The 114,989-nt window shown below is 39.7% G+C and overlaps 2 protein-coding genes and 1 pseudogene across 3 annotated transcripts; all 3 read right to left on the bottom strand.

Annotated features, from left to right (window-relative positions):
- Positions 1 to 8,782: 8,782 nt before the first annotated feature.
- TMEM123 (transmembrane protein 123) lies at positions 8,783 to 62,803 on the bottom strand. 2 transcript variants are annotated; one of them, XM_036258255.1, is made up of 4 exons: positions 62,508 to 62,803; positions 13,472 to 13,819; positions 11,620 to 11,773; positions 8,783 to 9,279 (listed from the first exon to the last, which is right to left on the bottom strand). In XM_036258255.1, exons 1-4 carry the CDS (start codon positions 62,605 to 62,607, stop codon positions 9,255 to 9,257), a joined length of 627 nt encoding a protein of 208 aa, XP_036114148.1. In that variant the 5' UTR covers positions 62,608 to 62,803; the 3' UTR covers positions 8,783 to 9,254. The 2 variants fall into 2 exon arrangements, with proteins under 2 accessions (XP_036114148.1, XP_036114150.1); XM_036258257.1 differs by lacking the exon at positions 62,508 to 62,803 and adding an exon at positions 24,724 to 24,746.
- Positions 32,965 to 62,121, bottom strand: LOC118627708 (trifunctional enzyme subunit beta, mitochondrial-like). The gene is given in 5 exon segments (XM_036258177.1): positions 32,965 to 34,122; positions 34,124 to 34,202; positions 34,204 to 34,544; positions 36,127 to 36,222; positions 61,939 to 62,121. Coding segments are annotated over 5 exon segments (1,650 nt in total). The 3' UTR covers positions 32,965 to 33,171.
- LOC118629179 lies at positions 58,695 to 58,838 on the bottom strand (annotated as a pseudogene).
- Positions 62,804 to 114,989: the final 52,186 nt, after the last annotated feature.

Genomic DNA, 114,989 nt, shown 5'->3' with positions numbered 1-114,989 from the left:
GGGTTGAAATCCATTATTTTGCATGTTTCTGCTAGGACTACTGGATATTTGTCCAAGAGACTATTCTTTACTCCATTGAATTACCTTGGTACCCTTGTCAAAAATCAATTTGCTAGCCCTGGCCGGTTTGGCTCAGCGGTTAAAGCATTGGCCTGCGATCCTGAGAGACCCGGGTTCAGTTCCCGCTAAGGGCGTGTACCTCGGTTTCAGTTTGTCCCCGGCTCTGGTCAGTCGTGCGGGTGACAGCCACTCGATGTGTTCCTTTCACATCGATGTTTCTCTCTCTCTCTCTGTTCCTTGTTCCTCTCTCTCCCTCCCACTCTACCGGAACAAAAAATGGAAAAATGTCCTCAGGTGAGGATAAAAAAAAAAAAAAATCAATTTGCTAGCCCTGGCTGGTTTGGCTCAGTGGTTAGAACGACGGCCAGTGGACCAGAGAGACCAAGGTTCAGTCCCCGCTAGGGGCACGTACCTCGGTTGCAGTTTGTTCTTGGCCCCAGTTGGGGTTGTGTGGGTGGCAGCCACTTGATGTGTCTCTCTCACATTGATGTTTCTCTCTCTCTCTTCCTTCCTCTTTCCTTCCTGCTCTATCTGAAGATGAAGGCAAAAATGTCCTTGCGTGAGGATTAAAAAAAAAAAAAAAATCAATTGGCTATTGATGAAAGAAACTGAAAACATAAATAAATGGAAAGATATCCTGTGTTCATGGATTACAATAATTATCATTAAAATTGTCCATACTACCCAAAGCAATATGCATAGATTCAATGCAATTCCTATAAAAATTTCAATGGCTAAAGTTTGTATAGAACCACACAAAACTTCAAACAGCCAAATCAATTTGGAGAAATAACAGAGTTGGAGGCACCATGCTTCCTGATTTCAAGTTATATTACAAAGCTATAGTAATTAAAACAGTATGTTACTGTCATAAAAATACATAGGCCAGTGGAACAGAATAGAGAGCCTAAAAATAAAACCAAGCATATATAGTCAACTAATTCTTGACAAGAGTGTCAAGAATACATAATGGGGAAAGGATATTATTGGAAAAACTGGACAACATGCAAAATAATGAAATTAAACCCTTATCATACACCATACATGAAAATAACGCAAAATGAATTAAAGACTTATGAAACCTAAGACCTGAAATTATAAAACTCCTAAAAGAAAAACAAAAAGAGTAAAAGCTCTGTGACACTGGCCTTGCCTTGATTTTTTTGGATATGACACCCAAAGCTCAGTCAACAGAGGCAAAAATAAACTAGTTGGACATCATCAAACTAAAAAGCTTCTACACAGTAAAAGAAAAAAATGAAATGAAAAGACAACTAACAAAATGGGAATAAATATTTGCAAACAATATATGATGAGATTAATGTCCAAAAAAATATAAGGAACTCATACACTTCAATAGCAAAACAAACAAACAAACCACCCATCCTGGCCAGTTTTGCTCAGTGGTTAGAGCGTTGGCCCAAGGACCAAAGAGTTGCTGTTTTGATTCTGTTCAAGGGCACGTACCTTGGTTGCAGTTCGTCTCTGGCCCCGGTCGGGGTTGTGAGGGAGGCAATCAGTTGATGTGTCCCTCTTACATTGATATTTCTCTCTCTCTCTCCCTCCCTCCCACTCTATCTGAAGATAAATAGAAAAATATCCTCGGGTGAGGATTAAAAACAAAAACAAAACAAAACAAAACAAAAAAACCTAACAACCTGTTGTAGCTCACTGTCCTTAGAATCCAACTTGTCTTTAAGCTGCCCTAATTAACAACCTCAGAGACAGCAAGATGAACAATGGGGAATGTTATAGAGGGCTTTAGCCCCATAAAAATTAACCAGAGTTTGACCTTCACTGGGAATTTGAAAAGCAACATCCTTCAGGAAAAGGGAGGACAGAAACAGCCCCAAGGCCAGAGTGTCCTGCATGCTCTGTAAAGAAACTGATAGGGAGAAACTGAAGCTCCCTTTACCCCATAAAACTGTAACTGTTAAACATGTGTGCATTGCACCTGACTGATCGCTGATATCCGTCTCGAATTTGTTAGTTTTTAAAACTTGGATAATAGAATGAATAGCAGAATAGATGTATGCTGACCCAGTTCACCCAGTTCCCTTTCGCCTCAGCTCCCTCCCACCTCCGTTCCCTCCTGCTTATCGCTAACTGCCTCCGCTTCTGTACAAGCAGCTTGCTTGCTCTGCTAAACTCTTGAATGGCCCCTGCCCTATATAAGCAACCCTCCCCCTGAGCTCGGGGCTGCAGTTCTCCTCTGTGTAGGTTGGCTGCAGTCCCTGCGCAGGTAATAAAACATCCCCCAAAACTGAAAAATTGAGTCTGAGTGTGGTCGATCTCCTGGGTTACAACAAACCCAATAAAAAAATGAGCAGAGGAACCAAGTAGACATTTTTCCAAAGAAGACATGTGGACAACCAACAGGAATTATGAAAAGGTGCTCAACATCACTAATCATCAAGGAAATTCAAATCAAAATCACAATGAGATCTATTATCAAAAAGATAAGAGATGAAACAGATGCCAGCAAGAATGTGGAGAAAAGGGAACCCTTGTACATTCTTGGTGGGATGGGATACTGGCACAACCAATATGGAAAACAATATGAAGATTCCTCAAAAAATTAAAAATAAAACTACCATATGATTCAGTAACCCCTCTTCTGGGTTTATATCTAAAAGAAATGAAATCAGTACCTTGAAGATACTGTGTTCTCATGTTTATTGCAGCATTATTAATGATAGGTAAGATATGAAAATAATCTACCCATTCATCAGAGAAGGGATTAAAAAACAGATATATCTATATCTATATGAATATTATTTAGCCTTGAAAAAGAAAGAAATCCTGCCATTGTGAGAAAATGGATGTACCTGGAAGACATTAAGCTAAGTGAAGTAAGCCAGACACAGAGGGAAAAAACAAAACAAAACACGATCTCACTTATATGTGGAATTTACAAAAATCAAATACACAGAAATAGAGGGTAGAAGAGTGGGAACTAGGTGAGGGGGGGTGGGAAAAAGGGTAACAAAGAGCACAAATTGCAGTTACGTATGATGAGTAAGTCTAGATATATAGTGTACAACATGACTATAGTTAATGATATTGTACTGAATACTGGAAATTTGCTAAGAGAGTAGAATCAGGTGCGCTGGTCACAAAAATAAAATGATAATTATGTTTTTTATATAAAAAATAAACAATTGGGCAGTTGCCCTCCAGTGAATAGCAAAAAAAAAAAAGGTTGTTGGGGGACATAGATTATGGCTGTATTCCTGGTGGTAATTTCAATTCCATTCGTCTCTATGTCTATCCTATGCCAGTACCACACTGTTTTGATCACTATAGTAAGTTTTTAAATTGAGAAGTGTGATCTTTCAACTTTTTTCTTATTTTTCAGGATTGTTTTTGCTATTTGCAGCCTCTTGTGATTCCATATGAATTTGAAAATAAAGCTGTTGGAATTTTGATAGGGATTGCATTGAATCTAAATTGCTTTAGGTCGTATCACCATGTTTACAATATTAGTCTTTCAATCCATGAACACGGGTTTATTTCCCCCCCATTTAATTAGGTCTTTAATTTTAGCAGTGTTTTGTAGTTTTCAGTAAACAAGTCTTTCACCTCCTTGGTTAAATTTATTCCTAGGTATTCTTTTTAATTTTTTTTTTTATTTAATATTATTTTGTAGTGGTTTTGTTATACTTTTTAAATTTTATTTTTTATTTTATTGTTGAAAGTATTACAGATGCTTTGTTTTTTCCCCATTGGCCCTCTCCTTCCTGCTCCCACTCGCCCCTCCTGCCTTTCCCAGCCTAGTGAGAGAGAAAGAGAAAGGGAGAGATGGAAACTTCAATGAGAGAGAACATGGATTGGCCACCTCCTGCATGCCCCCCACTGGGGATCCGGCCCACAACCTGGGTATGTGTCCTGATTGGGAATCAAACTGGTGACCTCTTGGTGCATGGGTCAATGCTCAACCAGTGAGCCACACTGGCCAGGCCCTATGTATTCTTTTAGATGTTGTAAATGAGATTGTTTTCTTAGTATTGTTTTGGATTGTTCATTGCTAGTGTATAGAAACACAACTGACTTTTGTGTGTTGATTTTGTACCCTGCAACTTTGTGACTTTATTTAGGTCTAGATTTTTTTAATTGTAATTGGTTTTTAAGAAATTATTCAAGATGATTGTTTTATTACTATTTGAGGATCATGCCATCTGCAAATAGAGATAGTTTTACCTTTCAGTTTGATGCTTTTTCTCACTTAATTTCTTTGGCTAGAACTTTCAGCACAATGTTAAACAGCAATGATGAAAGCAGGCTTCCTTGTCTTATGCTTGGTCTTGGAGAGGAAAAGCTTTGTCTTTTACTATTAGAGTACATTAGCTGTGTGTGTGTGTGTGTGTGTGTGTGTGTGTGTTTTAAATAAATGCCATTTGTCAGGTAGGGGAAGTAATTTCTATTTCTAGTTTTCTGAGTATTATCGTGAAAGGATGTTGGATACTGTCAAATATGTTTTCTGCATCAAGATGGTCCTCCCCCCCCCTTTGTTTTTTTATTAATGTGATATACTAAACTGATTTTTGTTATGAAGAATCATCCTTGCATTCCTGGGATAAACCCCATTTGATCATAGCATATAATCCTTTTAATGTTATTGGATTTAGTTGCTAATATTTTGTTGAGGACTTATGCCTTTTTATTCATAAGGAATATTGGTTTGTAGTTTTCTTGTGGTGTGTTTGGCTTTGGTATCAGAGTAATGCCAGCCTCACAGAATGAGTTAGGAAGTGTTCTATCTCAGTTAATGTTTTAAAATATCTTTTGGATGCAGAGTATCTTCAGTTCCAGAAATTTCCTGCCTGATCCCACAGCAAACAGACAGGATGACATGTTCTGAGAAGCCTTTTGCTACATTTTCTTTTCTCAACTTTTTGAAGCAGCAAAAAAGAAGTGGCACTTTAATTGGTTTTTAAGAAATGATTCAAGATGATTATTTTATTAATACTAAGCAAAGCCTTTGAGTAGATGGAAATGGTAAATCTAGACATTTGGGGGCAGAAGCCCACATCTTCCTCAGATGGGAAGGCAAAGGGTTAGGACGGATGAATGTGTATAGGGTGTGGTGCTGCTCCAGGAAAAGGGCTGAGTACTTTCTGTACACAGTAGAAATCTTCCAGGACTTCATCTCAGCTCTCCAGCTATTGTTTTTTCTTGGTTGTTAGCTATTTATATCTAGAGAGGTCTATTCAATTGCATTCTCCCCTTTACTGCCAACCTACCAATGAATTTGCAAGATCACATAACAGCAGAGTAGACATAAAAATGTTTGTATTTTATAAAATATTTTTTTTATTATGCATATTTCTTAGTTTAATGTAGTCCTATTTATTTTGTTGCTTGAGCTTTAGGTGTCATATCCAAAAATTCATCGTCAAGACCCATTGTCAAAGACCTTTTTTCCTGTTTTCCTCTAGTTTTGTGGCTTCTGGTCTTATATTTAAGTCTTTAAGTCATTTAATTTTTGTGAGTGGTGTAAGACAGGGACCTAGTTTCATTGTTGTACATGTGAATATTCAATTTTTTCAGCATCATTTATTGAAGAGATTCTTTTCTCCATTGAGTATTGACTCACTTGTCAAATATTAGTTGATGGTATATACACATTGATTTATTTCTGGGCTCTTGATTCTTTTCCATTGGTCTGTCTGTTTTTATGCTAGTGCCATACTGTTCTGATTACTATAGCTTTTATTTTCTTTAGAGTTAAACTGATTTTTCCCTATCTCCCCACCACCTTTGACAACCACAAATAGCTTTATATTATAGCTTGAAATCAGGAAGTGTGATACCTCCCATTTTGTTCCTTTCTCAGGACTGCTTTGGCCATTTGGGGTCTTTTGTGGTTCTATATGTATTTTAGGATTGTTTCTGTTCTACTTCTATTGGAATCTTGTTAGGTGGGTGATCTGTGGGTGGCCTTTGGTGGTATTGACATTTTAACAAAATTAATTCTTCTTGTAGTTTTCAGAGTAGTGACCATCCTTGTTATTCTGATGCGTTTTGTTTTTGATGGTATTATAAATGGAACTCTATTTCTTTTTTTTTTTTTTCAGAAAATTCATTTAGTGTATACAAATGCTACTGCTTTTTGTATATTAATTTTGTATCCTGCAAGTTTACTGAATTTGATTCTACCTAAGTTATTTTTTGTGTGGAATCTTTAGGATAGTCTATGTGTAACAATCTGTCATCTGCAAATAGAGACAATTTTACTTCTTTTCCAATTCTGATGACTTTTTTTTTTTTTAAGGCAGGGAGTGGGGGAGATAGAAACATCGATGAGAGAACATTGATTGGCCACCTCCTGCATGCCCCCCACTGGGGATCTGGCCCATAACCTAGGCATCTGCCCTGACCAGGAATCGAACCGGCGACCTCTTGGTGCATGGGTTGATGCTCAACCACTGAGCCACACTGGCTGGGTGAGAATGGTAGTTTCTTTATCTGTACTATGCATATACCTGTTTAAAAATACCCAGCAGAAATGGCTACAAGTGAAAATCTCTGAGCAGTGCTGCTCAAACTTTGGTGTTCATCAGAATTCCCTGGTAGGATTAAAACACTGATTGCTGGGTTCCACCTGAGTTTAACTAGGTCTGGGCTCTGGAGCTCACAAATTTGCACTCCTAACAAGTTTCTCATGATGCTGCTGGTCCAGGTAACTGCGCTTGACTGTCAGTTTAGCACCAACAATCTGACCTGTTATTTTGGGCTTTTCCTATTCTGCTAATTCCTCAAGTCTGATGAAATGAAGCAAAAGCACACACATAAAACTTTTGGTGGAGAAAATTTTATTCTAAAAATAGATCTTAGTAACAATGAAATACTCAAAGCTGGTCATTATAAGAAAAAGAAAAAAAGAATTCGCTTAAAATTTTTTTTCTGAAAAATACAAAATTATTCCTGTAATATACTGCCAACTCTCATTTATCTGTATTTGAATTATTTACTTTATGGATTATCAAGGACATTTTAAAATTGCTGATTGGATTCTGCCTAATATATACATCTGGATTGCTTTTATCTTCAAGTAAACACATTCTCAAAGAACGCAAACAAAATTGAATGTTTGCTTTAAGTAAACATAACTAGGAAAAACATTAGGAAATGTGCTCCAAAGCAAAATCCTGGTTTGCATCTCGTTTCCCTCAATTTTTGCACATAAGCAAAACGCCTGACTGTACTGAAACACTGGTATTTAAAAGTAACAAATTATACAACTTATATACAGAGAAAAGATGGAACCAAATTATTTCAAGTCCAAAGCACAGGAAACTTTAAAAGCACATCATGACATTTAGTACTTAAAAAGTGGTTTTATATCTTCAAAGTGCTAAAGAAAAGAGTGCTCAAAATTTCTGGCCTGTCTACAAAGTTCTGACTGATTTCAGTACTGAAATGTCAAGAATGCAGAGGACAAAACAACTTAAATTGAAAAGGCCCCCATTACTAGAAAGGACCAGTTAGGGCTAAGTCAGTAACATACAACTTACCTACCAGCCCACATCTTTTTTTCAAACTAATGTAAACATGTGTGTCTCAATGTTTCTTCCAGCCTGCATGTGTCATACACATTCTCTCACATCCATACTTGGGATAATTATCCTCCACATTCATCATTATTGGCCATAGTGCACAGTGAGTAGAAATGATCCCTTTATATCAAAATTCTTGATATATGGTATTCTCGGTAAAGCCAAAGCTGATTACAAAAGTTATTTAGTTCCTACTAAATATAGATACATGTTTAGTAAGACATCTTAGCTTGTTTTTAGACCATTAGAAATTGGTGTGATTTACTTTGACTAACCTAAGATAAAAATACTGTCTTGTAAGACTAAATATCTCTTTTGTCAAAACTTGACCCTGAGTTTTGAGTGCTGGAATATAAACGGAAAACACTCTAAAATATGTCGGCGAATATGGGTGTCCCTATAGTACCATCCTTTTCTCTCCATTAACAATATGTCTGAAAGTGCCTCCTCTTCAGCAATAGAGCAGTGGTGGGAAGAACACCCAAATAAAGAAATTCTTGTTTTAAACACTTCATTAAAAATTTATTCCAAAATACACTGGTGTTTTATTATAAAAATGCAGTTTCCTCAAACTTTTGACAGTGCAGAAAAATGCAATATTTTCATCTTGTATGTTTAGTAGCTTGAGGGGAGCTCTACAATCCTTGGCTTCATAAACAGAGTATTAATCTATAGTTCTGACTAGACAGAGTCCTAAATGTTATTTGGAAATCATATAAGGGACTTTTATTTTTTTTAAGTTGTGTGTGTTTACGCTGCATTAAACATTTCTATATATTGAAAGCAGCTCTACATCTCTTAAAAATATTCACTAAATATATAATTAATAGTTGAATATGAAATAAAGCAATTTCCAGTGGTGACAATATTCTCACAGTAGCAAATAACCTAACAATACTAAGTCTTTAAAACACTATCATATTAAACAATGCAATTTACTGAAATTACAGAGGGAAAAAAGATAATTATATATCAACTGCCATTAAAAGCTTGAAAGAAATTATTAATAAAAATACAGGTTCTCTAATAGGGCTAAACCCTGGTACTGTTTTTGCCTTTATCTGATATTTTTTTAGGGAGTATGTGAGCATTTTGATTCTAAATCAAGTACTAAACTTTAAAACATATCAAATATTGATGTGTTTTGAAGAGACAAACTCAAATTAAGATTAAGACCTGGTTTACTCATACAATTTCTGTGTAGCATTAATAAGAAGGATATATCCAGCTCTGAGTAGCACTAAATTCTCTGTATGAGCAATAATGACAAACAACATCCTCAGTGCTATGACAAGCTACTTATTTGAATACCCAGTTGGTGTCATGCCCTTTAATGATGTTTTCCAATTATAGGCTCTATATCACCAATGCCACAAGAAAATGGGACAGGACTTTTCTGACTATATGTTTTCTAAAAGTGACTATAACGATTGTATTAACCATACGCTTCAAATGTTCATTAAAAACCCCAAATCCTTTTTACCTTTAGCAATCATGAGGAATCTTTTACATATTTATATAATACATTGTACATTATATGCATGGCCTGTTTGTCCTATTTTCAAAAGGAGAATATTATCTTAAACTAATTGATAGGGTTGCATTAATCTTCTTTCCGTTGGTCCTTAGATTTCCTTAAATGATGGCATCATGTTCATCACTGTAATATAGCAAAAGTTAAGATTACTTTAGTTTGTATTTGAATAAAAACTACTTATATATTCATATTTTAAAGTAAAGTAACAAGTAATTTCAAGTTTAAGAATCAAAATTAATTGGGATTCCTTTGTGTAAAGTTTCGTAAGTAAAAGTACCTGGTATACTGTAGTGAATAAGGATTCAAACGGTGGTTCAGACTGCCACTCAGGGCTGTGTGACTTTCACCAGTTAGTTATTATAACCCTCTTTTAAAAAGAAAACCACCATTTCTTGAGCAGGTACTATGTGCCAGATGATATACTACAGACTTTTCATCCATAATTCATTTACTCATCACAGTAACTCAATGAAGAGGACACTTATTTACTTGATTTATTCATTATCCTATTTTGCAGAGGATCAAAAGCTAAGCAATCATGTGAACTCTGGTCATGACCACTGTGCACTACCCTGCCTCGTCTATGTAAGCATGGGAAGGCACCCTGCTAGTCAGCAGTCTCAAAACTAAGACTGTCTGCCTCAAACCCCATGTCGTCGTCGTCTTTTTTTTATCCTCACCCGAGGACATTTTTGCATTTATCTTCAGATAGAATGGGAGGGAAAGAGGGAGAAAGAGAGAGAAACATCGATGTGAGAGAGACACATTGAGTGGTTGCCACTCACACAACCCTGGTTCGCAACCGGGGCCCGGGACAAATTGCAACCGAGGTATGTGCCCTTAGCGGGAACCGAACCCAGGACTCTCTGGTCCGCAGGCCGACGCTCGACCGCTGAGCCAAACTGGCCAGGGCTCAAACCCCATGTATTAACTAATTCACTTCACTGTCTCTCTACGCAGCTCTAAGAAACAAAGGAGCTAACATTTTCATCAGTTATTATCCAATAAATAAAAATTAGAAATGCTCATTATTTCTCTACATAAAAGGTCTCAGGTTCTTTAATGGACAATGATTAAGTCCTTACTTGTGGAATACCTTTTTTTTTTATAACTTCAAAGGAACTACTGGCTTTAAAATGCACTTTTTTTTTTTTTTAACATAGCACTAAGAAAAACAGCCAATTAAACGGAAACACAATGCTTTCTCATCCCATACACTGTAAGAAACATCCTAAATTCAGAGGTGTTAAAATGTGGGGGAAAAAAACAAACGTGTACTTAGACTCAACTAAATATGGTATTTTCACCACCCACTGGTTCCTGCATTAAAATAAGACCCCTTTTAGAGTCCAACTCTGCTTCTGCCAGCACAGTTCCTTTTATGCAATGGGGATTCTGGACTCGGACTTACTCCACCGGCACACAGCATTCTGTGGTCATGTATATGTGAGGAAAAAGCCGCCCATAAAGCTAAAATTGTGTACTTTGTAGTTAAGTCCATTTAAAAGAAAAACTGCACATTTTCATTTAATTGCTTCACCATTTTATATCTTTAACTATATGAATATTGATACGTTAAAAATAAGTGGTATTTAATTTATTATAATCAAATGTGCCTTCTGTTTAACTGCTTAAATTTACCAAGAAAACAGGTAAATATTTCTAGAAACACAGTGATTTTTACAATTATTGTAAATTTTAAGGTTCAATCAGTATTTCCCAAATGTTTCTTACTTGGAAAGTCTGTGTGGGATGCATATGTTTACAACTTAAAAAGAACAAAATTTAAAAAATGATAATCTTTTCTATGGTATTTATATACATTAACATTAAAAGAATGAATTGGTACTTGTCCGTATAAGACTCAAAAGACAAATCTAAAAGAACTTCTTTGGCATAACAAAAGTTGGGAGATAATACTTCCAAAACTCATTAGACCTGTAAAATTATATGAAGGACGAAGAACATCCTTTTAGTGATCAGAACTTGTTGGTAAAAGATCACCTGAAAAATAGTTTTACTACAGATAAAATGATAACATATATTATGCTAACAACTCATTTGATATAGTGAAAAACCATGTTTTTACCAAAGATGTTATTTTAGTGCTACTGACAAACACAAGACCTAGCGATTAACAGCCACATGAAACCTGATGGGGTTATTTCTTATGATTATAGCTGTTAAGCAAGTAAAAAAGGTTGGTTTAACTTGAGTCTCTGGTAAAAAATGTATAACATTAATAAGTATACTTTTATAGGTATATATCCACTTTTGTTTGCAAATAATTATAATCAGAAGCTGTACATAGACAATTTACTTTGGGTACAGAGGATTAATAGAAATATAACTCATAAATCTATAAATTACTCATCTCTAATATGAACACTGCCCCTACTCCTCTGATATTTGTCATATTTAAATACAGAAATAATAAACAAGTCCTGGGCAATCAAAACTCACATGGTTCTATACCGAATGCCTCTTCTCGAATAATACGTTTTGAATCCAAAGTAAAGAACAGATAAAATTCCCAGTGTTAATGCAATACCACCGACAAAGCTGCCAATATCAAATTTTGATCCTTTATTGTCTTTAGAATTTATAGTTGCTGTGACTAGAAGAAAGCAAAACAAAAACAGGTTTTAGTGCTTTTAAAAAACATTGTAATAAGCTAAAACTTTCTGAGTCTGTATATAAATGAACACTGAGTTAGGGACAACGGGGAATCTAAGCTCTAGATTGGTCTCTAGTGTGCTAGAGACTTGCCTGGCTCTAGTTTTCTTCAGTTTTCTAACATCTCTTCATCTCTTTTCCTTTTCTTTTTTTTTATCCTCACCTAAGGACATTTTTTCCCCATTTTTTTTTGTTCAGACAGAGTGGGAGGGAAAGAGAGGAAGAGAGAGAGAAAGAAACATCGACGTGAAAGGGACACATCGAGTGGCTGCCACCCACACAACCAACCAGGGCCAGGGACAAACTGCAACCGAGGTACGTGCCCTTAGCAGAAACCGAACCTGGGTCTCTCTGGACCACAGGCCGACACTCTAACTGCTGAGCCAAACTGGCCAGGGCTATCCCACACATTTCTTAATGAAAAACCTCTAGTGCCTACAATCCCAATATCTTAAGGTGTTTGATGGTGCTGGACTTGCATAGTCTACCAAAATCTGAGAGGCAACAAGATTTAAGAGGATTCACAGAAAATAAATTCCCTGAGTTCATGCCTTAACAAAATAGGTCTGGGTAACACAGCTATACTCTTGAAACAGGATCCAATTTGAATAAATGTTTCTAACTGAAATTTCTCCTTTTGAGTAAGTTGGGAATCTAAGCTATTTTGGTTTTAATCATGACAAGAGCCCAAGACATTATTAAAGTTGATTTCAATATATAAGTTGTAGAAATAAAGCAAATAAACTAGATAGAGTAAAACAGGTAAAACCACATAAGAGAAACCATAAAGTCTGATATTTGTTTTGATAAATGTAATCACTAGCTTTTAAGTAGAACTTCAACGTTGGATAATGTAAAAAAGAGGATCTTCTTAAGGTTTTCTGAATTCACAGTTTCACAGGCATTATATTCTTAAAAATGCAAAAAATAAAGAGTGCTGAGACTCCGATACTACATACATGATTATATCTAATACCATTTAAAAATACCTTTATGGCACAAATGAATTAAAACTAAAGTTCACCACGGTTTTCGTTTGGAAATCATGTAGGTTGAGCCTGCCTAATTCCTTCCCACAATGAGGCAAAGAGTTAAAGGTATGACAAGTTTTCAAACCATAAAATAAAATCCCATTAGGATAAATAACTTATTCACAGATGGGTCTTATACAGTCATTATTTGGTATGATTGACTTGGAAACCCATTTTTTTTTTTATCCTCACCCGAGGACATTTTTGCATTTATCTTCAGATAGAGCAGGAGGAAGGGAGAGAAAGAGAGAAATATCAATGTGAAAGAGACACACAGAGTGGTTGCCACCCCCATGACACAGGGATCGGGAAAAATTGCTATCGAGGTACGTGCCCTTAGTGGGAACTGAACCCAGGACTCTCTGGTCTGCGGGCTGACACTCTAACGGCTGAGCCAAGTCGGCCAGGGCTGGAAACTTATGTTTTAAAAGGATAAGAACTCTAGGTCAATCGACTCTAGTCCTGATCTATACAACTAATTTATTTAATAGAAAATCATTGCCTAAATTTCTGTATTTATTTTTACAGAAAGGAATAATAATCTAAATGTGGAATTTAAATGAACAACTATTTCAGCATAAGGAAAATAGATTGTTTTTAATACATACTTGTTACCGATGAAGAAACAGATGTCATCGAACTATTGTGGGTTGTGGTCATCGTGGATGTTGACACATGGGATGTGTTTTGTGAAACACCTGTTACTTTGGGTGTAGACTTTAAAGTGGTGGAAGTCACATTTGCTGACACCCCTGGTGTTGTCATGTGAGAAGTTGTTACTGGTTTCATGGTGGTGACTGTTGCATTTTTTGTGACTGAAGAAACTGGAGTTGTTGATGGTTTTGCTGTGAATTTCAAGGTGGTGTTTACCAATGAGGAAACTACAGTTGTAGGTAATTTCACAGTGCCTTTGGAAGATTCATTATTATAGTTGGAAGACATATGTGGGGTGTTACCTGCAAGAATATAAAAAAACAAACATGAGAACAGTAGAATGGAGGGGAGAAAGGTAGAGCAAGAAGGAAGCCAATGCCACTTTCCCACTGCAGGCTTCCAACCCTGAAGCATGCCCAGGCTGGTAGAAAGAAGAAATTCCAACTTAGAATAATTACCATAGAATTTTATTGTTTTGGTATTATTCTGGAAAGGAGAGGCATGCCACTAAATACAACTCACTCAGTAAAGTGGACATACTATGGATAATACCTCAGCTAGTGGAGGTGGGGGGTAGAGCTGCCAGGAAAGGGGTGCATACAACACACAGTTGTTGGTGCTTAGTGTTATGTGTTGAACCGTGTCCCCCTCAAATTCATATATTGAAGTCCTAACCTTAGAATATGACCTTATTTGGAGATAGGATCTTTACCAAGCAATGAAGTTAAAAAGACATCATTAGTCTAGAAACATGAGAGCAAGAATAGACTGACAAATCTCAGAGGGAAGGGGCCGGGGAGGGCAGAAGAGATTAACCAAAGAACTTATATGTACATATGCACAGCCCATGGACACAGACAACAGATTGGTGAAAGCCTGGGGTGTGGAAGAAGCCGGGTGGAGAGGGGTAATGGAGGGGAAATGGGGAATATCTGTAATACTCTCATTTAAAAAAGAATCAGTTGCTCTAATACAACAGTTCTCTAGAGGGGGAAAAAAAGAGACATCATTAGAATGGTCCTTATAAATGGGGAAGTGGAGGTTAAGAAACTGGTGTCCTTATAAAATGGAGAAATCTGGAGGCAGACACACACTCAGGAAGAATACCATGTGAAGATGAAGGCAGAGTCAGGGTGATGTTTCCAGGAGCCCAAAGATTGCCAACAGACTACCAGAGAGCTGAGCAAGAGGCATGAACAGAGTCTCTCTCACGGCTGTCAGGGGGAAGCAGCCCTGCTTTCTGATCTTGGACTTCTAGCCTCTAGAACTGTGAGACAATAAATTTTTGTTGTTTAACCCACCCAGCTTGTGGTCCTTTGTTGTGGCAGCCCTAGGAAACTAATGGACTCAGGTTAACGGTTTTTTCATTTCTTACAAAATGAGTCTCTCTGCAGCTGTACTCACTAGTGGTGGTGCTGAGCTGGTTCCTTTTACAGATCTTTGAAACCAATCACTGTGAGATGAATTAATTCAGTCAATACTTGCCAAAATCACTCCCAAAACTTGTTCAGATAAAACTTGAAATCATCTGTATATTTCAATTAGAGACTTTCTCAGTCTTAACCCCTGGTTTCAACTAACAATCACAGAAAAATGAAAGGGCTGTAATAATAGTATCTGTGCACTCTCCTCCCCCATGGCTGCAGAGTGCAGGAGGAAAAGAACAAGATAAAGAATGTACACATGGAACCAATGACATACTTCACAGAACTAGAACAAACACTTCAAAAGTTCATATGGAACCAAAAAAAGACCCCGAATAGCCACAGCAATCTTGAAAAAGAAGAACAAAGTTGGAGGGATCACATTACCAAATTTCAGGTTATACTACAAAGCCACTGTAATCAAAACAGCCTGGTACTGGCACAAGAACAGGCAGATAGATCAATGGAACAGAATAGAGAACCCAGAAATGGACCCAAGACAATATGCTCAATTAATATTTGACAAAGAGGTTAAGAGCATACAGTGGAGTAAATATAACCTCTTTAATAAATGGTGTTGGAAAAATTGGACAGCTACATGCAAAAAAATGAAACTAGACCATCAACTTACACCATACACAAAAATAAATTCAAAATGGATAAATGACTTAAATGTGACTAATGAATCCATAAAAATCCCAGAAGAAAATGTAGGCAACAAAATCTCAGACATCATACACAGCAGAATTTTCACTGATATATCACCTAAGGCAACAGAAACAAAGTAGAAAAGAATGTACACATGGATATGAGTGATCTTTTGTTACTGCTGTACAAAGACTCAAAGCAGTCCAATCAGCTCTCCATTTTTTGTTTTGTGATAAGAGAAATATTCTGTGTACACAATTTTTCTATGACAGAATTAGAGCTTCCATTTATTGAGCTCTTCTCTTTTCAAGTGCTGGTGATGTTTTCCAGGCATGGTGGGTACAAGCCCTGGATCAGCTTAGCTGGGTTACCACAGACAGCTTACTTAACCTGAGATTCACTCTCCTTCCCCATCTGTAAAAAGGGATGTCACAATATTTGGAAGAATTAACTGAGATCATTTGTGTTGAGCACTTAGTACGTATAGTGCCTGCTATTGAGGACATGCACAATGAATGTTTATTCTTTGTTTTAGCATTAGTTTTAAATATATCTCCCCTGTAGAGTGATGCTGTAGAGTAGGCATGGTCAGATCTCCTATTTCCATGATTATCATCACTGCCATCTAAATAACATCACATTGAAGTGGATGCTATTGGGGCTATTTTCAGCTCATTGATGTAAATATCCAAAAAAGAAACAAGTGATGCCCCAGGACTTTTTCTATTAATACCAGCTGGCCATATTCTTATTATATCAAGGCCAAGGGCACTCTGAAGCAGCCTGGTTTATTTTCCTAGTACCAGGTAAAAGTACTCATCCTTTTTAAAGTCTGGATTTATTCCAACTGTTTTTGTATAACTCTGCTGTGTTGAAATAACTTCCCTTATTCCTATAACCTTGTCCAAAAATATCTAAGTGTCATTTTCCCCTTGAACCTGAATGTTTCACACTTAAGAATAAAAATTTGATTTCATCAGGGCATCAAATACAGTTAATTCAAAGTTGAAAATATATATTCAATTTAAAATTTTTTAAGTTATTTAACAATGGCATAGTAGTAGCTTTACATTTCCTATTATAGCTGTCAGAAGCACTGAGCTATTTAAGACATGAATTATAAATTTCTGGTGCCAGAGCTATTTTGAGGGGTCTGTGATTCTAAGCACAGCAGCCTGCAGCTTGAGAAAATTAAAAATTAACTAGTATGTGTGGCTTTGGGAATATTTTTAAACATTGAAAACTCTTTCCTATAGAGAAACTAAATATCAGTGCAATCCTTAGAAAGCAAAGAGGCCACTGCACACTGTCAATAGACTCATTCCGAAAATTCTTCTGAATTCAAATGACCTGAGGACCAAAAATCCACAGAATTGAAAAAATCTAGGAAAAAAAAAGAAGATTCTAATAAAAAAAAAAATGGGGCTTAAAAAGTATCATCATAAAGAACTGTCCAGCCCTGGCCAGTTTGGCTCAGCGGTTGGAGCGCCGGCCTGCGGTCCGGAGAGACCCGGCTTCGGTTCCCGCTGAGGGTTGCGGTTGCGGTTTGTCCTCCCCGGCCCTGGTGGTCGTGCGGGTGGCAGCCACTCGATGTGTCCCTTCACGTCGATGTTTCTCTCTCTCTCTCCCTTCCTCACTCTCCCTCCCACTCTATCCGTACAAAAAAAAAAAAAAAAAAAAGAACTGTCCATTTTCTGAAAATCAAATATATTTTAGAAGGTCATAAATTTATTAAAAAGTTAATATTCCCCCAAAGCAAAATAACTATACATATATATGAACACAGAAAAATAACTGAGGTGCTTTAAGTAAGTTATAGTATATCAGCAATACATTTTATTTCCACAATTTAGTTACACTATTATTTGCTCTACCTATATCTTATTAATATAAACAGGATGTGCCCTGGCTGGTTTGGCTCAGCAGTTAGAGCGTCAGCCCATGGACCAAAGAGTTGGGGTACGAATCCGGTCAAGGGAATGTACCTCAGTTGCAGTTCGTCCCTGGCCCTGGTCGGGGTCATGTGTATATAGGGAGTAAACAACATGCTACTGAATAGCCAATGGGTCAACAAAGAAATAAAAAAAAAAAACCTTCAAAAAAATGAAAATGGAAATAGAACACACCAAAAAGTATGGGATGCAGCAAAGCTGTTCTAAGAGGGAAGTTCATAGTGATAAAAACCTACTTCAAGAAACAAGAAAAATCCCAATAACCTTACTCCGCTAGAAACTAGAAAAAGAAGAACCAACTAAGCCCAAAGTTAGTGGAAGGAAGAAAATAACAAAGATCAGAGCAGAAACAGAGACTAAGAGAAAACAGAAAAGATCAATGAAACCAAAAGCTGGTTCTTTGAAAAAAAATTTGACAAAATTTAACTAAATTCACCAAGAGAAAAGAGATGACTCAAAAAAATAAAAAATGAAATACCACAGAAATACAAAAGATCATAAGAACAATTATACACCAACAAATTGGATAAGCGAGAAGAAAGGATAAGCTCCTACAAACATACAAGCTTCCAATGCTGATTCATGAAGAAATACAAATGTAACCATACCAATGACAAGTAAGGAGACTGAATCAGTAATCATAAACCTACCAACAAACAAGTCCCTGGTGAATTCTACCAAACACTCAAAGAATTAATAACAATGCTTCTCAACTCTTTTAAAAGTTGAAGAGGAGGGAATACTTCCAAACTCATTTTATGAAGCCAGCATTATTTGGATACCAAATCAGACAGGACACCACACAAAAAAAGAAAAATTGCTGGCAAATATCACTGATGAACATAAACCTCAATTGGATACTAGCAAACCAAATTCAGCAGCACATTAAGAGAATCATTCACCATGATCTAGTGGGATTTATTCCAAGGATGTAAGGATGACTCAACATCCACAAATCAATCAATATTCTATGCCACATTACGAAAATAAAGGATTGCCCTGGATGGCTTGCTCAGTGGTTAGAGCGCTGGCTTGCGGACCGAAGGGTTGAGGGTTCCATTCCAGTCAAGGGTATGTTTCTGGGTTGCAGGTTTGATCCCTAGCCCTGGTCATGGTTATGCAGGAGGAAACCAATCAATGTGTTTCTCTCACATCAATGTCTCTCTCTCCCTCTCCCTTTTTCTCTCCCTCCCTCCCTTCCACTCTCTCTAAAATTCAATGGAAAAATATCTTCAGGTGAAGATTAACCAAAAAAAAAAAAAAGGAAGGATTAAAATCATGTGATCATCTCAACAGATACAGAAAAAGAAATCTGACAAAATTCAACATCAATTTATGATAAAAACTTGCAACAAAGTGGGTACCGAAGGAAGATATCTCAACATAATAAAGGCTACATATGACAAACCCACAGCTAACATACCCAACAGTAAAAAGCTGAAAGCTTTTCTCTAAGATCCACAATACAACAGTGCCCATTTCTATTCAACATAGTATTGTTAAGTCCTAACCAGGGACAAGGAAAGAAAAAAGATATGTAAATTGAAAAGGAAGAACTAAAACTCTCACTATTTGCACGACACGATAATATATATAGAAAACCCTAACAGATTTCATAAAAAAAACTACTAGAACTAATAAATGAATTCAGTAAAGTTGAAGGATGCAAAATCAATATACAGAAATATGTTGCCTTTCTATACAATAATAAATGATGATGAGGAGAAATTAAGAAAACAATCCTGTTTACTATGGCATAAAAAAGCAAAAAATACCTAGGAATAAATTTAACCAAAGAGAAAGACCTGTACTCTGGAAACTATAAAATACCAAAGAAATTGAAGCATATACAAATAAATGAAAGGATATACTATGCTCATGGATTGGAGAGATTAATATTGCTAAAATGTTCTTACTACCTAAAGCAATATACAGATTCAATTCAATCCCTATCAAAATACCAACTGCATTCTTCTCAGAACTAGAACTAATCCTAAAATTTATACGGAACCACAGAAGACCCCGAAGAGACTAAGAAACCTTGAGAAAGAACAAAGAAATCAGGCATCACACTCCCTGATTTCAAAGTATGTATACTACAGAGCTGCAATAATCAAAATATCAATATAAAAAGAGATATATAGATCCATGAAATAGAATAAAAAGCCCAGAGATAAATCCTCGCTTATATAGTCAATTAATCTGTGACAAAGTAGATGAGGATATGCAATGGGGTAAAGGCAGTCTCTTCAATTAATGATGCTGGGAAAAATGGACAGATACATGCATAAAAGTGAAACTGGATTGCTTTCTACACCACATACAAAAATAAACTCAAAATGGACTAAAGACGTAAATATAAGACCTGAACCCATAAAACTCTAGAAGAAAACACGAGTAGTAAACTCTTTGACACTGACTGGTCTTAATAATTTCTTTTTGAATAGGTCTCTTTGGGCAAGGGCAATAAAAGAAAAATAAACAAATGGGACTACAAACAACTAAAAAGTTTTTGCACAGTGAAGGAAACCATCAACAAAAGTCTTAGAAACTGTGATGGGCGCTCTGTCTGTCCCTCAGATCCCTCCCTTGTCCTGCCTGCTCTCTGACCTGAAAAGGAACCCTTATGGATTGGCTCCCTTGTCGCCTAGGCTTCTGGTTTGGTTCAGCCAAAGAGAAAGGATCATTTGTTAATGCTTTATGTTCCTCCTTATTTTTATTAGCTCATATAACTAATTTGAGCACACAGTGTCTTTTACTGTTTGGGGCTAGATCCAACCTAAGAACAAGCTCACAAGGTTAAGCCCAGTCCTGTGGGCACTAAAGCTGTCTGTCTGTCCACACATCTTTATTTAATGAATACTTAAACAGTATTCATTCTGAGCCAGACACTGTTCTAAATATTTTAAAAATATTACAATTTTCATAATTACCCTAGGAGGCAGATGTTATGATCATTTGCATTTTACAGATGAAATGAGGCAGGGAGAGGTTGAGTAACCTGAGCACAAACTAGTAAGGGGAGGAACCAAGATTAGAATTTAGGCAGTTTGGCTCAAGGGTCCCTGTTCTTAATCACTATGTTAAATCACAGAAAGTAGTGCCACCAGGTTGAAAAGCTTTGGTTGGGATGCGTGAGTGAGTGTCATTGCCCCACAGTTGACATTTAACATGTTGCTAAGAATAAACTAGTAGTGGATTTTAGGTAGAAAAAATAACGTAAACATTCTCGGAATTATTCTAAGTATTTAATAAGCCTCAGCTGGGTATGTAACAAATACTCTTGATGTCCCATGTTCTATAAACCTACATACAGAAAACCCTACCAGTCTGTCTGACAGCACTGTAAAACACACATAAAACAGCAACAACTTCTCATCCCCTGAAATATTGCATTGTTCCTAGCAGGGCTGAAATGTGTGAGAAAACAGGCCTGAAATATTTTGAAATAACATTAGAACTATATTTGCAACCTCAAAAGGCTGTGCAGGTGGTGCTTTCAGTTAGTTGCAGAAGATTTATGGCCTAAACATGGAGAATAAGCAAGTGTAATGTGCAGCTGCTGCCTAAGAATTCAGTCATTAACAAGCTCAAAGCATAACAAAGAGATCTTCAGTCAGCGGAAAAAAGTCTGCTCAAATGTCAGCAAAAAGAAAGCCCTTGAAATGACAACTGCAGAGTTTCGTATCCACTAGTAAATAAGTTGAACTCATCACTTAAAGGTATCAGAAAAATCTAGTATTTAATACTGAATGTTTTTCCTTGCATGACAAAAAAAACAAAAACAAAAAACAAAAAAGCAAACTTTGCAATTACTAGAAATGGTACCCGAGAGTCAAAGTCAAGAATAGGTTTGCTCTTTGAAACTTATGGATAAGAAAAGTGTGACTCAGAAGGTTAAGTAAATGCCCTAAATCTCTCATTGTCAGATAAGGTGGTGAGCAGACCTTAATGGACTCCTCTGGGCCTGGTGATCCTTTCACTGGTTTGCTCATTGTTCCTGATGAAAATCTACCTGAATCCCAGAGCCTGCTGTATTTACTTCAGGTTATTAATTTTATCATTGACTATATTCATTGCATGAAAATCACCTTCAATAAACAAATATATATACTTAATACCAAAAGCTGAAGCTAAAATAAGAGCTTACTAGATTTTTTAAATTTAAATTTAAAATCAGGAACCTTGCCCTGGCTTGTTTGGTTCAGCAATTAGAGCATCGGACCGCAGACCATAGAGTCAGGGTTCGATTCTGGTCAAGGGAACATACCTCGGTTGGTTGCAGTTCATCCCTGGCCCTGGTCAGGGTCATGTGGGAGGCAGCCAGTCGATATGTCTCTCTCGCATTGATGTTTTTTTCACACCCTTTCTCTCTCCTACTCTATCTGAAGCTAAATGGAAAAATATCTTCAGGTGAGGATTTATTTTTTTCAAAATTTTTTTTCTGTATTAATTTTGAGAGAGAGAGGAAGGGAGAGGGAGAGCTAGAAACACTGATGAGAGAGAACATTGACTGGCCGCCTCCTGCATGCCTCCCATTGGGGACTGGGCCCACAACCTGGGCATGTGCCCTGACCGGGAATTTAACCTGTGACCTCTTGGTGCATGGATCGATGCTCAACCACTGAGCCACACCGGCTGGACCTTGGATGAAGATTTTTAAAAAAAAAGCCCTGGCAGGTTTTGCTCAGTGGTTTGAGCTTCTGCTTGCAGACCAAAGAGTTATGGGTTCAATTCCAGTCAAGGGCAGGTACCTCAGTTGCAGCTCATCCCTGGCCCTAGTCAGGGTCATGTGGGAGGCACACGACATCTTACAGCAATGTTTCTCTCTCTTTTCCCTCCCACTTTATCTGAAGATAAATGAAAAAATATCCTCGGGTGAGGATTAAAAAAAGAAAAAAAAAAATCAAGAGCCTTGTCCTGCTGGTGTGGTTCAGTGGATTAAGCGTCATCCCATGAATTGAGAGGTTCCATTTGATTCCCAGTCAGGGCACATGCCCAGGTTGCAGGCTTGATCCCCAGTAGAGCGCACGCAGGAGGCAGCTGATCTATGTTTGTCTTTCACATTCATGTTTGTCTCTCTCTCCCTCAAAAATCAATACAAACATATTAAAAAAATAAATAAATAAAAATCAAGAGCTTTATATAATTTTCATTAAGCAATACTGAAGACTTAAAAAAGGTACAAAGAATACAAGCATTTGTATTCTCACCATCATGATTAAGAAATAAAACTGCCAATTAAGAAATTCCCAAAAGGTATGCCCCTCCTCAAATGTACTTCTGTCAGAAGAACCTTTATCCTGAATTTATCATAAATCTCTTTCCTTTTTTTGTGTGTGCCCTTTATCCCTACCTATGCCAGGCACCCCAGGGTGCCCACCCACAGGTCCTCCTAATACAGCTCTGAAAACTCCCTCACTGATGAGGTTACTGACATCATCACCCATCTCTCCCAGTTACCGAAACTCATGATCAGTCACCAGCCAATTTCCCTATATCCTCAACTTCTTTGAAAATATCCTTCACCTGCTTGCTGTTACTTGGCTCTGGATCTCATATGAGAACACTCCTTTCTGTGTAGCCCTCTTAGGAAGGAGCCGCCACTTCCCAAACTCCTCACCTGGGTCTGAAGGCGGTGTGTTCTCTCTGCTCCCCGTTGTGTCTGCATCATGTTATAGGTACCTTTCTGTTCTTGCTTTTTGTACTCCATGTTGTTAATGAATTTCACTCATGTTAACATCGACTCCTCTAGTTCATTCATTCCTCACAGAATTCAAATTATTTTTATACTGAGAATTATGTTTTGAGATGTTTTCTGTTTCTATGAGACTGATTACATGCAATGACCTTTCTGAATAATCTACCCAGAACACAGCTGAAAGGCAAAACATGTTTGTATACATTCAGGTTCTTTAGTTAAGAGATCTATCCCCTTAGGCCCTCACTCAAAACTCTAACAATTATTGACCAAACAATTTGACTTCTAAGCTTCTAGCTAAATCCTAGCTGAAGTTGGGAAAGGTATATTTGTGTGCTCACTGCAGCACTGTTTAGAAGAGTAACAATATCCATTAATGGGGGCACAGTCAAGAAAATTATGGTACATCTATACTATGAAACATAATGCAAACAGGGAAATTATCAGACAGATATATACATACAGTGGTGGTTTTAAAATATGCCCACAAATTCTCCCTTCAAAAGGTGAAGCCTAATTCCACCTCCCTTGTATGTGGACCTAACAGAGTCTTACTTCTAACAGAATATGGCAGAAGGGATACTGTGTGACTTCCGAGGCTAGATCATAAAAAAGATAGCTTCTATCTGTCTCTCTTTAGGATCTAGGAATCTCTAGAATTGCTCACTTAAGGAAGCCTCCTACCATGCAGTGAAGATATTCAAGCAGCCCTATCCTATATAAGGAGAGGAGCCGAGGCCTGCCAACAGACAGCCTGTTTGTTAGTTCACCTCAGAATGAGGCCTTCAGCCTTCATGACTTCAACCTCAAATCTGACCCCAGCTAAGTATCCAGCTAAACCACTACTTAAATCCTAGTTCACAGGAACCGTGAGATAATAAATAAAATCTTAGACCACTAAGTTCTGGGGTTCTGTTATGCAGCAATAACCAATAGTGTACTAACATAAAATGATCAATATTTCATAATTCAGTAAAAAAAAAATCAACTTGCATCCCTGGCCAGTTTGGCTCAGCAGTTAAAGTGTTGGCCTGTGCACCAAAGGATTGCAAAATTGATCCTCAGCCCAGGTCAGGGTCATGCAGGAGGCAACCAATCGATATCTTTCTCTCATATTGATGTTTTTGTCTCTCTCCCTCCCTCCCTTTCCCTCAAAAAAAAAAAAACAATGGAAAAATATCCTCAGGTGAGGGTTAACAAAAAACAAACAAACAAAAATCTTGCACAATATTATGAACAGGCCTATTTTGTATATTCATACCAGCAAACAGTGATTATATCTAGGAAATTATCGGGAAAGGAAAAGGAGGGAGGGGCTAGATTATTTTTTTATGTTACATGCTTTTGCATTGCTTGAAAGATTAAGTGCATGCATTATTAACTTCTATAATTTTTAAAGCCTCTAAAGATAACTATGAAAGAATTTTAACCAATAAAGATAAAAATATCTCATCCTTTATAAAAGAAAGGAACAAAATTACCTTAATTTTAGACACATTGGTAACAATTTCTCTTGTGTGGTTTCCTAGCTGACTGCTGACTAAAAGCGCAGGTGGAGGGAGAAGTGGGCTTTAGAGTGGGCATAACGGCAACACAAAGAAATGGCAGTTGAGTCTGTTAGAAAAAGGAGACAGAAGCTAAAATAAGCCATCTGAAGCCACTCAAGTGTAGAAACAAAGACTGTTATGTATCTAGAAGCCTAGGAGGATGTAACTATCTCACAGAACTGTCATTATAAAAACAATATTTACATAGCAGTAAATAGTTTATGGTATTTCACATACAGAATTTTGTTTTATCCCATAATAAACCTTGAGGCATACAGAAGTATTTTTACTGTCATTTTACTCATTTGGAAACAAACCCAGGGGTGAATGGAGTCAGGGCACAAAGCACCCTGAATTTCATTCTAAAAGTTCAAACTTGATTGTACAGATGAACCAGTCATCTGATACTGGAAGAGAGAGGGTAAAGGTTATAGAGGTGGGTCCTCACATCACTAAGGCAGAATGAGTGTTCCCTCCACCCCATCTAACTCAGCACAACTGCAGGATCAAAAGCACCTTTCCACCAACAGTCTCAGTGCAAGACAGACCAAAAACATGTTTTCACTCAGGGGTTTCTGGAAAATGCTGGAGGAGGCAGAAAATCTTTGTGGAAAATATAGAAGTGGGAATGCAGAAAATTATAATTTGTATCAATTTCTAGTCTCTAGGTAACAGCATATGTGTCTAATTATCTGCCAATCACTTGAGATTCTAAACAGGCAGCCATGTAATTTAGAAAGAAAGGCAGAGTCAACCACTCCTGTGCTTAAATGGTTACAAAATCCCTTTCTAGCTGTACAACTTTTCCTCATCTCTAAAACAGGGAAAACAATCAACTCATTTGGTTACTTTCTGTGGAATTTAATAACAAAGGTGAAACACTTTTATAATGCTTGGCAACAGCATTATGCTCAGCAAGAGGTTACCATTGTTACCATCACCACTATCATTTTACAACAAGGTAAATGTGCAAATAAAGATGGCTTTGGCCTTCTTTGCAGCACACACCATTTCCTTCCCCGCGTGTTTCTTTGCGCTGTGTTCTCCCCTGATAACGCCCCTTTCTCCTCACTCCAGCTCTGAATGTCACATCCACTCAGACCTAGTTCACGCTATTTCCTCTAAGGCAGTGGTTCTCAACCTTCCTAATGCCGTGACCCTTTAATACAGTGCCCCATGTTGTGGTGACCCCCAACCATAAAATAATTTTTGTTGCTGCTTCATAATTGTAATTTTGCTACTGTTATGAATCGCCATCGGAAATATGTGTTTTCCAACGATCTTAGGCGACCCCTGTGAAAGGGTCGTTCGACCGCCTTGCAACGCACAGGTTGAGAACAGCTGCTCTAAGGTTTTCCCACATTAAAATAATCTCTCCCTCTTGAGTGCTCACTTATGTTTTCATTTTCATTACCACATTTAGCATACTGGTCTTTTATTATAGCTGTTGTTGTTTTTATTACCTTTCCAATTAAATTATAAGCATCCTAAGGGCAGTATCAATGTATAGTAAAGTCTGTAGGTCCCACAGTACCTGGCATGCTTCAAAACACATTAGGTTCAAAATGAACATTTGTTGAGTGAATATAACAAAGGAATATCAGAGGCTTATATAGTGGAGTATCAGTAAACTTCAATAAGATCAGCAGGATTTTTGTAGTTTTGACTCTAAGTAACTACAGTAACCTATTAGAACTCCAACTCCAACTTCTTTGCTCTTGACCACTATATTTGGATCATTATTAACAGTAACTGATAACATGTACATAGCACTTATTATGTGCCAGGCACTGTTCTCAGTGCTTTACATATATTTACTCATTTCATCCTTACATAATGCTATAAAGTAGTAGAAGGAAACTCAGGCAGAGATTTTAAGGTCATATCAGTTCCTTTCCCTCTAACTATATAAGAGAAAGGCCAATGAAAATGCAAATCAATCAAAATAGGAGCCAACAATTTTAAACGATATAATGGCCAAAAATAATATATTAAGCACTGCAACACTTTTTACAGTTTGCCTCAATCAGTCTTCACAAAACCTATGGGTTGGAATCAGTTGTATATTTCATTTTCCATTCTTTCTCTGTTCATATTTAATGGATATTAACATCTATGCTTTCCCCCTCAAAGTAAAAGAAGTTTCTACTGTCTAGTGTCTATAATCAATTTCCATGGATCTATGGAAACACTTTTAGGTACCCCTATCTAAGTAGTGTAAAAGTCAAGAATTATCATCTCCCTGTCTGTAGGCCCTGAATTTGCACAGGAACTTACTTTGCTGGAGGTCAACTGCTTTGCAACTAATTAGTAGATGGACAAAGCATGTATAATAAGATACTTTTAAAATAAAACAAAAAATTTTCTAAATAAAACTCTTGTCCTGATGGAAAATTACCTAGATCAATTTCTTTACAGTAATTTATTTCTATGTAATGAGTTTGCTATGTAAATTTTAGCAATCTCAAGGAAGTTATAAAGATTGTCTTTGACTTCATAATAGAAAAACCCAGAAAGTTTACAACTAAATAAGGTATGTAGTATGCCTCTTGTTGCTGTTGTTCAACAGTGAAAGTACATTTACTTACTAGAATGTGAAGATAAAAACTGAATAAGCATGTGGCTTCATATTTAAAAAGGCTGTTTTATTTTCCATTTACTGTTCAAAATCCATGACTGGCTAATACATTCACAGTTGGAAAACTTCTATATTTAATTTGGTGACATCCTGACAACTACAGAATATCAAAATAACTGATGAATGTGCCCAGACACAAAACTTTTTATTAACTGAATAGCCAGTTGTCGATAAGTTTTGTGTCTGGGTATATATATCAATTTTTGGATATTCTATAGCAGTAGGGACATCACTTTATTTTTTTTATTTTTATTTTTTTTTATCCTCACCCGAGGACATTTTTCCATTTTTTGTTCAGGTAGAGTGGGAGGGAGAGAGAGGAACAGAGAGAGAGAGAAACATCGATGCGAAAGGAACACATGGAGTGGCTGCCACCCGCACAACCGACCAGGGCCGGGGACAAACTGCAACCGAGGTATGCGCCCTTAGCAGGAACCGAACCCGGGTCTCTCAGGACCGCAGGCCTACGCTCTAACCGCTGAGCCAAACCGGCCAGGGCAGGGACATCACTTTAAATCAAATGCTAGATATGATTAAGCTTAGTGAGGAAGGCATGTCAAAAGCTGAGACAGGCCAGAAACTAGCCTTCTTGCACCACACAGTTAGCTAAGTTGTGAATGCAAAGAAAAAGTTCTTGTAAGAAATTTTAAGTGCTACTCTAGTGAACACACAAATGATAGGAAGTGAAACAGCCTTACTGCTGATACGGAGAAGTTTTAGTGGTGTGGATAGAAGATCAAACCAACCACAACATTCCCTTAAACCAAAGCCTAATCCAGAGCAACACCCTAACTCTCTTCAGTTCTATGAAGGTTGAGAGAGCTGAGGAAGCTGCAGAGGAAATGTCTGAAGCTGGAAGTTGGTTCATGAGGTTTCAGGAAAGAAGCCATCTCCAAAAGACAAGTGCAAGGTGAAGCAACATGTGCCGATGTAGAAGCTGCAGCAGTTATCCAGATCTAGCTAACTAATCAATGTGGCTCCATTAAACAACAGATATTCAATGTAGATGAAACAGCTGGAAAATGCCATCTAGGACTTTCATAGCTAGAAAGGAGAAGTCAATGCCTGGCTTTAAAGCTTCAAAGGACAGGCTGACTCCCTCTGCTCTGCTTGTGCCCTATACATGGAATAAAGCCTAGATAACTGCACATCTGTTTACAACATGGTTTACTGAATATGTTAAGTCCACTGTTTAAGACCTGCTGCTCAGAAAAAAGATTCCTTTCAATATATTACTGTTCATCAACAAAGCACATGGTCACCCAAGAGCTCCGATGGAGATGTACAATGAGATTAATGTTTTCATGCCTGCTAATTCAACATCCATTCTGTAGCCCATGGATCAAGGGAGTAATGATGACTTTCAGGTTTTATTTAAGAAATACACTTCATAAGGCTATAGCTGCCATAGACAGTGATTCCTCTGATGGATCTGGGCAAAGTAAATTGAAAACCTTCTGAAAGGATTTACCATTCTCAATGTCATTAATAACTGCAAATGGAAATTATCACAATACAGTGAATCACTTATTCCCAAGAAGACTGAAACTAGAGCTGGGAGGTCATGAAGAGGTTGCCTTATGCTCATCCCACCTCCAAACTTTTGAACAAGGTATGATACCACATCCTAAACTTCACTTTCTCTTCACCATGGCAATGAGGCCACATGAACTCTTCATCCTGAAAGGTGTCACTCTAGTCTGTATCTTTCATTTGCATAGAGGACCTAAGTGAGGTTTAAATTCTTGGACTTTCACACTTAACTACAGAGCAGTGATTTTTAACCAGTGTACCACAAGAATTTTTTTAAAAAATCTTTATTGTTGAATGTATTACAGATGTTCCTCACTTTCCCCCCATTGACTCCCCCCTCCCCACTCCCGCCCCCCTCCTGCCTTTTCCCACACTATTGTCTGTGTCCACTGGCTATGCATATAAGTTCTTTGGTTTATTTCTTCCCACTCCCCAACCCCGTTCCCTTTGAGGTTTGTCAGTCTAGCAATGAATTTGTACTTCTTAATCCCTTCACCTTTTTCACCCATTCCCCCAAACCCCCTCCCATCTGGCAACCAACAAAATGTTCTCTGAATCTATGAGAATGTTTTTGTTCTGCCTGTTCATTTTGTTTGTAGATTCCATTGTCGATAGATATGTATTCATTGCCACTTTGTTTGTTCATACATTTTATCTTTTTCTTCAAAAAGACCCTTCATCATTTCATATAATAACGGTTTGATGGTGATGAACTCCTTTAACTTTTTCTTGTCTGGGAAACTCTTTATATGGCCATCAATTCTAAATGACAGCTTTACAGGATAGAGTAATCTTGGTTGTACGTTCTTGCTTTTCATCACTCTGAATATTTCTTGACACAGCCTTCTGGCCTGCAAAGTTTCTTTTGAGAAATCAGCTGACAGTCTTATGGGAACTCCCTTGTAGGTAACTAACTGCTTTTCTCTTGCTGCTTTTAATATTCTGTTTGTCTTGAACCTTTTGCATTTTGATGATGATGTGTCTTGGTGTGGGCCTCTTGGGCTTCATCTTGTTTGAGACTCTCTGTGCTTCCTGGACTTGTATGTCTGTTTCCTTCACTAAGTTAGGAAAGTTTTCTGCCATTATTGTTTCAAACAGGTTTTCAAGTTCTTGTTCTCTCTCTTCTCCTTCTGGCATCCCCAAGATGCGAATGTTGGCACGCTTGAAGTTGTCCCAGAGGCTCCTTACACTCTCATTTTTTTTGGATTCTTTTTTCTTTTTGCTGTTCTGATTGGGCGTTTTTTGCTTCCTTATATTCCAAATCAATGGTTTGATTCTTGGAGTTAAGTACTCTACTATTGAGTCTGTGTAAATTATTCTTTATTTCAGTTAATTCCTCCTTCATTTCTGACTGTGCATCCATCATTTCTGACTGGTCCTTTTTTATGCTCTTGAGGCCCTCACTAAGTTAATTGAGCATCCTTATTAGCAGTATTTTGAACTCAGCATCTGTTAGGTTGCTTATCTTCATTTCGCTTAGTTCTTTTCTTGGGGTTTTGTTCTGTTCTTTCATTTGGGACCTGTTTCTTTGTCTTCTCATTTTGGCTGCCTCTCTGTTTGTTCTGTGTATTACTGAATGAGAGGTATGGGACTAGCTGAGACCAGATGCTGCTTGTTTGAAAGAATTTAGGAAAACCTGAAGCAGGATCCAAGACAGGCCAATCCTATGGTTAAGCAACTGGCAACAGCTTTGGTAGGCTTGAAAGTTGGGTGGGGCGGGGCCTCAGAGAATCACCAGGGCAGGGCAACCAGTGTGAGCCAGGTTGCTGGAGTCCCAGCTATGGTGGGTGTCTGTTGCCCCAGGGAAGGGCTCAGCAAAGGAACAAAGGCCTCTGACAGCACGTTAGTCCCAGAGAAAGCCCCCTCTCCAGCCCTTGCTCCAATGCCAAACAGCTCAGTTCTTCCCTGTATGTCTCTGGTGCCCCTCGATCTGCCTCCCCTCCAAGCTGAGAGGGAGTGAGTTCGATAAGTTCATGCGTGGGCCTTTTAAGGAGCTGCCTAGGGCTCTAGCTGCTTCAGTTTCCCCGAGCCTCAGTTCCCACTGGTTTTTCCAACCAGAAGTTATGGGGACTTCTCTTCCTGGCACTGGCACACTGAGCAGGGCACCTGGTGTGGGACGGGGACCCCTCAGTCCTCAGGAAGGACCTTCCCAGCCGAGGCATCCTCCTGATTTTTATCCGCCACACGTGGGTGTGGGACCAGCCCGTCTGCTTCAGCCCGTCTGCTTCCGCCCCTCCGCTTCCGCCCCTCCTACCAGTCTCGATGTGGCTGCTGCTTTAATTTTGTAGTTGTGGGACTTCCATTCAGCTTGATTTCAGGCGGCTTTGAATGATGGTTTTCTGTACTTTAGTTGTAACTTTGATGTGGTTGTGGGAGGACGTGATACCGCATTTACCTACCTGCCATCTTGACCGGAAGTCTCACAAGAATTTTTAAAACATGCAATACCTGACTGTTTAGTCAGGGGCACTGACCTCTTTTCCCTTAGACTCTCAAATAAAAAAAATGACACAATAACCATCTGGTGTAAATGAATCAAAATTATACCCTTTTTTTTTTTTTTTTGTCAGATAGGCAAAAAATATATTTTTTGGTGTGCTGAAGAATTTTGGTAATTAGTTTGTGTGTGCCAAGAGATTAAAAAGATTGAAAATCACTGACAAAGAAACACATCCCAGAACCTGCTTACCTCAGAACCTCACTACCCAACCTAATCATCCTTTTTAACTAGTCATCCTACCGTGTTAGACAGCCAATAGGAAAAGTTTCCTTTATTACAAAATATGATGTTTTTTGCCTTTATAATCCCTGCCTTTCTTCATTCTCACTGGAGGGCAAACTGAGTTGCTACCTGAATCTGCCTCTCCCAAATTTGAATTCTGTAAGATCCCATATGAACTTTGCATTGCTACAATCTCAGGAAAAAATTTTAATGGATGAGGCCTGGGCTGTTTTGGCTCAGCGGTTAGAGCTTCGGCCTGCGGTCCAGAGAGACCTGGGTTCGGTTCCTGCTAAGGGCATGTACCTCGGTTGCAGTTTGTCCCCGGCCCTGGTTGGGTCAACCACTTGATGTGTCCCTTTCACGTCGATGTTTCTCTCTCTCTTTCTCTCTCTCTCTCCCCCTCCCTCCCTCCCACTCTATCTAAACAAAAAACAAAAAAATGTCTCGGGTGAGAATAAAAAAAAACCAAAAACTTTAATGGATGAGGAATTGCTTCAGATAATGGAGAAAATAAAATGGAACTAGCTTTGCTTAGAGAACCATGTAAAATGGAGTTGGAGGCCACCGAGGAAGTGGGCCTAGAATCCTGCCTTGGTTCTCAGAGCTGCGACTAAATTGGAAATCTATTGCTAAACTCTGCTCAAGGATGAACCATAGACATCCTGAACAACTGTTTTGTGGACATATATGGACTACTATCTCCTTGTAGTTTTCACCTCCCTCCTTTGCATGCCGGAACTAATCCACCCGTTAACCTAGCCAACACCCTTCATTTGCATGAAGAACCTAAATGGGAACTGAGCTAGTGGTTTTTTATAAACCCTGCCTTTGTTCTCTTTAGTTCAATTTGGGTTGCTACTTGATTCTGCGCCTCCTGGATTGCAATCCTTTTTGCCCCTATAAATGCTTTTTCTTTTTCATTATGGCCTAAACCTATTCTTTGGTTAACACTTTTTTTTTTCTCCCCCAATATCTCTCCACTTTATTAAGGTTAACCAACATGGTATTTATGTTTCTCAACATTCACTGTAAGTTTTCAGTGATATTTGGATTCTGAATTATCTTTCCATAATTAAGTAAATATAGGCACATTGGTTTGTATTTACAGAAAACACTTAGCTTTAGGTCACAAACAGAAATGAGTATAATTTGCAAATGTTACAAAGATGATTTCAAATCTCAGCTAACCTCTTTTCCAAACTTCAATCACTTGTTTAGTCATTAATGAAGATAACAGACCAAAAACAAATGCTTAAATGTATCACGTGTGAGTTTCTGGTGACTAAGAAATCCTTGAAAAAGCATTAAACTGTGATTATTGAAAAGCTCAAGACACTGGCAAGGCTTAATTGCAAAGTATTTAACAGAAGGCCACAAATTTTATTTTCCTAAGAGGAACTAGGAACTATAAGTGTCATTTAGTAATGCGCTGAAATGGCATTGCCTTGTGTGAGTGTTGCACAGAAACTCCAGGTCACCGTTTCTTGATCTACTTCGGATAAGTTTCCACTATCATAGCATGGCCCTGCCCTCCAGTTGCACACACAGCCACTAAACCAAACTGGCCTCCTTCTTTTCGTAATCTGTTGTCAGCTGCCATGACCAACCGACAGCCAGCGGCTCCAAATGGGTGTCCCAGGAACAGCGATCCACCCCGGTTGTTAAACTTCTCTAAAGGAGGCGCTCCAACCTTAGTTTTTCTACCCATGTAGTTTTGTGCAAACCAATCAGAATCCATGGCTTTAAAATTAGCCAAAATCTGACCGGAGAACACTTCATGAAATTCAAAAGCATCAATATCATTCATTGTTAATCCTGCCTTTTCTAGAACTTTTAAAATAGCATATGTTGGTCCGAGCAAAAGTTGATCTTTTGGATCTTGAGACACATACACAAACTCCCTCAAATATGCCTTCAGCTTATAACCCATGGCCAGAGCCTTTTCCTCTGCCATAATCAGCATTGCAGATGCACCATCAGTCAGGAAAGAAGAATTTGCGGCTGTCACTGTGCCATAGGGCTTGATGAATGCAGGTTTTAGTTTGGCTCTCTGCTCCAGGGAGGAAGGACGAATGCCATTATCTTTGGTAACTGTATCTTTTCCTGGTACTTTGAAGGGTACAACATCAGAAAGCAGACCTTCATCCTGTGCCTTCTTGGCCAGGCTATGCGAACGCAGTGCATACTCATCCTGTTCCAGCCAAGAAACTGCAAAGGCAGCAGCCAGTCGGTCTGCAGAGTGCTCCATGGTCTCACTGGTGGAGAACTTGGCCATTGCAGGGAACTCAGGTGCTAGGAAATTCAATCTGAATTTAGAGATTAAAGATAGTCACTGACCCAGAGTCTTGGCCTTATTGAGCTCAAGCATCATTTTCCTTATTTTCTTTGAATGACAAATAGGGACATCAGACATTAATTCTACACCACCTGCCATGATCAATCACATCAGGCTGGCCAGAAGCAATCAATCCAAAACCTGTGGTCATGGCTTGATTGGCAGAGATGTAAGCCATGGTGACAGTGAGCAGGAGTCTTGTCAGAGAAGCCAGCTCCAAGGGCAACCTCTCTAGCCACATTGCTTGTTTTCACTTCCTGTATAACTGTACCAAAGATGATATAATCAACAACTTCCTTTGGAACATTGGTCCGATGCAATAAACCTGAAAGTGCCGCTCTAGCCAAATCATGTGGCATTAGGTCTTTATATGAAGTGCCTGACAGCAAAAATGGAATGCGAACATCATCCACCACCACGACATTTCTCACATTGGGTTTTGCCAAGGTTTTCTTTGATTTAGTCTGGGCAGCTGGGAGGAATGGCTCAGAGGTCTTATAGAAAATCTGAGGGCCCAGTTTGATGTACTGGGAAGGTTTTTAAAAGTGTAAGATGGAAATCATTTTGCAATCTGCGTTCACATCCGCCAAGGTCCCCGCTGTTGGAAAGGTTTGGGCCCAAAATCTGGTTAACACTTCTTATGGATGAGCAAAGAAAGTGGTTTCTTGAGATGAAATCTACTCTTGGTGATGATGCTGTGAGGAATGTTGAGATGACAACAAAGGATTTAGAATATTACATAAGTTTAGTTGATAAAACAATGGCAGAGTTTGAGAGGAATGGCTCCAAATTTGTTAAGAAGTTCTACTATGAGTAAAACTCTATCAAACAGCCTCTCATGCTACAGAGAAATCATTTGGGAAAAGAAGAGTCAACCGACGTGGCAAATGTCACCGTTGTCTTATTTTATATTAGCACAGCTACCTCAACCTTTAGCAACTACCATCCTGATCAGTCAGTAGCCTTCAACATTGATGCAAGACCTTCCACCAGACAAAGATTATGGTTTGCTAAAGAATCAGATGATGGTTAGCATTTTAAAGCAACAAAGTATTTACAAATTAAGGTATGTACTTTTTTTAGACAATGCTATTGCACACTTAATAGACTATAGTTCAGCGTAAACATGACTTTTGTATGCACTGGGAAACCAAAAATTCGTGAGACTCACTCTATTGGAGTGGTCTGTAACTGAACCCAAAATATCTCTAATGTATACCTGTATATGTTAATGAAAATAATTCAAAAAGCAGTGACTACAGCCCTGGCTGGTGTGGTTAGAGCGCTGGCCTTTGGACTAAAGGGTCGCAGGTTCAATTCCCAGTCAAAGGCACATGCCTGGATTGTAGATTCTATCCTTGGCCCTGGTCGGGGCATGTGTGGGAGGCAACCAATCGATGTGTCTCTCTCACACTGATGTTCCTCTCCTCCCTCCTCCCCCCTTCTACTCTCTCTAAAAGTCAATGGAAAAAATATCCTTGGGTGAGGATTATTAATTTTTAAAAATACTTTTCTTTATTTATTTTAGAAAGAGAAGAAGGGAAAGGAGAGAGAGATAGAAACATCGACGAGAGAGAATATTGATCAGCTGCCTCCTACATTCCTCCCAATGGGGATCAGTCCACAACCCAGGCATGTGCCCTGACTGGGAATGGAACCGGCAAACTCTTGGTGCATGGGTCGATGCTCAACCACTGAGCCACACCAGCTAGGCTCAGGTGAGGATTATTAAAAATAAAATAAAATAAAATAAAATAAAAAGCAGTGACTGCATATTTGCATATATTAAGAAATTATTGGTACAGTCTGACTAGGGAACTGAGCACGGTGCATGCCTGCCCGACTCAGTCTTAAAATGAAGAGATTTACCAGTTTTGGAGCCTGATCTGCCTTTACCCAGGCAGAGGAGCTGAGTCATAAACCTGCCCACTACTGAGTGAAACTCCCAGCCCTGCCCAACCAGAAAGGCTGGCAAGAACACCTAGAAGCTGCATAGCCTAGGAGTGTTCGAGCAGAGTCCAAAAGGCAGAGCTGATAGTCTGCAGAGATAGCCAGTGGCCCTATTTGGCCAAGGAGGTTGGGGCACAGGTCGGCTTGAGTCTTACTTACCTTGGAGTTAGTTATCCCACTGTGAGTGGAGAGGGAACTTAATTCATAACCCTGCCCATAGCTGAAAATGGCCTTCAGCCTACCCAACCAGGGAACCTAAACAGAGAACATGGGAAGCTGTATAGCCCACCAATAGCTATGCTTACAGTGACACTTGAACAGAGAGCATAGCCAGCAGGTTTCACTGTCTGTAGAGCAAAACTGGTGGCCCATTCTGGTTAGGAAATTCAGTGAACATGTAACAGGGAATAATTACTAACCATGAAATGGGATTAGAATAAAATATATTTAACAAACTGGTAAAAGGAACTCACATATGGATAGCTTCCTTATTAACGTATTGTAGGCATTAGTATTTCCAGTTCCTGCTTATACAAAAAACAGCCTTGATCATGACTTCAGTTGACACAGTTCGCCCCACTGCAGGAATTTGGCTAGCACTTACCAGTCCCAGTGTGCTGACATTAACAATCCATATCAACCAGCAAGGACACTGCCTACTTGTCCACAGCCCCTCCTCCTCATCCCTTTGTTCTGATTTCCCTCTCCCTTCCTATAGAAACCCCTGCCTGCACTCAGATGCTAAGATGGGCTTTGGACAGGAGTCCCCCAAATTCTTGAGATGCCAGCACTTAAATAAACTGTTTTCCCTTTTCACCAGCATCTGTCTCACTAGTTTGGTTTTTGAGGTGGCAGGCAATTGAACCTTGGTTCCAGTTACAAACCATCTTGTCTGATTTGGGTCCCCAAACAAGCTGTGCAGGCCCTAGGGCCCATCCTGCTGCCCAACCAAGGCAGAGAAACTAATTAATCATCCCACCTCCTGCTAAATATAGTACCCAGTCCCAACCATTAAGAAACCCTGATCAGGGTACCCAGGCAACCATGGAGCCCATCCCACAGCCTCACTTATGCAGGGAACCAAGTCAGCAGTTATAACCAACTATTCCCAGCCAGTGGTACCCCTTCTTCCATCGACCTCAAAGCCCAGACAGTGACCTCACCCAAAACAGACCCTGAGAGTAAGCCCCATCAGCCCAAAGGCATTACCAGCAGACATGTCCAGAAACCCAAACTGAGACAAAGAACTTTCTCTGTCAAAGCAAACCTGTAAAGTCTGGAAAAGGAGACTGCTTATTCAAATGTACATATACCAAAGTAAGGAATCACACACAGATCACCAAAACAAAAACAAAACAACTAGTAACAATGACACCACCAAAGAAAACTAATAAAGTTTCAATAAGTAACTCCAAAGAAGTGGATATCTAGGAACTGTCAAATAATTCAGAATAATAATCCTCTGAAAGTTTAGTAAACAAGAACAGACACAAAGACAACTAGGTGAAATCAGGAAAACAATGCATGAACAAACAGAAAAGTTCAACAAAGAAATAGAAACCATCAAAAACAAAACAGATTTGGCCCTGGCCAGTTTTGCTCAGTGGTTAGAGCATCGATCCATGGACCAGAGAGTCCTGGGTTCAGTTCCTACTGAGGGCACATACCTCAGTTACAGTTTGTTCCCGGCCATGGTTGGGGTTGTGTGTGGGGCAACCACTCGATGTGTCTCTCTCTCTCTCACGTTGATGTTTCTCTCTCTCTCCCTCCCGCTCTATCTGAAGATAAATGCAAAAAGGTCCTCAGGTGAGGCTAAAAACAAAACAAAACAAAAAACAACACAGATTCAGCTGAGGGTTACAACCCAAAGTTCATCAAATAACTGAGACTAATAGCCTCCAGGAAAAAGCTAGAGGATAACTGAACCTCTCCTGGGCTTGCAAATAAACCCGGGAAAATAAGACATGGCAGTGGTATTTAACATGGGTCCTCCCATACTCACCCAAACCCAGAAGAAGAAGCCACAATCAGCAGAACACGAACACCCACAGGGAAAATTTGGCAGGCTCCAAAACCAAATGAGACAGCCAAAATGGTGAAATAAAGAAACAAATCCCAAATAAAAGAACAAAAGAACTCCACTGAAGAAGAGAGAAATGAAATGTAGTTAAGCAAGTTATCAGAGGTAGAGTTCAGAGCAATGATAATGAGGAAGCTCAATAGCATGAGTAAAGAGCTCAACAGCATTAAAAGATATAGAAACACTGAAAACCAACCAAATGGAAATAAAGAACACACTGGAAGAAATAACTAGCAGAGTAGAAGAAGCTAAGGACCAGATCAGTGAATTAAAAGACAGGGTAGAAAAAAAAATCACCTAATCAAAAAACCAAAAAGAGAAAACAATTAAAAAACAGGAAGACAGCCTAAGAGAAGTTGGGACAACTTGAAACATAACAACATCCACATCAGAGGAGTTCCAGAAGAAGAAGAAAATGAGCAAGGGTTAAAGGATATATTTTAAGAAATATGACAGAAAACTTCCCAAACTTGGTGAAGGAAAAAGGCATTCAAGTTCAAGAAGCACAGAGAGCCCCAAGTAAGAAGAACCCAAACAGGCACACACCAAACACATAATAATTAAAATGCCAAAAATTAAAGACACAGAGAATCATAAAGGTAGCAAGAGGTAAGCAACAGGTTACCTACAAAGGAACCCCCATAAGATTATCAGCTGACTTCTCAACAGAAACACTACAGGCCAGAAGGGAGTGGCACAAAGTAATCAAGGTAATGAAAAACAAGGATCTGAATCCTAGACTACTCTATCCAGCAAGACTATCATTCAAAATAGAAGGTGAAATAAAGAGCTTCCCAGACCAAAAAAAAAAAAAAGGGGGGGGGGGGCTAAGGGAATATATTAGCACCAAACCAGCACTTCAATGTTAAAAGGACTGCTGTAATTAGTAGAAGAAATAGGAAAAAAAAAAAATATATATATATATATATATAACCACAATAAACAAAAATGGCACAAAAACAAAACAAACATAAACCCCACAGCTGAAAAATACAGTGACTAGAGTGAAGAATTCAATATATAACTTCATAAGCAAATGACCATGAGAAGAATCTGTGACCTAGAAGATACAACATTTGAAATCAGTCAGTTAGAGGAGCAGAAAGAAAAAATAAAAAAGAGTGAAGAAAGCTGATGGAATGCATAGAACACAATCAAAAGAAACAATATCCACATTATAGGAATTCCAGGACGAGAGAGAAAAAATCAATTATATTTAAAGCAATGATGGCTGAAAACATCTCATTTCTGGAGGGAGAAATAAATATCCAGATCCACGAGGCCCAATGGACCCCAAATAGTTTAAACTCAAATAGGGTTACACAGAGACAAATTACAGTCAAGCATTGTTTAATGGTGGTAATACATTCTGAGAAATGTCGTCAGGCAATTTCATTGGGTGAACATTACAAGATTTACTTACACAAACCTAACTGTTATAGCCTACTACTCATCTAGACTATATGGGATAGCTTATTGTTCCTAGGCCACAAGCCTGTACAGCATGTTATTGTACAAAACATGAGATTAAATCAAAGCACAAGAGAAAATGAGGTGATCAAGAGACTCAGTAAACACAAGATATGAAGCTTCTGCCAGCTACTGACACACATTTTACAGAAAGCTTTTTTTAATAAGCAGAAAGAGTATACTCTAAAACAGCAGTATAGTGTAGTAAATAAACTAATAACAGTCATTTATTATCATTACCAAGTATTATGTACTGTATATAATTCTATGTACTGTATATTTTTTTTCTTTTTAATCCTCACCTGAGGATATTTTTCCATTTATCTTCAGAAAGAATGAGAGCGAGGGAGGAAGGAAGAGAGAGAGAGAAACATCGATGTGAGAGAGACACATCGACTGGTTGCCTCCTGTACAACCCTGACCAGGGTCGGGGATGAACCACAACTGAGGTATGTGCCCTTGACTAGAATCGAATCAGCAACTCTTTGGTCCTCTGACTGATGTGCTAACCACTGAGCAAACTGGCCAGGGTTATACTATATTTTTATACAGTTGGCAGTGCAGTGGGTTTGTTTACAGCAGCATCACCATAAATGCGTGAATAATGTGATGTGCTATGATGTTATGAGAGCTGTGAGATAATTAGGTAACAGGAATTTTTCAACTCTATTATAATCTTATGGGACATCATAAATGTAGTCTGTTGTTGAATCAAATGTTATTATGCAATGTATGACTGTATTAAATTATCAACAAAAACAAAGAAAGAATTTTGAAAGCAGTAAGAGAAAAAAAGAGAAATTACATACAAGGGAACCCCCCCCCCCAGCCCATAAGACTGTTGAAAGATTTCTCAACAGAAATGTTTCATGCCAGGAAACAATGGGATGACATACTCAAAATACTGGGGAAAAACAATACCTGCCAACCACAAATTCTATACCTGGCACAGCTATCCTTTAGAGAGACAGACTTTCCTGAACAAGAACTGAGGAGTTCATCACCACTAGATCTGCTTTACAAGAAATGCTAAAGGATGTTATTTGAGTAAAAGAATGCTAATTAACATCATAAGAACATAAGGAGGTAATATAAAACTCACTGATAATGGTAAATATAGAGTCAAAGCAAAATTCTGAAACATGGCACTGGTAGTGCATAATACACTTATAACCCTTGTTTAAAAGTTAAAAAACAAATGTAGTAAAAATAACCACAACTACAATACTCTGTTGTTAACTACACAATATAAAAAATTGTTAACTGTAACATGAATAGCTTAAAATGTGAGAATAGATGAAAAAGTGTCAAGTTTAGAATTCTATTGAAGTTAACTTGTTTCAGTTTAAAATAGTGTTATAATTTTAAGATATTTAAGTAAGTCTCATGGTAACCATAAGGGGAAACGCTGTAGTACTTACATAAAAAAATATAATAAAAAAGTCAAAGCATGCTGGTACCAAAAGACATCACAAAATACACATACACACACACAGAAACACAGCAGGATACAAAACAAGGAATAATGGGTCTACAAAAGAGCCAGAAAAATATTAACAAAGCTGGCAATAGTAAGTCTTTACTTGTCAATAATTATTTTAAATGTAAATAGGTTACATTCTCCAATTAAATTCTCCATTCAGTAGAATGGCTGAATAGATATGAAAATAAGATCCAGTGATATGCTACCTACAGCTGACTCACTTTAGACTTAAAGACATACACAGCCTAAGAGCAAAGGAATGGGAAAAGACCTTTAAAGCAAATGGTATCCCAAAATTCCCAAGGGCAGCCAAACTTATATCATTTTGTTGGTAGCCCAACAAATACACTCTCAACTAAAAATGGTAAAAAGAGACAAAATCATATAATAATAGAATGTTCAATCTATCAAGAAGTTATAACTGTAAATATTTCTGCACTCAACACATATGAAGCAAAAATTAACAGAGCTAAAAGAGAAAGAGAGAGAGAGAGAGAGAGAGAGAGAGAGAGAGAGAGAGAGAGAGAGAGAGAGAAACAGCAATAGGTGGGGACATTAATATCCTCCACTCTCAACTATGGATAGATCATCCCAATAGAGAAGATCAATAAGGAAACAGCAGATTTAAACACAAAATAACAAATAGACATAACAGATGTATACAAAACATTCTAACATAAAGAACATTCTATCAGCCCACAGCAGATACACATACTTTTGAAGGGAACATGGAAGATTTTCTAGATTAGACCATATGTTAGGCCACAAAACGAGTCTTAGCAAATTCCAGAAGACTGAATTCATACCAAGCATCTTTTCTGACTGCAATGCTATGAAACTAGAAATCAACAACAGGAATAAAATTAAAATTCATAGAAATTAAGTACATAGAATACATAGAGATTAAACAAGCAGTCTCTTCAACATTCAATGGATCAAAGAATAAGTTGAAGGGGGAGTGAAAAAGTATCTGAGTCAAATGAAAATGGAAACACAACATACCAACACTTACGGGATGCAGCAAACGCAGTTCAAGGAAGAAAGTTCATAGCAATAAATGCCCTCATTAAGAAATAAAAAAGATCTCAAATAAACAACTTTAAGTGACTAGGAAAAGAACACTGAGCACCAATGAGCAGTGGTCAGAAATAATAATGGCTGAAGCAGAAACAGAGGACAGGAAAACAATAGAAAAGATTAACAAAACTAAGAGTTGGTTCTTTGCAAGGATAAACAAATTTGACAAACCTGTAGACTAATCAAGAAAAAAGGAGAAAGGACCCAAATCAACATATTATAAATGAAAAAGGAGACATTGTAACTGACACCACAAAAATAAAAAGTCATAAGAGACTACTATAAATAGCAGTAAGTCAACAAATTGAACAACCTGGCAGAAATGGGGAAAGTCTTAGAAACATACAACCTACCAAGACTGAATCAGGAAGAAATAGAAAATTACTTTTAAGGAGACTGAATCAGTAATCAAAAATCATAAAATGAAGGAAAAGCCGAAGACCAAATAGCTTCTTTGGCAAATTTTACTAAACATTTATAGAAGAATTAATGCCAATTCTCAAACTCTTCCAAAAAAAAAATCAAAGAAGGAAAGAATACTCCTGAACCCACTTTTGAGCCTTATCTGGATACTAACACCAGAAAAAGATACTACTGGAAAAGAAAACTATAGGCCAGTTATCCCTGATGAATAAATACAAATGCAAAACTTCTCAAGGAAATTGTAAACTTTTGGAGAGTTAGTCCCTATTCTCCGTTGACAGCTAAAAAATGGGCTTTTATCAAATTTAAACAATGTTAACCACAGTAACAAAAACACAATACTACTAATGTAACTACTATTGCTTTGTCCCATCCTTCTCTCACCCTAACCAAATCTCCTGGAAAACAATCTGTCTCTGGATTAATTACTGCAATATCTTGTTTTGGGGGGTCTTTCATTGGATGGGGTGGGTGAGTATCCCAAGATGAGAATAATTCTTTTTTCTTTAACTTATGTTTATTGTTGAATGTATTACAGATGTCCCTCTTTTTCCCCTCCTTGACCCCCTCCTCCCTGATCGCACCTCCCTCCAGCTTTCCCCACACTATTGTCCGTGTCCATTGGTTATGTATATATGCATATAAGCTCTTTGGTTTCTCTCTTCCCACCCCACCTCCCCCCTTCCCTTTGAGGTTCATCAGTCTAACAACCAATTTGTACTTCTTAATCTTTTCATGTTTTTCACCCAACTCCCCTCCCATCAGGCAACCAACAAAAAGTTCTCTGTATCTATGAGTCTGTTTCTGTTCTGCTTACTCATTTTGTTTGTAGATTCAATTGTTGATAGACATATATTTATTACCATTTTATTGTTCATATATTTTTTTTATCATCTTCTTCAAGAAGACCCCTCAACATTTCATATAATACTGGTTTGGTGGTGATGAACTTCTTCAGCTTTTTCTTGTCTGGGAAACTCTATATGGCCATCGATTCTAAATGATAGCTTTGCAGGACAGAATAATCTTGGTTGTAGGTCCTTGCTTTTCATCACTTTACATATTTCTTGCCACTCCCTCCTGGCCTGCAAAATATCTTTTGAGAAATCGGCTGACAGCCTTATGGGAACTCTGTTGTAGGTAACTAACTGCTTCTCTCTTGCTGCTTTTCAGATTCTGTCTTTAACCTTTTGCATTTTGATGATGATGTGTCTTGGTGTAGACCTCTTTGGGTTCATCTTGTTTGGGACTCTGTGCTTCCTGGACTTGTATGTCTGTTTCCTTCACCAAGTTAGAAAAGTTTCCCGCCATTATTGTTTCAAACAGGTTTTCAATTTCTTGCCCTCTCTCTTCGCCTTCTGGCACTCCCATGATGCAAATGTTGGTATGCTTGAAGTTGTCCCACAGGCTCCTTATATTATCCTCATTTTTTTTTTTTATCCTCACCCGAGAACATTTTTGCATTCATCTTCAGATAGAGCAGGAGGGAGAGAGAAACATCAATGTGAGAGACACACATCGACTGGTCACCACCTACACGCCCCTAACCGGGGCCAGGGACAAACTGCAACCGAGGTATGTACCCTTAGTGGGAACCAAACCTGGGTCTCTCTAGACCACGGGCCGATGCTCTAACTGCTGAGCCAAACCAGCCAGAGCTATCCTTATTTTTTGGGGATTCTTTTTTCTTTTTGCTGTTCTGATTGGACATTTTCTGCTTCCTTATATTCCAAATCAATGATTTGCTTCTCGGCTTCACCTACTCTACTATCAATTCCCTGTAAATTATTCTTTATTTCAGTTAGTGCAGCCTTCATTTCTGACTGGTCCTTTATTATGCGCTTGAGGCCCTCATTAAGTTCACTGAGGTTCTCACTAAGTCCATTGAGCATCCTTTTAAGTAGTGTTTTGAACTCTGCATCTGTTAGATTGTTTATCTCCATTTCATTTAGTTCTTTTCTTGGAGTTTTGTTCTGTTCTTTCATTTGGGACGTTTGTCTCCTCATTTTAGCTGCCTCCCTGTGTTTGTTTCTATGTATTGGGTATAGTTGCTATGTCTCCTAGGCTTCCTAGGATGGCCTGTTGTAGTAGGTGTCCTGTAGGATCCAGTGGCACAGCCTCCCTGATCACCCAGCTGGGCCTTCGAGTTGCACCCCAGATATGGACTTTACACTCTTCTGTTGTAATTGAGTCTTGATTGCCATTGGCACGTCAGTGGGAGGGTTTACTCAGGCTGGTCAGCTGCAAGGACTGACTATGCCCACTAACCACTGAGGTCTGACTACCTTGGATGATCAGCTGTGCAGGGGCCCACCACACACAGCAAGATTTACTTTAGCAGGGTTCTGGTACCCACTAAGTCCACTACTTGGAGTGTGTCACTTGTGGATGTGATTGGATGGTGGTGCTTTGCCGTGGTCTGAAGCTGTCCACTGGGTGTGCTGCCTCTGGGGCAAGGTCAGCCTCTGCCTGTGTTCACCAGACAGAAGCTACAAAGCGATCTGCAGATGGCTGCTTCTTGGGCTGGGCTTGGAGATGCCCAGGCAAAGCCAATCTGTGAACCAAGACTGGCTGCTTCTAGTGCTGGGCCTAGGGCCACTCAGCAAGAGGTATGGAACTTGTTGTGGCCAGATGCTGCTTGTTTGAGAAAATTTAGGAAAATCTGAAGCAGGAGCCAAAACAGGCCAATCCTATGGTAATGCCACTGGAAACAGCTTGAGTGGGCCAGAAAGTTGAGTGGTGCAGGGCCTCGGGGAATCACCAGGGCAGGGCAACCAGTGTGAGCCAGGTTGCTGGAGTCCCAGATATGGTGGCCATCTGCCTCCTCAGGGGAGGGCTCACCAAAGGAACAATGGCCTCCACCAGCATGTCTGTCCAGGGGAAAGCTGCCCCTCCAGTCCTCGCTTCAGTGCTAAACAATTCAGTTCTTCCCGTATGTCTCTGGTGCCTTTTGAGCTGCCTCCCCTCTGTGCTGGAGCTCCGAAGGAGGGAGTCCCAGTAAGTCTGTGTGCGAGCCGTTTAAGAAAATCTGCCTGGGGCTCCAGCAGCCTCAGCCTCTCTCAGCCTCAGTTCCCGCTGGTTTTTCCAGCCAGAGTGATGGAGACTTCTCTTCCTGGCACTGGAACCCTGAGCTGGGTTCCATAGGACCCCTCAGTCCTCAAGGAAGACCTTCCCAGCTGAGGTGTCCTCCAGATTTTTATCGGCCACACGTGGATGTGGGACCTGCCCGTCCTCGCCTCTGCCCCTCCTACCCATCTCGATGTGGCTGTTTCTTTAGTTTCGCAGTTGTAGGACTCCCATTCAGCTTGATTTCAGGCGGTTCAGAACAATGGTTGTTCTATAGTTCAGTTGTAATTTTGATGTCCATTATTTTCTTCATATCCCCACTAGTTAAGATTTTATAATTCTTTACAAAAACAAACAAACAAAAACCTAACCCTATTGCAAAAGCAGCCATGTTTTTCACCCACTCACCAGTCTACTCAGCAAGAGCAGCCCCCTTCAGCCAGTCTCAAAGTCAGTCAGTCTCAAAGGCAGATTTTCAGCCTTAGTTATACATTAGAATTACTTGGGCATGTTTTATGGCTATTCTGTACCTCAGGTTTAACTGGTCTTAAGTGGCACCCACACCTGTCGTTTTAACATTCCAGGTGATTCTAATGTGCTACTAAATTTGAGAAACACTGCTTTAGGGTTTCTTCCATTCTAAGGTTTTAAAATTTTTAAAATTAAAATGGAACAATATAACTGCTAGATGATAATTTTTAAGATTTGTCCTGCAAGAAATCTCTTTAATAACTAGATCATGCAGGAAGTTAAAACCACCTAATTCTAGTGATTCAATAACCCCCACCCCAATCTTTCTCAAAGACAAAAAAGCATATCAAGTGAGGTTCTCTTCACTCTCTACTTTTCTCTAGTCCCAATTCTCTGCCCTTACTCTTTTCTTGTCTTTCTCATGAGGCTTTTGCACTTCAGACATACACCAACCACTCTCCCCCACCCAGCCTGCCGTGAGCTCTCAGTTGTTTTCATTCTTTAGCAAAAAAAAAAAAAAAGTTTTTTCCTTTGAGTTTAGAGAGAGAGGAAGTGAGAGGGAGTGAGAGAGAGAGAGAGACAGAAACATTGATGAGAGAGAACATTGAATGGCAGCTTCCTGCATGCCTCCGACTGGGGATCGGGCCCACAACCTGGGCATGTGTCCTGACTGGGAATCAAATTGGTGACCTCTTGGTGCATGGGTTGACGCTCAACCACTGAGTCACAACAGCTGAACTTGTTCTCATTCATAACTTCTCCCTGCCAACCCTCATAATAATTCCCAATATAGGGTGGCCAGGTGTCTAGTTTTTCATGGGACAATAAAACATTTGAGCTCAAACTCAAACACACAGCCACACCCAATCCATCAGGAAACCTGTCTTCATTTCCACCACCACCATCCTGGCCCACCATCCATTTGGACTAACTTGTTTAAAACCCTGCAATGGGCTCTGGCTGGTTTGGTTCAGCGGTCAGAGCATTGGCCCACGGACCAAAGAGTCCCGGGTTTGGTTCCCGCTAAGGGCACGTACCTCTGTTGCAGTTTGTCCTCGGCCCCGGTTGGGGTCGTGTGAGTGGCAGCCACTGGATGTCTTTCACATCGATATTTCTCTCTCTCTTTTCCTCCTTCTCTCCCTCCCACTCTATCTGAAGATAAATGCAAAATAAATAATAAAACCCTGCAATGGTTTCCTATTACATTTCTATCAAATCCAAACTCCCTGAAGGACTTCAGCAATCCCCTTCTCAATATTACTTTCATTACCTCTTTTATGTGGGTGCAGAGCACAGGTGTTCCTGCTTTGCCAAAATGTCACACGGCCCAAACAACCCAGGCATCTCCTTCTCAACAGGAAGACTGACCACAGCACAATCCTGGTGAGCCAGGCAAGGTCCTGTGTCCTCTAAGATCTGAAGGTCCTGTCCATCCCTTTCCCATGCCCCTCCTGGCATCAAGGCCTGGTTGGAGTGGCTTTATCTGAACAGAGAAAAGGAAAACGGAGTTGCCTAGGGACACGGTACAGGCATGTCTGGGAGATACTGCAGGTTCAAGTTCAGACCACCGCAATACAGTCAGCCCTAATCTTTTTGCTAGTGGAGGGTCTTGCTTTCCATTTGTAGAAACCGCAACACCTGCAAAGTGCAGTATATGAAGCACAATAAAACAAGGTGCACGTGTACAGGGAAAGGCCCTGTAACAGAGAGCATCACAGGAGTCCAAAAGGGGTCACTGTGGGCTGAGAACAAAGAGAAACACATTTAATTTTTATTTGTGCCAGGTGCTATTTGAAAGCCAGGTGCTTTATATGTATCTCATTTATCCAGTGAGACAGCTACAGTATTTCATCAGCTCAATTTTATAGAACTAAGGCACAGAGAGGTTCAGTAACTTGCCCAAGTTTACTTAATAACAATGCAATTAGTCTTCCCTCCAGTACACATTCTGGTGGAAAACTACTAAAACTAGTGAATCAAATTCATTGTGGAGTAAATATGTAGTCAAACCAGTTTCTACTGAACAGTCAGGTAATATACTAATATTGTCACTTTTCAACTAGTTGTTTCCATGCCATAAGATGTAACCACAATAAAAATGTTTTGTAAAAGTTCTCATATTAAGAAACTGTGCCTATGTAGTTAAGTTTAAGCTTAAAAAAAACTAGTAAACTAAAAATAGTTGGTGAAAGTGATTTTAATGATTAAAAAATGCTTTGCTGCAGTTTCCAAAATTTCTATAAAACTATATACTATATTTATAATCAGAAAAGAAATAAAGACAAAGACAAGCTAAAAAAATGAAAAGCCAATAAATGACAAACAATCTAATTAAAAAATGAGCAAAGGACCTGAACAGACATTTCTCAAAAGAAGACATACAAATGACCAATAAGCACATGAAAAGATGCTCAACATCTTTCTTTAGTCATCAAAGAAATGCAAATCAAAACCACAATGAGATACTGTTTCACACCCACTAGGATGGTTAGAATAAAAGAGTTACATAATAATAAATGTTGGTGAGAAAGTGGAGAAACCAGAATCTTCATACACTGCTTGTAGGAATGTAAAACTGCAGCCAACAGTCTGAAGCAGTTCATTAAGCACAGAGTTACTGTATGAGTCAGCAATTCCTCTCCTAGGTACATACCCAAGAAAAATGAAAACATATGTCCAAATAAATATTTATTACAGCATTATTAATAATTGGCCTAAAGGTGGAAACAACCCAAATGTCCCACAACCCAAATGTCCTTCAATGATGAGTGGATAACCAAAATGTAGTATATACACACAATGGAAACTTCTTCAGCCATAGAAAGGAATGAAGTACTGATGCAAAGCTACAACTTGGACAAACCATGAAAACATGATGTTACGTGAAAGAAGCCAGTCACAAAAGACAACATGGTACATGACTCCATTCATAAGGAAGTCCGGGATAAGGAAATCTATAAAGTCAGAAAGTAGATTAGTGCTTCTTAGGACTGGGGGTGGGGGGTGGGAGTAGGGCATAAGGACATGAGGGCACTGGGTTTCTTTCTGAGGTCATGACAATGTCCTAAAATTGACTGTGGTTGCATATATCTGTGACTATACTAAAAATCAATGAACTGTACAGGTGAAAACAGTGAATTGTAAGGTATGTGAATTATATCTCAATAAAGCTGTTTTAAAAAAGAAACCAAGCCCTGGCTGGTTTGGCTCAGAGGCTGGAGCATCAGCCTGAGGACCAGAGAGTCCCGGGTTCAGTTCCCACTAGGCCCTAGCGGCTAGGGGCATGTACCAAAAGAAAAAAAAGAAAAAAAGAAAAAGAAACCAAAAACCCAAAAGTCAATATGAAAATATTCTCAAATTAACTCATAGTTAAAAGAATGTAACTCTAAACGGTGAGACTTTATTAATCACACACCAGATTGGTGAATATTAAACTATCTGGTATTGTCCAGCACTGTCAAGACTATAGGAAATGGGCACCTCTAGTACTGTTAGCAGCTAGTGGGACTAAACTGGTGTAATCTTCTTGGATGAAAATTTGGCAATATATCACCAACTAAAATACATATACTGTTGACTCAGCAATTCCACCACTAGCAAAGAGCACCACACACCAAGGCTGACCGAGGGATACTCACTGTAGCACTGCTTGAAATAGCAAAGACACACTGGACTTCTGGTCGAGATGGCGGGTAGGTAAACACCTTATCGCATCCTCCCACAACCACATCAAAGTTACCACCAAACTACAGAACAACCATTATTCAAAACCATCTGAAATCAAGCTGGATGGAAGTCCTACGACTACAAAATTAAAGAAGCACCGCATCCAGACTGGTAGGAGGGGCAGAGGTGGAAAGGGCTGGTCCCACACCCACGTGTGGCAGATAAAAATCAGGACACCAGGACTGGAAAGGTCCTCCCTGAGGTCTGAGGGGTCCCCGTCCCACACCAGGGTTCCAGCTCAAGTTTCCAGTGCCAGGAAGAGAAGCCCCATAACTTCTGGCTGGAAAAACCAGCGGGAACTGAGGCTGAGGGAGGGAGGCAGATGGAGCCTTAGGCAGCTCCTCTTAAAGGGCCCACACAAACTTACTCGGACTTGCACCTTCCAGGCTCCAGCATGGGGGAGGCAGCTTGAAAGGCACCAGAGTCAGATGGGGAAGAACTGAGTTGTTTGGCATTGGAGCAAGGGCTGGAGAGGCAGCTTTTTCCTGGACAGAGGTCCTATCAGAGGCCTTTGTTCCTTTGGTGAGACCTTCCCTGAGGAGGCAGATGGTGGCCATATCTGGGACTCCAGCAACCTGGCTCACACTGGTTGCCCTGCCCTGGTGATTCCCTGAGGCCCCGCCCCACCCAGCTTTCAGGCCCACCCAAGCTGTTGTCAGTTGCTTTACCATAGGATTGACCTGTCTTGGATCCTGCTTCAGGTTTTCCTAAATTCTTTCAAACAAGCAGCACCTGGTCTCAGCTAGCCCCATACCTCTCCTTAAGTAATATACAGAAACAAACACAGGGAGGCAGCCAAAATGAGGAGACAAAGAAACAGGTCCCAAATGAAAGAACAGAACAAAACCCCAGGAAAGGAACTAAGCGAAATGGAGATAAGTAACCTGATAGATGCTGAGTTCAAAATACTGCTTATAAGGACTTAGTGAGAACCGCAGTGAACTTAGTGAGGGCCTCAAGAGCATAAAAAAGGACCAGTCAGAAAGGAAGGAGGCACTAACTGAAATAAACAATAATTTACAGATTCAGTAGCAGAGTAGGTAAACCCAAGAAGCAAACCATTAATTTGGAATATAAGGAAGCAAAAACCACCCAATCAGAACAGCAAAAAAAAAAAAAAAAGAATCCAAAAAAATGAAGAGAGTGTAAGGAGCCTCTGGGACAACTTCAAGCGTGCCAACATTCGCATCTTGGGGTGCCAGAAGGAGAAGAGAGAGAACAAGAACTTGAAAACCTGTTTGAAACAATAATGGCAGAAAACTTCCCTAACTTGGTGAAGGAAACAGACATACAAGTCCAGGAAGCACAGAGAGTCCCAAACAAGATGAACCTCAAGAGGCCCACACCAAGACACATCATCATCAAAATGCAAAGGTTCAAGACAAAGAGAGAATCTTAAAAGCAGCGAGAGAAAAGCAGTTAGTTACCTACAAGGGAGTTCCCATAAGACTGTCAGCTGATTTCTCAAAAGAAACTTTGCAGGTCAGAAGGGTGTGTCAAGAAATATTCAGAGTGATGAAAAGCAAGAACCTACAACCAAGATTACTCTATCCTGCAAGGCTGTCATTTAAAATCGATGGACATATAAAGAGTTTCCCAGATAAGGAAAAGCTAAAGGAGTTCATCACCACCAAACTGTTATTATATGAAATGTTGAAGGGTCTTCTTGAAGAAAAAGATAAAAAATATGAACAAACAAAATGGCAATGAATACATATCTATCGACAATTGAATCTACAAACAAAATGAACAAGCAGAACAAAAACATTCTCATAGATACAGAGAAATTTTGTTGGTTGGGAGAATGGGTGAAAAAGGTGAAGGGATTAAGAAGTACAAATTGGTTGTTAGACTGACAAACCTCAAAGGGAAGGGGATTCGGGGGAGGGAATAAACCAGAGAACTTATTATATATATGCATAATCAATGGACACAGACGACAGTGTGGGGAAAGGCAGGAGGAGGTCGGGAATGGGGAGGAGGGGGTAAATGGGGGAAAATGAGGAACATCTGTAATACATTCAACAATAAAGATAAGTTAAAAAAAAAAAAGAAATAGCAAAGACTGCAAATAACCTAAATGTCCATCAGTAGGGAACTGGGTGAATGAGTTATGCTGCATCCATACCAGGGACTACCATGAAGTCATTAGGAAAGATGAGGTGTGAGACCAACCAGGTCTCTGTTTATGTTAATGAAAAGCATATATACTGTATATGGATTACACTTAAATTATGTTTCAGGAGGAAGCATGTGAAATTGGTTACCATTTCTGGCTTGAGACAATATATGAATGGTTGTTCCACCAAGTGAGATAAGAAATACAATAGCAGATCTTTGGGTGGAAATAAGGAGTCTGGCTTTTGAGTGTTAAAGTACATTTGGGAAAAGGTTTGGTGGGGCTCAATGGAAAATGGAAGACTGGTATTATATAGTATTTTACATTTTCATGTACATACTGTTTTGACTTTTTTTAAAGCATGTATATGCTTTAGTTATATTTTATAATAAATTTTAAGCAAAAATACACATTAAAGACACAGACAAGCAAAATGATAGAGCCAAAAGTTAACATCTGATACCAATTACTGCTTAACTCTAATCAGTACATCAGACAAAGTCTCCTCTTAAGAACTTTATATACGTGGGAAAGTTACTCTTGAAAAATCCTTATTACTCAACATGATGGGATAAGTCTGAATTTCAGTCTGAAAGAAGACATGAGAGTGCAGAGCTAGTCTGCCAGCTTTCTGCAAAAAAGAAGTATTTACTGGAAAAGATAGAAAAAGAAGTGCCATGTATTCAATTCCAGCTGAGTTCATTCTACAATTTAAACTAGAATTCGGATTCAACAAGGACCTACTGTGCAGCCAATGTGTGCCAGACCCTTCTCAGGCTTTACTGAAAGACAAAAGGAACCCAGAATCAGGTAATTTGGCTTTTCTGTCCTAGACCCACTTTTTGGAAGGGAAGTGGGGGGCAGCTAGGTTTCATCATTTATACCAACTTTTGTTTTTCTTACTTTTGAGGAAAAAAAATTAATAAATGCCTCTAACTTTTATTTTTCTCTTATTGTTTTGTACTTTTCAGCGTTTCTGGGATTTTTGCATGTTTTCTCAATTCAAGTACTTTCCCACCCCCTGTTTATCTCTCCTAATCCAGGTTCATCATACTTCCTCTCCCGCCCCTACAAACCCAAGCCAGCATTCACAATTTCCTGGGTTTTCCCAGAACTCATTCAACAGACTCAGCCCCATATCTCTAACCCTTAAAACGATTTAAAATGTTAAATATTTTCTTTTACAGTTCATCCAATATGAAGCACAACAGCAGTTCTGGTCTGAATTGGAAACATTTTGTTGGGCTCCTAATTGCAACTTTAGAATAGAGGCATGCTTCAGGAAAGAAAACACCAGGACAGTTCCATTTTATTATTACACCTGCTGTCCTGGGGCGGCAGAGAATATGCAGGTGCATAGTGGCTTAGAATCACTATGCCATTTTAATGCTTTCAGAGCTACCCACCTGCCTAATACATTTTTTTTCAAATCCTCACTCGAGAATATTTTTCCATTTATCTTCAGATAGAGTAGGAGGGAGGGAGAGAGACAGAGAGAGAAACATTGATGTGAGAGACACATGGATTGGTTGCCTCCCGCAAGACCCCAACCAGGGCCCAGGATGAACTGCAACCAAAGTACGTGCCCCTGGCTGGGAGCGAACCCGGGACTCTGATCTGCTGGCTGAGGTTCTAACCACTAAGCCAAACGGGCCAGGGCTCCAATGCATTTTTTAAAAGACCTAGAGAAGTCAACGAAGTTGCCAGAATCCAAATATCCAGCCTTCTCTTCTGGAGCTTGTTTTACTGTTTCTGATATCTCAAAATGTAAATCTTTTTTGTTGTTGTTAATCCTCACCTGAGGACATTTTTCCATTTCTTTTTAGACAGAGTAGAAGGGAGGGAGAGAGGGAGGGAGAGAGGGAAAGAGAGAGAAACATCGAGAGAAAAGACACATAGATTGGTTTCCTCCTGCATGACCCTGACCAGGGCCCAGGATCAAACCTGCAACCCGGCACATGCCCTTGACTGGAATTGAACCCTCAGGTCTCTAGGCTGATGTTCTAACCACTGAGCAACAGGCCAGGGCTCAAAATATAAATCTTAAATCTTAAATATTGTATTTCTGTTTCCTAATTTCCTAGATGTAGTATTGTAACTGGCAGTCTACACATACCACTGCATGCCAGCCCCAGTGACCTACCTGCCTGTGCTCCTTGGACACAAGAGGCTCATTCCAGTTTCACCTGCACCAATTACACCTGTCTGCAATGCTCTTCCCTCCGGTATCTATAGGGCTGGCTCCTTCCTGTCATATAGGTCTCAGCTCAGATGACCCCACCTCAGAGAGGTCCTCCCTGTCCACAAATCAGAACGAGCCCTTCCCTAGTAATTCTCTACCACATTCATATTTTTTTTATCCTGTTTATTTATTTTTTTAAATCATGATCCCAAACCATCTTTCCTAGTTGTTTCTCTCCTTATAGTTTGTATCTCCCCACCTGGATATAAACTTCGTGAGAGCAGGGACTTATCCAACTTATTTACCACTAGATGACTATGCCTAAAACAGTGACTAGCAGCATGGGCAGTCAAAACAAACATCTGTTCACTGAATAAGTGAACATAACATTGCATGATTTTCCTACTTTACATTCCTTATGACAATATCTGATGATGTTAAAAATTACCAGCAATTTTTACATGCAATCTCAAAAGCATGAGCTGAACACAATGGTCTTTGAGGAGCTGAAGCAGTGATGTACAAACAAATTCTTCATAGTAGTTAGGGAAATTCTTTCCTGTATCCAATCTCTAGTTAAAAACAAATAACAATATCTATATGTCTGTCTGTTTAATCTAATCTAATCTAATGTATCTATCATCACTTGCATCTAAAGCGACCTGTCAAGTCAACTGGTTCTTGTGTTTGAGTAGTTTTTCAACCTAGCAGGAAGTTTCCATCTAATACTTCTTTCATACACAAAACATTTTACCCAAAACAGATAAGTAGAATAAGGTACTATGCAATGTGGAATTATGTATCTGATGAATTCTTCCCACTTCAATAAGACTTTATTGTTTCCATTGGGGTAAAAAATTGGACTACAGAATTATCTGAGTCAGCTGTTCCCAAATTTCCACTGACTTCTGCAGAAATCTAAGCCCAATTCACATTCATCTGCTCAAATTTGCTATGGTCCTGCCATGTCTATGGAGAAAACCAACCCTATTAGTGTAGCCCGGGTGACTGAACCAAGGATGGGTTACCAAGCCAAAGGCAATTATGTATAGATGGAACGTTAAGGGAGATCAATTGCTTTGAAACTGGCTTGATACCAATTAGGCCCCAAAAAGGAGCTTCAAACTAGATGGTAGTACCCTGACCCCCTCAGATTCCTCTTTTTTGGGGAAGCATCAGTGCTAAGTAATCAAAGAGAAGGCTGTATCCTGAATGATAGTGACCTGTTATTCTGGCTACAGATGAGACCTGCTGTCCATCTGAACTATGCCACATTCTCTTGTATCCTTGCCCAACTCCTGTTACTAAAAATCATCTGGGCATATGTCTCCTTGCACAATAAAGAATAAATTTGCCCAGCCGGTATGGCTCAGTGGTTGAGGGTTGACCCATTCACCAAGAGGTTGCTGGTTTAATTCCCAGTCAGGGCACGTGCCTGGGTTGCAGGCTCAATACCCAGTAGGGAGTGTGCAGAAAGCAGCTGATTGATGATTCTCTCACATTGATGCTTCTATCTTTCTTCTGCTCTCTTCCTCTCTCTCTCTAAAAATCAATAAAAATATATTAAAAATAAAAAAAGAAATTAATTCATCCACAGACCCTAAAATATAAACCCTCTAACTATACATGAAACGGGAAATTATTTTCTCCATAATCTGAAAACATTAACAAGTCCCTGCAGAAAAGAATGTCAAAAAGTATGGCTGTCCTCAAATAACGATTAGAGCATTTGAAAAATAAAAGAACCATTATATATAATTCAGTAGTACAATTGGAAAGTAACCTTAATTCCACTTCTTTGACTTCAGGTTTCTATTTTGCTCTATAAAAAAGAAGAAGAAAAACCCCAGGCTATAATAATGGATAAGATCAGAGCATGGCCAGTCATGTCTGCAAAATATATACAGTGGTTTTTCAATAAAGTTAAGTCAGCAATTATGAAATATGTATTTAGTTCCATAATTCAGTTCAGCCAACATGTATGCATATCTGCTATATACTGGGCATTGTGTTAGGAGCTAGGATGACTAAAACCATAGATACCACTTTCAATAAACTTAGATGGAGACTTAAAAAAAAATAATAGAAAAAAAAGATTTACGGAATCCAATATGATTAGTACTATAAAAGTGACAGGCACCTGATGCGGTAAGTAATATTGCTGGCAGCCTTCACTTTTTCCTGGAATCCACATTACATAGGACTTTGCCAGAGAAAGATATTATTTTCCTTTTGGGATTTGTGCCAAATAAACTGGGCTAAATAAATAGCACCAAACAAATTGGTAAAGAGTATGTTCAAAAAACAATGTTTTAACAATTAGAAGCATCCATGTTACTATAAAAGGAAATATTAAGCATCATATCCTATAAAAATTCAATGTTACATAAGGGTTTTCAGGATTCAAAGAGGATAAGAGAAACATAACAGTTATGGAAAGTGTTACACATGAACAAAAAGAAATTGTTTATAATACCTGTTTATCTGATCTCTTTAGAAAAAAATTTTTGAGGCAATGCTTTCTTTTTTTCTTGATAAATTTCCCTGGGTAGAGGGGCATCCAAAATCATCCAGCGACTCTGGAGCGGTTCTCACAATATTGTGCTGATCTTTAACAACTGTTCACAGTTGATGTCAGCAGTGGTATATCTTTGCTAAAAAGTGTTTTTTAAAGTTAAGGCCACACCACAGTTTTAGAATGTTCTCCAATACAGAATTAGAGTTAATAAAGGTCAACAGGAAAAAGACACCTAAGAATTAGTAAACTATTTTAAGAAAACCCTCCCACAACTGGCCAAAAATAATCATTATTGCATTTTGAGGGAAATCTATCTAGTCTTCCCCTCCAATAAATTTTTTTGTAGAATTATTAAACTAAAATAAAAATATATCTTATCTATGTTCAGCCAGCAACCAGTAGAAAAAAGGCACAGATAATGAAAAGCACAGAGGTAAGATAGGAATATGAACCACCCAGGCACTGGGACACCTACGAGAATAAAACTGCACAAAGTTGCACAACAATGAATCCCCACCCCACCCCAATCCCCGAAAGAAAAAACCCCAAGAAGCCAGAGCTTGGTCCATTTTGTATCCTTAGCATCTAGAACGTGTCAGCACATTAGAGATACACAAATATTTAGTAAATAAAACTAGAGAAACTGGGTCTAGTGATAGGATCTGTGTACCTTTTTTTCTACTTTCTACTTCAGTCAACTCTGAAGAAAAAGAATAAAAAGATAATCTAAATATTGCTCACAAGAAACATGCCCTGATGGTTTACTACTGATATTTACATCAACTTGGTTTCTATATCTTTCCATGCTGGTGAGCTCAGAATTCCAAGGAGAAATCCATTTGTCCCACACTAAAAGCACTGGACAAACGTCTTAATTGTTTCAATAGGGAAGCAAGATAGGGGGGAAGGGGATTGAAGTCTGATGGTTGAAATGTAAGTAGGGTCTGCTTACAGTCTGCCATAGCTGACCAACTGAAAGTAACTTGTTTCATCAGCAAGACCAGCAGACTTAGGTATTCATATTTCATGTCTACTGGCAGAGTGCAAAACATTCACACCTAAATATATGCTTCAAAATGCAGTAGGAAATTCTAATATGTTTTAGTTTTAGAATTTATTCACATCTTTGCTAGACTGAGAAAGGCTATTTATCCAGTGGACTACCATTTATTAATGCCTACTATGGGCAGCCCTTAAAGTAGGCTTTAGGGATTCATGAATAAATGATGGTTAAACAGGTCAGTGTAACAGTTTTTGTGTACTTGCCTGGCTGATATTACTTTATGTATTCTAGACAGATGAACCTTTCTAAAGTCATGTGTTGGCTTACTAATGGGATTTTGAGAAGTGTGGAGGGTTTTTTGCTTGAAAATCCTATAAAAATAAATGCCTGTGATGAACACACATTTAATATTTAACTAAGAACACTGGCAATATATGGTGGTGGTATGGGAAGGGTAGATTATTCCGCAATAAGTTCTAAGGTCTACTTTTGCCACCATTGCTATGAAACATACTGTCAGTAAATCTGGAACTGTATTACTAGTTTTTCAAGAAAACACATAGCTTATGTAACAAACACTTATATAGAACTTACTATGTGCCAGCCACTGGCTAATTATCTAATAGCTTTGCCAAAATTCATTCACTCACATGAGAACACAGGGACTGGGGACAGAGAAACCAATTTCTGCTACTACAACCCTGATCTTCTGAGTGGGGTGGAACATCACAGGAAGGTCCTTTTCTATTCACGGATGCCCCTTGGTCTTGCATCAACAACACCTCTAACTTCATACAATGTAGAAAAGATAAATTCACTTTTAATTGAAAGCCTTCTCAGTATGACTTTTTTTGTGTAATTTTTTTTTATTTACTGATTTTAGAGAGAGAGGAAGGGAAAAGGAGAGACAGAAACATTGATGAGAGAGAACATCGACTGGACACCTCCTGCATGCTCCCCCCCCCCCCCCCCCCCCCCCCCGGGGATTGGGCCCACAACCTAGGCATGTGCCCTAACCAGGAATCAAACTGATGACCTCTTCATGCATGGGTTAATGTTCAACCATTGAGCCACACTGGCTGGGCCCAGTATGACGCTTAATTCTTTAAAAATGTGCCCCAGGCATGAAACAGCTCTGGCCAGCAACACAGGCATCAAGCTAGGATGAATTAAGGACTGCATGTCTGCTTTGCCCTTGACTGATATAAGAGCAACACCACCAATGAGATGTCTCTTTGCCCATTGGCAGGGCGTTACAACTCTTAGTTTTTAACTAGCACCTTAAAGGTTTGGAAAAGGTTTAGAAGAATTCTATGCCCCATTTAAGCAATTTTTCAGTTGGTTTATTCATCTTGGGTCTTTGTATAATGGAAGATTAAATATATACACCAGATGGGAAGAGAGCAAGTATATTATTGTATACTTTTCACAAAGATAGCCCTCCTCCACAAAAAAAAATCCCCAAGTACAAAGAAAGGTAAACAATAATAAGTTTGAAAGATCTATCTTTACTGCATGTGCAAATTTCTTCCTTTTTTTTTTGGTTTTGTTTTGTTAATCCTCACCCGAGGATATTTTTCCATTGATTTTTTTTTTTTTTTAAGATAGAGTGGAAGAGAGGGAGGGAGAGAGAGGAAAAACACTGATGTGAGAGAGACACATCGATTGGCTACTTCCCGCACCTGGAACCCAGGTTATGTGCCCTTGACCTGGAATTGAACCCGTGACCCTTTGGTCTTTGGATCTGTTGCTCTAACTGCTGAGCCATCTAACCATCCCAACAATTCTGAGACAGGAATATTGTTTTGCAGTGACAGGAACTGAGGCCTAGAAAAGGCCACCCAGCTAGTACGTAGCAGAGTCTGGATGCAGACCAGGCTGTTTAATTCCAAAGCCTGTACATGTTAGTGCCAAAATGGAACTGTTCATTTTCTACTATAAACCTGTTCTCCTCAGTCTTCCCAGTTGGTGCATTGCCAGTTGTTCAATCCCCAAACCAAGAGGTCATCCTTTGAATCCTCCCTTTTCCTCACTCCACCATCCAATCCATAAGCAAGTGACTTCAGTTCCACCCTCTGAATAGATCTAGATAGAATCCATCCACTCATCTCCACTATCACGTGCCATCATCTTTTATCTGGTGTACCGCAAGAATCTCCTGTTTTTCTCTCCTAGCTATTGTCACTCTTATAAGGGATGATTTCCTGGCAACCTATTTTTCATTTTTTGCTTCAGTAAGATGATAGACTATTTCTAGCTTTACTAACTTTTCTTCTTTTTTCAATAGACATGTTTGAAGTACCTGCTATGGGCAGGCACTGTTTTTGTATCGTAAGAGACTCAAGGACAACCATAAGTACAAGAAGGCCAAAGCTTTACTTGACAGAAAGACCAAGTATTCGACTGAATAATGCAGTGAATGGAGAAAAAAAGTTAAATTCATGAAGTGGAAAGACTCACTCACTATAGACTTATTTCATTTTCCTAATTGGGTACCCGTTATGGTGGCTTTTGAAGATTGACATTCACTTTAGAAAGACCCTGTCATTTGGAGTGACATGTTCTCCTGCACGCCCCCACTCCCCAGCAGTCTCAGAATAGTTTAACTATAGCTTGCCCAAGATTTGATAGATATTAACAAAAGACATTATCATCTCTTGGCAACCTATTTGAACTCTTGAATACAACATTTCTGAAGCCACCTTAATCCTTGGACTTTTCCGTTAAAGAATCAATAAAGTCCTTTCTTTCCCCCAAAGGTTGTTCAAGGTGGGTTTCTGTCGCTTGCCACCAAGAGTCCTAAGTAATCGTCTCTCCCTCCTCCCCTCTCTTATGTCTCTCATTGCACTACCACATTCTATCCTGTTTGCTTACTTGTTTATAGTCACCCTACCTCCTCCAACTGAGGATATTTATAAAACTATGCAACAGACTGTGAATGATATTTTAAAAGAAAGATTTCAGTAGTGTTTTTATCGCCTCCCACAACATTCTGGGCAATGACCATATTGTGGATTTAAGCATTATCTATTTGAAAAGCCAATATTATCTAATGTGGCAAAATGTTTATTTGAGAATTTGGATTCTGGTCTCTGAAATCAAACATGTATTAGCTGTTTTACTTAGAATAAGTCAGGTAATCTCTAAGCCTCAGTTTCATCTATATGGGGATAATACTGTGAGGATTCAATGGGATGTGGTATGGACCTCAGTTAGCATTGTGTGAGGTACACAGAAAAAATGTCTAGTCAGAATCAGCTATATTACTGTACTTAATAATGACACTTTTACAGATTACATACTGTACATTAAGACTAGGATATTTACTTGCTTTTTTGAGAAATCATCTATAGAGCCTTCATTTACATTAGTTTCAAGGTGACATTATTATATGTAGAAATGGATTCCAGCTTATGATGGTTATATACTAGTTATAAAAAAGGCTTTAATATAGCATTCATTCCAAGTTTTCAAAATAGTACTAACCTCTAGTGAGACATTAAACAATAAACACTACAAGTAGTAAATATTAAAATAGGGCAAAAAAAATCTGTTATGAAGGCAAAAAAAAAAACAAAACACACACACACACACAAAACACACACACATAAAAGAAAAGGGTATTTCATTTCTCTAATCAGCAATTCATTAGAGAAACAATTTAAAAGTACTCTCAGAAAGTAATAAATAAAAATTATTGGTATAAAATTAACACCAAGATATACTGTTTAATTCCAGATTGTTCACTTTTCCAAAAACATTTCATAATATTGAAAATATGACATGATTTACTGATCCTTTAGTTAAATGATCTCAAAATTAGATCTGCAAAGCCATTTTGTCACATGCACAACTCAACAAAGCAAACAAAAAATTTCAGCAAAACAAACAAAAGTTGTTATTATCTCACTCCGATTATTCTAGCAAAAGCAGGTGCTGTGCCTGAACAGTCTGGTTTTGCTAACTGCCCTATTTATCTGGATAAAAGGAATCTAAGCAAGTGGATAGAATTTAAAGCCACAAAAAAACTTGACTCCCTTAAAGCAACTCATCCTAGTTTACTGACCATTACCCTGACTTTTATAATAGTTTACAAATAAAATGTAATTTACACAGCAAATCCGTTTCCTGGCCTTATCCAAATAGGGCGTTTTAAAGTCCCCAAAGGGCCAAAGGCCTAAAGAGAAACTCCCTTTCCTAAAGGTGAGAAATGTCAAAATTATTTTGTTCTAACCTTACTAATCACCTCAGTAAGGATCGTCAGCTGTGATCAGCTGATGCCCCTTGCGCGCCGGACAGTTTCTGGCACACGATGGGGAGGAGGCGCCCTTCCCAGTGGGGCATAATCCTCACCTGCGTTCGAGAAGGTAGGGTGCGTTTTCCAAAAGCTCCCCAACCAGCCATATTAGCCCCAAAGTTAAACGCGAAGCGGGTGGGACCTTGAGAATATAAATCAATTCGATAAAACGCCGGGAAAACTCCTGAAAGCTTCCCCAGCGAACTCGTAGACTTGTTTCCGCAGGAACCGGTAGGCATATTTTCGGTGCACCTACTCTTGTGTACAAAAGGAAGCATTAGATAAAGGGAAAGGATGGTACAACTACCTTGAGCCCTCCGCTGAAGGCCCGTCCTTTGGGTAACTCAACAGGTCACACGCACCCCTCCAGGTTCGCGATCGCCGCGTGCAGAAGAACCGAGGGGAAGGACCAGTCAATTTCTTCAGCAGGGGGCCCCGGGGCAAGTGGGAGGCCAGCCGGAGCCTCAGTTCCCCTAACCCCCCTCCAGTCATCTCCAGGTTGGCTTGGTGCGTTCGGCATCAAACACGCAGAACTTTCCACACAACCAGATTTCAACTTGGAAACTCCCGCTGGGCAGCGCGCCTCCTCCCGGGACGCGACCCGGAGACCCCCGCAGCCACTTACCCGCCGAGCCTTCGCCATCCACGGCGGCCTTCAGCAGCACGAGCACCAGGAGCGCCCCCACGACGAACACGACCCAGCTGCCTCGCGCACCGAGTCCCATTGTTCTCAGGGCAGGACGCGGCGGCCTCGTGGGTCCCCAACCGAGGTGGCGGCGGCGCTAGCGAGAGCGGCCCTTCTGCACACCCGAACCTGCTCCGCGTCCCTTTCCGCCGCTCACGCCTCCCCTCCCGCCACTTGCCCCCCTCAATGACCAAACAGGACGCGGGAGCCGGGCCTGGAGCAAGCGTGGCGTACGGAGCCCAGGCAGAGGGACGGGGCGGGGCTGGGGGCGCTGGGCGGGGCCGGCACGTGGGGGCGGGATTTGGGATACGCGGCGCCGTGACTCTTCTCCGACCCCCTCCGGACCCTATCCGGAGCCCCCTCCGGACCCCCCTCCGGACCCCCCTCCGGACCCCCCTCCGCCTCCTTGTGCGCCCGAGAGCCCAGAACGCTTGAGCAGTTCCCTTTCTTTTCGGAAATGGCAGTTTTGTTTTCTCCGATAAGAACGGGTGCCATTGCCTCTCCGGATACTGAGCACGCTGGGCTTCGCTGAGTCCGGAAGGATGTCTTTGAAGAGAAGCTTTCGGGTGGGGTACGGGGGAGTGACAGGGAAAAGTTGCTGGGGAGGGCCGCAAAGCAGGGAGTGAAGGGGAGGAACTCAAGAGTGGAAGGGATTCCATCTGAGAGCTCCTGGGCCATCAGCGCTTTCCTTTCTGGACCCAACCTAAGTTGGATGGGGAAGGGGAGGGGATGGTGATCGACAAATTAATTGCTTAAGTTCATACGTAAAACATACATGATCTCTATACCCCAAATTGTACATCATCTTCTTCCACAGGTTCCTGGGTAAAGATACATTCTGTGCAAAAAGAGATTGGTGGAGTAGGCAGGGATAGAAGGCAACAGTAGAGTTGGTAGCATTTTATAGTCAAGTATGGCCACCAAGGCTGAGATTGCACAAATCTAACCTAGTTCCCTTCTCTCCATGGTGTTTGCTGTCTCGGTTCAGATGGAATACATGTTTTGTTTTGTTTTTTTAATCCCCACTTGAGGATATTTTCCCATTAATTTTCAGATACAGTGCAAGGGAGGGAGAGAGAGAGAGAAGAGACATCCATGTGAGAGAGACACAGCAATTGGTTGCTACCTGCAGGACCCCAACAAAGGCCTGGGATTGAACTGCAACCAAAGTTTGTGCCCTTGCCTGGAATCAAACTCTCACACTCTTCCGTCTGTAGGCCAATGCTCTAACTGTTGAGACAAACCCGCCAGGGCGGAATACGTGTTTTGAATAGTTTTTGGCTAAGGCCCTCTTAAGGCCTTAGAACCAGTTCCACTCACTTGTCTAGACTTGCAGTGCTTCTGAAGTCTGCATCTTGTATCCCCTAAGAACTGTGAAGTAACCTGTAGCAACCGGTGGCTGGTGCAGGAGAAAGACAAAGACTGAGTCCTGGTTTGGGTGGGAAACCCTCAGAGACAGAAGACAAAAGGATCCAGGGCACTTGAAACCATGGGGAATCCCCACCTGCAAAGCTCTAAATGTTGCTAATGTTAGGCATCTGGCCCAGATTTTATTAAATAAAGGCCACATCACTTTTAAACTCCCAAATATATGTTATGAGAGAGAGTACTTTCTGATCTCAGTTAACTCTATCAGTATGGTGATTAACTTGGGCAACATTATAGACTTCTATCTGTTGATTCAATCAAACCTGTAAATACTCTCTGGCAAAAAGCAAGTACTGCGCATTTAGTTTTTGGTCACTCTATTTAATTGGGGAATCTGGTTTAGGAATAAATTGTTCTGGTGACTGCTGACTCTCTCTGCTTTCTCCATTGTCCCAAAATTTCACAATCCCGGCCCAACCAGTCTTTCCAGCCTTGGTTTGGCTGCCCATGGGCCATGGTGCTTTCTGGTTCCTGGCATTTGCATATATTGTTCTCTCTTTCTGAAATGCCCTTGTCCTCTTCCATTCTCTTCATTAACCCACATCCAACACTTCCTTTAAGGCTCAGTGTATGTCTATCCTACCTGGCAATCTGGTGTGGAATATGAGATGACTGCAGAAGTGAAATGAGAACATATGGAAGATAAAATGTCTATTTGACAGTTTCTCCTGGAACTGACCTTGATGGAGAAACACTCAGGTCTTCTCTGCTGTCTGATTTCTGTGTTTCAGGTATGCGTGGGTATGCCCAGCTTCGCTTTGATAATAATAGCACAGAACTGTGGGTTGGCCATGTTTTCTCTAGTCTGAGGAGAGGTGAAAATGGCAAGGAACTGTGTTCTTTCTGCCCTCTTACAAATTCCCATGAAAGGTCTGGACTCCCTGGGGGAAAATCTAACCCTAGTTTTTTGTTGTTTTTTTATCCTCACCCGAGGACATTTTTCCGTTTTTTGTTCAGATAGAGCGGGAGGGAGAGAGAGGAAGAGAGAGAGAGAGAGAAACATCGATGTGAAGGGACACATCGAGTGGCTGCCACCCGCACGACCAACCAGGGCCGGGGACAAACTGCAACCGAGGTACGTGCCCTTAGCGGGAACTGAACCCGGGTCTCTCTGTACCGCAGGCCGACGCTCCAACCGCTGAGCCAAACCGGCCAGGGCTAACCCTAATTTTGACTCAGGCTTTGCCCAATCACTGCATCAACACTTTACTTTGGTGACATGAAAGATTTAAAACACAGCATGGAAGCCTTTTGCAGTCTCTCTCTCACCTTCTTTTCCAACCCGTGTCTAGATCCCTCTCTGTAACCTCACCAGGCTACTCAAAGTTCTGCAGATACGCCAGGGTGTTCTATGCCCCTGGGTCTTTGTTCCTGCTCTTCCCTTTGCCCAAGATGCCTTCTGACCTCTTCTTCTGGAAAGTTTCCACTTGTCTCTCAAGATTCCCTTCTTATAGCACCTTCTTCCCAACTGTATGGCAGATTATAGTGCTTTGATCAGCTTGGTCTCCCTGCTTCACCCACATTCCCACTAATCTGATCCTTCTACAAATGTCAGATCATACCATTCCCCTGCCACCATTCTGAGTCCACAACCAGGGTCTGTGTCTTCATGGTCTGCAAGGGCCTACATGACATGGTCCTTGGCTGCTAATGTTTCAATCCCAGAGACTCTGTGCTTGCTGCTCCTGGCATCATTTGGTCTCTGCTCATCTCAGAAAGGCTCTTTCCTCCCAAAATTTTTATTTATTGATTTTAGAGAGAGAAACACCAATTTGTTGTTCCACTTATTTATGCATTCATTGGTTGCTTCTTGTATGTGCCCAGACCAGAGATTGAACCCGAAACCTTGGTGTATAGGGATGACACTGTAACCGACTGAGCTGCCCGGCCAGGGCCAGAAAAGATTTTCTCGAACACCCTACCTCACAGCTTTATTTATCTTTGTAGCATCTAGTGCTGTCTGTCATTATGCTCATTTATATGTTTATTGTTTGTCTCTCCTGTAAGGATATAAGTCCCATGAGATCAAAAGTCTGTGTCTGAATGCATAGCTCCAGTTTAGTTCCTATCACATTTTACTATGAGATAGTGGACATCTGTCATATTTATGGATGCTCATCATCTTTTGAATAGCTTTCCTTTATTTACAACTCAAATCCCCCACCTCTCTTGCAGTTGGGTTCAAAAATGTGATCAAGGCTCTGCCAATCAGGCTCATTCATGTGAAACTTAAACTCAGGTGTGAGCAACCAGAGGAAGCAGGCTTTGTATGGCACTTCCAGTTTTGCTGAAATGAATAGCAGCAGAGGTGGCTGGCTTTTTTTGGCAGCACCAGCAGCACTGGCAGTTTCTCTGTGGTTGCAAGACTGAGTTGCTGATGCAGAAGTGCATTGGGAGAGAGCTGCAATGGAGACAGTTTCCCCACTGGACTAGGTCTGCAGTGGTTTTTTTTTTCTTTGTTGTTGCTTTTCTTTTCTTTTTTTGCATTATTCTTGGAGGCTTAGCTTTAGTCAAAGATACAGTGTGTCTGAGGGTGGATTAGAGGTTGGAACTAGGATTCATTTATTCTTTCAATCAGTCAATATCCAAAAAATTATTAAAACACATGGCATGTACCGGATATTATGCTAGCTGCTGGGAAATAGCAGTGATTAACACAGATTTATCTGCCTGATACAATGACAGGCCCCCAGTGAGTTTTTTTTTTATCTTCACCTGAGGACATTTTTCCACTTTTGCTCAGAGTGGGAGGAAGAGAGAGAGAGAGAAACATCAATGTGAAAGGGACATGGGACACATCAAGTTGCTGCCTCCCGCACGACCCCAACCAGGGCCGGAGACAAATCACAACCAAAATATGTGCCCTAGACCAGAATCAAACCCATGGACCAATGAGCCAAACCGGCCAGGGCCCCAGTGAATGTTTTAAAGTGGGTTGATTTCTAGAGAGGAATGGCAGAAGCTGCTTCTGTAATGACTGTACAATAGATACAAAGATGTTTTTGCACTGAAACTTACTTATATCCCACAGTAAATATGATTCACTTAAAAAGAAAGGGGTGACAGAGGAAGACCCATCTGGCTTGATGTCCACAGCTGTGTATAAATTAGTATGTTGATAAATCAATATGTGCATGAGGAATAAATCATAATCTGGCTGACTTGGAGCCTGTGAGGTAGCTGCAAGTAAGGCAAGGCAGTGGAAATATTTAACAAAAGAGTATAATTGGCCTGTGGCCATTTCCCCGTTTCTGCCAACTTCCTGTGAAGTTTCATTTTAGCAGATTGACAACGTGTTACAAACTGTGATTAAATCTTCACAATGAAAGGTGATTTACTGGGTTTGTTCCCAATCCCTCCTCCACCCTCTGCGTCATTTCCTCTGTATTTGAGATCCCCTGTTTTTCTAGTACTTTCTTCCCTCTCCTTTTAGTTTTTACTTCTTGTTTCTTCCCTCAGAGTGTAAATCTATTCATTGAATTGGAAAACATTTTTTATGGGGTATCTATTTTATGTTCAATGCTATATAGGATTCTTAGATTAAGACAAAGGCAAAAGTGAACTTCAAATTGGAAGATGTTTTGACCCCTATTCCCATATAAGCATTCAATCAGTGTAACTTGCAAAATGCATACATATCCGACAGTCTGAATTTATAGTGTTGATGGAAGAAATAATTTTTAATGTGTACTGTAAAACTTGAAATACTCAGGAGCTGAATTAATACATTTGTTGCTACTTACATCCTGATCTGTGAGTCCCATTAGTCCTGGTAGATGTTTTTTTTTTTTTTTTTTTTTTTTTTTTTTATCCTCACCCGAGGACATTTTTCGATATTTTGTTCAGATAGAGTGAGAGGGAGAGAGAGAGAGAGAAACATCGATGTGAAAGCGACACATCGAGTGGTTGCCACCCACACGACCCAACCAGGGCTGGGGACAAACTGCAACCAAGGTACGTGCCCTTAGCGGGAACCGAACCCGGGTCTCTCCAGACCACAGGCCGATGCTCTAACCGCTGAGCCAAACCGGCCAGGGCCTGGTAGATGTTTTTAAAAAAGGTTTTTATTTATTTTTTAGAGAGAATGGAAGGGAGAGAGAGATAGAAACATCTCTGCTGAGAGAGAAACATTGATCAGCTGCCCTCTGCATGCCTCCTACTGGGAATCAAGCTGGCAACCCAGGCATGTGCCTTCACCAGGAATTGAACTGGGACCTCTCAGTCCATGGGACAACGCTCAGTCCACTGAGCCACACCAGCTAGACCCAGTAGTTTTATTTTAACAAGGATTTTCAACTTTGTTTCCTGTTCAACTACCAACTTCTGTTGTAGACTCAAAACTTTAACTGTTGTATCATAACAATATTATATGTCAACAGTGTGTATGACCTTTATTTATATAAAACCAAAATATTTAATAAAAAAAATCAAGAGCAAAAGTAAAAATAAAACAAATAATAGTAGAGGATAAACAGTGAACCCTTATACAACTGGATTTTTCTCTTGAAACAAGCAGGTCAGAGAAGAACGCGTTCTGGGTAGACTAAAGTTTTTAAGCAATAACTTCTCAAAAAGGGAGTGGGAGCTGTGTCTGAATCCCAAGGATCTTTCTGGGAGAGAGGTAGTGATTTCAGTGTGAGTTCTAGGCAGGATCATGTTGTGTTATGAAGGCAGTAAGAAGATGGAATATGAGTTCAGAGGCTTTGGGGTAGGCACAGGGAACCCCATGGGCCTTTCCATTGTTAAGTCCCAGATTATTTATCTATCAGTTCCTACTTTGATCCCCGCCACCCCCTTCCCCCCCCCCTCCCCCGCCGCCTTTCTATAGGAGGCTACATGGATTTCGCCTACTTTCCTTTCCTGTTTAAAGTCGCTGCCAGCGCCCTGGCCGGTTTGGTTCAGCGGTTAGAGCGTCGGCCTGCGGTCCTGAGAGACCCGGGTTCGGTTCCCGCTAAGGGCACGTACCTCGGTTGCACTTTGGGTGGCGGCCACTCGATGTGTTCCTTTCATGTGTTCCTTTCACGTCGATGTTTCTCTCTCTCTCTCTGTTCCTCTCTCTCCCTCCCACTCTACCTGAACAAAAAAAAACAAAATGGAAAAGTGTCCTCGGGTGAGGATAAAAAAAAATAAAATAAAGTCGCTGCCAGAGATTTCATATTTTGGTGTTATTTCTTCAAGCCTTCATATATGTTATTTGGAAACTTCCCAGGCCATTCTTCCTGGCTGCCCCAGAATATAAGTACTTTCTATAGAAATAGTTTCATTGCTAATCATGACAGAAATTGAAAAAAAGATAAAATAGTTATCATAAGGAAGTTAAAAAAAATAATCTGGAATTAAATTCTTAGAGTCTTGTTTCCTACTCAGTATTTCTTACCTTCTCTCAAGGAGATAAAGGAGTAGGGCTTACCATTTATTCATTCAACAAACTTTGTGTGTGTGTGTGTGTGTGTGTGTATTTTACACTTATCCATGTATTTTTATTTTTATTTATTTGTATATTTTTTTATTTTATTTTATTTTTGTTACAGATATTTCTCCTTTTTTACCCCATTGAGACCCTCCTCCCCATCCCCCACACCCTGTCCCCGGCTTTGTTGTCCATGTCCATTGGTTATGCGTACATGCATATAAGTTCTGTGGTTTATCTCTTCCCTCCCCCCACCACTCCCTCTCCTGAGGGTTGCCAGTCTGTACCCTACTTCCATGTTTCTGGGTCTACCCTATTCCTCAGACTGTTATGATCATTCTATTCCACAAATAAGAGAGATAATGTGGTATTTGTCTTTTTCTGCTTGGCTTGTTTCACTTAGGATAATACTTTCCAGGTCCTTCAATGTCATCTCAAAAGATAAGAGATCTTTCTTTCTTCCAGTGGCATAGTACTCCATTATGTATATGTACCATTGCTTTGTTATCCATTCGTCTACTGATGGACACTTGGGCTATTTCCAGATCTTAGCTATTGTAAATAGTGCTGCTATGAACATGGGGTACACATATTCTTTCTGATTGGTGTTTCAGGCGTCTTAGGGTACATTCCCAGAAGTGGGATCACTGGGTCAAATGGCAATTCAATTTTTAATTTTTGAGATAACACCATATTGTTTTCCATAGTGGCTGCACCAGTCTGCATTCCCACCAGCAGTGTACTAGAGTCCCCTTTTCTCCGCACCCTCGCCAGCACTTGTTTGATGATTTGTTGATGGCGGCCATTCTGACAGGTTTGAGGTGATACCTCATTGTTGTTTTAATTTGCATCTCTCTGATGATTAGTGATGTTGAGCATTTTTTCATATGTCTCTTGGCCATTTGTATGTCCTGTTTGTCAGCTCCCCATTTTTGAATTGGGTTCTTCATCTTCCTTTTGTTGAGTCGTATGAGTACTCTATACATTTTGGAAATTATCCCCTTATCTGATGTAGCATTGGCAGTGATGCTCTCCCATATAGTGGATTGCCTTTCCATTTTGATGATTGTTTCTTTTGCTGTGCAGAAGCTTTTTAGTTTGATGTAGTCCCATGTGTTCATTTTTTCCTTTGTTTCTGTTGCTTTAGGTGATGTATCAGTGAAAATTCTGCTGCGTATGATGTCTGAAATTTTGTTGCCTACATTTTCTTCTAGGATTTTTATGGATTCATGAGTCACATTTAAGTCATTTATCCATTTTGAGTTTATTTTTGTGCATGGTGTAAGTTGATGGTCTAGTTTCATTTTTTTTGCATGTAGCTGACCGATTTTCCCAGCACCATTTATTAAAGAGGCTGTCTTTACTCCATTGTATGCTCTTGCCACCTTTGTCAAATATTAATTGAGCATAATGTCTTTGGTCCATTTCTGGGCTCTCTGTTCTGTTCCATTGGTCTATAAACCTGTTCTTGTGCCATTACCAGGCTGTTTTGATTATAGTAGCTTTGTAGTATAACTTGATACCTGGTATTGTGATCCCACCTACTTTGTCTTTCTTTTTCAAGATTGCTGTGGCTATTCAGGGTCATTTTTGGTTCCAAATGAAAGTTTCAAGTATTTGTTCTAGTTCTGTGAAATATGTCATTGGTATTTTGATGGGCACTGCATTGAATCTATAAATTGCTTTGGGTAATATGGACACTTTAATGATGTTAATTCTTCCAATACATGAACAAGGTATGTGCTTCCACTTTTTTATATCTTCCTCTATTCTTTTTTCAATGTCCTATAGTTTTCAGCAAATAGGTCGTTTACTTCTTTGGTTAAGTTTATTCCTAGGTATCTTAATTTTTTTGCCATGATGGTAAATGGGATTGTTTTTTCAGTTTCTCTTTCTGTGAGTTCATCATTGGTGTATAAGAATGTCATCGATTTCTTGACGTTAATTTTGTATCCTGCTACTTTGCCAAATTCATTTATTAAGTCTAGTAGATTTTTGATGGAGTCTTTAGGGTTGTCTATGTCATCTGAGAATAATGACAGTTTCATTTCCTCCTTTTCACTTTGGATCCCTTTATTTTTACTTCATGTCTGATTGCTGTGGCTATGACTTCCAGTACTACGTTAAATAAGAGTGGCAAAAGTGGGCATCCCTGTCTTGTTCCTGTTCTTAAGGGAAATGCTTTTAGTTTTTGCCCATTGAGTATGATGTTGGCTGTAGGTCTTTAATGGTGAACAATTTTTTTGATGTATTGCGGGATACGATTTGCTAGTCTTTTGTTCAGGATTTTGGCATCTATGTTCATCAGGGATATTGGCCTGTAGTTTTCTTTCTTTGTAGTGTCTAGTTCTGGTTTTGGAATTAGAATTATGCTTGCCTCATAAAACGAGTTTGGAAGTCTTCCTTCTTCTTGAATTTTTTGAAATAGTTTGAGGAGAATGGGTGTTAGTTCTTTTTTGAATGTTCGGTAAAACTCCCCTGTGAAGCCATCCGGGCCTGGGCTTTTGTTTGCTGGGAGAGTCTTGATTACCTCTTCAATTTCCTTAGTTGTTATTGGTCTGTTCAAGTTTTCTATCTCTTCCTGGTCCAGTTTTGGGAGACTATGTGATTTTAGAAATTTGTCCATTTTGCTTAGATTGTCAAATTTGTTGCCATATAATTGTTCATAGTAGTTGTTAACGATCCTTTGTATTTCTATGGTGTCAGTTGTTACTTCTCCTCTTTCATTTCTGATTTTGTGTATTTGGGTTCTTTCTCTTTGTTTCTTGGTGAGTCTAGCTAAGGGTCCATCGATCTTGTTTATCTTTTTGAAAAACAGCTCTTTGTTTCATTAATCCTTTGAATTGTTTTTTTTTGGTCTCTATTCATTTATTTCTTACCTGATCTTTACTATTTCCTTCCTTCTACTTGCTCTGGGGTTTTCTTTTTGTTTGCTTTCTACTTCTTTAAGTTGTGAGGTTAGATAGTCTATTAGAAATTTTTCTTGTTTCTTGAGGTAGGCCTGTAGTGGTATGAACTTCCCTCTCAGAAATACTTTTGCTACAAGATTTTGTGCTATTGTGTGTTCATTTTTATTGGTGTCCAGTAAGTTTTTAATTTCTTCCTTGATCTCCTCGGTAACCCATTCGTTGTTTAATAACATGCTATTTAGCCTCCATGTGTTTAAATGTCTTTGCATGTTCTTGTTGCAATTGATTTCTAGTTTCATGCCATTGTGATCTGAGAAGATGCTTGATATGATTTCAGTCTTCTTGAACTTGTAGAGACTTAGTTTGTGCCTTAACATGAGGTCTATCTTTGAGAATGTCCCATGTGCACTTGAGAAGAATGTGAATTCTGTAGTTTTGGGGTTTAATTCTCTGTAGATATCTATTAAATCCATTTGGTCTAGTGCTTTATTTAGAGTCTCTGTTTCCTTGCTAATTTTTTGTCTAGATGATCTATCCAGTGATATCAGCGGGGTGTTGAAGTTCCCTGCTATGATTGTATTGCTGTCAATTTCTCCTTTGAAGTCCACCAGAAGATTTTTAGTATATTTTGGTGCCCCTAGATTGGGTGCATATATGTTTATCAAGGTTATATTTTCCTGTTGGATAGATCCTTTCAATATTATGTAGTGGCCTTTTTCGTCTCTAGTTATGGTCTTCATTTTGAAATTTATTTTATCAGATATGAGAATTGCTATCCCAGCTTTTTTTTGCTTTCCATTTGCTTGGAAGATTTATTTCCATCCCTTCACTTTCAACCTATGTGAGTCTTTTGTTGTGAGGTGGGTCTCTTGTAAACAACATATAGATGAGTCATGCTTTCTTATCCAATCAGCTACTCTGTCTTTATGGGAGCATTCAATCCATTTACATTTAAGGTAATTATTGATATGTACTTATTTATTGCCATTTTTTTTTTAGTGTGGTTCTGTTTTGTTTTGTTTTTTTATCTTTCTTCTACTAATTATAGTAGTCCTTTTAACATTTCTTGCAGTGCTGGTCTGGTGCTAATGTATTCCCTTAGCCTTTCTTTGTCTGGGAAGCTCTTTATTTGACCTTTTATTTTGAATGATAGCCTTGCTGGATAGAGTAGTCTTGGATTCAGATCCTTGTTTTTCATGACCTTGATTACTTTGTGCCATTCCCTACTGGCCTGTAGTGTTTCTGTTGAGAAATCAGCTGCTAGCCTTACAGGGTTCCTTTGTAGGTAACCTGTTTCTCATCTCTTGTTGCTTTTAGGATTCTCTCTGTCTTTAATTTTTGGCATTTTGATTACTATGTGTCTTGGTGTGGGCCTGTTTGTGTTCTTCTTAGTTGGGGTTCTCTGTCCTTCTTGAACTTGAATGCCTTCTTCACCAAGTTAGGGAAGTTTTCTGTCACTATTGCTTCAAATATATTCTCTAACCCTTGCTCATCTTCTTCTTTTTCGGGGACTCCTATGATGCGAATATTATTACGTTTCCAGTTGTCCTACAGTTCTCTTAAGCTGTTTTTCTGTTTTTTTTTTTGTTTGTTTGTTTTTTTAAATTGTTTGTTCCTTTTGTTTCTCTGATTGGTTGAATTTTTCTATCCTGTCTTCTAATTCACTGATCCAGTCCTCAGCTTCCTCTACTCTGCCTTTTAGACCTTCCAATGTGTTATTTGTTTCTGATATGTCATTCTTCATTTCTTCTTGGTGGTTTTTAATTTCCAACTGGTTGATTTTCAACATTTCTATGTCTTTACTCATGGTGTTGATGTCCTTACTCATGCTTATGAGCTTCCTCATGATCATGGCTCTGAATTTGAGCTCTGTTAACTTGCTTAACTGCACCTCTTTTATCTCATCTTCAATAGAGGTGTCTTGTTCTTTTATTTGGCATTTGTTTCTTTGTTTCATCATTTTGGCTATCACATGGGGCTTTGGAGCCTGCCAAAAAAATTTTTTGTGGGTGTTGGTGTTCTGCTGTTTGTGGCTCCCTCTCTTGAGTTTGGATGAGCGAGAGAGGACCTACGTTAAACACCACTGTCAAGTCTTACTTTCCTGGTTACAGTTTCTAGGCCAGGAATGGTTCAGTTATCCTCTAGCTTTTTGCCTGGAGGCTATCAGTAGCAGTTACTTGAAGAGCCTTGGATTTTCAGTTGAATGAAAAACTCCTTCAGGTGTTCAGAGTAAGGGGATTTTCCGTGGGTGGGGCAGATGCTCATTGTTAATGAACCTCAATTTGCATTTCAATGGCCCACTGGGTGGGGTTGAATTTCCAGGGAGGGCCTGCTGTCTCTTATCAGAGCCCTGGGCAGGAGTAAGATGGCCATAGTCCTGTGTGGCCACAACTCAGCACAATATCTAAGCACCCTCCAAATCCCGAGTGTCCCCACACAGTTCCAGTCTAGTCTGCCCTCCCTCTGCCAGAGCCCAAGGTGAGTGGCTGTGTGTATTTTAGCATCTGTCCTGGCTCTGCACTTTGGAGCCTCTTGGGAGTGTAACCCCGAGGGCACTGCTCACATCTCAGACTCCTGCTGTCCGTGGGCTCCCAGCTCCCCTCTTGTGCCTCCACACTCCTACCAGAATCAAGTCAGTGTCCCTGGTTATATGATCCTCCCAAGCTGCTTTTTCCCAATGATTTGTCTTTATTTTAGTTGTAATTTCAGTTTGGTCCTGGGAGATGGTCTATGTAGTTTCCATTCACTTCGCCGCCATTTTGGAATTCATGCAACAAACTTTTGAGCAATTGAAAATACCCACATGAAAACAAATATAAATGTGTTGTGCAGAGAAAACACAGCAACATGATGGAGAACAACTGAGTGGTTACTGTAGCATAACCAATCAGGAAAGTCCTCTCTTAAAAGGTAACAGTTAAACTGAGTTCATAAAAGGAGCCATGTAAAAACCAGGGGGAAGTACATTTCAACAACTTGGTGTTTTGGGGGAACAGAAAGAAAGCCAGTGTGGGTGAGGCTTGGTGAGGAAGTACAAAATAAAGTTTGGGGCTTTTCCGGTGAGGAGTTTGGATTTTAATTTAAGTATGACTGAAAGCCATTCAAGAGTTAGTGACATGTTATGATTTATATATTTTTAAGAGATTACATCAGTGGCTCTAGAGAGGAACAAGAATAGAAACAGGGAGTCCAGTTAGGAAGCTGTTGTACAGTGGCTTGAACTAGGATAGAAGTGGCGGAAATAGAAGTGAATGGATTTGGGGTGTGGATGAGTGTGGAGTCAATTGTATGTAGCAGTTGAAGGAAAGTGATACTCAGGCTGATTTTCGGTTTGGGCTTGAGTACCTGGGTTGGTGGTAGCTCCACATCTCATATCTTGGAATACTCACACACTTTCTGAACTCTGTCCCACTGTCCTTTTGTCATTTCTGAGACTCTTCTAGCAGCCTCTGTAAAGAATGCATACAGAGCTAGCCATGGCAGAACAAAAAGTTTCAACAATCATCTGTTGGTATCTACATGGACCAAGGAGGTAACTGAGCAGTGCTGGGTATCACCTAAGTCTACTGTCACCCAGGAGTAGTGCACTTTGGGTATTACCTGGACTGAGGGAAGAGAAGGAATAAGAAGTGTAGTTAAATAAATGAAACAAGTTTTTTAGGATGATCCTAGTGTTGGGGAAATAAAATAGAGACTCCAACAAAAGATCCCTCTGTACCAATATAGAAAAGAGAAAGAACATAATTTTAATACTGGGTAAGCATTGTCAGCGATAACATGCATGCAAGATAACACAAAAGTGACTACCAAGTCTGGAGAGATTTTCACACAAATTTATACAATAGGTTAGAAGAAGTAAATGAAAAGGTATTTCTATAATAGACAAGAGCATATACCTTGTGTTTGTCATATTATACCCATAAGAGATGTCTGAGCTAAATCTGAGTTAAGTGTTTACAGTTTCAAGGGTAAGAAGGCCTATGACTTTGTATGATTAAAAGGTCAGACTTCTCTGGCCAGTGTGGTTCCACCAGTTAGTTCGATTCCACTCAGGACACATTCCCAGGTTGCAGGCCCCAGGGTGCCTATGGGAGGCAACCGACTGATATTTCTCTCTCACATCAGTGTTTCTTTCTCCCTCTCTCTTCATCTCTCTCTAAAGTCAACAATAAAAAAACACAAAGCACCTGATTTTTTAAAAAAGTTCAGACCATTTATATCAGGCCTATTATGTCCTCAAGGTGAAATGCTAAAGAAGAGAGGGTGGGTGGAGAGGCAGTGATCTCCTTTAACCTTAAAGAAAGTTTCATCAGTTTACCTTTACAATTTGCCACATATGTTTTTCCAATGACCTTCCACATAGCCCTGAATAAATAATACATGAGAATTTCATCGTGTAATAAAAGAAAGGACCATACATTATATAAGCATTTGTGATTTCTCTCATCTCCTTCCCTTCCTTCTTCTCTCAGTCCTAACTCCTGTGTCTCCTTCCAAGAGAGGGGCGAAGTGTGCCAACTCTATTCATCATTCATCATTGAAAATGATGCAGAATCAGAGGAGAGATGGGTGAGCTGAAGAATAAGAATGAATGCCAAGATGATGTGACTGGCTTATTTTATTGGTTGGAAGGAAGAAGGAATAGAAAACCCAAAGCAAAAGAAGGAAAAAGAAACGCAAAACCAAGAACCATAAAGAACAAAGTTTAGGGAGAATTTTGGGTGATGATTTTGAGTCTGGGGCTTTGAGTAAGCTGTGGACTTGAGATATTGAAGTGAGAAAAATGGAGTTTTTATTGATTTTTGAGAGAGGGGAAGAGAGAAAGAGATAGAAATATCAATGTGAGGCAGAAACATTGATTGGCTGCCTCCTGCATGCCCCCCACTGAAGATGGAGCCCACAACCTGGACATGTGCCCTGACCAGGAATTAACCAGGACCTCTCAGTCCATGGGATGATGCTCAATCTACTGAAGTGCACCGGCCAGACCTAAAACTAATCTTAATCCTAATCTCGGCCCTAAACCTAACCCTCACCCTAAGACTAAACTTTAACCTCAAACCCGACCCTAATCCTAACACAAATCTTAAACACAACACTAACCCTAACACTAATCTGAACCTAAAAAATAAACCCACCTTAACCCTTACCATAATCCTAAATTCAACTCTATCCCTAACCTTATCCCTAACCTAACATCAATTTAATCCTAACTCTAAATCTAACCATAGTTTAACCTTAATCCTGAACTCAGCCTTAACCTTAAACCTAAACCTAACCCTATACCTAACATCAATTCTAATTTTAATCCTAACCTTTATCCTAACTTCAACTCTAAACCCAACCCCACCCCTAACCCTAAACTTAACCCTAACCATACACCTAACTTCAAACTTAACTATAACCCTAACACTAACTCTGTACCTAACTCTTTACGAAATCCTAACAGTAAACCTAACCCTAAACCTATACCTAACCTTAACTCTAACACCAACATCCTGTACTTAATCTCAATGGTAACCATAACCCTAACCCTAAACCAACACTGTATTTAACCTCAAATATAACCCTAAACCAAAGTCTAACCAAACTCCTAACCCTAACCTTATACCTAAACTCAATTATTTTATTTATTTTTATTTATTTATTTATTTATTTATTTATTTATTTATTCCTCACCCGAGGACATTTTTCCATTTTTTGTACAGATAGAGTGGGAGGGAGAGAGAGAAACATCGACGTGAAGAGACACATCGAGTGGCTGCCACCCGCACGACCAACCAGGGCCTGGGACAAACTGCAACCGAAGTACGTGCCCTTAGCGGGAACCGAACCCGGGTCTCTCCGGACCGCAGGCCGATGCTCTAACCGCTGAGCCAAACCGGCCAGGGCTATTTTTATTTATTTATTTATTTATTTTTCAATCCTCACCTGAGGATGTTTTTCCACAGATTTTTTTTTTTTTTTTTTTTTGATAGAGTGGGAGAGAGGGAGGGAGAGAGAGAGAGAAAAAGAGAGAGAGACACACACACATTGATTGGTTGACTTCCTCACAACCCTGACTGGGGCTGGGGATCAAACCCACAACTGAGGTACATGCCCTTGACCAGGAATCAAACCCACAACTCTTTGGTCTGTGGGCCAACACTCTAACCACTGAGCCAAACCTACCAGGGCTATTTTTATTTATTTATTTTTGACATTCAGTATTATTCTATATTAGTTTCAGGTGTGCAGCATAGTGGTTAGACAATCTTATTTTACAAAGTGTTTTCCTTGGTATTTCCAGTACTCATCTGAAATCATGCATAGTTATTATAATATTATTGACTCTATTCCCTATGCTGTACTTTGCATCCTTGTGACTATTCTGTAACTGCCAATTTGTACTCCTCAATCCTTTCACTTTTTATTTTATTTTTAAAAAATTTATCTTTATTGTTGAAAGTATTATAGATGTCTCCCCCCACCATTGACCCCCTCCTCCCTACTCCCACCCCCCTCCCGTAGTTATGCATAGAAATTCTTTGGTTTATCTCTTCCCACACCATACCCCTCCAGTCCTCAAACTCCCTCCTGTCTGACAACCCTCAGTTTTTCTCTGTGTCTTTGAGTCTGTTTCTGTTTGTTTCTTCATTTATTTTGTACTTTAGATTCTGCATGTAAGTGAAATCATATGGTATTTGTCTTTCTCTGACTGGCTTATTTTGCTCAGCATAATGCCCTCTAAGTCCATCCATGTTGTTACAAATGATAAGATTTCATTCTTTTTTATGGCCACCTAAGTAACTTGCTTTTTAAAATTTTGACAATATCTTGTGATCATTTTTTATATCTGTACATATAGATATGCTTCATTCTTTGTGATGCCTACATAGCATCATCGTATAGATGTTATTTATTGAAACATCTTACTTTTGACAGATTATCTAGGTTATCTCTCATTTTTACTAATATAAACTTATGGCACTGTGAATATCCTTTAGCCAAGCTCCTGGCAATATGAGAAAAGTAATTCTGAAGACGAGATTCTTAGGAGTGGTATTATTTAGTTAAGGGATATGTGTTTTAAAATTTTTGATTAATATTATAAAGTGCCCTTAAAATTTTATATTCACACTCTTGTTGACACTGGACATTATCTCTTTGGCTTTTGCTAACGTGATAGGCAAATGGCAGTGTCTCATTTTGTTCCATTTGCATTTCCTTTTGTATTAACTGAGATGACATATCTTTGCCCACTTTATTAGCTATTCATATTTCCTCTTCTGGGAATTATCTGTTCATATCATTAGTTGTTTAACTTTTATTTGAGCTATGTACATGAAAATATGTAATCAGAAAACACATCTGCATATCTGTAATACTAAGCAGTGTTTCAAAAGCTCGCTCCTGGCTTGGAGGATGTGTCTGTTCTTTTCCTGTCTAGTGTGCAAGGTTCTTCTTGCTGTGGTTTGTAGATAGATATCTGATCAGCCATCAAATAAGCAATGTTTGTGTTTGTTTAGAACAGCTAGCTAGGTGCAGTGTGAAACTTAAAAAAATAAAATAAAATAAATGGCAATGATCTATTACTTGCTTTTAGAAGATTAATCTAATAGTTATGAAATATACAACAAAAATAATGAAAATAATTGTCTTTGATCAGTGCTTTGAAGTTTATATTCTTTTGATAAAGAACACATGTATGTACATACATTGAGACAGGGGTTTGGAGGAAAGAGAAATAAGTTGGGAGTGTGGGGACTGGTGTGGACAAGAGAGAATTCCAAGAACAACGGAGAGATGAAGAATGAGATGGGAAGGGTTTTCATGGGTGGAGGACAACCAAGTGAAGAGACAGGACAAAAGGTAAGAATCTATCTTGAAAAGAAAGATCATTTCCCTTTGGGTTGAGCACAACATTCAGAAGTGACCATAGGAGTGAAGATCCCCTAATTATCTTCTTTTTTCTGAGTACCACACTCCTGTTAACTCAATCTCAAAATTATATCACTATTTTTTTTTTTTATCAGCCACATTCTCATTACTGGTTTATATTGAGTTGGGGTGAACTTAAATCTGATCTTTTCACATAGACCTTATCTGTGACCACAGAAGGGAGATGCCACATGTGAGCCATCCTGTCTGTGACCATCAGTCACACAGACATCCACTAACTCATTGATCCTTTCATTCATTTAACTGTTACAACATTCCAAAGACAGATGTTCCCACCCACTCACTATGCATGAGGACCACGCTAGGTGCTGGGGAGACAAAGGTGAACATGTCAAATTCCCTTCCTTGTGGAATGTGAAGTTTATCACAGGCTGGGATAAGTGAAGCACTGAGATACTTCGCTGGCTGCAACACCTGAGTATCCCAGTCTCATGGATAGCGTGTCCAGATCTGACCTTCGCTCTTGCTAATGAGAGCTAGCCTTGCTGGGAGCGCTGCCAAGTTGCCTACTAAAGGCTGAGACTTAGGGACTAGTGAAGTGGTAGTCCGCATTCTCACTCAGGCGGCACTAGATGTAATTTATATTGTGTTTTGCTATATCTGTTCACAGAACATGGTATGCTTCAGCAGAAGGAGGAAGTTTACTAAACCCTAAAATACTTTTCCTTCTTAACAACCAGTTGGTTCACATGATCCTCTAGCATATTAGAAAGGTGGCATGGCTCGCCTTGGCCAGTATGGCTCAGCGATTAGAGTGCGGGTCCGCGGACCAAAGAATTGCAGGCTCGTTCCAGTCAAGGGCATGTACCTTGGTTACTGTTTAGTTCCCAGACCTGGACGGGGTTGTGTGGGAGGCAACCAATCGATGTGTCTCTCTCACATCGATGTTTCTCTCTCTCTCCTATTCTATCTTAAGATAAATGGGAAAAAAATATCCTTAGGTGAGAATTAAAAAAAGGAAGAAAAAAAGAAAGGCGGTGTAACTCTAATGATGGTGGCATTATTATCTAATCTAGTTAAACACCTGCTACTTCTTTGAAGTTACTTGTGTTCAAATTACCTGGTGTTGTATTATCTTGTTTTATTGCTAGCTGTAAATTATACATGTTAACTGTAATAACCTTATCTTGGTGGAAACATTTCAACTTGCCAGATTTCTGTATATTAATAAAAACAATTTGTATTTCCCCCATATCAAGTAACTGAGATGGTTTGTTTATAAAACACCAAATTAAAGAAAGTCTGACTTCGGCATTAAGGAAGGTGCAGTGAATGAACACTGTTAAGTGTTAGAAGGGAGGGCTTCTGGCCTCATTTCTGTCATTTATAATTTCAGAGCCCTAGTCACACACTTATAACCCTAATTTTCTTTTGGGTAAAAGGGGGAGCAATTCATTTGACAAAAGAGCCTTCAATGCCTCATTCAGCTGCCACAAACAACAAAGCAATGTGGAACCAAATTCATGAATTCAAGGGACACAAGTGTGCACTGACCCCAGAGACGCACAACTGCCCACTGTTCTGGTTAAACACATCGCTGTGCTGAGTGGCAGCCTCACTTTGACTGGGTTCTTTCCTCCATCTCCAAGCATATGTAGGTCCCTCAGCTTCCCCAAACTTCCACTTCTTCAACTGTAATATGAGGATAATGATAGTACCTATGGCATAGTGATGTTAAAAGAAGAAATGAAATAATTCATGGAAAATCCTTACTACTGTGCCTGGCACAGTAAGTGCTCAGTATGTAATTCTCTTCTTGTATAAAACACTTCACATGGATGGACTTTGAGAATATCATGCTAGGCGAAATAAGTCATAAAAAGTTAAGAACCATATAGTTTCACTCATATGTGGGATATAAGACTGAAAACAACAAATGAACAAATAAAAATAAACAAATAAAAACTCATAGACACAGGCAACAATATGGTGCTTATCAGAGGGAATGGGCTGGGTAGGTAGTAGAGGGTCAAGGGGGTCAAATATATGGTGACAGAACATGGTTTTACTTTGGGTGGTGGGCACACAATGCAATGTTCAGATCATGTATCATAGAAGTAATCACACGAAACCTAGATGATCTTATTAACCAATGTCACCCCAATAAATTTAATAAAAAAGAAGAAAAAACACTTAGGCCTGGTTTCCCTAAGGTTCATATGGGCATGGCTTTCATATCATTTCTCCAGCCAGTGAACACAGCCTCTAGGATTATGTGAAAGAGTTACTAATTTATAAATGTTGTCACTGACAGGTGCCAGGTAGCAATAATGATTTTAACAATTTAATCATAAATAAAATTTTAATAGTATAAACACAATATAGCACTTACTATGTGGTAGATAATATTCTAAGCATTATTACATGTGTTAACTAATTCAGTCTTTAAAAGGAGGGTACTATTATCATCACCTACATTTTATGCATAAAGGAGTTCAAGGCACAGGGCACATAGCTAAGTAGCAATCCGAGTTTGAACCCGGGAAGTTTGGGTCCAGAACTCATGCTCTTCGTTACTCTGCTTTACGAATTAGTTTATGAAAATTGCATATACTCCTTTACTTTAATCAAAGATTAGAAAGTTAAAAAAACCTGGGACACTTTAAACAACTTACTCATGAAATATGAGGAAAAAAAGATCAAATAGAGTAAAATAGTAAAATATTCTACAATAATATAGATAGAGAAAAAAACACTAAATAAAGAAAGCATGTTTGAAATGAAAATGTTAAAAGTATAGTGAGTAGAACTACCTGTCACAGACTTGTGTCTCTGGCAATATAGCAGCTTATATATCTTGGTCGACTCAAACAGTGAAAACAAAAATTCTGGGTAAAGGATAAAAAGACATTTAAAAAACAAGACTTCAATAAATTGATGAGGTACTTAGGAATTTTCAAAGGCTAAAAAGTAAGTGAAAGCAGAATCATAAAAAGGTGATAGAGTTGGCTTTCGCTGTGGAGACACTTGCCAAACCAGGTCTCAAGAGATGAGTTTCAAGATACCCTACCCCAAAGAACAACATCTTGGCATACTAACTATTTCAAGTGGTAGGAGTCTGAGAAAATGGCAGACGCTCTTCTCCCTAGAAGCAGGTCAGGAGACCTTGAGAGGTGCCCTGTTTACATCCAGAGAAAAGGGGCATCCTCATTTTCCAGATGGAGGGAGCAGAATCCGAATAGGTAGGCCTTGCTAAGTTTCCTCCAGTTTATCACACTTACCACATACCCTTCGTCCTCTCATGCTTCTCCATGACTGGCCACTGTTCATCCAACCTGGCATAAAAACACTCAGATTAAACCATTTCTTCTGGTCTTCATTTCCTTATGAAAGCTCTCATGTCATATACAACTTATATTAAATAGATTTGTATGCTTTGCTGCTGTTAATCTCTTTTATTCAATTCAATTTCTAGGTCCAGCTCGGGACCCTAAGAGGGTTGAGGAATACTTTTTTTCTCCCCTAATCACGTCCTTGACCTGGGTGACCAGGTGCCAGGGTTCACCTGAGACAAGGGGTCTAATAGCAGACTCCTGTCAAATCTGGGAGTCCAAAGGGCTGGAAATCCTGATGTCCTCTTAGACTTCTTCCTCTCCCTTTCCTTCTGGAAGCCACCCATTCACCAAGTCCTGTCCAGTCTATGTCCTAGTCATTGCTCCTGGCCTTCAACCCTTTAGTCATTGACTTTGTCACCAATAATGAAGTCACTTGAATCTTGTAAGAGCCTGAGGTCTCCCTCCCTCCAGCTGACTCTGTGCTGCAGCCTCTTTTCCGTCTCTCTACCATTCATGTTCCCTGAATGCTGGCTGTATTAGTCAGGCTCTGCTGTGTCTGTCCCCTGCCTGTGATCTTACCACTTCTGTCCTGTGAGTTCAGCTCAAATGTTACCTCTTTCATGATGCTTCCCTTGACTTAATTTATTCATTGTTTATTTATTAAGCATTCTCATTCAAGGCATTGTGCTAGTGAGGAAAAATGATAAATAAGACAGAATTTCTAATAGAAGTGGTTGACAAACAAATCCAGGATAGAGATAAATTCTCTGTCTTCCCATGAAAGAGAAAGGTGAGCACTGACCATGTGCTATGCATTGTACTAGGAGTGTTAGAGTGATTTTTATTTAATCTCCCATTTCATTCTTTATTATGCTGTTTTATTCAATACATATTTATGAAGTGCTTCATAATTGGCTAAGTGCTGAAGACATTAAAAAGGAAGATAGATATAGTTCCCGCCCTTCCAAAATTTAACTCTAGGAGTGGGCTGTTTTTATTCCCAGATTTCAAACAAGGCAAATGAAGCTGAGACAGTCTGAGTAACTAATGGTCCTACAGTTACTAAGGGAAAAAACTATATTTGTTTCAGTCTTTAGCTCTTGCTCTTCTATACACAGGCTACTTATTGAAGATTTGTGTTATTGAAGGCTTTTGAATTGCAAGTAACAGAAAAGAAACTCAAACTATAGTACAAAGGGAGTTTTGATGGTTTATGGAAGTAAGCCCTAGACATGGAAGAGAAGGTGTTGACTTCAGGGATGACTTAGCCTAGGGAATCCCATAATGTTCAGTTTTTCCCTTGGACTCTTGTTCTCTCTATTTCTACATCTCTTCGTGTTTTGCATTGATTTTTTTTTTTCTATGTCAGATAATGTTTTTCTCTATACTGGGGAATACAGCTACTGGCAATCTGTACCATGTGCTAATGACCCACAACAGAAGAAAAAGGGCAACTTCCCTGCTACCTAGAGATAGGACAATCTTGGGGAAAACTGATTTATTCCACAGAGGTCATGAGCAAACCTCTGTATTTGTCAATGAGGCCAGAAGGAGAGGTGTTCTGAATGGCTTCACCTATGTCACCGTACCTACTTCTATAGCTAAGGATGACAAAGATGATTATCAAAAGAAGGGGAGGTGGCACAAATGTGACCACTGGAAGGGCAATGAATGCTGCCAATTCTTAGCAGTAAGTACAGTATGTCCTCACTTAACATCATTGATAGGTTGTGCAACTTTAAGTGAAACAACTTATAGCAAAACCAATTTTACCATAGGCTAATCGATATCAATGAGTTAAGTTCCTAGGCATCTCATCAACACTAAAAGGAAATGATGTTGAATGAAATGATGTTATTTGAGGATCTGCTGTACCTGATAAATGTTAACTGAAGAGCAAATGTTAATGTGTCTAGTACAGCCCCTTTGCACGAATATTTACTAAATAGCTTGCACTCTAATTTTCAAATGCTCTTTGACCAGGTTTGTTCTACTAGGGTGGCCGCCAAAGAGCTAGATTCTTGTCTAATTATCATTTGATATACATGTTCCCTGATGATTAAAACAATTCACAGAAACACTGGGGCCTTGTCCTTTTTGCGGAGTAGGTTTTGGAGTGGGATGCTAATATTTATTTAAAATTCTTCCTTGGGTACTGGGTGTATTTAAATTTGCACAATTATTAGCAGATGGTTAGATGTTCAAAATATGTTAGTATCCTCCCTCTTCAACTGGAAAATAGAGAGGATTGTAATGTTGAAGATACTTGAGAAAGCACGTTATATATTGAAGCAAAATTTTAAGATTAATGTGAGAGAAGTGTTGAAAAAGAAAAGTATTAGAGAAGTCCTTTAGGATGGTGCATCTCAAGCAATTTGTGAATGACCAGTTTCCTTTTTTCTCTTTAAAATCTATTGCAGATCATTTGTAAGATACAATTATAAATTACTAGAAAAATACAATTTAAACAACTGGTAAACAAAATACAAGTCTGATGTTATATTTTTAGATTCGACAGACACAAAATTACTCTCTCAAATTGTTGCAAATATTTCTAAATGATAACTCTCAATTCCTGTACTTTCTTTGGATGGGGTTGGAAACAAGCTTTTTATGGAAGGGCACTGGTCCCCACAGGACTGAGAGGTTATGCAATAATTCCTGTGTTAATGCTGTCTAGTCAAAGACCACCAGGGACACCTTTTCCTGAGCAAACTGGGTTATTATTCATTGAAATAAGGGAGACCACACAACCTACATCATGTTAGTAAAAAATAATTAGAAAGGACTTATTTTAGGATTTGAGTTTATGTTAGGTAAATATTGTCATGGGGCTTTTTTTTTCTTTTTTTTTTCTGGGATTAGATGCTATCATGAAATGGGGGCAATTCTATGATTGGGTATTTTGATAAATCTTATTGGAAACAGGCAAGAACAAACAGTGTAAAGCTTTAATTGGCAAAGAGGAAATGGCCACTCATTAGCTAGGTTGAAAGATACTTTGGTTATTTTTGTGGTTTGGACAAGTTCCTGTTTTTGTCTGTGTTCAGACATGGTTGCAGAGTGGTCTTGTTTTTTTGTCATGATCACACAATGGCCTGGACTGAACGTGTTCTGTGGAATTGTTTATGTTCTATACTGAGCCTAGCTGTGAAAGCCAGGGTGGCTCCCAGATGTCAGGGGCTACTTCTCTCTTTCTCAACTCCACGAGGTGGCACAGGCCTGTAGAATGGTATAGACATTTGAAAGATAACTAAGCAGGATATGGTGAGTTGCTGGGCAATTCAGCATCTATCCTCAAACTTACTTGTGTATCAGAATCATCAGACAGGCTAATTAAGACACAGAGTGCTGGGCCCCACCCCCAGAGTTTCCCATTCACTAGGTCTGGGTGGGACTCAAGAACCTGGATTTTTAACCAGTTCCCTGGTGTTGCTGATGTTGGCAGGACACAATTTGAAAACTACTGACTTAAGTGGGGTATCAAAGGTGAAGATGATTACAGGGAAAGAAAGAAGACCTATTGTAATTAGCTGCAGTTCCCCAGGTAACAATCTAGTGCATTTCTTCTGAGAGCACTTTGCTGCAATCCTAATACTGAATGGCACCATATATTTTCCTATTTTAAATGACCAGTCTTTGACGGGGAAGTGCACGTAGGAAGGTTCTTGCCAAAGTTATTTGTGCAAATTGTTGACTATTAAAGTTTTTAATTAACATGAAATTCCCAATTACAAATAGGCAAATCCACTTTAGGAAATTAGGTTAGAAAACCAGCTTTTCAACTGGTTTATTTGCAAATAGACATTGTACCTATTAAATGCAAAGTAACCCTTATGAGTGTTCTAATTATTTCTCCCCGTCAATATTAAGACAGAATTCCTTAAAAGGTATGTAACTACCCCCCAATTTTGAAATATTTAAATGTCTTTACTAAACATTTGACATTTTCTACGTGATTTTGTTTCTTTTCTGGGATATTTGGTGAAAAGAGGAAGTGGTAAATTGGGTAGAAATGGCTGATCCTTGCTTGTTCTGAAAAATTGGTTTTAACTTAATTTCCTCTACTTTTGCTTGAATATAGGATCAGGAAAGTGTGACATGAATCTCTTGTGGTTCAACTGAATTGCCACTATCTTATAATTTACACTGAGAGTCAGTTAATTCTTGACTTAAATTTTAAAGTATCAAACAAGGAATCTATGAGAATGTATTAATATGGTTTTTCTATAGCTCTTTTAACAACTTACCCACTATTTTATTAACTCTCTCTTTAAAAGGCAACCAAGGATCTGGTAATTAATGAAAGATAGTTCAAATGACTGTAAAGTATTGCTACAGACATAGAAAACTTGGCTTTCTTTTAAAAACAATTTCATCATCTCTCTTCACAGAACTAGAACAAATACTCCAAAAGTTTATATGGAACCAAAAAAGACCCCAAATAGCCACAGCAATCTTGAAAAAGAAGACAAAGTAGGAGGGATCACAATACCAGATACAGTGATACCTCGGTTCTCGAACATAATTCGTTCCAGGAGGACGGTCGAGAACCAAATTGTTCGAGAACCGAAGCAATGAAACCCAATAGGAAATAATGGAAACTGGATTAATTCGTTCCAAGCCCCAGAAAATGCCTATTTACTGGCCTAATTTGTATAAAATATGTAGAAAAACATAAGTCTCAACAAGAAATAAAAGTGTACAGTATGTCTAAGGGTTAAATTCAGTGTAAAGCGTGACTCTCTCCACAAAGCGTGACTCTCTCCACAAAGCGTGACTCTCTCTCTGCACTCACACTGATGACGCGAGCAAGGCGCGCTGGGCCGAATGAACGCCATTCGGCTCAACTCGGCTTATCTCGGAAGTTCGAGTTCCAAATATTTGTTCGGATTCCAAGACAAAAGTTTCTCGAATCTCCTGGTCGAATACCAATTTGGTCGAAAGTCAAGGCGTTCGAGAACCGAGGTATCACTGTATCAGGTTATACCACAAAGCCAGTGTAATCAAAACAGCCTGGTACTGGCACAAGAACAGGCATATAGACCAGTGGAACAGAACAGAGAACCCAGAAATGGACCTAAGGCAATATGCTCAATTAATATTTGACAAAGGAGGTAAGAATATACAATGGAGTAAAGACAGCCTCTTTAATAAATGGTGTTAGGAAAATAGAACAGCTACATGCAAAAAAGTGAAACTAGACCATCAACTTACAGCATACACAAGAATAAATTTAAAACGGATTAAAGACTTAAATGTGACTCATGAATCCATAAAAATCCTAGAAGAAAATGTAGGCAACAAAATTTCAGACATCAAACGCAGCAGAATTTTCACTCATACATCACCCAAGGCAACAGAAACAAAGGAAAAAATGAACACATGGGACTACATCAAACTAAAAAGCTCCTGCACAGCAAAAGATGCAATCATCAAAATGGAAAGGCAATCCACTATATGGGAGAGCATCACTGCCAATGCTACATCAGATAAGGGGTTAATTTCCAATATATATAGAGTGCTCATACAACTCAACAAAAGGAAGGCAAAGAACCCAATTAAAAAATGGGCAGAGGAGCTGAATGGTCACCTCTCCAAACAGGACATACAAATGGCCAAGAGACATATGAAAAAATGCTCAACATCACTAATCATCAGAGAGATGCAAATTAAAACAACAATGTGGTATCACCTCAGGCCTGCCAGAATGACTGCCATCAACAAATCATCAAACAACAAGTGCTGATGAGGGTGTGGAGAAAAGGGGACTCTAGTACACTGCTGGTGGGAATGCAGACTGGTGCAGCCGCTATGGAAAACAATATGGTGTTGCCTCAAAAAATTAAAAATCAAACTGCCATTTGACCCAGTGATCCCACTTCTGAGAATATACCCTAAGAAGCCTGAAACACCAACCAGAGAGAATATGTGTACCCCCATGTTCATAGCAGCACTATTTACAATAGCTAAGATCTGGAAACAGCCCAAGTGTCCATCAGTGGACGAATGGATAACAAAGCTGTGGTACATATACACAGTGGAGTACTATGCAGCTGTAAGAAAGAAAGATTTCTTATCCTTTGAGACAAAATGGAGGGACCTGGAAAGTATTATCCTAAGTGAAACAAGCCAAGCAGAAAAAGACAAATACCACATGATCTCACTTATTTGTGGAATAGAATAATCATAACAGTCTGAGGAATAGGGTAGACCCAGAAACATGGAAGTAGGGTACAGACTGACAACCCTCAGAAGAGGGAGTGGTGGGGGGAGGGAAGAGATAAACCACAGAACTTATATGCATGTACGCATAACCAATGGTCATGGACAACAAAGCTGGGGACAGGGCGGTGAGGGATGGGGAGGGGGGAATCAGTGGGGTAAAAAGGAGAAACATCTGTAACAAAAATAAATTAATTAATTTTAAAAAAAGACCAAAAAAAAAAGAATATATATACCCCTATGTTCATAGCACCACTATTTACAATCGCTAAGATCTGGAAACAGCCCAAGTGTTCATCAATAGATAAGTCATAAAAAAGTTGTGATACATATACACAATGGAACACTATGCAGCTGTAAGAAAGAAAGGTCTCTTATCCTTTGAGACGACATGGAGGGACCTGGAGAGTGGTATGCTAAGCGAAATAAGCCAACCAGAGAAAGATAAATACCACATTATCTCAATTATTTGTTGAATATAATGAACAAAACAAACTGATGAACAGAATGGACCCAGAGATATAGAAGTAGGGTACAGACTGACAATCCTCAGAAGAGGGGCTCAGGGGGGAGGGAAGAGATAAACCACAGAACTTATATGTATGTATGCATAACCAATGACATAGACAACAAAGATGGGGATGGGGTGGGGTGGGGGGATGGGGAGGAGGGTGTCAGTTGGGGAAAAAAGAGAAACGTCTGTAACAAAAATAAATTAATAAAAATAATTAAAACAGAACAAAAAATAAATAAATTGTTTAAGGTAAAATAAATGATTTCAACATCTCTCTAGAGAAAATAGTTTTGGTGGGGAGCTAGATCTTGCAAATCTAATAGAGCTTGTTAGTTTAATGTTACAATAAGAACTCAAATAGAATAAAATGATTAAACTTGGGTTAAGGTGGGTCTACCCATGATTGGTTACTGGGCCAGGAGCAGGTCTTGATCTGATGAGTAATTCAATTTCAGTTTCTCCACTTGTGAAGTGAGGAGCATAAACTTGATAACCTCTAGAGAGTCTCTGAACTCTTAAATATTCAGGTGGTTATACTGGGCTTAAGGCTGTAAGTTTTAATTATGTTGTACTCATCTCTTTCACAGCTCTTTCTAAATATATTCTCAATATCAAAGGGATGTTGACAATAAGGGCATGTATGAAGATAGCAAAGGGTCTCAGAACACTTTAGAAAGAGTTGAAAGCAGTGAGGATGTTGAGCTTGGAAAAGAGGAAGGTTAGGGTGGGAGGGACATAATATCTCTCTGAAAAATATGTGAAACCATCATGTGAAGAAGGCAAACATGGGGACTTCCAGTCAAGATGGCAATGTAGGTAAACGTGGTATGGTGTCCTCCCACAACCACATCAAAGTTACAACTAAACTACAGAACAACCATCATTCAAAACCACCTGAAATCAAGCTGAATGGAAGTCCTACAACTACGGAATTAAAGAAGCAGCCACATCGATACTGGTAGGAGGGGCAGAGGCTGAAAGGGCTGGTCCCACACCCACGTGTGGCAGATAAAAATCAGGAGGACACCAGGGCTGGGAAGGACCTCCCTGAGGTCTGAGGGGTCCCCACCCCACACCAGGTGCCCAGCTCAGGGTTCCAGTGCCAGGAAGAGAAGTCCACATAACTTCTGGCTGGAAAAAGCAGTGGGAACTGAGGCTCAGAAAGGCTGAAGCGGCTGGAGCCCCAGGCAGCTCCTCTTAAAGGGCCCGGACATGGACTTATAGGACTCACTCCTTCTAAGCTTGGAGGTGAAGCAGCTCAAAGGGCGCCAGAGACATATAGGGAAGAACTGAGCTGTTTAGCATTGGAGTGAGGGCCGGAGAGGGGGCTTTCTTTGGGACAAATGTGCTGTCAGAAGCCTTTGTTCCTTTGGTGAGCCCTTCCCTAGGGTGGCAGACAGCCGCCATATCTGGAGCTCCAGCAACCTGGCTCACACTAGTTGCCCTGCCCCGGTGATTCTCTGAGGTCCTGCCCCACCCAACTTTCAGGCCCACCCAAGCTGTTGCCAGTTGCTTAACCATAGGATTGGCCTGTCTTGGATCCTGCTTCAGGTTTTCCTAAATTCTTTCAAACAAGTAGCATCTGACCTCAGCTAGCCTCATACCTCTCGTTAAGTAATATATAGAAATAAACACAAGGAGGCAGCCAAAATGAGGAGACTAAGAAACAGGTCCCAAAGGAAAGAACAGAACAAAACCCTAGGAAAAAACTAAGCAAAATGGAGATAAGCAACCAAATAGATGCTGAGTTCAAACATTGCTTATAAGGATGCTCAATGAACTTAGTGAGAACCTCAGTGAACTTAGTGAGGGCATAAAAAGAGCATAAAAAAGGACCAGTCAGAAATGAAAGATGCACAGTCAGAAATGAAGGAGGCACTAACTGAAATAAAGAATAATTTACACAGATTTGATAGTAGAGTAGGTAAAGCCAAGAAGCAAACTATTGATTTGGAATTTAAGAAAGCAAAAAACACCCAATCAGATCAGCAAAAAGAAAAAAGAATCCAAAAAAATGAGGAGAGTGTAAGGAGCCTCTGGGACAACTTCAAGCGTGCCAACATTCGCATCTTGGGGGTGCCAGAAGGAGAAGAGAGAGAATAAGAAATCGAAACCTATTTGAAACAATAATGACAGAAAACTTCCCTAACTTGGTGAAGGAAACAGACATACAAGTCCAGGAAGCACAGAGAGTCCCAAACAAGATGAACCCCAAAAGGCCCACACCAAGACACATCATCATCAAAATGCAAAAGGTTCAAGACAAAGAGAGAATCTTAAAAGCAGCAAGAGAAAAGCAGTTAGTTACCTACAAGGGAGTTCCTATAAGGCTGTCAGCTGATTTCTCAAAAGAAACTTTGCAGGCCAGAAGGTTGTGTCAAGAAATATTCAGAGTGATGAAAAGCAAGAACCTACAACCAAGATTACTCTATCGTGCAAAGCTGTCATTTAGAATCAATGGCCATATTGAGTTTTCCAGACAAGAAAAATTAAAGGAGTTCATCACCACCAAACCGTTATTATATGAAATGTTGAAGGGTCTTCTTGAAGAAAAAGATAAAAAATATGAACAAACAAAATGGCAATGAATACATATCTATCGACAATTGAATCTAGAAACAAAATGAACAGGCAGAACAGAAACATTCTTATAGGTACAGAGAACATTTTGTTGATTGCCAGATGGTAGGGGGCTTGGGGTAATGGGTGAAAAAGGTGAAGGGATTAAGAAGTACAAATTGGTTGTTAGACTGACAAACCTCAAAGGGAAGGGGATTGGGGGTTGGGAAGAAATAAACCAAAGAACTTACATGCATAACCAATGGACACAGACAACAGTGTGGGAAAAGGCAGGAGGGGGTTGGGAGTGGGGATGAGGGGGTCAATGGGGGAAAATGAGGAACAACTGTAATACATTCAACAATAAAGATGAAGAAATCAATTTTTTTTTAAAAAGAAGGCAAACATGTATTCCAAGATCAGTGGGTAGAAATTACAGGGAGAGAAGTTTTGATTCAATTTCAGGAAAAACTTTTCAGCTATTCACTCAACCATTACCAAATATTTGTTGAACACCTACTATGTGCCAGGCACTGATCTGGGTTCTGGGGATTGGTTAGTGAACAAACACAAAATCTCTTGCCCCTGTGAAGTATACATTCTATTAAGGTGGCTTTACATGGTAGTCATTGGAGGGGAATGGCAGTCACTTTGTGTTGTAGAAATATCAGTCGGGTTTTGTGGAGAGAATATTGGAATTGGACAAGTTAGGAGGCAGTTGTAATAATCCAAGCAAGAGATGATGAAGTGCTGTATAAAGTCAGAAGTTATGGGACTGAAGTTGAAGAATTAAAAATATTTTAAAAGATTTGGTGACTTTGGGTTTCTGATTAAAGCAACTGGGTGGTGATATAACCTCTGAGATAGGGACTGGGTAGAAGGGTGGCATGAACTAATGGGTTCTATTTTTAGCATCTGTAACTTGAGTTCTGTGTAGGGTACTCAAGGGGAGATCCAGTAGGTTGTCACACATACAAGCTATTATTCTATAGTGAGGACGAGGCTGGAGATACAGATTTGAGAGTCACAGAGGAGGGGGTGGGGGATGTTACAAATGGCTATCCAAAGAAATTTGGAAAGTACAATTGGAGAAAAGAAACCCTTCTCGTTCTACAAGTTTCTCTTTTCTGAAATAAACCAGGTTAAGATGAGGAAGGAGAGAAGATACGGAACTTCTGGGGCTGGCAATAGATGGTGAGGCTGGTGAGCAGTGTGGTGTTGGAATGTGGCAAAAATAATTCTGCAAGTGTGACCACAGAACTGTCAACAGAGAGATCTTTCCTCCAAGGGCTAGTCCCTCAGCGACTAGATTGATACAAGTGTAAAGGGATCTACTGCATTGTAACAGGTTTGAATTTAAGATCAGAAGCTCAAGTGTGCAAGAAACATTATATTTCCTTGTGACCCATGAATCCAAATAATTTTGATTCTAAGTTGCCATTCCATTGGGCTGGTAGGAAGATGAACATGAATCATTCTAGCAGCCTTATGTCTCCATCTCAACCACAACCCCACACTGTACCAGTTCCAGAGTTTCTGGTGGCCTTTCCCAGTCATGAGTCATCTCTCCACTCCAGTTACTGCTGATCTGCCCATTGCCTGTGTCTGCACAATCCTGTCAAGTCTGGCAAGTCTGGTAGTTTTCCTGACACATTGAGGACATTAGAATATTTGACAAAGCTCTAAAACCCAGTGCCCAGGGCTTTGCTCCTTGAGGTCAAACTCGTACCTCCTGTCTGGAGTCTTGCTGCTTCTCAGGGTACTGACGTGGAACAAAGCTGGGCTCCCTTTTGCTTCTAGACCTGCAGGCCTCTTCTCCCAACCCTCCAAGTAATCTCTGATCTAGGTGGAAGTTCTTTCCTCTTATTCTTTCACCATACACTCTAAGTTTGTTAAATCTGTAACTTGAAAAACATGTTTCTCTTTGATCCAGGGAAGGGAGTGCTTCCTTTGCCAAAGATGAGGAAAGATATTTGCATTTAACTTTCTAATGCCTCAAAGGAAAGGAAGAAAAACCCAAACAGGTAAGACTGTCTATTTGAACAGGGCATTGAACCCATGTCAGTTACTGTAGGTTCACCCTAGTGGATAATTTAGAGCCCAGCAGTGACATTTGGAGACCGAAAGGGGACACTATTAATAATTGTGCCAGGACAGTAAGTGTAAAATAGAGTACTGGGCAGGCTGGGATATGTGGGCAACTGGTTATTTCTCTATTCTTATTAACTTAAAAACAAAAAACACCCAACAAATTGTACCTCCTTTTCTGTGGCACCTTGGAGGCGGTGGGCTGCTTCAGGGTGAAGCTGAACATCTCTTTCCCAAACACTGGCTGCCAGAAACTCATGTAGGTGAATGAGGAACACAAACTCCCTTTTATGAGAAGCATATCACCACAGAAGTTGTTGCTGACACTGGGTGAAAATAGAAGATTATGGGGTTCAAATAATGGTGGGAATGACAAACAAAGTTTTCACCTGAAGCAGGGCATCTTCACCCGTGGCCATGTCTGCCTGCTACTAAGAGATATTCCTGTTATAGACCAAGGAAGACTAAAGAAAGAAAATGCAGATCTATTCAGGGATGTACTGTGGATGCCACTGTCAGTGTTCTCAACTTGGTCACTGTAAAAAAAAAACAGGGAGGAAAAAGATAATCTTGTACTCACAGTCATGCGGTGCCTCATTGCTTTGGGCCCAAAAGAACTAGCAGAATCTGAAAACTGAAACTTTTCAATCTCTCTAAAGAAGACAGTGTCTGCCAATATGTTGTGAGAAAGCCACTTAATGAAGAAGTAAAAACCCTAGGACCAAAGCACCCAAAATTCAGTATCTTGTTACTCCACACGTCCTGCAACATGAAGGTCACCACATTGCCCTGAAAAAACAGTGTGCTAAGAAAAAAAGGGAGAGGCTGCACAATATGTTAAACCTTTGGCCAAGAGAATGAAGGAGGCCAAAGTAAAATGCCAGGAACAGATTGCCAAGAGATGTAGGCTGTCTTCTCTGAGAGCTTCTACTGCTCAGTCTGAGCCCAGTGACAAATGAGATTTTCTAAGAGTAACAAATAAAGTCAGACATTAAAAAACAAAATAAGTTGTAAATTTGTTATTTTTACTTTTAAAAATTCTCTATTTTATTGACTTGTAAACTTAGTTTTATTATTTCCTTTCTCTGAGAAAGATTGCCAACTCCTTTTATGAGGCCAATTTAACCCCAATATCAAAACTTGGTAAGAGCAGTACAATGGCAGTAGATTACAGTTCAGTCTCACTTGTGAACACAGAACCAAGAATCTTAATACGTATTAGCCAGCTGAATTCAGTAATGACTAAAAGAATATGTAATATATTGTGGCCAAATATGGTTAAGTCTTAGAAATGCAAGTTGAAAATTTAACATTAGAAAAACCTACTAATATACTTTCCCATACCAATATACTAAAGAAGGAAATACTTATGAACATTTCAACAGATGCAGAAAAAACATTCATTAACATTCTATACTTATTTATGATTTATGTGAGTAGAAAACTAGAAATAGAAAGGAACTTTAACATGATAGAAAGGTATTTGTCTTTTTACCTGGGAAAACTTTTAAAGCATTTGCTGTAAGATTAGAAACAGTGCAAAAATATGTGCTATGATAATGTTCTACATATTATTGGAGGTTTAGGCCAATGTAATAAGATAAGAAAGAACACTAAGAAAGAAAAATTGGATGTGAAAAGATTAAATTATCATTTGTAAGTGTTACTACTTAAATAGAAGACTAAAGAAAATCAATATACTCCTAGAAGTAATAGGAAAGTTCAATGAGTTTGCTGATTATAAGATCAATATACAAAAATCAGTGGCATTTCTCAATACCAGCAATAATACAATCAAGAAGGTAATAGAGCCCTGGCCAGTTTGGCTCAGCGGTTAGAGTGTCGGCCTGCGGTCCAGAGAGACTCGGGTTCGGTTCCCGCTAAGGGCACGTACTTCGGTTGCAGTTTGTCCCCGGCCCTGGTTGGTCGTGCGGGTGGCAGCCACTCGATGTGTCCCTTCACGTCGATGTTTCTCTCTCTCTCTCCTTCCTCTCTCTCCCTCCCACTCTATCTGTACAAAAAATGGAAAATATCCTCGGGTGAGGATAAAAAAAAAAAAAAGAAGGTAATAGATAAGATCCCAGACAACAAAATCAACAAAACTATAAAACATCAATGACTTAATAAACAAAAATTTATAAGACCATTACAGAAGAACATTTTATTTATTATTTTTTTCTTTTGATCCTCACCTGAGGCCATTTTTCCATTTTTTATTCAGATAGAGCAGGAGGGAGAGAGAGGAAAAGAGAAAGAGAGAAACATTGACGTGAAAGGGACACATTGATTGCTGCCAACCGCATGGCGATTGCTGCCAACCGCATGACCCAACCAGGGCCGGGGACAAACTACAACCAAAGTACATGCCCTTAGCAGGAACCGAACCCAGGTCTCTCTGGACCACAGGCTGACGCTCTAACTGCTGAGCCAAACCGGCCAGGGCCAGAAGAACATTTTAAAACTCCAACAAAGACATAGAGAGCTGAATTAATAGTGAGATAAATCATCTTCATGAATAAGAATGCAATATTTAAAGATAACAATTTTCCCCAAATTTAATGCAATTTTAAGCAAAGTCACAGCCGCCTTGGGGGAAATCCTGTCCCCATCATACTTTGCATGAACCCTCCATTGAGTGACTCTTGATGGAAGGCAGGGCCCTACCCCTGCTGTGGAAGTGGAAAAAGGGCCAAATCTCCTTGTTCTTTGGAAGTTAGTGTATGATTCTGTGATCTTAACTCGGACATAAAATTCTCTTTCCCATGACTCCAAATCTTGAATGAGTAGTACAGTGATGCAGGGAGAATTCAGAAGGCTTTTCACTGTTGATGCATCCATGGTGGCATCGTACCAGGGGCTACCTACAATGTAACCTTGCCTTTCATTCTGCTATTAGGTTGTCCTTGGTTCCTGCCCATTTTTTGAGCCTGTTTCTCTAGCCTCCTTTAAGAGAGCTCCTGTGAGTGTGCTGACATCTTCTCCAATAAATCCACTTCTGCATTAAATCAGAAAGAACAAGTTTGTGTTGCTTGCAATAAAAAACTTGGAATTGGGAACCTTGCCAAAATGATTCTCAAATTTATGTGGAAGAATACAAGTCTATGAGTAATAAAGTCCAGGCGTCAGCAAACTTTTTCTGTAAAAGGCCAGATACTGAACATTCTAGGCCTTGGTGGCTGGCTGCCACTACTCAACTCTGCTGTTGTATTGCTCAGAAGCAGCCATAAACAGTATGTAAGCAAATGGGCATGCTTGTGTTTCAATAAAATTTTAATTACAAAAACAATCAGAAGGCAGAATTTGGCCCATGGGCTATAGTTCCCTGATCACTGATTAAAACAATCATGAGTAAGAAAAGCAAAGAGGAGACAGACTCAGTCTCTAGATATTCAGACATATCACCAAGGCATGGTAGGTGAAACAATGTGGTACTGATATAGAAACATATAAATGGACTATGAATCAGAATAGAACACAGAAAGAGGCATATGAGCATTTGGGCTATTGAAACATTTTGTAGGAAAAATTGGTTCTCTAAATGGAAAAAAATTAATTAGATCCCTACCACATGCAAAATATAAAAATAAGCCCCCAAATATAAAAATAAGTAAAGAGCTAAATATTTAAGTTTAAAGTTACTAGAAAAAAATATGGAATATCCTTAGGACTTTTGGGTAGGAAAGAATTATGGTTGTTTGGCTAATATTAAACTATACTGCATTCTAGAGGACCCACCAGCAGAGAAAGTGATTGTGTTATAAAACCAAGTTAGCCTGGAGCTGAACTCTGTGTGGTTACTTGAGGTGAGCATAGTATCATTCAAGGAACCAAGAAGAGTCTATGCCCTGGTGGCTGAACAACTGTCAGGGGTGTGTGAAAAGAAAGGAAGGCCAGGCTGAGTAGCAAATGAGTGGTTTTTGTGTTGACAATGATGGGAAAACCTAAAGAGGCAGAATGTGGAGCCAAAAAGCAGTATGAGGCTCTGATTCATGATTCTATAAACAATATCGCTTTCAGGAACAAGAATGAACAAGTGACCAAGTCCAGACACAAAATTAGATATGTAAGTAATTTTGTTTGTTTTTATTTTGTGATGTCCTTGATGGTATTTTATTGGTGAGATAGTAAAAAAGACTGAAGCATGGCTTCAAATCCAAGTGTCCTCACATACAAGCTGTGAGAACCTCCTATTCACTGAAATGGATGAAATAATATGTACCTTTCAGGACTGCTAATGATTAGAATGCATATGGGTGGGTTGACAATGGTTACCAGTTCTTTGTCATGTTCTCCCACAGAGTCAAGGAGTCTATTCTCCTTTACTTTGAACCTGGGCTGATGGTCACTGTGTCTGCTTTATTATTTTTTTATTAAAAAATCTTTTTTTCTTTATCGACTTTAGAGAGAGAGGAAGGGAGAGGGAGAGAAAGATGGAAACATCAGTGAGCGAGAACATTGATTGGCCGCCTCCTCCATGTCCCCCACTGGGGATCGGGCCCACAACCTGGGCATGTTTCCTGACTGGGAATCGAACGGGTGACCTCTTGGTGCTTGGGTCGACGCTCAAACACAGAGCCATTCTGGCTGGGCCACTGTGTTTGCTTTAATAACCTGAGCTTGGAAGAAGTGATACTTCTGCTTCTTCTTTCTTGGACAGGGTAGATCTGGGGATTCAGCCAGTGGGTAAAGAAGAACACATTTGAAGACAGAGCTTTTCAGTCACCCATGCCCGGGTAGCAGACATGTGAGTGGAGCTATCGTGGACTTTGCAGCCCAGCCACCATCTGACGGAAGACGTATGAGAGACCCTAGGCCAGGCCGACAGAAGAACCACCTAGTCAATCCACAGAATTGAGTGATAAGAAATGGCTGCAGTAGTTTCAAGACACTAAGTTTGGGGTTTATTTGCTGTGTAGCCATAGACAACCAAAGAGTGTACTAAGCAACCTCAGAGTGCTTGGAGTATAGAGCATTCCAAGCAATTATTCTAAGCGTTTATGCTAGCAATTATTACCCCAGTGAGCCCAGCATATGGATAAATCATTCAGAAAAAAAAATTTCTAGGCAACTGATTTATACATCAATTAATCCCTTCATTCAACAAATATTAAATGGGTGCCTATTCTGTTACATGCTCTCCTGGGTACAAAACAGCTAAGGTCCTGCCTAGAAGTAAAAAACCCTTTAGTTTTTGTTAATGTTATGGTGACTATTAAGATAACCAGAATATTAAGGTTTAGCTAAAAAAGCCTAATTGTTTGCTATGAACATGCAAGAAATGAAGTTCAAAGGAAATCTGTCCTAAGTAAGTTATAATTAATATCTAAATATTAATCCTTAACAAGCTGAATAGAAACCATTTGGCTATTTGAAATTTAAATTACCCTCTAGCTTACCTGTCATTCTTGATTTATATCACCATCTTCTAGAAGATATCCAAAATGAATTTTTTTTTTCCCTCACCTGAGGAAATTTTTCCATTTTTGTTCAGATAGAGTGGGAGGGAGAGAGAGAGAGAGAGAAACATCCATGTGAAAGGGACACATCAAGTGGCTGCCTCCTGCACAACCCCAGCTGGGGCCAGGGACAAACTGCAACCGAGGTACGTGCTCTTAGCGGGAACCAAACCTGGGTCTCTCTGGACCACAGGCTGACGTTCTAACCTCTGAGCCAAACCGGCCAGGGCCAAAATGAAAATTTTAATTGAGCAAGTTAACTCCAACATTCATTCATTCAACAATTCAACAAATATTTATTAAATAACCGTTATGTGCCAGTGATTGTGCTAATCATTGTTTCTAACTCTGAACAGTTTAGACATAGACTTTGCCTTTTCTGTCAAGAACTCTACGTTTTATAACAATGTCACAGGAGGAGGAGAAGCTTTTAAATAAAAGTATTAGATCAATCATGTTTTCTATACCAGAATGATTCCTTAGATTAAGAGACTGCAATCTGCCCTGGCCGGTTTGGTTCAGCAGTTAGAGCATTGGTCTGTGGCCCAGAGAGACCTGGGTTTGGTTCCCGCTAAGGGCGCATACATCGGTTGCAGTTTGTCCCGGCCCTGGTTGGTCATGCGGGTGGCAGCCACTCGATGTGTCCCTTTCACATCGATGTTTCTCTTTCTCTCTCTCTCTCTCTCCCTCCTACTCTACCTGAACAAAAAAAAAAAAAAGGAAAAAAATGTTCTCGGGTGAGGATAAAAAAAAAAAGAGATTGCAATCTACTTACTTTGAGATAGATTTCTTCCCTTAATAAGATCTAGTTATAGATAACTAAGAACATGTATGTAGGTATTAAGTTTGAATAGAATTTCAATCTATTATTTAAAGTTCCCAAACTTTTCTTTTTTATTTTTTTTAACTCATCTTTATTGTTGAATATATTACAGATGTCCCCCCATTTTCTCCCTCCTCCCTAATCCCGCCCTCCTCCTGTTTTTCCCACACTATTGTCATTGTCCATTGGTTATGCATATATACATAGAAGTTCTTTGGTTTATCTCATCCAGCCCTCCCTCCCCACTTCCCTTTGAGGTTAATCAGTCTTGCAACCAATTTGTACTTCTTAATTCCTTCATCTTATTTACCCATCCCTCCAGGCCCTGCCCATGTGGCAAGCAACAAAAAGTTCTCTGTATCTAGGAGTCTTTTTCTGTTTTCCTTGTTCATTTTGTTTACAGATTCCTTGTTCATAGATATATATTTATTGCCATTTTATTGTTCACATTTTTGTTCTTCCTCTCCTTCAAGAAGACCCTTTAACATTTCATATAGTACTGGTTTAGTGGTGATAAACTCCTTTAGCTTTTTCTTGTCTGGGAAACTCTTGATATGTCCACCAATTCTAAATGATAGCTTTGCAGGATAAAGTAATCTTGGTTGTAGGTCGTTGCTTTTCATCATCTTGAATATCTCTTGCCACTCATTTCTGGTCTTCAAAGTTCCTTTTGAGAAATCAGCTGACAGTCTTATGGCAGCTCCTTTGTAGGTAATGAATTACTTTTCTCTTGCTGCTTTTAAGATTCTCTCTCTCTCTTTTAAAAAAAATTTTTTTGAGAGTGGAAAATGGCGGTGGAGTGAACGGAGCTACACAGACCGTCTCCCAGAACCAAACTGGAATTACAACTATAACACAGACAAATCGACGGGAAAAACCAACAGAAAAGCAGCCTGCGAGGACCATACAACGAGGGACACTGACTCCATCCCGGTAGGCTTGCGAAGGCGCGAGACGGGGGCTGGGAGCCCACGGTCGGCAGCTCAGCAGCGGCCTTAGCTGTAAGCGGCGCCCTCGGGTTACACTCCCAGGCGGCTCCACAGCTCAGCCGGGACAGAGGCTAAAACAGCCACAGCCACTCACCTTGGGCTCCGGCAGAGGGAGGGCAGACTGGACTGGAACTGTGTCGGGACACTCGGGGTTTGGAGGGTGCTCAGAGCTTTGGCTGAGTGCAGCCACTCAGGACTGTGGCCACATTGCTCCTTCCCAGGGCTCTGAGAGAGGCAGCAGCCCCTCCCTCGGAGATCCAACCCCACCCTGTGGGCCATTGAAGTGCTAATTGAGGCTCACTAACAACCAGCATCTGCCCCACCCTCGTGAAAGCCCCTTGGCTGAGCACCAGAGGGAGTTTTTCAATCAACTGACAACCCAAAACTCATCAATTAACCTAGACTGCTAGCCTCCAGGCAAAAAGCTAGAGGATAACAGTAGGTTTCCTGGGCTGGCAACTTTAACCAGGAAAGTTTGACTTGACAGTGGTGTTCAACGTGGGTCCTCCCTTGCTCATCTAAACACAGGAGAGGGAGCCACAAACAGCAGAACACCAACACCCACAGGGAGAACTTGACAGGCTCCAAAGCCCACAGTCATAGCCGAAATGGTGAAACACAGAAACAGAAGCCAAATGAAAGAGCAAGACACCTCCACCGAAGATGAGATCAATGTGGAGCAATTAGGCATGTTAACAGAGCTAGAATTCAGAGCCATGATCTTGAGGAAGCTGAACAGCATGAGTAAGGACATAGAGACACTGAAAATAAGCCAATTGGAAATTAAAAACCAACAAGAAGAGATAAAAAATGACATATCAGAAATGAAAAACACATTGGAAGGTTTAAAAAGCAGAGTAGGGGAAGCTGAGGACCGGATCAGTGAATTAGAAGACAGGGTAGAAAAAATCAACCAATCAGAAAAACAAAAGGAAAAAACTATTAAAAAACAGGAAGACTGCCCTGGCCAGTTTGGCTCAGCGGTTATAGCGTCGGCCTGCGGTCCGGAGAGACCCAGGTTCGGTTCCCGCTAAGGGCACATACTTCGGTTGCAGTTTGTCCCCGGCCCTGGTTGGTTGTGCGGGTGGCAGCCACTCGATGTGTCCCTTCACATCGATGTTTCTCTCTCTCTCTCCCTCCCACTCTATCTGTACGAAAAATGGAAAAATATCCTCGGGTGAGGATAAAAAAACAAAAAAAAAACAAAAACAAAAACAAAAAAAACCAGGAAGACAGCTTAAGAGAACTATGGGACAACTGGAAACGTAATAATATTCGCATCATAGGAGTCCCCGAAAAAGAAGAAAATGAGCAAGGGATAGAGAATATATTCAAAAAAATAGTGAGAGAAAACTTCCCTAATTTGGTGAAGGAAGAAGGCATTTAAGTTCAAGAAGCACAGAGAGTCCCAAGTAAGAAGAACCCAAACAGGCCCACACCAAGACACATAGTAATTAAAATGCCACAAATTAAAGACAAAGAGAGAATCCTAAAAGCAGCAAGAGATAAGCAACAGGTTACCTACAAAGGGAACCCCATAAGGCTCTCAGCTGACTTCTCACAAGAAACACTACAGGCCAGAAGAGAATGGCATGAAGTAATCAAAGTCATGAAAAACAAGAATCTGAATCCAAGACTACTCTACCCAGCAAGGTTATCATTCAAAATAGAAGATCAAATAAAGAGCTTCCCAGACAAAAAAAGGCTAAGGGAATACATTAGCACCAAACCAGCACTGCAAGAAATGTTAAAAGGACTGCTGTAATTAGCAGTAGAAATGGGAAGAAAAATAGAACCACACTAAACAAAAATGGCAATAAATAAGTACATATCAATAATCACCTTAAATGTAAATGGATTGAATGCTCCCATAAAGAGACACAGAGTAGCTGATTGGATAAGAAAGCATGGCTCATCTATATATTGTTTACAAGAGACCCACCTCTCAACAAAAGACTCACATAGGTTGAAAGTGAAGGGATGGAAAAAAATTTTCCAAGCAAATGGAAAGCAAAAAAAAAAGCTGGGGTAGCAATTCTCATATCTGATAAAATAGATTTCAAAATGAAGACCATAACTAGAGACAAAGACGGCCACTACATAATATTGAAAGGATCTATCCAACAGGAAGATATAACCTTGATAAACATATATGCACCCAATATAGGAGCACCAAAATATATTAAAAATCTTCTGGAGGACTTCCAAGGAGAAATCAACAACAATACAATCATAGCAGGGGACTTCAACACCCCGTTGACAGCACTGGATAGATTCTCTAGGCAAAAAATTAGCAAGGAAACAGAGACTCTAAATGAAGCACTAGACCAAATGGATTTAATAGATATCTACAGAGAATTACACCCCAAAACTACAGAATACACATTCTTCTCAAGTGCACACGGGACATTCTCAAAGATAGACCACATGATAGGACACAAACTAAATCTCTACAAGTTCAAGAAGATTGAAATCATATCAAGCATCTTCTCAGATCACAATGGCATGAAACTAGAAATCAATCGCAAGAAGAACATGCAAAGGCATTTCAACACATGGAGGCTAAATAGCATGTTATTAAACAATGAATGGGTCACCGAGGAGATCAAGGAAGAAATTAAAAACTTCCTGGAAACCAATGAAAATGAACACACAACAACACAAAATCTATGGGATGCAGCGAAAGCAGTTCTGAGAGGGAAGTTCATAGCACTACAGGCCTACCTCAAAAAACAAGAAAAATTTCTAATTGACTGTCTAACCTCACAACTTAAAGAATTAGAAAGCAAACAAACAAACAAAAAAACAACAACCCCAGAGCAAGTAGAAGGAAGGAAATAGTAAAGATCAGGGCAGAAATAAATGACATAGAGACAAAAAAAACAATTCAAAGGATCAATGAAACCAAGAGCTGGTTTTTCGAAAAGATAAACAAGATTGATGGACCCTTAGCTAGACTCACCAAGAAACAAAGAGAGAGAACCCAAATACACAAAATCAGAAATGAAAGAGGAAGAGTAACAACCAACACCACAGAAATACAAAAGATCGTTAACAACTACTATGAACAACTATATGGCAACAAATTCGACAATCTAAGCGAAATGGACAAATTTCTAGAAACACACAGTCTCCCAAAACTATTCCCGGAAGAGATAGAAAACTTGAACAGACCAATAACAACTAAGGAAATTGAAGAGGTAATCAAGACTCTCCCAGCAAACAAAAGCCCAGGCCCAGATGGTTTCACGGGGGAGTTTTACCGAACATTCAAAAAAGAACTAACACCCATTCTCCTCAAACTATTTCAAAAAATTCAAGAAGAGGGAAGACTTCCAAACTCGTTCTATGAGGCCAGCATAATTCTAATTCCGAAACCAGAAAAAGACACTACGAAGAAAGAAAACTACAGGCCAATATCCCTGATGAACATAGACGCCAAAATCCTGAACAAAATATTAGCAAATCGGATCCAGAAATACATCAAAAAAATTATTCACCATGACCAAGTGGGATTCATTCCAGGGATGCAAGGCTGGTACAATATTCGCAAATCAATAAACGTGATACACCACATAAACAAAATGAAGAATAAAAACCACATGATCATATCAATAGATGCTGAAAAAGCATTCGACAAAATCCAGCATCCATTTCTGATAAAAACGCTCAGCAATGTAGGAATAGAGGGATCATATCTCGACATAATAAAGGCCATATATGAAAGACCTACAGCCAACATCATACTCAATGGACAGAAACTAAAAACATTTCCATTAAGAACAGGAACAAGACAGGCATGTCCACTTTCGCCACTCTTATTTAACATTGTACTGGAAGTCTTAGCCACAGCAATCAGACATGAAGAAAAAATAAAAGAGATCCAAATTGGAAAGGAGGAAGTGAAACTGTCATTATTTGCAGATGACATGATATTGTACATAGAAAACCCTAAAGACTCCATCAAAAATCTATTAGACTTAATAAATGAATTTTGCAAAGTAGCAGGATACAAAATTAATGTCAAGAAATCGATGGCATTCTTGTACATCAATGATGAAATCACAGAAAGAGAAACTGAAAAAACAATCCCATTTACCATCGCTCCAAAAAAATTACGATACCTAGGAATAAACTTAACCAAAGAAGTAAAGGACCTATTTGCAGAAAACTACAGGTCATTGAAAAAAGAAATAGAGGAAGATATAAAAAAGTGGAAGCACATACCCTGTTCATGGATTGGAAGAATTAACATAATTAAAATGTCCATACTACCCAATGCAATCTATAGATTCAATGCAATCCCCATCAAAATACCAACGACATATTTCATAGAACTAGAACAAATACTTCAAAAGTTCATATGGAACCAAAAAAGACCCCGAATAGCCACAGCAATCTTGAAAAAGAAGAACAAAGTAGGTGGGATCACAATACCAGATATCAGGTTATACTACAAAGCGACTGTAACCAAAACAGCCTGGTACTGGCACAAGAACAGGCATATAGACCAGTGGAACAGAACTGAAAACCCAGAAATGGACCCAAGGCAATACGCTCAATTAATATTTGACAAAGGTGGCAAGAGCATACAGTGGAGTAAAGACAGCCTCTTTAATAAATGGTGTTGGGAAAATTGGACAGCTACATGCAAAAAAATGAAACTAGACCATCAACTTACACCATACACAAAAATAAACTCAAAATGGATAAAAGACTTAAATGTGACCCGTGAATCCATAAAAATTCTAGAAGAAAATGTAGGCAACAAAATTTCGGACATCATATGGAGCAGAATTTTCACTGATACATCACCTAAGGCAACAGAAATAAAGGAGAAAATGAACACATGGGACTACATCAAACTCAAAAGCTTCTGCACAGCAAAAGAAACAATCATCAAAATGGAAAGGCAACCCACTGTATGGGAGAACATCAATGCCAATGATGTATCAGATAAGGGGTTAATTTCCAATATATATAGAGTGCTCATACAACTCCACAAAAGGAAGACAAAGAACCCAATTAAAAAATGGGCAGAGGAGCTGAATAGACACCTCTCCAAACAGGACATACAAATGGCCAAGAGACATATGAAGAAATGCTCAACATCACTAATCATCAGAGAGATGCAAATTAAAACAACAATGAGGTATCACCTCACACCTGTCAGAATGGCCGCCATCAACAAATCATCAAACAACAAGTGTTGGCGAGGGTGTAGAGAAAAGGGGACTCTAATACACTGCTGGTGGGAATGCAGACTGGTGCAGCCGCTATGGAAAACAATATGGTGCTACCTCAAAAAATTAAAAATTGAACTTCCATTTGACCCAGTGATCCCACTGCTGGGAATATACCCTAAGAAGCCTGAAACACCAATCAGGAAGAATATATGTACCCCCATGTTCATAGCAGCACTATTTACAATAGCTAAGATCTGGAAACAGCCCAAGTGTGCACCAGTAGACGAATGGATAAAAAAGCTGTGGTACATATACACAATGGAGTACTATGCAGCGGTAAGAAAGAAAGATCTCTTATCCTTTGAGACGACATGGAGGGACCTGGAAAGTATTATCCTCAGTGAAAGAAGCCAAGCAGAAAAAGACAAATACCACATGATCTCACTTATATACGGAATATAATGAACATAAGAGTCTGAGGAATACAGTAGACCCAGACACATGGAAGTAGGGCACAGACTGGCATCCCTCAGAAGAGGGGATGGGGGGTGGGGGGGTGGGAAGAGATAAACCACAGAACTTATATGCATGTATGCATGACCAATGGACATGGACAACTAAGCCGGGGACAGGGTGGAGGGGGGGTGGGGTGGGGGGTGCCAATGGGGTAAAAAGGTAAAATATCTGTAACAAAAAAATAAATAAAAATTCATAAAAAAAAATAAAAATAAAAATAAAAATTAAAAAAATATTCTAGGATAGTTCATACAAAAAAAAAATTTTTTTTTGCCTTTATTGATTTTATTTTTTTAATCAATTAATTTATTTCTTTTTTTGTATTTTTATTACTTTAATATGAAACATTCCACATTTTTAAAAATTTTATTTTTGTTACAGATGTTTCTCCTTTTTTTACCCCATTGACACCCTCCTCCCCATCCCCCCCACCGCGTCCCCGGCTTTGTTGTCCATGTCCATTGGTTATGCATACATGCATATAAGTTCTGTGGTTTTTCTCTTCCCTCCCCCCACCACTACCTCTTCTGAGGGTTGTCAGTCTGTACCCTACTTCCATGTTTCTGGGTCTACCCTATTCCTCAGACTGTTATGTTCATTATATTTCACAAATAAGTGAGATCATGTGGTATTTGTCTTTTTCTGCTTGGCTTGTTTCACTTAGGATAATACTTTCCAGGTCCCTCCATTTCGTCTCAAAGGATAAGAAATCTTTCTTTCTTATAGCTGCATAGTACTTCATTGTGTATATGTACCACAGCTTTGTTATCCATTCGTCTACTGGTGGACACTTGGGCTGTTTCCAGATCTTAGCTATTGTAAATAGTGCTGCTATGAACATGGGGGTACACATATTCTTTCTGATTGGTGTTTCAGGCTTCTTAGGGTATATTCCCAGAAGTGGCATCACTGGGTCAAATGGCAGTTCAATTTTTAATTTTTTGAGGTAACACCATATTGTTTTCCATAGTGGCTGCACCAGTCTGCATTCCCACCAGCAGTGTACTAGAGTCCCCTTTTCTCCACACCCTCACCAGCACTTTTTTGATGATTTGTTGATGGCAGTCATTCTGGCAGGCCTGAGGTGATACCTCATTGTTGTTTTAATTTGCATCTCTTGATGATTAGTGATGTTGAGCATTTCTTCATATGTCTCTTGGCCATTTGCATGTCCTATCTGGAGAGGTGTCCATTCAGCTCTTCTGCTCATTTTTGAATTGGGTTCTTCATCTTCCTTTTGTTGACTTGTATGAGTACTTTATATATTTTGGAAATTAACCCCTCATTTGATGTACCATTGGCAATAATGTTCTCCCATACAGTGGGTTGCCTTTCCATTTTGATGGTTGTCTCTTTTGAAGCTTTTTAGTTTGATGTAGTCTCATGTGTTCATTTTTTCCTTTGTTTCTGTTGCCTTAGGTGATGTATCAGTGAAAATTCTGCTGCGTATGATGTCTAAAATTTTGTTGCCTACATTATGGATTCACGGATCACATTTAAGTCTTTTAATCATTTTGAGTTTACTTTTTGTATAGTGTAAGTTGATGGTCTAGTTTCACTTTTTTGCATGTAGCTGTTCAATTTTCCGAACACCATTTATTAACCTGTTAACCGAGCGGGACGTATAAATACGTCAAATGTTGCATACAGTAAAAAGGGAATTCCCCGGTTAACAGGTTAAAGAGGCTGTCTTTAACCTTTTGCGTTTTCATTATGATATATGTCTTGGTGTGGGCCTCTTCAGGTTCATCTTGTTTGGAACTTTCTGTGCTTCCTGGACTTGTATGTCTGTTTCCTTCACCAACTTAGGGAAGTTTTCTGTTATTATTGTTTCAAATATGTTTTCAATTTCTTGTTCTCTCTCTTCTTCTTCTGGCACCCCCTATGATGCGAATGTTGGCATGCTTGAAGTTGTCCCAGAGGCTCCTTACTTGTCATTATTGATTTTTGTCTTACTTGTCATATCCTCCTTTATTTTTTTATTTCTTTTTTGTTTTCACTATTCTGATTGGGTGTTTTTTGCTTCCTTGTATTCCAAAACGATGGTTTGCTTCTTGGCTTTACCTACTCTACTATTGATTCCCTGTAGATAATTCTTTATTTCAGTTAGTGCATCCTTTATTTCTGACTGATCTGTTTTTTTTTTATCCTCACTTGAGTTCAGTTTTCCACTTTTTGTTCAGATAGAGTGGGAGGGAGAGAGAGGAAGAGAGAGAGAAATATCAATGTGAAAGGGACACATCGAGTGGTTGCCACCTGTATGACCAGCCAGGGCGAGGTATACGCCGTTAGCGGGAACTGAACTCGGGTCTTTCTGGACCGCAGGCCGATGCTCTAACCGCTGAGCAAAACCGGCCAGGGCTGACTGGTTCGTTTTATGTTGTTGATGTTCTCACTAAGTTCCCTGGAGGTCTCCTTAAGTTCCTTGAAGGTCTCACTATATTCCTCAAATGTTTCACTAAGTTCCTTGAGCAACCTTATAACCAGTGTTTTGAACTCTACATCTGATTGATTGCTTATCCCCATTTTGGTTAGTTCTTTTCCTGGAGTTTTGTTCTTTTCTTTCATTTGGGACATGTTTCTTTGTCTTTTCATTTTGGCTGCTTTTCTGTGATTGTTTAGATTTGTAGGGTGGCCTATTGTTGTAGATATAAAGTAGGATCCAGTGGCACAACCTCCCTGATCACCCTAGCTAGGCCCTTGAGGTGCACCCCTAGTGTGGACTTTACACTTTTCTGTTGTAATTGAGTCTTGATTGCTGTTGGCACATCAATGAGAGAGATTTACTTAGGCTGATCAGCTACAAGGACTGGCTGTGACCACTGACCACTGGCCTATGACTACCTTGGAGGATCAGATGTGTAGGGATCCACCACACAGAGCAAGACTTTCTTTATCAGGGCTCTGGTACCTACTGAGTCCACTCATTGAGTGTGTTCCTTGTGGAGGTGGTTGGGTGGTGGTGTTTCAATGTGATCTGAAGCTGCCCACTGAGTGTCCTGGCTCTGGGGCACGGTCAGCCTCTGCCTGTGTTCTACTCAGGGCCACCTAGCATAAGCTACAAAGTGATCTTCCGATGGCTGCTTCTTGTGCTGAGCTTGGAGGTGCCCAGGAAAAGCCACGTTGTGAACCAAGACTGGTTGCTTCTAGTGCCAGGACTGGGGCACTTATCGAGAGGTATGGAGCTTGCTGAGGCCAGATGCTGCTTGTTTGAGAGATTTTAGGAAACTCTGAAGCAGGATCCAAGACAGGCTAATCCTGTGGTAAAGTCTTTGGAAACAGCTTTGGTGGGCCCAAAAGTTGGGTGGGGTGGGTCCTCAAGGAATCACCAGGGCAGGGCAAAAATGAGCCAGGTTTCTGGAGTCCCAGATATGGCCTCCCTCTGCCACCCCAGGGAAGGGCTCACCAAAGAAACAAAGGCCTCCACTAGCACATCTGTCTGAGAGAAAGCCACCTCTCCAGCCCTCGTCTGGAAGCCAAATAGCTCAGTTCTTCCCTGTATGTCTCTGGTGCCTTTCAAGCTGCCTCCCCTCTGAGCTTAGGAGGAGCAAGACCGAGTAAGCATGGGTCCTTTAAGAGGATCCACCTTGGGCTCCAGAAGCCTCAGCCTCCCTCAGCCTCAGTTCCTGCTGGTTTTTCCAGCCAGAAGTTATGGGGATGCTCTTTCTGGTACTGGAACCCTGAACTGGGTGCCTGGTGCGGGAGGGCGACCCCTTGCTCCTCAGGGAGGACCTTTACAGCCAAAGTATCCTCCTGATTTTTATCTACCATACGTGGGTGTGGGGCCAGCCCATCTGTGCCTCTGCCCCTTCTACCAGTCTCGATGTAGCTATGGCTTTAATTTGTTAGTTGTAGAACTTCCATTCAGGTCGATTTCAGGTGGTTCTGAAGGATGGTTGTGTTGTAGTTTAGTTGTAATTTTTATGTGGTTATGGGAGGAGGCGATACCACATTTACCTACACTGCCATCTTGACTGGAAGTCCCCAAACTTTTCTATATAGTTGTTTGTTTTTATGCAGTACTAGGTGAATTTACTAAATTGAGGGGCAAGAAAAGGAGACTCTCAGATGCATTTGTATGATGCTGAGGGAGTTCTCAAGGTCTTTTTAAAGTAAGTGTTTAGCCCATGTATATACATACACAAGAAAGCTTGACAATCACCATTATCAGAGTCTAGGAGAGCCTGGCCGGTGTGGCTCAGTGGACTGAGCACTGTCCCATGGCCTGAGAGGTCCCAATTTGATTTCTATCAGGACACATGCCCAGGTTGCAGGCTCGATCCCCAGTGAGGGGTGTGCAGGAGGTAGCATGTGTTTCTCTCTCATATGGATGTTTCTATCTCTCTCTCTCTGTTGTTTTTTTTTAAAGTCCACCCTTACTTTGTAATTGAGGAGAGTCACTGGTTCTTGGTTCTAAAGTCTATAACCCTTAGGAAAAGGCTCAGCAAAAGATGACAGAGATAAAAGACAGTGTTGTGCCTTCAAGTTTAACCCACTACCCTTTGGTAAACATAAGGCTGTTTCTTTCTCACCAATAAAAGCCACAACAGCAGATCACAACTCCCTTAGCTGGCAGTCAGGCCAAAGTGTGATTTACCATCCTCTTTATGGTAATCAGAGGTACTCGTTCACACACTTAGAATGATTAGTGAATACGTCGGTGGGGTGCATGCTGCTTGACAGCTCTCTATACTTGTAGAAATTATAATATTTACTTCCAAAGCAACAGTTGTGGTCACCAGGGTCATGGTCTACAGATTCATCTGTCACCTGAACAATAAAGTACTAACTCTGAACTTCCTTTTTGTTGGTTGGGGCATTGACTTCTGAGCTGTGATAACAAAGAGGGTACAAACTAGAACTTATTTTTGCCGATCCATACAATATTTTTATTATAGCTACTATACGTTCAGTTAGAATGAATAGAACTCCTCTGGTCTAAAAACAGATGTTTTTGTAAGAGAAAGGGTGACCCCCTGTGGCAGTTTTAAAACATGACTGAAAAATCTTGGGCACTTCTTGTATCATGGTGGATGTATATCCCGTGGTCTTGACCCTGGGTGGCTTGTGATGACTCTGACAGCTCGGGCTCCTAGGAGACTTCTGAGGTCAGGTAGAAAAGGCTCTGTGGTAACACTTGCTCTTGGAGCCCTGAGTCACCATGTATGAAGTCTGATCACCTTGAGCCCTCCATGCAGGAGAGGCCATATGTAGGCAACATGGTTGACAGTTCCAGCTGAGCCTGGATCACCAGCCATCTGCACCCAAGTGGCAGACATGTGAGTGAAGCCACCAGTCATCTGCCTCATGAAACAAAAAAAATTATCCTATGGAGGCTAGCTCAACTTCCTGACCCACAAAATCATGATATTTAATAAAACAATGGTTATTTTAAGCCACTATTTAGGATACATAATTGGAGCACACCTTGCGTTAGTTCAGGTCCTTTAAAAAGCAGATGCCAAGACGAGGTTAGACATGCAAGAGATTTATTCCTAGGTGTCCTTCACTATACCTGGGGGAGGGGTGGGCCCCGGCTGCTTTGCTCAGCGGTTAGAGCGCCAGCCTGCGGACCGGAGAGTTCTGAGTTCAGTTGCCGCTAAGGGCATGTGCCTTGGTTGCAGTTTGTCCCCGGCCCCGGTTGGCGTTGTGTGGGTGGCAACCAGTTGATGTGTCTCTCTCACATCTATGTTTCTCTCTCCCTCCCACTCTATCTGAAGATAAATGCAAAAAAATGTCCTCAGGTGAGGATAAAAAAAAAAAATTGGGGAGGTGGAAAGAGCCTTTAGACCACAGTGCAGATCTGGAGACTCTTAAGTCTTAGGATACATCACAGTTCTCAGAAAGTTTTAACTAGGCTGATGGGGTCTCAAGCCTATTAGAAAGGCCATACTTATCCAGACTACTTAACTATCACAGTGCAGTTTTGGACTTGTGTGTTATATGTGGTATTCTAGAATTTATAGAATGTAGCTTAGAAACTCATTAAAATAATTTAGAATCCCAGTATTTGAGCTTTCTCCCTCTCACATTGCATACTTTTTATTATAACACTTGAACTGCAGATTCTTTTTTTTTAAATCCTCACCCCAGGATATTTTTACAATTATCTTCAGAGAGAGAGAGAGAGAGAGCGAGAGAGAGAGAGAGAGAGAGAGAGAGAGAGAGAGAGATCAATGTGAGAGAGACACATCAACTGGTTGCCACCACATGACCTCAGTTGGGGCCAGGGACAAACTGTAACTGAGGTACGTGCCCTTGGCTGGAATCAAACCTGGGACTCTTTAGTCCACAGGCCGATGCTCTAAGAGCTGAGCCAAACTGGCTAGGGCAGACTTTGAGATTCTTGAAGGAGGTTTTTATGTATCTTTCGCCTGTGCATTTCTTCACTCCCCAAGTTTCTGACTCAGTGAATGTTTGTAGAATGGTTAACTGAGAAAAATGGTTAAGTTATGCTTTCTGTGTAGTTCTCAGAATAAATTGTAATTTCTGGTTTATTTAAAAAGATTCATCATTGATGAAATATCTGAATGTTTATCACTTTTTAAAAATATGTTGCAAACACACTTCTAAATAATCATGGTAAAGAAAATCACATGTAACCTAGGATTTTTTTTCTTTTGTACTTCGCTATTCTTATCTTGGTAAATTGGTCAATATTTTTTTATAGTCTTATCAGCTAGTCCTGGCCTCCTGCCCTTTTCTGAAAGATTATGCAGGGAGAGTTTATAATTCATAAGCCTGACATTTTAGCTGACTTCCTAGAAAACAAATCTCATCTTGTGAATTCCTTACCTAAAACCTTCACTGTCTTTGTAGCCTATTGCAATGGTTTTCAAATTTTTGGGTTTCATGCATTAGTATCATTTATAACATCGGGGCACTGACATTTATTTGGCAAGTCTGAAGATGTCTCTGATTGCCATGACTGAGGATGTTCTGCTGGCATCTAGAGGCCAGGGAGACTGCTTAGCATTCAGCAATGCTGGGGACAGCCTCCAGTACAGAATTACCCAGTGGATCATGCCAACAGTGCTGAGATTATGAACCTTTACTTATGCACAACAATGTGAACATACTTCACTATACTGCACCGTGTGTTC

This window comes from Molossus molossus, unplaced genomic scaffold (genome assembly GCF_014108415.1).
Source record: "Molossus molossus isolate mMolMol1 unplaced genomic scaffold, mMolMol1.p scaffold_m16_p_13, whole genome shotgun sequence".
Classification (NCBI taxonomy): domain Eukaryota; kingdom Metazoa; phylum Chordata; class Mammalia; order Chiroptera; family Molossidae; genus Molossus; species Molossus molossus.
This window is presented reverse-complemented; position numbering and strand designations above follow the sequence as displayed.

Excerpts from the sequence above, each read along its gene's own strand:
- TMEM123 (XM_036258255.1), bottom strand. The coding sequence starts at position 62,607 with ATGGGACTCGGTGCGCGAGGCAGCTGGGTCGTGTTCGTCGTGGGGGCG. Across the intron at positions 13,820-62,507 it reads GGATGGCGAAGGCTCGGCGG|GTAACACCCCACATATGTCT; the intron begins GTAAGTGGCTGC and ends ATATTCTTGCAG. Across the intron at positions 9,280-11,619 it reads GGCATTCGGTATAGAACCAT|TGATGAACATGATGCCATCA; the intron begins GTGAGTTTTGAT and ends GCTATATTACAG.